Source organism: Elephas maximus, chromosome 16 (assembly GCF_024166365.1).
Source record: "Elephas maximus indicus isolate mEleMax1 chromosome 16, mEleMax1 primary haplotype, whole genome shotgun sequence".
NCBI classification, from domain to species: domain Eukaryota; kingdom Metazoa; phylum Chordata; class Mammalia; order Proboscidea; family Elephantidae; genus Elephas; species Elephas maximus.
Window position 1 is genome coordinate 88,050,016 of NC_064834.1, and position 144,179 is coordinate 88,194,194.

Below are 144,179 nucleotides of genomic sequence, written 5' to 3' on the forward strand. Positions count from 1 at the left end.
TTTGACACCTTGGAGTGCCTGACAGAGGGCCTAGAGATGAAAGAGCAAAGGGGGAAGGCCTCTGGCTCTCCTGCTTGCCCATGGGTAGAGAAGATCTGCTAGTCTATCTGGAAGGTCTAGAGAGTAGCCATTGACTGGGGACCTGCATCACGGGCTGATCCTGGCCAGGTGAAGCTTGCTGACGTGTGGCAGCCTCTCCGGAGACTACTAATTCCGCTCATAACATTGTATGCAAATACCCGGCTGAGTGCCACGGGCAGAAAACATTGACACATACCTGCCAGAGGCCTATCCTGGGTCTGAAGAGTCCACCCTGGTCTCCAGCGACTCATCATCTCAGCACACACTTTGCCTGCACACATGGAATCCGCCTCTCTCCACGAATGCCTTCTCCGGCTAGGAAACACACGATGTCACTCAGCCAAAGGAGAGCACAGGCAAAGTCAACCGAAGCCCCCATCTTCAAGAGTTTGCCCTCTGCTGGGCCACAGCCTCCGCTGGCACAGTGCATGTGTGGCACTTCTCCGAGGATAAGGCCGAAATCCGGGCATCCAGGGCCCCAGCAGTCCAGGGTCTGCGCGTGGCGGCATATGGATCACCTCTTTGCCACGTACAGGAGGGAGGCCTGGGCCCTAGACTGGCTCTGCTAGAGCTCCACGACCTCAGCTATTTTCCCCCACCTTTGGTCCGTGCCCTCGTGACTGTGTGATCCCTAGTGACACTTCTTCTCCGACCACTCTGAATCCGCCACCTGCGGATACTTGAGCATGAAGATGAACATCTGTCACTGCCTGCAGTGTCACAGGTCACTAGGTGTCTAGGCTCAGGCTGACGATGGCTGTCTTCTGCCCAGGCAAGGAGCCTAATCCTTCAAAGGCAATGAGGACATGCGGTCATTGGCCGACATTCTTTCTTTCATCCACACAGCGGTCTAGATGAGGGGAAAGAGGCCAGGTAGGCCAGCTGAAGGCTGAGTGCGGGGCCTAAGGCTTCTTTCCCAATCACCATGGAGACGGCCACCGGAAGGCTGGCCGGAACTTCTCACGGGGACGGGTCACAAACACTGAGCCAATAGGAGAGGTCCAGCCTAACCGGCCAGTTCCGCAGAGCCCTCCATTTCACCCACGGACACACAACGGCCCCTTCTGTTTTGGGCCACAAATTCGAGGCCACCCGGGGAATCACTTCACACTAGGCAGCCCCTCATGTGGACACGTTCGACACACTCGGCCAGCAGGCAGCTACCTCTTTTCCACTTACGCTACCATATCAGTAGGCAAGGCGCCCTTCCTCAGCATCTATGGCCCCTCTCTGGATGTGTTCATTCAGAGAAATCTCTTCCTTCTACCCCTGAGACACATCACAAGTATGAGGGGCCTGAGAGAGAGCCTAGACATGAAGCGGGGGAGGCTTCTGGCTGTACTGCTTCCCCGTGGGGAGAGAATAGCAGGTAGTCTCTCTGGAAGGTCTCAGCTTCTGTTGCTTGACATGGGCGATACAGTAGGGGCGGACCCTGGCCAGGTGGAGCTTGTGGGCAGACGCAACCTCTCCGGCGACGAATAATTCCGCTGCTGCTTTCTATGCTGAAGACCTCCCCCCGCCGGGTGGGATGGGTAGAGAACATTGACCCACACCTGCCAGGGGCCTTTCCCGGGACTAAAGATCCCAACATGGTCTCAACGTCGTCACCCTCTCAGCACACACCTTTCCTGCACACATAATGCTGCCTTTCTCCGTCAGGGCCTTATCCTACCAGGAAAAAAAGCAAGCCGCTCAAAAAGGCCGATGCCAGGGAAATCGAGGAAACACCGCCATTTTCCAAATGTTTGCTGTCTACATGTCCCCGCCTCCGGGGCAAGGCCGCGTATGCGGCCAGGCTCCGAAGGCAAGGCCGACATCTTGGCAGTCAGGGCCCCAGCAGTCCAATGGTTTATGGACGTGGGGACACGGATGACCTGTTTGCCGCATACAGGAGGGATCCTTGGGCCCTTCACTGCCTCGCCATTCAGCTCCACGACGTCCACTACTGGCCCTGGCCTTTGCTTTGGCTGGTGCCCCAATGAACGTGTGCTCCGCAGCCATCTTTCTCCACCCATCACTATCATTCTGCCACCAGGGGATATGTGAGTGTGGGAGTCACCATTTGTCACTGGCAGCAGTGTCACAAATCACCAGACTTCCAGGTACCAGCTGACCTAGGCTGCCTTCTGCCCCAGGCAAGATCCCGATTCCTATATCCCAGATGCTGACTGACACCTGGGCACTGGGGAACATTCATTTTGATCAACACAGAGGTCTGAGTGAGGGTCAGCGGGCCCGGTAGCTGAAGTCAAGGCCAGGTGGGCGGGGCTGAGGCTTCTCGGCCATCACCATGGAGACAGTAGTCCCCCCACCGGAAGAGTGGGCGGGCCTTATGATGGGCCTGGTGACAAGACTCAGCCAATGGCAGAGATCTGGCCCGCCAGGCAGATGACACAGGGCCCTCCACTGTGACCCATGACACCTAGTGGCCACAGGATTTGAGCACACCCTGAGAAAGCCTACGCAGGCACAAGGGAGCCCCTGGTGCGGACTGCTTCAGGCCATTGGCAGAGCAGGCCAGGTACCTCTTTCCCACTTTCCTGAGGATAGCAGTACGCAAGGCATCCCCACTCAGCATCTCTTGCCTCTCTCTGGATGTGTTCCTTCTCTGAAATCTCTTCCTTCTCCCCCTTGTCACTTGACACCTTGGAGTGCCTGACAGAGGGCCTAGAGATGAAAGAGCAAAGGGGGAAGGCCTCTGGCTCTCCTGCTTGCCCATGGGTAGAGAAGATCTGCTAGTCTATCTGGAAGGTCTAGAGAGTAGCCATTGACTGGGGACCTGCATCACGGGCTGATCCTGGCCAGGTCAAGCTTGCTGACGTGTGGCAGCCTCTCCGGAGACTACTAATTCCGCTCATAACATTCTATGCAAATACCCGGCTGAGTGCCACGGGCAGAAAACATTGACACATACCTGCCAGAGGCCTATCCTGGGTCTGAAGAGTCCACCCTGGTCTCCAGCGACTCATCATCTCAGCACACACTTTGCCTGCACACATGGAATCCGCCTCTCTCCACGAATGCCTTCTCCGGCTAGGAAACACACGATGTCACTCAGCCAAAGGAGAGCACAGGCAAAGTCAACCGAAGCCCCCATCTTCAAGAGTTTGCCCTCTGCTGGGCCACAGCCTCCGCTGGCACAGTGCATGTGTGGCACTTCTCCGAGGATAAGGCCGAAATCCGGGCATCCAGGGCCCCAGCAGTCCAGGGTCTGCGCGTGGCGGCATATGGATCACCTCTTTGCCACGTACAGGAGGGAGGCCTGGGCCCTAGACTGGCTCTGCTAGAGCTCCACGACCTCAGCTATTTTCCCCCACCTTTGGTCCGTGCCCTCGTGACTGTGTGATCCCTAGTGACACTTCTTCTCCGACCACTCTGAATCCGCCACCTGCGGATACTTGAGCATGAAGATGAACATCTGTCACTGCCTGCAGTGTCACAGGTCACTAGGTGTCTAGGCTCAGGCTGACGATGGCTGTCTTCTGCCCAGGCAAGGAGCCTAATCCTTCAAAGGCAATGAGGACATGCGGTCATTGGCCGACATTCTTTCTTTCATCCACACAGCGGTCTAGATGAGGGGAAAGAGGCCAGGTAGGCCAGCTGAAGGCTGAGTGCGGGGCCTAAGGCTTCTTTCCCAATCACCATGGAGACGGCCACCGGAAGGCTGGCCGGAACTTCTCACGGGGACGGGTCACAAACACTGAGCCAATAGGAGAGGTCCAGCCTAACCGGCCAGTTCCGCAGAGCCCTCCATTTCACCCACGGACACACAACGGCCCCTTCTGCTTTGGGCCACAAATTCGAGGCCACCCGGGGAATCACTTCACACTAGGCAGCCCCTCATGTGGACACGTTCGACACACTCGGCCAGCAGGCAGCTACCTCTTTTCCACTTACGCTACCATATCAGTAGGCAAGGCGCCCTTCCTCAGCATCTATGGCCCCTCTCTGGATGTGTTCATTCAGAGAAATCTCTTCCTTCTACCCCTGAGACACATCACAAGTATGAGGGGCCTGAGAGAGAGCCTAGACATGAAGCGGGGGAGGCTTCTGGCTGTACTGCTTCCCCGTGGGGAGAGAATAGCAGGTAGTCTCTCTGGAAGGTCTCAGCTTCTGTTGCTTGACATGGGCGATACAGTAGGGGCGGACCCTGGCCAGGTGGAGCTTGTGGGCAGACGCAACCTCTCCGGCGACGAATAATTCCGCTGCTGCTTTCTATGCTGAAGACCTCCCCCCGCCGGGTGGGATGGGTAGAGAACATTGACCCACACCTGCCAGGGGCCTTTCCCGGGACTGAAGATCCCAACATGGTCTCAACGTCGTCACCCTCTCAGCACACACCTTTCCTGCACACATAATGCTGCCTTTCTCCGTCAGGGCCTTATCCTACCAGGAAAAAAAGCAAGCCGCTCAAAAAGGCCGATGCCAGGGAAATCGAGGAAACACCGCCATTTTCCAAATGTTTGCTGTCTACATGTCCCCGCCTCCGGGGCAAGGCCGCGTATGCGGCCAGGCTCCGAAGGCAAGGCCGACATCTTGGCAGTCAGGGCCCCAGCAGTCCAATGGTTTATGGACGTGGGGACACGGATGACCTGTTTGCCGCATACAGGAGGGATCCTTGGGCCCTTCACTGCCTCGCCATTCAGCTCCACGACGTCCACTACTGGCCCTGGCCTTTGCTTTGGCTGGTGCCCCAATGAACGTGTGCTCCGCAGCCATCTTTCTCCACCCATCACTATCATTCTGCCACCAGGGGATATGTGAGTGTGGGAGTCACCATTTGTCACTGGCCGCAGTGTCACAAATCACCAGACTTCCAGGTACCAGCTGACCTAGGCTGCCTTCTGCCCCAGGCAAGATCCCGATTCCTATATCCCAGATGCTGACTGACACCTGGGCACTGGGGAACATTCATTTTGATCAACACAGAGGTCTGAGTGAGGGTCAGCGGGCCCGGTAGCTGAAGTCAAGGCCAGGTGGGCGGGGCTGAGGCTTCTCGGCCATCACCATGGAGACAGTCCCCCCACCGGAAGAGTGGGCGGGCCTTATGATGGGCCTGGTGACAAGACTCAGCCAATGGCAGAGATCTGGCCCGCCAGGCAGATGACACAGGGCCCTCCACTGTGACCCATGACACCTAGTAGCCACAGGATTTGAGCACACCCTGGGAAAGCCTACGCAGGCACAAGGGAGCCCCTGGTGCGGACTGCTTCAGGCCATTGGCAGAGCAGGCCAGGTACCTCTTTCCCACTTTCCTGAGGATAGCAGTACGCAAGGCATCCCCACTCAGCATCTCTTGCCTCTCTCTGGATGTGTTCCTTCTCTGAAATCTCTTCCTTCTCCCCCTTGTCATTTGACACCTTGGAGTGCCTGACAGAGGGCCTAGAGATGAAAGAGCAAAGGGGGAAGGCCTCTGGCTCTCCTGCTTGCCCATGGGTAGAGAAGATCTGCTAGTCTATCTGGAAGGTCTAGAGAGTAGCCATTGACTGGGGACCTGCATCACGGGCTGATCCTGGCCAGGTGAAGCTTGCTGACGTGTGGCAGCCTCTCCGGAGACTACTAATTCCGCTCATAACATTGTATGCAAATACCCGGCTGAGTGCCACGGGCAGAAAACATTGACACATACCTGCCAGAGGCCTATCCTGGGTCTGAAGAGTCCACCCTGGTCTCCAGCGACTCATCATCTCAGCACACACTTTGCCTGCACACATGGAATCCGCCTCTCTCCACGAATGCCTTCTCCGGCTAGGAAACACACGATGTCACTCAGCCAAAGGAGAGCACAGGCAAAGTCAACCGAAGCCCCCATCTTCAAGAGTTTGCCCTCTGCTGGGCCACAGCCTCCGCTGGCACAGTGCATGTGTGGCACTTCTCCGAGGATAAGGCCGAAATCCGGGCATCCAGGGCCCCAGCAGTCCAGGGTCTGCGCGTGGCGGCATATGGATCACCTCTTTGCCACGTACAGGAGGGAGGCCTGGGCCCTAGACTGGCTCTGCTAGAGCTCCACGACCTCAGCTATTTTCCCCCACCTTTGGTCCGTGCCCTCGTGACTGTGTGATCCCTAGTGACACTTCTTCTCCGACCACTCTGAATCCGCCACCTGCGGATACTTGAGCATGAAGATGAACATCTGTCACTGCCTGCAGTGTCACAGGTCACTAGGTGTCTAGGCTCAGGCTGACGATGGCTGTCTTCTGCCCAGGCAAGGAGCCTAATCCTTCAAAGGCAATGAGGACATGCGGTCATTGGCCGACATTCTTTCTTTCATCCACACAGCGGTCTAGATGAGGGGAAAGAGGCCAGGTAGGCCAGCTGAAGGCTGAGTGCGGGGCCTAAGGCTTCTTTCCCAATCACCATGGAGACGGCCACCGGAAGGCTGGCCGGAACTTCTCACGGGGACGGGTCACAAACACTGAGCCAATAGGAGAGGTCCAGCCTAACCGGCCAGTTCCGCAGAGCCCTCCATTTCACCCACGGACACACAACGGCCCCTTCTGTTTTGGGCCACAAATTCGAGGCCACCCGGGGAATCACTTCACACTAGGCAGCCCCTCATGTGGACACGTTCGACACACTCGGCCAGCAGGCAGCTACCTCTTTTCCACTTACGCTACCATATCAGTAGGCAAGGCGCCCTTCCTCAGCATCTATGGCCCCTCTCTGGATGTGTTCATTCAGAGAAATCTCTTCCTTCTACCCCTGAGACACATCACAAGTATGAGGGGCCTGAGAGAGAGCCTAGACATGAAGCGGGGGAGGCTTCTGGCTGTACTGCTTCCCCGTGGGGAGAGAATAGCAGGTAGTCTCTCTGGAAGGTCTCAGCTTCTGTTGCTTGACATGGGCGATACAGTAGGGGCGGACCCTGGCCAGGTGGAGCTTGTGGGCAGACGCAACCTCTCCGGCGACGAATAATTCCGCTGCTGCTTTCTATGCTGAAGACCTCCCCCCGCCGGGTGGGATGGGTAGAGAACATTGACCCACACCTGCCAGGGGCCTTTCCTGGGACTGAAGATCCCAACATGGTCTCAACGTCGTCACCCTCTCAGCACACACCTTTCCTGCACACATAATGCTGCCTTTCTCCGTCAGGGCCTTATCCTACCAGGAAAAAAAGCAAGCCGCTCAAAAAGGCCGATGCCAGGGAAATCGAGGAAACACCGCCATTTTCCAAATCTTTGCTGTCTACATGTCCCCGCCTCCGGGGCAAGGCCGCGTATGCGGCCAGGCTCCGAAGGCAAGGCCGATATCTTGGCAGTCAGGGCCCCAGCAGTCCAATGGTTTATGGACGTGGGGACACGGATGACCTGTTTGCCGCATACAGGAGGGATCCTTGGGCCCTTCACTGCCTCGCCATTCAGCTCCACGACGTCCACTACTGGCCCTGGCCTTTGCTTTGGCTGGTGCCCCATTGAACGTGTGCTCCGCAGCCATCTTTCTCCACCCATCACTATCATTCTGCCACCAGGGGATATGTGAGTGTGGGAGTCACCATCTGTCACTGGCCGCAGTGTCACAAATCACCAGACTTCCAGGTACCAGCTGACCTAGGCTGCCTTCTGCCCCAGGCAAGATCCCGATTCCTATATCCCAGATGCTGACTGACACCTGGGCACTGGGGAACATTCATTTTGATCAACACAGAGGTCTGAGTGAGGGTCAGCGGGCCCGGTAGCTGAAGTCAAGGCCAGGTGGGCGGGGCTGAGGCTTCTCGGCCATCACCATGGAGACAGTCCCCCCACCGGAAGAGTGGGCGGGCCTTATGATGGGCCTGGTGACAAGACTCAGCCAATGGCAGAGATCTGGCCCGCCAGGCAGATGACACAGGGCCCTCCACTGTGACCCATGACACCTAGTGGCCACAGGATTTGAGCACACCCTGGGAAAGCCTACGCAGGCACAAGGGAGCCCCTGGTGCGGACTGCTTCAGGCCATTGGCAGAGCAGGCCAGGTACCTCTTTCCCACTTTCCTGAGGATAGCAGTACGCAAGGCATCCCCACTCAGCATCTCTTGCCTCTCTCTGGATGTGTTCCTTCTCTGAAATCTCTTCCTTCTCCCCCTTGTCATTTGACACCTTGGAGTGCCTGACAGAGGGCCTAGAGATGAAAGAGCAAAGGGGGAAGGCCTCTGGCTCTCCTGCTTGCCCATGGGTAGAGAAGATCTGCTAGTCTATCTGGAAGGTCTAGAGAGTAGCCATTGACTGGGGACCTGCATCACGGGCTGATCCTGGCCAGGTGAAGCTTGCTGACGTGTGGCAGCCTCTCCGGAGACTACTAATTCCGCTCATAACATTGTATGCAAATACCCGGCTGAGTGCCACGGGCAGAAAACATTGACACATACCTGCCAGAGGCCTATCCTGGGTCTGAAGAGTCCACCCTGGTCTCCAGCGACTCATCATCTCAGCACACACTTTGCCTGCACACATGGAATCCGCCTCTCTCCACGAATGCCTTCTCCGGCTAGGAAACACACGATGTCACTCAGCCAAAGGAGAGCACAGGCAAAGTCAACCGAAGCCCCCATCTTCAAGAGTTTGCCCTCTGCTGGGCCACAGCCTCCGCTGGCACAGTGCATGTGTGGCACTTCTCCGAGGATAAGGCCGAAATCCGGGCATCCAGGGCCCCAGCAGTCCAGGGTCTGCGCGTGGCGGCATATGGATCACCTCTTTGCCACGTACAGGAGGGAGGCCTGGGCCCTAGACTGGCTCTGCTAGAGCTCCACGACCTCAGCTATTTTCCCCCACCTTTGGTCCGTGCCCTCGTGACTGTGTGATCCCTAGTGACACTTCTTCTCCGACCACTCTGAATCCGCCACCTGCGGATACTTGAGCATGAAGATGAACATCTGTCACTGCCTGCAGTGTCACAGGTCACTAGGTGTCTAGGCTCAGGCTGACGATGGCTGTCTTCTGCCCAGGCAAGGAGCCTAATCCTTCAAAGGCAATGAGGACATGCGGTCATTGGCCGACATTCTTTCTTTCATCCACACAGCGGTCTAGATGAGGGGAAAGAGGCCAGGTAGGCCAGCTGAAGGCTGAGTGCGGGGCCTAAGGCTTCTTTCCCAATCACCATGGAGACGGCCACCGGAAGGCTGGCCGGAACTTCTCACGGGGACGGGTCACAAACACTGAGCCAATAGGAGAGGTCCAGCCTAACCGGCCAGTTCCGCAGAGCCCTCCATTTCACCCACGGACACACAACGGCCCCTTCTGTTTTGGGCCACAAATTCGAGGCCACCCGGGGAATCACTTCACACTAGGCAGCCCCTCATGTGGACACGTTCGACACACTCGGCCAGCAGGCAGCTACCTCTTTTCCACTTACGCTACCATATCAGTAGGCAAGGCGCCCTTCCTCAGCATCTATGGCCCCTCTCTGGATGTGTTCATTCAGAGAAATCTCTTCCTTCTACCCCTGAGACACATCACAAGTATGAGGGGCCTGAGAGAGAGCCTAGACATGAAGCGGGGGAGGCTTCTGGCTGTACTGCTTCCCCGTGGGGAGAGAATAGCAGGTAGTCTCTCTGGAAGGTCTCAGCTTCTGTTGCTTGACATGGGCGATACAGTAGGGGCGGACCCTGGCCAGGTGGAGCTTGTGGGCAGACGCAACCTCTCCGGCGACGAATAATTCCGCTGCTGCTTTCTATGCTGAAGACCTCCCCCCGCCGGGTGGGATGGGTAGAGAACATTGACCCACACCTGCCAGGGGCCTTTCCCGGGACTAAAGATCCCAACATGGTCTCAACGTCGTCACCCTCTCAGCACACACCTTTCCTGCACACATAATGCTGCCTTTCTCCGTCAGGGCCTTATCCTACCAGGAAAAAAAGCAAGCCGCTCAAAAAGGCCGATGCCAGGGAAATCGAGGAAACACCGCCATTTTCCAAATGTTTGCTGTCTACATGTCCCCGCCTCCGGGGCAAGGCCGCGTATGCGGCCAGGCTCCGAAGGCAAGGCCGACATCTTGGCAGTCAGGGCCCCAGCAGTCCAATGGTTTATGGACGTGGGGACACGGATGACCTGTTTGCCGCATACAGGAGGGATCCTTGGGCCCTTCACTGCCTCGCCATTCAGCTCCACGACGTCCACTACTGGCCCTGGCCTTTGCTTTGGCTGGTGCCCCAATGAACGTGTGCTCCGCAGCCATCTTTCTCCACCCATCACTATCATTCTGCCACCAGGGGATATGTGAGTGTGGGAGTCACCATTTGTCACTGGCAGCAGTGTCACAAATCACCAGACTTCCAGGTACCAGCTGACCTAGGCTGCCTTCTGCCCCAGGCAAGATCCCGATTCCTATATCCCAGATGCTGACTGACACCTGGGCACTGGGGAACATTCATTTTGATCAACACAGAGGTCTGAGTGAGGGTCAGCGGGCCCGGTAGCTGAAGTCAAGGCCAGGTGGGCGGGGCTGAGGCTTCTCGGCCATCACCATGGAGACAGTAGTCCCCCCACCGGAAGAGTGGGCGGGCCTTATGATGGGCCTGGTGACAAGACTCAGCCAATGGCAGAGATCTGGCCCGCCAGGCAGATGACACAGGGCCCTCCACTGTGACCCATGACACCTAGTGGCCACAGGATTTGAGCACACCCTGAGAAAGCCTACGCAGGCACAAGGGAGCCCCTGGTGCGGACTGCTTCAGGCCATTGGCAGAGCAGGCCAGGTACCTCTTTCCCACTTTCCTGAGGATAGCAGTACGCAAGGCATCCCCACTCAGCATCTCTTGCCTCTCTCTGGATGTGTTCCTTCTCTGAAATCTCTTCCTTCTCCCCCTTGTCACTTGACACCTTGGAGTGCCTGACAGAGGGCCTAGAGATGAAAGAGCAAAGGGGGAAGGCCTCTGGCTCTCCTGCTTGCCCATGGGTAGAGAAGATCTGCTAGTCTATCTGGAAGGTCTAGAGAGTAGCCATTGACTGGGGACCTGCATCACGGGCTGATCCTGGCCAGGTCAAGCTTGCTGACGTGTGGCAGCCTCTCCGGAGACTACTAATTCCGCTCATAACATTCTATGCAAATACCCGGCTGAGTGCCACGGGCAGAAAACATTGACACATACCTGCCAGAGGCCTATCCTGGGTCTGAAGAGTCCACCCTGGTCTCCAGCGACTCATCATCTCAGCACACACTTTGCCTGCACACATGGAATCCGCCTCTCTCCACGAATGCCTTCTCCGGCTAGGAAACACACGATGTCACTCAGCCAAAGGAGAGCACAGGCAAAGTCAACCGAAGCCCCCATCTTCAAGAGTTTGCCCTCTGCTGGGCCACAGCCTCCGCTGGCACAGTGCATGTGTGGCACTTCTCCGAGGATAAGGCCGAAATCCGGGCATCCAGGGCCCCAGCAGTCCAGGGTCTGCGCGTGGCGGCATATGGATCACCTCTTTGCCACGTACAGGAGGGAGGCCTGGGCCCTAGACTGGCTCTGCTAGAGCTCCACGACCTCAGCTATTTTCCCCCACCTTTGGTCCGTGCCCTCGTGACTGTGTGATCCCTAGTGACACTTCTTCTCCGACCACTCTGAATCCGCCACCTGCGGATACTTGAGCATGAAGATGAACATCTGTCACTGCCTGCAGTGTCACAGGTCACTAGGTGTCTAGGCTCAGGCTGACGATGGCTGTCTTCTGCCCAGGCAAGGAGCCTAATCCTTCAAAGGCAATGAGGACATGCGGTCATTGGCCGACATTCTTTCTTTCATCCACACAGCGGTCTAGATGAGGGGAAAGAGGCCAGGTAGGCCAGCTGAAGGCTGAGTGCGGGGCCTAAGGCTTCTTTCCCAATCACCATGGAGACGGCCACCGGAAGGCTGGCCGGAACTTCTCACGGGGACGGGTCACAAACACTGAGCCAATAGGAGAGGTCCAGCCTAACCGGCCAGTTCCGCAGAGCCCTCCATTTCACCCACGGACACACAACGGCCCCTTCTGCTTTGGGCCACAAATTCGAGGCCACCCGGGGAATCACTTCACACTAGGCAGCCCCTCATGTGGACACGTTCGACACACTCGGCCAGCAGGCAGCTACCTCTTTTCCACTTACGCTACCATATCAGTAGGCAAGGCGCCCTTCCTCAGCATCTATGGCCCCTCTCTGGATGTGTTCATTCAGAGAAATCTCTTCCTTCTACCCCTGAGACACATCACAAGTATGAGGGGCCTGAGAGAGAGAGCCTAGACATGAAGCGGGGGAGGCTTCTGGCTGTACTGCTTCCCCGTGGGGAGAGAATAGCAGGTAGTCTCTCTGGAAGGTCTCAGCTTCTGTTGCTTGACATGGGCGATACAGTAGGGGCGGACCCTGGCCAGGTGGAGCTTGTGGGCAGACGCAACCTCTCCGGCGACGAATAATTCCGCTGCTGCTTTCTATGCTGAAGACCTCCCCCCGCCGGGTGGGATGGGTAGAGAACATTGACCCACACCTGCCAGGGGCCTTTCCCGGGACTGAAGATCCCAACATGGTCTCAACGTCGTCACCCTCTCAGCACACACCTTTCCTGCACACATAATGCTGCCTTTCTCCGTCAGGGCCTTATCCTACCAGGAAAAAAAGCAAGCCGCTCAAAAAGGCCGATGCCAGGGAAATCGAGGAAACACCGCCATTTTCCAAATGTTTGCTGTCTACATGTCCCCGCCTCCGGGGCAAGGCCGCGTATGCGGCCAGGCTCCGAAGGCAAGGCCGACATCTTGGCAGTCAGGGCCCCAGCAGTCCAATGGTTTATGGACGTGGGGACACGGATGACCTGTTTGCCGCATACAGGAGGGATCCTTGGGCCCTTCACTGCCTCGCCATTCAGCTCCACGACGTCCACTACTGGCCCTGGCCTTTGCTTTGGCTGGTGCCCCAATGAACGTGTGCTCCGCAGCCATCTTTCTCCACCCATCACTATCATTCTGCCACCAGGGGATATGTGAGTGTGGGAGTCACCATTTGTCACTGGCCGCAGTGTCACAAATCACCAGACTTCCAGGTACCAGCTGACCTAGGCTGCCTTCTGCCCCAGGCAAGATCCCGATTCCTATATCCCAGATGCTGACTGACACCTGGGCACTGGGGAACATTCATTTTGATCAACACAGAGGTCTGAGTGAGGGTCAGCGGGCCCGGTAGCTGAAGTCAAGGCCAGGTGGGCGGGGCTGAGGCTTCTCGGCCATCACCATGGAGACAGTAGTCCCCCCACCGGAAGAGTGGGCGGGCCTTATGATGGGCCTGGTGACAAGACTCAGCCAATGGCAGAGATCTGGCCCGCCAGGCAGATGACACAGGGCCCTCCACTGTGACCCATGACACCTAGTGGCCACAGGATTTGAGCACACCCTGGGAAAGCCTACGCAGGCACAAGGGAGCCCCTGGTGCGGACTGCTTCAGGCCATTGGCAGAGCAGGCCAGGTACCTCTTTCCCACTTTCCTGAGGATAGCAGTACGCAAGGCATCCCCACTCAGCATCTCTTGCCTCTCTCTGGATGTGTTCCTTCTCTGAAATCTCTTCCTTCTCCCCCTTGTCACTTGACACCTTGGAGTGCCTGACAGAGGGCCTAGAGATGAAAGAGCAAAGGGGGAAGGCCTCTGGCTCTCCTGCTTGCCCATGGGTAGAGAAGATCTGCTAGTCTATCTGGAAGGTCTAGAGAGTAGCCATTGACTGGGGACCTGCATCACGGGCTGATCCTGGCCAGGTCAAGCTTGCTGACGTGTGGCAGCCTCTCCGGAGACTACTAATTCCGCTCATAACATTCTATGCAAATACCCGGCTGAGTGCCACGGGCAGAAAACATTGACACATACCTGCCAGAGGCCTATCCTGGGTCTGAAGAGTCCACCCTGGTCTCCAGCGACTCATCATCTCAGCACACACTTTGCCTGCACACATGGAATCCGCCTCTCTCCACGAATGCCTTCTCCGGCTAGGAAACACACGATGTCACTCAGCCAAAGGAGAGCACAGGCAAAGTCAACCGAAGCCCCCATCTTCAAGAGTTTGCCCTCTGCTGGGCCACAGCCTCCGCTGGCACAGTGCATGTGTGGCACTTCTCCGAGGATAAGGCCGAAATCCGGGCATCCAGGGCCCCAGCAGTCCAGGGTCTGCGCGTGGCGGCATATGGATCACCTCTTTGCCACGTACAGGAGGGAGGCCTGGGCCCTGGACTGGCTCTGCTAGAGCTCCACGACCTCAGCTATTTTCCCCCACCTTTGGTCCGTGCCCTCGTGACTGTGTGATCCCTAGTGACACTTCTTCTCCGACCACTCTGAATCCGCCACCTGCGGATACTTGAGCATGAAGATGAACATCTGTCACTGCCTGCAGTGTCACAGGTCACTAGGTGTCTAGGCTCAGGCTGACGATGGCTGTCTTCTGCCCAGGCAAGGAGCCTAATCCTTCAAAGGCAATGAGGACATGCGGTCATTGGCCGACATTCTTTCTTTCATCCACACAGCGGTCTAGATGAGGGGAAAGAGGCCAGGTAGGCCAGCTGAAGGCTGAGTGCGGGGCCTAAGGCTTCTTTCCCAATCACCATGGAGACGGCCACCGGAAGGCTGGCCGGAACTTCTCACGGGGACGGGTCACAAACACTGAGCCAATAGGAGAGGTCCAGCCTAACCGGCCAGTTCCGCAGAGCCCTCCATTTCACCCACGGACACACAACGGCCCCTTCTGTTTTGGGCCACAAATTCGAGGCCACCCGGGGAATCACTTCACACTAGGCAGCCCCTCATGTGGACACGTTCGACACACTCGGCCAGCAGGCAGCTACCTCTTTTCCACTTACGCTACCATATCAGTAGGCAAGGCGCCCTTCCTCAGCATCTATGGCCCCTCTCTGGATGTGTTCATTCAGAGAAATCTCTTCCTTCTACCCCTGAGACACATCACAAGTATGAGGGGCCTGAGAGAGAGCCTAGACATGAAGCGGGGGAGGCTTCTGGCTGTACTGCTTCCCCGTGGGGAGAGAATAGCAGGTAGTCTCTCTGGAAGGTCTCAGCTTCTGTTGCTTGACATGGGCGATACAGTAGGGGCGGACCCTGGCCAGGTGGAGCTTGTGGGCAGACGCAACCTCTCCGGCGACGAATAATTCCGCTGCTGCTTTCTATGCTGAAGACCTCCCCCCGCCGGGTGGGATGGGTAGAGAACATTGACCCACACCTGCCAGGGGCCTTTCCTGGGACTGAAGATCCCAACATGGTCTCAACGTCGTCACCCTCTCAGCACACACCTTTCCTGCACACATAATGCTGCCTTTCTCCGTCAGGGCCTTATCCTACCAGGAAAAAAAGCAAGCCGCTCAAAAAGGCCGATGCCAGGGAAATCGAGGAAACACCGCCATTTTCCAAATGTTTGCTGTCTACATGTCCCCGCCTCCGGGGCAAGGCCGCGTATGCGGCCAGGCTCCGAAGGCAAGGCCGACATCTTGGCAGTCAGGGCCCCAGCAGTCCAATGGTTTATGGACGTGGGGACACGGATGACCTGTTTGCCGCATACAGGAGGGATCCTTGGGCCCTTCACTGCCTCGCCATTCAGCTCCACGACGTCCACTACTGGCCCTGGCCTTTGCTTTGGCTGGTGCCCCAATGAACGTGTGCTCCGCAGCCATCTTTCTCCACCCATCACTATCATTCTGCCACCAGGGGATATGTGAGTGTGGGAGTCACCATTTGTCACTGGCAGCAGTGTCACAAATCACCAGACTTCCAGGTACCAGCTGACCTAGGCTGCCTTCTGCCCCAGGCAAGATCCCGATTCCTATATCCCAGATGCTGACTGACACCTGGGCACTGGGGAACATTCATTTTGATCAACACAGAGGTCTGAGTGAGGGTCAGCGGGCCCGGTAGCTGAAGTCAAGGCCAGGTGGGCGGGGCTGAGGCTTCTCGGCCATCACCATGGAGACAGTAGTCCCCCCACCGGAAGAGTGGGTGGGCCTTATGATGGGCCTGGTGACAAGACTCAGCCAATGGCAGAGATCTGGCCCGCCAGGCAGATGACACAGGGCCCTCCACTGTGACCCATGACACCTAGTGGCCACAGGATTTGAGCACACCCTGGGAAAGCCTACGCAGGCACAAGGGAGCCCCTGGTGCGGACTGCTTCAGGCCATTGGCAGAGCAGGCCAGGTACCTCTTTCCCACTTTCCTGAGGATAGCAGTACGCAAGGCATCCCCACTCAGCATCTCTTGCCTCTCTCTGGATGTGTTCCTTCTCTGAAATCTCTTCCTTCTCCCCCTTGTCACTTGACACCTTGGAGTGCCTGACAGAGGGCCTAGAGATGAAAGAGCAAAGGGGGAAGGCCTCTGGCTCTCCTGCTTGCCCATGGGTAGAGAAGATCTGCTAGTCTATCTGGAAGGTCTAGAGAGTAGCCATTGACTGGGGACCTGCATCACGGGCTGATCCTGGCCAGGTGAAGCTTGCTGACGTGTGGCAGCCTCTCCGGAGACTACTAATTCCGCTCATAACATTCTATGCAAATACCCGGCTGAGTGCCACGGGCAGAAAACATTGACACATACCTGCCAGAGGCCTATCCTGGGTCTGAAGAGTCCACCCTGGTCTCCAGCGACTCATCATCTCAGCACACACTTTGCCTGCACACATGGAATCCGCCTCTCTCCACGAATGCCTTCTCCGGCTAGGAAACACACGATGTCACTCAGCCAAAGGAGAGCACAGGCAAAGTCAACCGAAGCCCCCATCTTCAAGAGTTTGCCCTCTGCTGGGCCACAGCCTCCGCTGGCACAGTGCATGTGTGGCACTTCTCCGAGGATAAGGCCGAAATCCGGGCATCCAGGGCCCCAGCAGTCCAGGGTCTGCGCGTGGCGGCATATGGATCACCTCTTTGCCACGTACAGGAGGGAGGCCTGGGCCCTAGACTGGCTCTGCTAGAGCTCCACGACCTCAGCTATTTTCCCCCACCTTTGGTCCGTGCCCTCGTGACTGTGTGATCCCTAGTGACACTTCTTCTCCGACCACTCTGAATCCGCCACCTGCGGATACTTGAGCATGAAGATGAACATCTGTCACTGCCTGCAGTGTCACAGGTCACTAGGTGTCTAGGCTCAGGCTGACGATGGCTGTCTTCTGCCCAGGCAAGGAGCCTAATCCTTCAAAGGCAATGAGGACATGCGGTCATTGGCCGACATTCTTTCTTTCATCCACACAGCGGTCTAGATGAGGGGAAAGAGGCCAGGTAGGCCAGCTGAAGGCTGAGTGCGGGGCCTAAGGCTTCTTTCCCAATCACCATGGAGACGGCCACCGGAAGGCTGGCCGGAACTTCTCACGGGGACGGGTCACAAACACTGAGCCAATAGGAGAGGTCCAGCCTAACCGGCCAGTTCCGCAGAGCCCTCCATTTCACCCACGGACACACAACGGCCCCTTCTGTTTTGGGCCACAAATTCGAGGCCACCCGGGGAATCACTTCACACTAGGCAGCCCCTCATGTGGACACGTTCGACACACTCGGCCAGCAGGCAGCTACCTCTTTTCCACTTACGCTACCATATCAGTAGGCAAGGCGCCCTTCCTCAGCATCTATGGCCCCTCTCTGGATGTGTTCATTCAGAGAAATCTCTTCCTTCTACCCCTGAGACACATCACAAGTATGAGGGGCCTGAGAGAGAGCCTAGACATGAAGCGGGGGAGGCTTCTGGCTGTACTGCTTCCCCGTGGGGAGAGAATAGCAGGTAGTCTCTCTGGAAGGTCTCAGCTTCTGTTGCTTGACATGGGCGATACAGTAGGGGCGGACCCTGGCCAGGTGGAGCTTGTGGGCAGACGCAACCTCTCCGGCGACGAATAATTCCGCTGCTGCTTTCTATGCTGAAGACCTCCCCCCGCCGGGTGGGATGGGTAGAGAACATTGACCCACACCTGCCAGGGGCCTTTCCCGGGACTGAAGATCCCAACATGGTCTCAACGTCGTCACCCTCTCAGCACACACCTTTCCTGCACACATAATGCTGCCTTTCTCCGTCAGGGCCTTATCCTACCAGGAAAAAAAGCAAGCCGCTCAAAAAGGCCGATGCCAGGGAAATCGAGGAAACACCGCCATTTTCCAAATGTTTGCTGTCTACATGTCCCCGCCTCCGGGGCAAGGCCGCGTATGCGGCCAGGCTCCGAAGGCAAGGCCGACATCTTGGCAGTCAGGGCCCCAGCAGTCCAATGGTTTATGGACGTGGGGACACGGATGACCTGTTTGCCGCATACAGGAGGGATCCTTGGGCCCTTCACTGCCTCGCCATTCAGCTCCACGACGTCCACTACTGGCCCTGGCCTTTGCTTTGGCTGGTGCCCCAATGAACGTGTGCTCCGCAGCCATCTTTCTCCACCCATCACTATCATTCTGCCACCAGGGGATATGTGAGTGTGGGAGTCACCATTTGTCACTGGCCGCAGTGTCACAAATCACCAGACTTCCAGGTACCAGCTGACCTAGGCTGCCTTCTGCCCCAGGCAAGATCCCGATTCCTATATCCCAGATGCTGACTGACACCTGGGCACTGGGGAACATTCATTTTGATCAACACAGAGGTCTGAGTGAGGGTCAGCGGGCCCGGTAGCTGAAGTCAAGGCCAGGTGGGCGGGGCTGAGGCTTCTCGGCCATCACCATGGAGACAGTAGTCCCCCCACCGGAAGAGTGGGCGGGCCTTATGATGGGCCTGGTGACAAGACTCAGCCAATGGCAGAGATCTGGCCCGCCAGGCAGATGACACAGGGCCCTCCACTGTGACCCATGACACCTAGTGGCCACAGGATTTGAACACACCCTGGGAAAGCCTACGCAGGCACAAGGGAGCCCCTGGTGCGGACTGCTTCAGGCCATTGGCAGAGCAGGCCAGGTACCTCTTTCCCACTTTCCTGAGGATAGCAGTACGCAAGGCATCCCCACTCAGCATCTCTTGCCTCTCTCTGGATGTGTTCCTTCTCTGAAATCTCTTCCTTCTCCCCCTTGTCACTTGACACCTTGGAGTGCCTGACAGAGGGCCTAGAGATGAAAGAGCAAAGGGGGAAGGCCTCTGGCTCTCCTGCTTGCCCATGGGTAGAGAAGATCTGCTAGTCTATCTGGAAGGTCTAGAGAGTAGCCATTGACTGGGGACCTGCATCACGGGCTGATCCTGGCCAGGTCAAGCTTGCTGACGTGTGGCAGCCTCTCCGGAGACTACTAATTCCGCTCATAACATTGTATGCAAATACCCGGCTGAGTGCCACGGGCAGAAAACATTGACACATACCTGCCAGAGGCCTATCCTGGGTCTGAAGAGTCCACCCTGGTCTCCAGCGACTCATCATCTCAGCACACACTTTGCCTGCACACATGGAATCCGCCTCTCTCCACGAATGCCTTCTCCGGCTAGGAAACACACGATGTCACTCAGCCAAAGGAGAGCACAGGCAAAGTCAACCGAAGCCCCCATCTTCAAGAGTTTGCCCTCTGCTGGGCCACAGCCTCCGCTGGCACAGTGCATGTGTGGCACTTCTCCGAGGATAAGGCCGAAATCCGGGCATCCAGGGCCCCAGCAGTCCAGGGTCTGCGCGTGGCGGCATATGGATCACCTCTTTGCCACGTACAGGAGGGAGGCCTGGGCCCTAGACTGGCTCTGCTAGAGCTCCACGACCTCAGCTATTTTCCCCCACCTTTGGTCCGTGCCCTCGTGACTGTGTGATCCCTAGTGACACTTCTTCTCCGACCACTCTGAATCCGCCACCTGCGGATACTTGAGCATGAAGATGAACATCTGTCACTGCCTGCAGTGTCACAGGTCACTAGGTGTCTGGGCTCAGGCTGACGATGGCTGTCTTCGGCCCAGGCAAGGAGCCTAATCCTTCAAAGGCAATGAGGACATGCGGTCATTGGCCGACATTCTTTCTTTCATCCACACAGCGGTCTAGATGAGGGGAAAGAGGCCAGGTAGGCCAGCTGAAGGCTGAGTGCGGGGCCTAAGGCTTCTTTCCCAATCACCATGGAGACGGCCACCGGAAGGCTGGCCGGAACTTCTCACGGGGACGGGTCACAAACACTGAGCCAATAGGAGAGGTCCAGCCTAACCGGCCAGTTCCGCAGAGCCCTCCATTTCACCCACGGACACACAACGGCCCCTTCTGTTTTGGGCCACAAATTCGAGGCCACCCGGGGAATCACTTCACACTAGGCAGCCCCTCATGTGGACACGTTCGACACACTCGGCCAGCAGGCAGCTACCTCTTTTCCACTTACGCTACCATATCAGTAGGCAAGGCGCCCTTCCTCAGCATCTATGGCCCCTCTCTGGATGTGTTCATTCAGAGAAATCTCTTCCTTCTACCCCTGAGACACATCACAAGTATGAGGGGCCTGAGAGAGAGCCTAGACATGAAGCGGGGGAGGCTTCTGGCTGTACTGCTTCCCCGTGGGGAGAGAATAGCAGGTAGTCTCTCTGGAAGGTCTCAGCTTCTGTTGCTTGACATGGGCGATACAGTAGGGGCGGACCCTGGCCAGGTGGAGCTTGTGGGCAGACGCAACCTCTCCGGCGACGAATAATTCCGCTGCTGCTTTCTATGCTGAAGACCTCCCCCCGCCGGGTGGGATGGGTAGAGAACATTGACCCACACCTGCCAGGGGCCTTTCCCGGGACTGAAGATCCCAACATGGTCTCAACGTCGTCACCCTCTCAGCACACACCTTTCCTGCACACATAATGCTGCCTTTCTCCGTCAGGGCCTTATCCTACCAGGAAAAAAAGCAAGCCGCTCAAAAAGGCCGATGCCAGGGAAATCGAGGAAACACCGCCATTTTCCAAATGTTTGCTGTCTACATGTCCCCGCCTCCGGGGCAAGGCCGCGTATGCGGCCAGGCTCCGAAGGCAAGGCCGACATCTTGGCAGTCAGGGCCCCAGCAGTCCAATGGTTTATGGACGTGGGGACACGGATGACCTGTTTGCCGCATACAGGAGGGATCCTTGGGCCCTTCACTGCCTCGCCATTCAGCTCCACGACGTCCACTACTGGCCCTGGCCTTTGCTTTGGCTGGTGCCCCAATGAACGTGTGCTCCGCAGCCATCTTTCTCCACCCATCACTATCATTCTGCCACCAGGGGATATGTGAGTGTGGGAGTCACCATTTGTCACTGGCAGCAGTGTCACAAATCACCAGACTTCCAGGTACCAGCTGACCTAGGCTGCCTTCTGCCCCAGGCAAGATCCCGATTCCTATATCCCAGATGCTGACTGACACCTGGGCACTGGGGAACATTCATTTTGATCAACACAGAGGTCTGAGTGAGGGTCAGCGGGCCCGGTAGCTGAAGTCAAGGCCAGGTGGGCGGGGCTGAGGCTTCTCGGCCATCACCATGGAGACAGTAGTCCCCCCACCGGAAGAGCGGGCGGGCCTTATGATGGGCCTGGTGACAAGACTCAGCCAATGGCAGAGATCTGGCCCGCCAGGCAGATGACACAGGGCCCTCCACTGTGACCCATGACACCTAGTGGCCACAGGATTTGAGCACACCCTGGGAAAGCCTACGCAGGCACAAGGGAGCCCCTGGTGCGGACTGCTTCAGGCCATTGGCAGAGCAGGCCAGGTACCTCTTTCCCACTTTCCTGAGGATAGCAGTACGCAAGGCATCCCCACTCAGCATCTCTTGCCTCTCTCTGGATGTGTTCCTTCTCTGAAATCTCTTCCTTCTCCCCCTTGTCACTTGACACCTTGGAGTGCCTGACAGAGGGCCTAGAGATCAAAGAGCAAAGGGGGAAGGCCTCTGGCTCTCCTGCTTGCCCATGGGTAGAGAAGATCTGCTAGTCTATCTGGAAGGTCTAGAGAGTAGCCATTGACTGGGGACCTGCATCACGGGCTGATCCTGGCCAGGTCAAGCTTGCTGACGTGTGGCAGCCTCTCCGGAGACTACTAATTCCGCTCATAACATTCTATGCAAATACCCGGCTGAGTGCCACGGGCAGAAAACATTGACACATACCTGCCAGAGGCCTATCCTGGGTCTGAAGAGTCCACCCTGGTCTCCAGCGACTCATCATCTCAGCACACACTTTGCCTGCACACATGGAATCCGCCTCTCTCCACGAATGCCTTCTCCGGCTAGGAAACACACGATGTCACTCAGCCAAAGGAGAGCACAGGCAAAGTCAACCGAAGCCCCCATCTTCAAGAGTTTGCCCTCTGCTGGGCCACAGCCTCCGCTGGCACAGTGCATGTGTGGCACTTCTCCGAGGATAAGGCCGAAATCCGGGCATCCAGGGCCCCAGCAGTCCAGGGTCTGCGCGTGGCCGCATATGGATCACCTCTTTGCCACGTACAGGAGGGAGGCCTGGGCCCTAGACTGGCTCTGCTAGAGCTCCACGACCTCAGCTATTTTCCCCCACCTTTGGTCCGTGCCCTCGTGACTGTGTGATCCCTAGTGACACTTCTTCTCCGACCACTCTGAATCCGCCACCTGCGGATACTTGAGCATGAAGATGAACATCTGTCACTGCCTGCAGTGTCACAGGTCACTAGGTGTCTAGGCTCAGGCTGACGATGGCTGTCTTCTGCCCAGGCAAGGAGCCTAATCCTTCAAAGGCAATGAGGACATGCGGTCATTGGCCGACAATCTTTCTTTCATCCACACAGCGGTCTAGATGAGGGGAAAGAGGCCAGGTAGGCCAGCTGAAGGCTGAGTGCGGGGCCTAAGGCTTCTTTCCCAATCACCATGGAGACGGCCACCGGAAGGCTGGCCGGAACTTCTCACGGGGACGGGTCACAAACACTGAGCCAATAGGAGAGGTCCAGCCTAACCGGCCAGTTCCGCAGAGCCCTCCATTTCACCCACGGACACACAACGGCCCCTTCTGTTTTGGGCCACAAATTCGAGGCCACCCGGGGAATCACTTCACACTAGGCAGCCCCTCATGTGGACACGTTCGACACACTCGGCCAGCAGGCAGCTACCTCTTTTCCACTTACGCTACCATATCAGTAGGCAAGGCGCCCTTCCTCAGCATCTATGGCCCCTCTCTGGATGTGTTCATTCAGGGAAATCTCTTCCTTCTACCCCTGAGACACATCACAAGTATGAGGGGCCTGAGAGAGAGCCTAGACATGAAGCGGGGGAGGCTTCTGGCTGTACTGCTTCCCCGTGGGGAGAGAATAGCAGGTAGTCTCTCTGGAAGGTCTTAGCTTCTGTTGCTTGACATGGGCGATACAGTAGGGGCGGACCCTGGCCAGGTGGAGCTTGTGGGCAGACGCAACCTCTCCGGCGACGAATAATTCCGCTGCTGCTTTCTATGCTGAAGACCTCCCCCCGCCGGGTGGGATGGGTAGAGAACATTGACCCACACCTGCCAGGGGCCTTTCCTGGGACTGAAGATCCCAACATGGTCTCAACGTCGTCACCCTCTCAGCACACACCTTTCCTGCACACATAATGCTGCCTTTCTCCGTCAGGGCCTTATCCTACCAGGAAAAAAAGCAAGCCGCTCAAAAAGGCCGATGCCAGGGAAATCGAGGAAACACCGCCATTTTCCAAATGTTTGCTGTCTACATGTCCCCGCCTCCGGGGCAAGGCCGCGTATGTGGCCAGGCTCCGAAGGCAAGGCCGACATCTTGGCAGTCAGGGCCCCAGCAGTCCAATGGTTTATGGACGTGGGGACACGGATGACCTGTTTGCCGCATACAGGAGGGATCCTTGGGCCCTTCACTGCCTCGCCATTCAGCTCCACGACGTCCACTACTGGCCCTGGCCTTTGCTTTGGCTGGTGCCCCAATGAACGTGTGCTCCGCAGCCATCTTTCTCCACCCATCACTATCATTCTGCCACCAGGGGATATGTGAGTGTGGGAGTCACCATTTGTCACTGGCCGCAGTGTCACAAATCACCAGACTTCCAGGTACCAGCTGACCTAGGCTGCCTTCTGCCCCAGGCAAGATCCCGATTCCTATATCCCAGATGCTGACTGACACCTGGGCACTGGGGAACATTCATTTTGATCAACACAGAGGTCTGAGTGAGGGTCAGCGGGCCCGGTAGCTGAAGTCAAGGCCAGGTGGGCGGGGCTGAGGCTTCTCGGCCATCACCATGGAGACAGTAGTCCCCCCACCGGAAGAGTGGGTGGGCCTTATGATGGGCCTGGTGACAAGACTCAGCCAATGGCAGAGATCTGGCCCGCCAGGCAGATGACACAGGGCCCTCCACTGTGACCCATGACACCTAGTGGCCACAGGATTTGAGCACACCCTGGGAAAGCCTACGCAGGCACAAGGGAGCCCCTGGTGCGGACTGCTTCAGGCCATTGGCAGAGCAGGCCAGGTACCTCTTTCCCACTTTCCTGAGGATAGCAGTACGCAAGGCATCCCCACTCAGCATCTCTTGCCTCTCTCTGGATGTGTTCCTTCTCTGAAATCTCTTCCTTCTCCCCCTTGTCACTTGACACCTTGGAGTGCCTGACAGAGGGCCTAGAGATCAAAGAGCAAAGGGGGAAGGCCTCTGGCTCTCCTGCTTGCCCATGGGTAGAGAAGATCTGCTAGTCTATCTGGAAGGTCTAGAGAGTAGCCATTGACTGGGGACCTGCATCACGGGCTGATCCTGGCCAGGTCAAGCTTGCTGACGTGTGGCAGCCTCTCCGGAGACTACTCATTCCGCTCATAACATTCTATGCAAATACCCGGCTGAGTGCCACGGGCAGAAAACATTGACACATACCTGCCAGAGGCCTATCCTGGGTCTGAAGAGTCCACCCTGGTCTCCAGCGACTCATCATCTCAGCACACACTTTGCCTGCACACATGGAATCCGCCTCTCTCCACGAATGCCTTCTCCGGCTAGGAAACACACGATGTCACTCAGCCAAAGGAGAGCACAGGCAAAGTCAACCGAAGCCCCCATCTTCAAGAGTTTGCCCTCTGCTGGGCCACAGCCTCCGCTGGCACAGTGCATGTGTGGCACTTCTCCGAGGATAAGGCCGAAATCCGGGCATCCAGGGCCCCAGCAGTCCAGGGTCTGCGCGTGGCGGCATATGGATCACCTCTTTGCCACGTACAGGAGGGAGGCCTGGGCCCTAGACTGGCTCTGCTAGAGCTCCACGACCTCAGCTATTTTCCCCCACCTTTGGTCCGTGCCCTCGTGACTGTGTGATCCCTAGTGACACTTCTTCTCCGACCACTCTGAATCCGCCACCTGCGGATACTTGAGCATGAAGATGAACATCTGTCACTGCCTGCAGTGTCACAGGTCACTAGGTGTCTGGGCTCAGGCTGACGATGGCTGTCTTCGGCCCAGGCAAGGAGCCTAATCCTTCAAAGGCAATGAGGACATGCGGTCATTGGCCGACATTCTTTCTTTCATCCACACAGCGGTCTAGATGAGGGGAAAGAGGCCAGGTAGGCCAGCTGAAGGCTGAGTGCGGGGCCTAAGGCTTCTTTCCCAATCACCATGGAGACGGCCACCGGAAGGCTGGCCGGAACTTCTCACGGGGACGGGTCACAAACACTGAGCCAATAGGAGAGGTCCAGCCTAACCGGCCAGTTCCGCAGAGCCCTCCATTTCACCCACGGACACACAACGGCCCCTTCTGTTTTGGGCCACAAATTCGAGGCCACCCGGGGAATCACTTCACACTAGGCAGCCCCTCATGTGGACACGTTCGACACACTCGGCCAGCAGGCAGCTACCTCTTTTCCACTTACGCTACCATATCAGTAGGCAAGGCGCCCTTCCTCAGCATCTATGGCCCCTCTCTGGATGTGTTCATTCAGAGAAATCTCTTCCTTCTACCCCTGAGACACATCACAAGTATGAGGGGCCTGAGAGAGAGCCTAGACATGAAGCGGGGGAGGCTTCTGGCTGTACTGCTTCCCCGTGGGGAGAGAATAGCAGGTAGTCTCTCTGGAAGGTCTCAGCTTCTGTTGCTTGACATGGGCGATACAGTAGGGGCGGACCCTGGCCAGGTGGAGCTTGTGGGCAGACGCAACCTCTCCGGCGACGAATAATTCCGCTGCTGCTTTCTATGCTGAAGACCTCCCCCCGCCGGGTGGGATGGGTAGAGAACATTGACCCACACCTGCCAGGGGCCTTTCCTGGGACTGAAGATCCCAACATGGTCTCAACGTCGTCACCCTCTCAGCACACACCTTTCCTGCACACATAATGCTGCCTTTCTCCGTCAGGGCCTTATCCTACCAGGAAAAAAAGCAAGCCGCTCAAAAAGGCCGATGCCAGGGAAATCGAGGAAACACCGCCATTTTCCAAATGTTTGCTGTCTACATGTCCCCGCCTCCGGGGCAAGGCCGCGTATGCGGCCAGGCTCCGAAGGCAAGGCCGACATCTTGGCAGTCAGGGCCCCAGCAGTCCAATGGTTTATGGACGTGGGGACACGGATGACCTGTTTGCCGCATACAGGAGGGATCCTTGGGCCCTTCACTGCCTCGCCATTCAGCTCCACGACGTCCACTACTGGCCCTGGCCTTTGCTTTGGCTGGTGCCCCAATGAACGTGTGCTCCGCAGCCATCTTTCTCCACCCATCACTATCATTCTGCCACCAGGGGATATGTGAGTGTGGGAGTCACCATTTGTCACTGGCAGCAGTGTCACAAATCACCAGACTTCCAGGTACCAGCTGACCTAGGCTGCCTTCTGCCCCAGGCAAGATCCCGATTCCTATATCCCAGATGCTGACTGACACCTGGGCACTGGGGAACATTCATTTTGATCAACACAGAGGTCTGAGTGAGGGTCAGCGGGCCCGGTAGCTGAAGTCAAGGCCAGGTGGGCGGGGCTGAGGCTTCTCGGCCATCACCATGGAGACAGTAGTCCCCCCACCGGAAGAGCGGGCGGGCCTTATGATGGGCCTGGTGACAAGACTCAGCCAATGGCAGAGATCTGGCCCGCCAGGCAGATGACACAGGGCCCTCCACTGTGACCCATGACACCTAGTGGCCACAGGATTTGAGCACACCCTGGGAAAGCCTACGCAGGCACAAGGGAGCCCCTGGTGCGGACTGCTTCAGGCCATTGGCAGAGCAGGCCAGGTACCTCTTTCCCACTTTCCTGAGGATAGCAGTACGCAAGGCATCCCCACTCAGCATCTCTTGCCTCTCTCTGGATGTGTTCCTTCTCTGAAATCTCTTCCTTCTCCCCCTTGTCACTTGACACCTTGGAGTGCCTGACAGAGGGCCTAGAGATCAAAGAGCAAAGGGGGAAGGCCTCTGGCTCTCCTGCTTGCCCATGGGTAGAGAAGATCTGCTAGTCTATCTGGAAGGTCTAGAGAGTAGCCATTGACTGGGGACCTGCATCACGGGCTGATCCTGGCCAGGTGAAGCTTGCTGACGTGTGGCAGCCTCTCCGGAGACTACTAATTCCGCTCATAACATTCTATGCAAATACCCGGCTGAGTGCCACGGGCAGAAAACATTGACACATACCTGCCAGAGGCCTATCCTGGGTCTGAAGAGTCCACCCTGGTCTCCAGCGACTCATCATCTCAGCACACACTTTGCCTGCACACATGGAATCCGCCTCTCTCCACGAATGCCTTCTCCGGCTAGGAAACACACGATGTCACTCAGCCAAAGGAGAGCACAGGCAAAGTCAACCGAAGCCCCCATCTTCAAGAGTTTGCCCTCTGCTGGGCCACAGCCTCCGCTGGCACAGTGCATGTGTGGCACTTCTCCGAGGATAAGGCCGAAATCCGGGCATCCAGGGCCCCAGCAGTCCAGGGTCTGCGCGTGGCGGCATATGGATCACCTCTTTGCCACGTACAGGAGGGAGGCCTGGGCCCTAGACTGGCTCTGCTAGAGCTCCACGACCTCAGCTATTTTCCCCCACCTTTGGTCCGTGCCCTCGTGACTGTGTGATCCCTAGTGACACTTCTTCTCCGACCACTCTGAATCCGCCACCTGCGGATACTTGAGCATGAAGATGAACATCTGTCACTGCCTGCAGTGTCACAGGTCACTAGGTGTCTAGGCTCAGGCTGACGATGGCTGTCTTCTGCCCAGGCAAGGAGCCTAATCCTTCAAAGGCAATGAGGACATGCGGTCATTGGCCGACATTCTTTCTTTCATCCACACAGCGGTCTAGATGAGGGGAAAGAGGCCAGGTAGGCCAGCTGAAGGCTGAGTGCGGGGCCTAAGGCTTCTTTCCCAATCACCATGGAGACGGCCACCGGAAGGCTGGCCGGAACTTCTCACGGGGACGGGTCACAAACACTGAGCCAATAGGAGAGGTCCAGCCTAACCGGCCAGTTCCGCAGAGCCCTCCATTTCACCCACGGACACACAACGGCCCCTTCTGTTTTGGGCCACAAATTCGAGGCCACCCGGGGAATCACTTCACACTAGGCAGCCCCTCATGTGGACACGTTCGACACACTCGGCCAGCAGGCAGCTACCTCTTTTCCACTTACGCTACCATATCAGTAGGCAAGGCGCCCTTCCTCAGCATCTATGGCCCCTCTCTGGATGTGTTCATTCAGAGAAATCTCTTCCTTCTACCCCTGAGACACATCACAAGTATGAGGGGCCTGAGAGAGAGCCTAGACGTGAAGCGGGGGAGGCTTCTGGCTGTACTGCTTCCCCGTGGGGAGAGAATAGCAGGTAGTCTCTCTGGAAGGTCTCAGCTTCTGTTGCTTGACATGGGCGATACAGTAGGGGCGGACCCTGGCCAGGTGGAGCTTGTGGGCAGACGCAACCTCTCCGGCGACGAATAATTCCGCTGCTGCTTTCTATGCTGAAGACCTCCCCCCGCCGGGTGGGATGGGTAGAGAACATTGACCCACACCTGCCAGGGGCCTTTCCCGGGACTGAAGATCCCAACATGGTCTCAACGTCGTCACCCTCTCAGCACACACCTTTCCTGCACACATAATGCTGCCTTTCTCCGTCAGGGCCTTATCCTACCAGGAAAAAAAGCAAGCCGCTCAAAAAGGCCGATGCCAGGGAAATCGAGGAAACACCGCCATTTTCCAAATGTTTGCTGTCTACATGTCCCCGCCTCCGGGGCAAGGCCGCGTATGCGGCCAGGCTCCGAAGGCAAGGCCGATATCTTGGCAGTCAGGGGCCCAGCAGTCCAATGGTTTATGGACGTGGGGACACGGATGACCTGTTTGCCGCATACAGGAGGGATCCTTGGGCCCTTCACTGCCTCGCCATTCAGCTCCACGACGTCCACTACTGGCCCTGGCCTTTGCTTTGGCTGGTGCCCCATTGAACGTGTGCTCCGCAGCCATCTTTCTCCACCCATCACTATCATTCTGCCACCAGGGGATATGTGAGTGTGGGAGTCACCATTTGTCACTGGCAGCAGTGTCACAAATCACCAGACTTCCAGGTACCAGCTGACCTAGGCTGCCTTCTGCCCCAGGCAAGATCCCGATTCCTATATCCCAGATGCTGACTGACACCTGGGCACTGGGGAACATTCATTTTGATCAACACAGAGGTCTGAGTGAGGGTCAGCGGGCCCGGTAGCTGAAGTCAAGGCCAGGTGGGCGGGGCTGAGGCTTCTCGGCCATCACCATGGAGACAGTAGTCCCCCCACCGGAAGAGCGGGCGGGCCTTATGATGGGCCTGGTGACAAGACTCAGCCAATGGCAGAGATCTGGCCCGCCAGGCAGATGACACAGGGCCCTCCACTGTGACCCATGACACCTAGTGGCCACAGGATTTGAGCACACCCTGGGAAAGCCTACGCAGGCACAAGGGAGCCCCTGGTGCGGACTGCTTCAGGCCATTGGCAGAGCAGGCCAGGTACCTCTTTCCCACTTTCCTGAGGATAGCAGTACGCAAGGCATCCCCACTCAGCATCTCTTGCCTCTCTCTGGATGTGTTCCTTCTCTGAAATCTCTTCCTTCTCCCCCTTGTCACTTGACACCTTGGAGTGCCTGACAGAGGGCCTAGAGATCAAAGAGCAAAGGGGGAAGGCCTCTGGCTCTCCTGCTTGCCCATGGGTAGAGAAGATCTGCTAGTCTATCTGGAAGGTCTAGAGAGTAGCCATTGACTGGGGACCTGCATCACGGGCTGATCCTGGCCAGGTGAAGCTTGCTGACGTGTGGCAGCCTCTCCGGAGACTACTAATTCCGCTCATAACATTGTATGCAAATACCCGGCTGAGTGCCACGGGCAGAAAACATTGACACATACCTGCCAGAGGCCTATCCTGGGTCTGAAGAGTCCACCCTGGTCTCCAGCGACTCATCATCTCAGCACACACTTTGCCTGCACACATGGAATCCGCCTCTCTCCACGAATGCCTTCTCCGGCTAGGAAACACACGATGTCACTCAGCCAAAGGAGAGCACAGGCAAAGTCAACCGAAGCCCCCATCTTCAAGAGTTTGCCCTCTGCTGGGCCACAGCCTCCGCTGGCACAGTGCATGTGTGGCACTTCTCCGAGGATAAGGCCGAAATCCGGGCATCCAGGGCCCCAGCAGTCCAGGGTCTGCGCGTGGCGGCATATGGATCACCTCTTTGCCACGTACAGGAGGGAGGCCTGGGCCCTAGACTGGCTCTGCTAGAGCTCCACGACCTCAGCTATTTTCCCCCACCTTTGGTCCGTGCCCTCGTGACTGTGTGATCCCTAGTGACACTTCTTCTCCGACCACTCTGAATCCGCCACCTGCGGATACTTGAGCATGAAGATGAACATCTGTCACTGCCTGCAGTGTCACAGGTCACTAGGTGTCTAGGCTCAGGCTGACGATGGCTGTCTTCTGCCCAGGCAAGGAGCCTAATCCTTCAAAGGCAATGAGGACATGCGGTCATTGGCCGACATTCTTTCTTTCATCCACACAGCGGTCTAGATGAGGGGAAAGAGGCCAGGTAGGCCAGCTGAAGGCTGAGTGCGGGGCCTAAGGCTTCTTTCCCAATCACCATGGAGACGGCCACCGGAAGGCTGGCCGGAACTTCTCACGGGGACGGGTCACAAACACTGAGCCAATAGGAGAGGTCCAGCCTAACCGGCCAGTTCCGCAGAGCCCTCCATTTCACCCACGGACACACAACGGCCCCTTCTGTTTTGGGCCACAAATTCGAGGCCACCCGGGGAATCACTTCACACTAGGCAGCCCCTCATGTGGACACGTTCGACACACTCGGCCAGCAGGCAGCTACCTCTTTTCCACTTACGCTACCATATCAGTAGGCAAGGCGCCCTTCCTCAGCATCTATGGCCCCTCTCTGGATGTGTTCATTCAGAGAAATCTCTTCCTTCTACCCCTGAGACACATCACAAGTATGAGGGGCCTGAGAGAGAGCCTAGACATGAAACGGGGGAGGCTTCTGGCTGTACTGCTTCCCCGTGGGGAGAGAATAGCAGGTAGTCTCTCTGGAAGGTCTTAGCTTCTGTTGCTTGACATGGGCGATACAGTAGGGGCGGACCCTGGCCAGGTGGAGCTTGTGGGCAGACGCAACCTCTCCGGCGACGAATAATTCCGCTGCTGCTTTCTATGCTGAAGACCTCCCCCCGCCGGGTGGGATGGGTAGAGAACATTGACCCACACCTGCCAGGGGCCTTTCCTGGGACTGAAGATCCCAACATGGTCTCAACGTCGTCACCCTCTCAGCACACACCTTTCCTGCACACATAATGCTGCCTTTCTCCGTCAGGGCCTTATCCTACCAGGAAAAAAAGCAAGCCGCTCAAAAAGGCCGATGCCAGGGAAATCGAGGAAACACCGCCATTTTCCAAATCTTTGCTGTCTACATGTCCCCGCCTCCGGGGCAAGGCCGCGTATGCGGCCAGGCTCCGAAGGCAAGGCCGATATCTTGGCAGTCAGGGCCCCAGCAGTCCAATGGTTTATGGACGTGGGGACACGGATGACCTGTTTGCCGCATACAGGAGGGATCCTTGGGCCCTTCACTGCCTCGCCATTCAGCTCCACGACGTCCACTACTGGCCCTGGCCTTTGCTTTGGCTGGTGCCCCATTGAACGTGTGCTCCGCAGCCATCTTTCTCCACCCATCACTATCATTCTGCCACCAGGGGATATGTGAGTGTGGGAGTCACCATCTGTCACTGGCCGCAGTGTCACAAATCACCAGACTTCCAGGTACCAGCTGACCTAGGCTGCCTTCTGCCCCAGGCAAGATCCCGATTCCTATATCCCAGATGCTGACTGACACCTGGGCACTGGGGAACATTCATTTTGATCAACACAGAGGTCTGAGTGAGGGTCAGCGGGCCCGGTAGCTGAAGTCAAGGCCAGGTGGGCGGGGCTGAGGCTTCTCGGCCATCACCATGGAGACAGTAGTCCCCCCACCGGAAGAGTGGGCGGGCCTTATGATGGGCCTGGTGACAAGACTCAGCCAATGGCAGAGATCTGGCCCGCCAGGCAGATGACACAGGGCCCTCCACTGTGACCCATGACACCTAGTGGCCACAGGATTTGAGCACACCCTGGGAAAGCCTACGCAGGCACAAGGGAGCCCCTGGTGCGGACTGCTTCAGGCCATTGGCAGAGCAGGCCAGGTACCTCTTTCCCACTTTCCTGAGGATAGCAGTACGCAAGGCATCCCCACTCAGCATCTCTTGCCTCTCTCTGGATGTGTTCCTTCTCTGAAATCTCTTCCTTCTCCCCCTTGTCACTTGACACCTTGGAGTGCCTGACAGAGGGCCTAGAGATGAAAGAGCAAAGGGGGAAGGCCTCTGGCTCTCCTGCTTGCCCATGGGTAGAGAAGATCTGCTAGTCTATCTGGAAGGTCTAGAGAGTAGCCATTGACTGGGGACCTGCATCACGGGCTGATCCTGGCCAGGTGAAGCTTGCTGACGTGTGGCAGCCTCTCCGGAGACTACTAATTCCGCTCATAACATTGTATGCAAATACCCGGCTGAGTGCCACGGGCAGAAAACATTGACACATACCTGCCAGAGGCCTATCCTGGGTCTGAAGAGTCCACCCTGGTCTCCAGCGACTCATCATCTCAGCACACACTTTGCCTGCACACATGGAATCCGCCTCTCTCCACGAATGCCTTCTCCGGCTAGGAAACACACGATGTCACTCAGCCAAAGGAGAGCACAGGCAAAGTCAACCGAAGCCCCCATCTTCAAGAGTTTGCCCTCTGCTGGGCCACAGCCTCCGCTGGCACAGTGCATGTGTGGCACTTCTCCGAGGATAAGGCCGAAATCCGGGCATCCAGGGCCCCAGCAGTCCAGGGTCTGCGCGTGGCGGCATATGGATCACCTCTTTGCCACGTACAGGAGGGAGGCCTGGGCCCTAGACTGGCTCTGCTAGAGCTCCACGACCTCAGCTATTTTCCCCCACCTTTGGTCCGTGCCCTCGTGACTGTGTGATCCCTAGTGACACTTCTTCTCCGACCACTCTGAATCCGCCACCTGCGGATACTTGAGCATGAAGATGAACATCTGTCACTGCCTGCAGTGTCACAGGTCACTAGGTGTCTAGGCTCAGGCTGACGATGGCTGTCTTCTGCCCAGGCAAGGAGCCTAATCCTTCAAAGGCAATGAGGACATGCGGTCATTGGCCGACATTCTTTCTTTCATCCACACAGCGGTCTAGATGAGGGGAAAGAGGCCAGGTAGGCCAGCTGAAGGCTGAGTGCGGGGCCTAAGGCTTCTTTCCCAATCACCATGGAGACGGCCACCGGAAGGCTGGCCGGAACTTCTCACGGGGACGGGTCACAAACACTGAGCCAATAGGAGAGGTCCAGCCTAACCGGCCAGTTCCGCAGAGCCCTCCATTTCACCCACGGACACACAACGGCCCCTTCTGTTTTGGGCCACAAATTCGAGGCCACCCGGGGAATCACTTCACACTAGGCAGCCCCTCATGTGGACACGTTCGACACACTCGGCCAGCAGGCAGCTACCTCTTTTCCACTTACGCTACCATATCAGTAGGCAAGGCGCCCTTCCTCAGCATCTATGGCCCCTCTCTGGATGTGTTCATTCAGAGAAATCTCTTCCTTCTACCCCTGAGACACATCACAAGTATGAGGGGCCTGAGAGAGAGCCTAGACGTGAAGCGGGGGAGGCTTCTGGCTGTACTGCTTCCCCGTGGGGAGAGAATAGCAGGTAGTCTCTCTGGAAGGTCTCAGCTTCTGTTGCTTGACATGGGCGATACAGTAGGGGCGGACCCTGGCCAGGTGGAGCTTGTGGGCAGACGCAACCTCTCCGGCGACGAATAATTCCGCTGCTGCTTTCTATGCTGAAGACCTCCCCCCGCCGGGTGGGATGGGTAGAGAACATTGACCCACACCTGCCAGGGGCCTTTCCTGGGACTGAAGATCCCAACATGGTCTCAACGTCGTCACCCTCTCAGCACACACCTTTCCTGCACACATAATGCTGCCTTTCTCCGTCAGGGCCTTATCCTACCAGGAAAAAAAGCAAGCCGCTCAAAAAGGCCGATGCCAGGGAAATCGAGGAAACACCGCCATTTTCCAAATGTTTGCTGTCTACATGTCCCCGCCTCCGGGGCAAGGCCGCGTATGCGGCCAGGCTCCGAAGGCAAGGCCGATATCTTGGCAGTCAGGGCCCCAGCAGTCCAATGGTTTATGGACGTGGGGACACGGATGACCTGTTTGCCGCATACAGGAGGGATCCTTGGGCCCTTCACTGCCTCGCCATTCAGCTCCACGACGTCCACTACTGGCCCTGGCCTTTGCTTTGGCTGGTGCCCCATTGAACGTGTGCTCCGCAGCCATCTTTCTCCACCCATCACTATCATTCTGCCACCAGGGGATATGTGAGTGTGGGAGTCACCATTTGTCACTGGCAGCAGTGTCACAAATCACCAGACTTCCAGGTACCAGCTGACCTAGGCTGCCTTCTGCCCCAGGCAAGATCCCGATTCCTATATCCCAGATGCTGACTGACACCTGGGCACTGGGGAACATTCATTTTGATCAACACAGAGGTCTGAGTGAGGGTCAGCGGGCCCGGTAGCTGAAGTCAAGGCCAGGTGGGCGGGGCTGAGGCTTCTCGGCCATCACCATGGAGACAGTAGTCCCCCCACCGGAAGAGCGGGCGGGCCTTATGATGGGCCTGGTGACAAGACTCAGCCAATGGCAGAGATCTGGCCCGCCAGGCAGATGACACAGGGCCCTCCACTGTGACCCATGACACCTAGTGGCCACAGGATTTGAGCACACCCTGGGAAAGCCTACGCAGGCACAAGGGAGCCCCTGGTGCGGACTGCTTCAGGCCATTGGCAGAGCAGGCCAGGTACCTCTTTCCCACTTTCCTGAGGATAGCAGTACGCAAGGCATCCCCACTCAGCATCTCTTGCCTCTCTCTGGATGTGTTCCTTCTCTGAAATCTCTTCCTTCTCCCCCTTGTCACTTGACACCTTGGAGTGCCTGACAGAGGGCCTAGAGATCAAAGAGCAAAGGGGGAAGGCCTCTGGCTCTCCTGCTTGCCCATGGGTAGAGAAGATCTGCTAGTCTATCTGGAAGGTCTAGAGAGTAGCCATTGACTGGGGACCTGCATCACGGGCTGATCCTGGCCAGGTCAAGCTTGCTGACGTGTGGCAGCCTCTCCGGAGACTACTAATTCCGCTCATAACATTGTATGCAAATACCCGGCTGAGTGCCACGGGCAGAAAACATTGACACATACCTGCCAGAGGCCTATCCTGGGTCTGAAGAGTCCACCCTGGTCTCCAGCGACTCATCATCTCAGCACACACTTTGCCTGCACACATGGAATCCGCCTCTCTCCACGAATGCCTTCTCCGGCTAGGAAACACACGATGTCACTCAGCCAAAGGAGAGCACAGGCAAAGTCAACCGAAGCCCCCATCTTCAAGAGTTTGCCCTCTGCTGGGCCACAGCCTCCGCTGGCACAGTGCATGTGTGGCACTTCTCCGAGGATAAGGCCGAAATCCGGGCATCCAGGGCCCCAGCAGTCCAGGGTCTGCGCGTGGCGGCATATGGATCACCTCTTTGCCACGTACAGGAGGGAGGCCTGGGCCCTAGACTGGCTCTGCTAGAGCTCCACGACCTCAGCTATTTTCCCCCACCTTTGGTCCGTGCCCTCGTGACTGTGTGATCCCTAGTGACACTTCTTCTCCGACCACTCTGAATCCGCCACCTGCGGATACTTGAGCATGAAGATGAACATCTGTCACTGCCTGCAGTGTCACAGGTCACTAGGTGTCTAGGCTCAGGCTGACGATGGCTGTCTTCTGCCCAGGCAAGGAGCCTAATCCTTCAAAGGCAATGAGGACATGCGGTCATTGGCCGACATTCTTTCTTTCATCCACACAGCGGTCTAGATGAGGGGAAAGAGGCCAGGTAGGCCAGCTGAAGGCTGAGTGCGGGGCCTAAGGCTTCTTTCCCAATCACCATGGAGACGGCCACCGGAAGGCTGGCCGGAACTTCTCACGGGGACGGGTCACAAACACTGAGCCAATAGGAGAGGTCCAGCCTAACCGGCCAGTTCCGCAGAGCCCTCCATTTCACCCACGGACACACAACGGCCCCTTCTGTTTTGGGCCACAAATTCGAGGCCACCCGGGGAATCACTTCACACTAGGCAGCCCCTCATGTGGACACGTTCGACACACTCGGCCAGCAGGCAGCTACCTCTTTTCCACTTACGCTACCATATCAGTAGGCAAGGCGCCCTTCCTCAGCATCTATGGCCCCTCTCTGGATGTGTTCATTCAGAGAAATCTCTTCCTTCTACCCCTGAGACACATCACAAGTATGAGGGGCCTGAGAGAGAGCCTAGACATGAAACGGGGGAGGCTTCTGGCTGTACTGCTTCCCCGTGGGGAGAGAATAGCAGGTAGTCTCTCTGGAAGGTCTTAGCTTCTGTTGCTTGACATGGGCGATACAGTAGGGGCGGACCCTGGCCAGGTGGAGCTTGTGGGCAGACGCAACCTCTCCGGCGACGAATAATTCCGCTGCTGCTTTCTATGCTGAAGACCTCCCCCCGCCGGGTGGGATGGGTAGAGAACATTGACCCACACCTGCCAGGGGCCTTTCCTGGGACTGAAGATCCCAACATGGTCTCAACGTCGTCACCCTCTCAGCACACACCTTTCCTGCACACATAATGCTGCCTTTCTCCGTCAGGGCCTTATCCTACCAGGAAAAAAAGCAAGCCGCTCAAAAAGGCCGATGCCAGGGAAATCGAGGAAACACCGCCATTTTCCAAATCTTTGCTGTCTACATGTCCCCGCCTCCGGGGCAAGGCCGCGTATGCGGCCAGGCTCCGAAGGCAAGGCCGATATCTTGGCAGTCAGGGCCCCAGCAGTCCAATGGTTTATGGACGTGGGGACACGGATGACCTGTTTGCCGCATACAGGAGGGATCCTTGGGCCCTTCACTGCCTCGCCATTCAGCTCCACGACGTCCACTACTGGCCCTGGCCTTTGCTTTGGCTGGTGCCCCATTGAACGTGTGCTCCGCAGCCATCTTTCTCCACCCATCACTATCATTCTGCCACCAGGGGATATGTGAGTGTGGGAGTCACCATCTGTCACTGGCCGCAGTGTCACAAATCACCAGACTTCCAGGTACCAGCTGACCTAGGCTGCCTTCTGCCCCAGGCAAGATCCCGATTCCTATATCCCAGATGCTGACTGACACCTGGGCACTGGGGAACATTCATTTTGATCAACACAGAGGTCTGAGTGAGGGTCAGCGGGCCCGGTAGCTGAAGTCAAGGCCAGGTGGGCGGGGCTGAGGCTTCTCGGCCATCACCATGGAGACAGTCCCCCCACCGGAAGAGTGGGCGGGCCTTATGATGGGCCTGGTGACAAGACTCAGCCAATGGCAGAGATCTGGCCCGCCAGGCAGATGACACAGGGCCCTCCACTGTGACCCATGACACCTAGTGGCCACAGGATTTGAGCACACCCTGGGAAAGCCTACGCAGGCACAAGGGAGCCCCTGGTGCGGACTGCTTCAGGCCATTGGCAGAGCAGGCCAGGTACCTCTTTCCCACTTTCCTGAGGATAGCAGTACGCAAGGCATCCCCACTCAGCATCTCTTGCCTCTCTCTGGATGTGTTCCTTCTCTGAAATCTCTTCCTTCTCCCCCTTGTCACTTGACACCTTGGAGTGCCTGACAGAGGGCCTAGAGATGAAAGAGCAAAGGGGGAAGGCCTCTGGCTCTCCTGCTTGCCCATGGGTAGAGAAGATCTGCTAGTCTATCTGGAAGGTCTAGAGAGTAGCCATTGACTGGGGACCTGCATCACGGGCTGATCCTGGCCAGGTGAAGCTTGCTGACGTGTGGCAGCCTCTCCGGAGACTACTAATTCCGCTCATAACATTCTATGCAAATACCCGGCTGAGTGCCACGGGCAGAAAACATTGACACATACCTGCCAGAGGCCTATCCTGGGTCTGAAGAGTCCACCCTGGTCTCCAGCGACTCATCATCTCAGCACACACTTTGCCTGCACACATGGAATCCGCCTCTCTCCACGAATGCCTTCTCCGGCTAGGAAACACACGATGTCACTCAGCCAAAGGAGAGCACAGGCAAAGTCAACCGAAGCCCCCATCTTCAAGAGTTTGCCCTCTGCTGGGCCACAGCCTCCGCTGGCACAGTGCATGTGTGGCACTTCTCCGAGGATAAGGCCGAAATCCGGGCATCCAGGGCCCCAGCAGTCCAGGGTCTGCGCGTGGCGGCATATGGATCACCTCTTTGCCACGTACAGGAGGGAGGCCTGGGCCCTAGACTGGCTCTGCTAGAGCTCCACGACCTCAGCTATTTTCCCCCACCTTTGGTCCGTGCCCTCGTGACTGTGTGATCCCTAGTGACACTTCTTCTCCGACCACTCTGAATCCGCCACCTGCGGATACTTGAGCATGAAGATGAACATCTGTCACTGCCTGCAGTGTCACAGGTCACTAGGTGTCTAGGCTCAGGCTGACGATGGCTGTCTTCTGCCCAGGCAAGGAGCCTAATCCTTCAAAGGCAATGAGGACATGCGGTCATTGGCCGACATTCTTTCTTTCATCCACACAGCGGTCTAGATGAGGGGAAAGAGGCCAGGTAGGCCAGCTGAAGGCTGAGTGCGGGGCCTAAGGCTTCTTTCCCAATCACCATGGAGACGGCCACCGGAAGGCTGGCCGGAACTTCTCACGGGGACGGGTCACAAACACTGAGCCAATAGGAGAGGTCCAGCCTAACCGGCCAGTTCCGCAGAGCCCTCCATTTCACCCACGGACACACAACGGCCCCTTCTGTTTTGGGCCACAAATTCGAGGCCACCCGGGGAATCACTTCACACTAGGCAGCCCCTCATGTGGACACGTTCGACACACTCGGCCAGCAGGCAGCTACCTCTTTTCCACTTACGCTACCATATCAGTAGGCAAGGCGCCCTTCCTCAGCATCTATGGCCCCTCTCTGGATGTGTTCATTCAGAGAAATCTCTTCCTTCTACCCCTGAGACACATCACAAGTATGAGGGGCCTGAGAGAGAGCCTAGACATGAAGCGGGGGAGGCTTCTGGCTGTACTGCTTCCCCGTGGGGAGAGAATAGCAGGTAGTCTCTCTGGAAGGTCTCAGCTTCTGTTGCTTGACATGGGTGATACAGTAGGGGCGGACCCTGGCCAGGTGGAGCTTGTGGGCAGACGCAACCTCTCCGGCGACGAATAATTCCGCTGCTGCTTTCTATGCTGAAGACCTCCCCCCGCCGGGTGGGATGGGTAGAGAACATTGACCCACACCTGCCAGGGGCCTTTCCTGGGACTGAAGATCCCAACATGGTCTCAACGTCGTCACCCTCTCAGCACACACCTTTCCTGCACACATAATGCTGCCTTTCTCCGTCAGGGCCTTATCCTACCAGGAAAAAAAGCAAGCCGCTCAAAAAGGCCGATGCCAGGGAAATCGAGGAAACACCGCCATTTTCCAAATGTTTGCTGTCTACATGTCCCCGCCTCCGGGGCAAGGCCGCGTATGCGGCCAGGCTCCGAAGGCAAGGCCGATATCTTGGCAGTCAGGGCCCCAGCAGTCCAATGGTTTATGGACGTGGGGACACGGATGACCTGTTTGCCGCATACAGGAGGGATCCTTGGGCCCTTCACTGCCTCGCCATTCAGCTCCACGACGTCCACTACTGGCCCTGGCCTTTGCTTTGGCTGGTGCCCCAATGAACGTGTGCTCCGCAGCCATCTTTCTCCACCCATCACTATCATTCTGCCACCAGGGGATATGTGAGTGTGGGAGTCACCATTTGTCACTGGCAGCAGTGTCACAAATCACCAGACTTCCAGGTACCAGCTGACCTAGGCTGCCTTCTGCCCCAGGCAAGATCCCGATTCCTATATCCCAGATGCTGACTGACACCTGGGCACTGGGGAACATTCATTTTGATCAACACAGAGGTCTGAGTGAGGGTCAGCGGGCCCGGTAGCTGAAGTCAAGGCCAGGTGGGCGGGGCTGAGGCTTCTCGGCCATCACCATGGAGACAGTAGTCCCCCCACCGGAAGAGTGGGCGGGCCTTATGATGGGCCTGGTGACAAGACTCAGCCAATGGCAGAGATCTGGCCCGCCAGGCAGATGACACAGGGCCCTCCACTGTGACCCATGACACCTAGTGGCCACAGGATTTGAGCACACCCTGGGAAAGCCTACGCAGGCACAAGGGAGCCCCTGGTGCGGACTGCTTCAGGCCATTGGCAGAGCAGGCCAGGTACCTCTTTCCCACTTTCCTGAGGATAGCAGTACGCAAGGCATCCCCACTCAGCATCTCTTGCCTCTCTCTGGATGTGTTCCTTCTCTGAAATCTCTTCCTTCTCCCCCTTGTCACTTGACACCTTGGAGTGCCTGACAGAGGGCCTAGAGATGAAAGAGCAAAGGGGGAAGGCCTCTGGCTCTCCTGCTTGCCCATGGGTAGAGAAGATCTGCTAGTCTATCTGGAAGGTCTAGAGAGTAGCCATTGACTGGGGACCTGCATCACGGGCTGATCCTGGCCAGGTGAAGCTTGCTGACGTGTGGCAGCCTCTCCGGAGACTAATAATTCCGCTCATAACATTGTATGCAAATACCCGGCTGAGTGCCACGGGCAGAAAACATTGACACATACCTGCCAGAGGCCTATCCTGGGTCTGAAGAGTCCACCCTGGTCTCCAGCGACTCATCATCTCAGCACACACTTTGCCTGCACACATGGAATCCGCCTCTCTCCACGAATGCCTTCTCCGGCTAGGAAACACACGATGTCACTCAGCCAAAGGAGAGCACAGGCAAAGTCAACCGAAGCCCCCATCTTCAAGAGTTTGCCCTCTGCTGGGCCACAGCCTCCGCTGGCACAGTGCATGTGTGGCACTTCTCCGAGGATAAGGCCGAAATCCGGGCATCCAGGGCCCCAGCAGTCCAGGGTCTGCGCGTGGCGGCATATGGATCACCTCTTTGCCACGTACAGGAGGGAGGCCTGGGCCCTAGACTGGCTCTGCTAGAGCTCCACGACCTCAGCTATTTTCCCCCACCTTTGGTCCGTGCCCTCGTGACTGTGTGATCCCTAGTGACACTTCTTCTCCGACCACTCTGAATCCGCCACCTGCGGATACTTGAGCATGAAGATGAACATCTGTCACTGCCTGCAGTGTCACAGGTCACTAGGTGTCTAGGCTCAGGCTGACGATGGCTGTCTTCTGCCCAGGCAAGGAGCCTAATCCTTCAAAGGCAATGAGGACATGCGGTCATTGGCCGACATTCTTTCTTTCATCCACACAGCGGTCTAGATGAGGGGAAAGAGGCCAGGTAGGCCAGCTGAAGGCTGAGTGCGGGGCCTAAGGCTTCTTTCCCAATCACCATGGAGACGGCCACCGGAAGGCTGGCCGGAACTTCTCACGGGGACGGGTCACAAACACTGAGCCAATAGGAGAGGTCCAGCCTAACCGGCCAGTTCCGCAGAGCCCTCCATTTCACCCACGGACACACAACGGCCCCTTCTGTTTTGGGCCACAAATTCGAGGCCACCCGGGGAATCACTTCACACTAGGCAGCCCCTCATGTGGACACGTTCGACACACTCGGCCAGCAGGCAGCTACCTCTTTTCCACTTACGCTACCATATCAGTAGGCAAGGCGCCCTTCCTCAGCATCTATGGCCCCTCTCTGGATGTGTTCATTCAGAGAAATCTCTTCCTTCTACCCCTGAGACACATCACAAGTATGAGGGGCCTGAGAGAGAGCCTAGACATGAAGCGGGGGAGGCTTCTGGCTGTACTGCTTCCCCGTGGGGAGAGAATAGCAGGTAGTCTCTCTGGAAGGTCTCAGCTTCTGTTGCTTGACATGGGCGATACAGTAGGGGCGGACCCTGGCCAGGTGGAGCTTGTGGGCAGACGCAACCTCTCCGGCGACGAATAATTCCGCTGCTGCTTTCTATGCTGAAGACCTCCCCCCGCCGGGTGGGATGGGTAGAGAACATTGACCCACACCTGCCAGGGGCCTTTCCCGGGACTGAAGATCCCAACATGGTCTCAACGTCGTCACCCTCTCAGCACACACCTTTCCTGCACACATAATGCTGCCTTTCTCCGTCAGGGCCTTATCCTACCAGGAAAAAAAGCAAGCCGCTCAAAAAGGCCGATGCCAGGGAAATCGAGGAAACACCGCCATTTTCCAAATGTTTGCTGTCTACATGTCCCCGCCTCCGGGGCAAGGCCGCGTATGCGGCCAGGCTCCGAAGGCAAGGCCGACATCTTGGCAGTCAGGGCCCCAGCAGTCCAATGGTTTATGGACGTGGGGACACGGATGACCTGTTTGCCGCATACAGGAGGGATCCTTGGGCCCTTCACTGCCTCGCCATTCAGCTCCACGACGTCCACTACTGGCCCTGGCCTTTGCTTTGGCTGGTGCCCCAATGAACGTGTGCTCCGCAGCCATCTTTCTCCACCCATCACTATCATTCTGCCACCAGGGGATATGTGAGTGTGGGAGTCACCATTTGTCACTGGCAGCAGTGTCACAAATCACCAGACTTCCAGGTACCAGCTGACCTAGGCTGCCTTCTGCCCCAGGCAAGATCCCGATTCCTATATCCCAGATGCTGACTGACACCTGGGCACTGGGGAACATTCATTTTGATCAACACAGAGGTCTGAGTGAGGGTCAGCGGGCCCGGTAGCTGAAGTCAAGGCCAGGTGGGCGGGGCTGAGGCTTCTCGGCCATCACCATGGAGACAGTAGTCCCCCCACCGGAAGAGTGGGCGGGCCTTATGATGGGCCTGGTGACAAGACTCAGCCAATGGCAGAGATCTGGCCCGCCAGGCAGATGACACAGGGCCCTCCACTGTGACCCATGACACCTAGTGGCCACAGGATTTGAGCACACCCTGGGAAAGCCTACGCAGGCACAAGGGAGCCCCTGGTGCGGACTGCTTCAGGCCATTGGCAGAGCAGGCCAGGTACCTCTTTCCCACTTTCCTGAGGATAGCAGTACGCAAGGCATCCCCACTCAGCATCTCTTGCCTCTCTCTGGATGTGTTCCTTCTCTGAAATCTCTTCCTTCTCCCCCTTGTCACTTGACACCTTGGAGTGCCTGACAGAGGGCCTAGAGATCAAAGAGCAAAGGGGGAAGGCCTCTGGCTCTCCTGCTTGCCCATGGGTAGAGAAGATCTGCTAGTCTATCTGGAAGGTCTAGAGAGTAGCCATTGACTGGGGACCTGCATCACGGGCTGATCCTGGCCAGGTCAAGCTTGCTGACGTGTGGCAGCCTCTCCGGAGACTACTAATTCCGCTCATAACATTGTATGCAAATACCCGGCTGAGTGCCACGGGCAGAAAACATTGACACATACCTGCCAGAGGCCTATCCTGGGTCTGAAGAGTCCACCCTGGTCTCCAGCGACTCATCATCTCAGCACACACTTTGCCTGCACACATGGAATCCGCCTCTCTCCACGAATGCCTTCTCCGGCTAGGAAACACACGATGTCACTCAGCCAAAGGAGAGCACAGGCAAAGTCAACCGAAGCCCCCATCTTCAAGAGTTTGCCCTCTGCTGGGCCACAGCCTCCGCTGGCACAGTGCATGTGTGGCACTTCTCCGAGGATAAGGCCGAAATCCGGGCATCCAGGGCCCCAGCAGTCCAGGGTCTGCGCGTGGCGGCATATGGATCACCTCTTTGCCACGTACAGGAGGGAGGCCTGGGCCCTAGACTGGCTCTGCTAGAGCTCCACGACCTCAGCTATTTTCCCCCACCTTTGGTCCGTGCCCTCGTGACTGTGTGATCCCTAGTGACACTTCTTCTCCGACCACTCTGAATCCGCCACCTGCGGATACTTGAGCATGAAGATGAACATCTGTCACTGCCTGCAGTGTCACAGGTCACTAGGTGTCTAGGCTCAGGCTGACGATGGCTGTCTTCTGCCCAGGCAAGGAGCCTAATCCTTCAAAGGCAATGAGGACATGCGGTCATTGGCCGACATTCTTTCTTTCATCCACACAGCGGTCTAGATGAGGGGAAAGAGGCCAGGTAGGCCAGCTGAAGGCTGAGTGCGGGGCCTAAGGCTTCTTTCCCAATCACCATGGAGACGGCCACCGGAAGGCTGGCCGGAACTTCTCACGGGGACGGGTCACAAACACTGAGCCAATAGGAGAGGTCCAGCCTAACCGGCCAGTTCCGCAGAGCCCTCCATTTCACCCACGGACACACAACGGCCCCTTCTGTTTTGGGCCACAAATTCGAGGCCACCCGGGGAATCACTTCACACTAGGCAGCCCCTCATGTGGACACGTTCGACACACTCGGCCAGCAGGCAGCTACCTCTTTTCCACTTACGCTACCATATCAGTAGGCAAGGCGCCCTTCCTCAGCATCTATGGCCCCTCTCTGGATGTGTTCATTCAGAGAAATCTCTTCCTTCTACCCCTGAGACACATCACAAGTATGAGGGGCCTGAGAGAGAGCCTAGACATGAAGCGGGGGAGGCTTCTGGCTGTACTGCTTCCCCGTGGGGAGAGAATAGCAGGTAGTCTCTCTGGAAGGTCTTAGCTTCTGTTGCTTGACATGGGCGATACAGTAGGGGCGGACCCTGGCCAGGTGGAGCTTGTGGGCAGACGCAACCTCTCCGGCGACGAATAATTCCGCTGCTGCTTTCTATGCTGAAGACCTCCCCCCGCCGGGTGGGATGGGTAGAGAACATTGACCCACACCTGCCAGGGGCCTTTCCCGGGACTGAAGATCCCAACATGGTCTCAACGTCGTCACCCTCTCAGCACACACCTTTCCTGCACACATAATGCTGCCTTTCTCCGTCAGGGCCTTATCCTACCAGGAAAAAAAGCAAGCCGCTCAAAAAGGCCGATGCCAGGGAAATCGAGGAAACACCGCCATTTTCCAAATGTTTGCTGTCTACATGTCCCCGCCTCCGGGGCAAGGCCGCGTATGCGGCCAGGCTCCGAAGGCAAGGCCGACATCTTGGCAGTCAGGGCCCCAGCAGTCCAATGGTTTATGGACGTGGGGACACGGATGACCTGTTTGCCGCATACAGGAGGGATCCTTGGGCCCTTCACTGCCTCGCCATTCAGCTCCACGACGTCCACTACTGGCCCTGGCCTTTGCTTTGGCTGGTGCCCCAATGAACGTGTGCTCCGCAGCCATCTTTCTCCACCCATCACTATCATTCTGCCACCAGGGGATATGTGAGTGTGGGAGTCACCATTTGTCACTGGCCGCAGTGTCACAAATCACCAGACTTCCAGGTACCAGCTGACCTAGGCTGCCTTCTGCCCCAGGCAAGATCCCGATTCCTATATCCCAGATGCTGACTGACACCTGGGCACTGGGGAACATTCATTTTGATCAACACAGAGGTCTGAGTGAGGGTCAGCGGGCCCGGTAGCTGAAGTCAAGGCCAGGTGGGCGGGGCTGAGGCTTCTCGGCCATCACCATGGAGACAGTAGTCCCCCCACCGGAAGAGTGGGTGGGCCTTATGATGGGCCTGGTGACAAGACTCAGCCAATGGCAGAGATCTGGCCCGCCAGGCAGATGACACAGGGCCCTCCACTGTGACCCATGACACCTAGTGGCCACAGGATTTGAGCACACCCTGGGAAAGCCTACGCAGGCACAAGGGAGCCCCTGGTGCGGACTGCTTCAGGCCATTGGCAGAGCAGGCCAGGTACCTCTTTCCCACTTTCCTGAGGATAGCAGTACGCAAGGCATCCCCACTCAGCATCTCTTGCCTCTCTCTGGATGTGTTCCTTCTCTGAAATCTCTTCCTTCTCCCCCTTGTCACTTGACACCTTGGAGTGCCTGACAGAGGGCCTAGAGATCAAAGAGCAAAGGGGGAAGGCCTCTGGCTCTCCTGCTTGCCCATGGGTAGAGAAGATCTGCTAGTCTATCTGGAAGGTCTAGAGAGTAGCCATTGACTGGGGACCTGCATCACGGGCTGATCCTGGCCAGGTCAAGCTTGCTGACGTGTGGCAGCCTCTCCGGAGACTACTCCTTCCGCTCATAACATTCTATGCAAATACCCGGCTGAGTGCCACGGGCAGAAAACATTGACACATACCTGCCAGAGGCCTATCCTGGGTCTGAAGAGTCCACCCTGGTCTCCAGCGACTCATCATCTCAGCACACACTTTGCCTGCACACATGGAATCCGCCTCTCTCCACGAATGCCTTCTCCGGCTAGGAAACACACGATGTCACTCAGCCAAAGGAGAGCACAGGCAAAGTCAACCGAAGCCCCCATCTTCAAGAGTTTGCCCTCTGCTGGGCCACAGCCTCCGCTGGCACAGTGCATGTGTGGCACTTCTCCGAGGATAAGGCCGAAATCCGGGCATCCAGGGCCCCAGCAGTCCAGGGTCTGCGCGTGGCGGCATATGGATCACCTCTTTGCCACGTACAGGAGGGAGGCCTGGGCCCTGGACTGGCTCTGCTAGAGCTCCACGACCTCAGCTATTTTCCCCCACCTTTGGTCCGTGCCCTCGTGACTGTGTGATCCCTAGTGACACTTCTTCTCCGACCACTCTGAATCCGCCACCTGCGGATACTTGAGCATGAAGATGAACATCTGTCACTGCCTGCAGTGTCACAGGTCACTAGGTGTCTAGGCTCAGGCTGACGATGGCTGTCTTCTGCCCAGGCAAGGAGCCTAATCCTTCAAAGGCAATGAGGACATGCGGTCATTGGCCGACATTCTTTCTTTCATCCACACAGCGGTCTAGATGAGGGGAAAGAGGCCAGGTAGGCCAGCTGAAGGCTGAGTGCGGGGCCTAAGGCTTCTTTCCCAATCACCATGGAGACGGCCACCGGAAGGCTGGCCGGAACTTCTCACGGGGACGGGTCACAAACACTGAGCCAATAGGAGAGGTCCAGCCTAACCGGCCAGTTCCGCAGAGCCCTCCATTTCACCCACGGACACACAACGGCCCCTTCTGTTTTGGGCCACAAATTCGAGGCCACCCGGGGAATCACTTCACACTAGGCAGCCCCTCATGTGGACACGTTCGACACACTCGGCCAGCAGGCAGCTACCTCTTTTCCACTTACGCTACCATATCAGTAGGCAAGGCGCCCTTCCTCAGCATCTATGGCCCCTCTCTGGATGTGTTCATTCAGAGAAATCTCTTCCTTCTACCCCTGAGACACATCACAAGTATGAGGGGCCTGAGAGAGAGCCTAGACATGAAGCGGGGGAGGCTTCTGGCTGTACTGCTTCCCCGTGGGGAGAGAATAGCAGGTAGTCTCTCTGGAAGGTCTTAGCTTCTGTTGCTTGACATGGGCGATACAGTAGGGGCGGACCCTGGCCAGGTGGAGCTTGTGGGCAGACGCAACCTCTCCGGCGACGAATAATTCCGCTGCTGCTTTCTATGCTGAAGACCTCCCCCCGCCGGGTGGGATGGGTAGAGAACATTGACCCACACCTGCCAGGGGCCTTTCCTGGGACTGAAGATCCCAACATGGTCTCAACGTCGTCACCCTCTCAGCACACACCTTTCCTGCACACATAATGCTGCCTTTCTCCGTCAGGGCCTTATCCTACCAGGAAAAAAAGCAAGCCGCTCAAAAAGGCCGATGCCAGGGAAATCGAGGAAACACCGCCATTTTCCAAATCTTTGCTGTCTACATGTCCCCGCCTCCGGGGCAAGGCCGCGTATGCGGCCAGGCTCCGAAGGCAAGGCTGACATCTTGGCAGTCAGGGCCCCAGCAGTCCAATGGTTTATGGACGTGGGGACACGGATGACCTGTTTGCCGCATACAGGAGGGATCCTTGGGCCCTTCACTGCCTCGCCATTCAGCTCCACGACGTCCACTACTGGCCCTGGCCTTTGCTTTGGCTGGTGCCCCAATGAACGTGTGCTCCGCAGCCATCTTTCTCCACCCATCACTATCATTCTGCCACCAGGGGATATGTGAGTGTGGGAGTCACCATTTGTCACTGGCCGCAGTGTCACAAATCACCAGACTTCCAGGTACCAGCTGACCTAGGCTGCCTTCTGCCCCAGGCAAGATCCCGATTCCTATATCCCAGATGCTGACTGACACCTGGGCACTGGGGAACATTCATTTTGATCAACACAGAGGTCTGAGTGAGGGTCAGCGGGCCCGGTAGCTGAAGTCAAGGCCAGGTGGGCGGGGCTGAGGCTTCTCGGCCATCACCATGGAGACAGTAGTCCCCCCACCGGAAGAGTGGGTGGGCCTTATGATGGGCCTGGTGACAAGACTCAGCCAATGGCAGAGATCTGGCCCGCCAGGCAGATGACACAGGGCCCTCCACTGTGACCCATGACACCTAGTGGCCACAGGATTTGAGCACACCCTGGGAAAGCCTACGCAGGCACAAGGGAGCCCCTGGTGCGGACTGCTTCAGGCCATTGGCAGAGCAGGCCAGGTACCTCTTTCCCACTTTCCTGAGGATAGCAGTACGCAAGGCATCCCCACTCAGCATCTCTTGCCTCTCTCTGGATGTGTTCCTTCTCTGAAATCTCTTCCTTCTCCCCCTTGTCACTTGACACCTTGGAGTGCCTGACAGAGGGCCTAGAGATCAAAGAGCAAAGGGGGAAGGCCTCTGGCTCTCCTGCTTGCCCATGGGTAGAGAAGATCTGCTAGTCTATCTGGAAGGTCTAGAGAGTAGCCATTGACTGGGGACCTGCATCACGGGCTGATCCTGGCCAGGTCAAGCTTGCTGACGTGTGGCAGCCTCTCCGGAGACTACTCATTCCGCTCATAACATTCTATGCAAATACCCGGCTGAGTGCCACGGGCAGAAAACATTGACACATACCTGCCAGAGGCCTATCCTGGGTCTGAAGAGTCCACCCTGGTCTCCAGCGACTCATCATCTCAGCACACACTTTGCCTGCACACATGGAATCCGCCTCTCTCCACGAATGCCTTCTCCGGCTAGGAAACACACGATGTCACTCAGCCAAAGGAGAGCACAGGCAAAGTCAACCGAAGCCCCCATCTTCAAGAGTTTGCCCTCTGCTGGGCCACAGCCTCCGCTGGCACAGTGCATGTGTGGCACTTCTCCGAGGATAAGGCCGAAATCCGGGCATCCAGGGCCCCAGCAGTCCAGGGTCTGCGCGTGGCGGCATATGGATCACCTCTTTGCCACGTACAGGAGGGAGGCCTGGGCCCTAGACTGGCTCTGCTAGAGCTCCACGACCTCAGCTATTTTCCCCCACCTTTGGTCCGTGCCCTCGTGACTGTGTGATCCCTAGTGACACTTCTTCTCCGACCACTCTGAATCCGCCACCTGCGGATACTTGAGCATGAAGATGAACATCTGTCACTGCCTGCAGTGTCACAGGTCACTAGGTGTCTAGGCTCAGGCTGACGATGGCTGTCTTCTGCCCAGGCAAGGAGCCTAATCCTTCAAAGGCAATGAGGACATGCGGTCATTGGCCGACATTCTTTCTTTCATCCACACAGCGGTCTAGATGAGGGGAAAGAGGCCAGGTAGGCCAGCTGAAGGCTGAGTGCGGGGCCTAAGGCTTCTTTCCCAATCACCATGGAGACGGCCACCGGAAGGCTGGCCGGAACTTCTCACGGGGACGGGTCACAAACACTGAGCCAATAGGAGAGGTCCAGCCTAACCGGCCAGTTCCGCAGAGCCCTCCATTTCACCCACGGACACACAACGGCCCCTTCTGTTTTGGGCCACAAATTCGAGGCCACCCGGGGAATCACTTCACACTAGGCAGCCCCTCATGTGGACACGTTCGACACACTCGGCCAGCAGGCAGCTACCTCTTTTCCACTTACGCTACCATATCAGTAGGCAAGGCGCCCTTCCTCAGCATCTATGGCCCCTCTCTGGATGTGTTCATTCAGAGAAATCTCTTCCTTCTACCCCTGAGACACATCACAAGTATGAGGGGCCTGAGAGAGAGCCTAGACATGAAGCGGGGGAGGCTTCTGGCTGTACTGCTTCCCCGTGGGGAGAGAATAGCAGGTAGTCTCTCTGGAAGGTCTCAGCTTCTGTTGCTTGACATGGGCGATACAGTAGGGGCGGACCCTGGCCAGGTGGAGCTTGTGGGCAGACGCAACCTCTCCGGCGACGAATAATTCCGCTGCTGCTTTCTATGCTGAAGACCTCCCCCCGCCGGGTGGGATGGGTAGAGAACATTGACCCACACCTGCCAGGGGCCTTTCCTGGGACTGAAGATCCCAACATGGTCTCAACGTCGTCACCCTCTCAGCACACACCTTTCCTGCACACATAATGCTGCCTTTCTCTGTCAGGGCCTTATCCTACCAGGAAAAAAAGCAAGCCGCTCAAAAAGGCCGATGCCAGGGAAATCGAGGAAACACCGCCATTTTCCAAATGTTTGCTGTCTACATGTCCCCGCCTCCGGGGCAAGGCCGCGTATGCGGCCAGGCTCCGAAGGCAAGGCCGACATCTTGGCAGTCAGGGCCCCAGCAGTCCAATGGTTTATGGACGTGGGGACACGGATGACCTGTTTGCCGCATACAGGAGGGATCCTTGGGCCCTTCACTGCCTCGCCATTCAGCTCCACGACGTCCACTACTGGCCCTGGCCTTTGCTTTGGCTGGTGCCCCAATGAACGTGTGCTCCGCAGCCATCTTTCTCCACCCATCACTATCATTCTGCCACCAGGGGATATGTGAGTGTGGGAGTCACCATTTGTCACTGGCAGCAGTGTCACAAATCACCAGACTTCCAGGTACCAGCTGACCTAGGCTGCCTTCTGCCCCAGGCAAGATCCCGATTCCTATATCCCAGATGCTGACTGACACCTGGGCACTGGGGAACATTCATTTTGATCAACACAGAGGTCTGAGTGAGGGTCAGCGGGCCCGGTAGCTGAAGTCAAGGCCAGGTGGGCGGGGCTGAGGCTTCTCGGCCATCACCATGGAGACAGTAGTCCCCCCACCGGAAGAGTGGGCGGGCCTTATGATGGGCCTGGTGACAAGACTCAGCCAATGGCAGAGATCTGGCCCGCCAGGCAGATGACACAGGGCCCTCCACTGTGACCCATGACACCTAGTGGCCACAGGATTTGAGCACACCCTGGGAAAGCCTACGCAGGCACAAGGGAGCCCCTGGTGCGGACTGCTTCAGGCCATTGGCAGAGCAGGCCAGGTACCTCTTTCCCACTTTCCTGAGGATAGCAGTACGCAAGGCATCCCCACTCAGCATCTCTTGCCTCTCTCTGGATGTGTTCCTTCTCTGAAATCTCTTCCTTCTCCCCCTTGTCACTTGACACCTTGGAGTGCCTGACAGAGGGCCTAGAGATCAAAGAGCAAAGGGGGAAGGCCTCTGGCTCTCCTGCTTGCCCATGGGTAGAGAAGATCTGCTAGTCTATCTGGAAGGTCTAGAGAGTAGCCATTGACTGGGGACCTGCATCACGGGCTGATCCTGGCCAGGTCAAGCTTGCTGACGTGTGGCAGCCTCTCCGGAGACTACTAATTCCGCTCATAACATTCTATGCAAATACCCGGCTGAGTGCCACGCGCAGAAAACATTGACACATACCTGCCAGAGGCCTATCCTGGGTCTGAAGAGTCCACCCTGGTCTCCAGCGACTCATCATCTCAGCACACACTTTGCCTGCACACATGGAATCCGCCTCTCTCCACGAATGCCTTCTCCGGCTAGGAAACACACGATGTCACTCAGCCAAAGGAGAGCACAGGCAAAGTCAACCGAAGCCCCCATCTTCAAGAGTTTGCCCTCTGCTGGGCCACAGCCTCCGCTGGCACAGTGCATGTGTGGCACTTCTCCGAGGATAAGGCCGAAATCCGGGCATCCAGGGCCCCAGCAGTCCAGGGTCTGCGCGTGGCGGCATATGGATCACCTCTTTGCCACGTACAGGAGGGAGGCCTGGGCCCTAGACTGGCTCTGCTAGAGCTCCACGACCTCAGCTATTTTCCCCCACCTTTGGTCCGTGCCCTCGTGACTGTGTGATCCCTAGTGACACTTCTTCTCCGACCACTCTGAATCCGCCACCTGCGGATACTTGAGCATGAAGATGAACATCTGTCACTGCCTGCAGTGTCACAGGTCACTAGGTGTCTAGGCTCAGGCTGACGATGGCTGTCTTCTGCCCAGGCAAGGAGCCTAATCCTTCAAAGGCAATGAGGACATGTGGTCATTGGCCGACATTCTTTCTTTCATCCACACAGCGGTCTAGATGAGGGGAAAGAGGCCAGGTAGGCCAGCTGAAGGCTGAGTGCGGGGCCTAAGGCTTCTTTCCCAATCACCATGGAGACGGCCACCGGAAGGCTGGCCGGAACTTCTCACGGGGACGGGTCACAAACACTGAGCCAATAGGAGAGGTCCAGCCTAACCGGCCAGTTCCGCAGAGCCCTCCATTTCACCCACGGACACACAACGGCCCCTTCTGTTTTGGGCCACAAATTCGAGACCACCCGGGGAATCACTTCACACTAGGCAGCCCCTCATGTGGACACGTTCGACACACTCGGCCAGCAGGCAGCTACCTCTTTTCCACTTACGCTACCATATCAGTAGGCAAGGCGCCCTTCCTCAGCATCTATGGCCCCTCTCTGGATGTGTTCATTCAGAGAAATCTCTTCCTTCTACCCCTGAGACACATCACAAGTATGAGGGGCCTGAGAGAGAGCCTAGACATGAAGCGGGGGAGGCTTCTGGCTGTACTGCTTCCCCGTGGGGAGAGAATAGCAGGTAGTCTCTCTGGAAGGTCTCAGCTTCTGTTGCTTGACATGGGCGATACAGTAGGGGCGGACCCTGGCCAGGTGGAGCTTGTGGGCAGACGCAACCTCTCCGGCGACGAATAATTCCGCTGCTGCTTTCTATGCTGAAGACCTCCCCCCGCCGGGTGGGATGGGTAGAGAACATTGACCCACACCTGCCAGGGGCCTTTCCCGGGACTGAAGATCCCAACATGGTCTCAACGTCGTCACCCTCTCAGCACACACCTTTCCTGCACACATAATGCTGCCTTTCTCCGTCAGGGCCTTATCCTACCAGGAAAAAAAGCAAGCCGCTCAAAAAGGCCGATGCCAGGGAAATCGAGGAAACACCGCCATTTTCCAAATGTTTGCTGTCTACATGTCCCCGCCTCCGGGGCAAGGCCGCGTATGCGGCCAGGCTCCGAAGGCAAGGCCGACATCTTGGCAGTCAGGGCCCCAGCAGTCCAATGGTTTATGGACGTGGGGACACGGATGACCTGTTTGCCGCATACAGGAGGGATCCTTGGGCCCTTCACTGCCTCGCCATTCAGCTCCACGACGTCCACTACTGGCCCTGGCCTTTGCTTTGGCTGGTGCCCCAATGAACGTGTGCTCCGCAGCCATCTTTCTCCACCCATCACTATCATTCTGCCACCAGGGGATATGTGAGTGTGGGAGTCACCATTTGTCACTGGCAGCAGTGTCACAAATCACCAGACTTCCAGGTACCAGCTGACCTAGGCTGCCTTCTGCCCCAGGCAAGATCCCGATTCCTATATCCCAGATGCTGACTGACACCTGGGCACTGGGGAACATTCATTTTGATCAACACAGAGGTCTGAGTGAGGGTCAGCGGGCCCGGTAGCTGAAGTCAAGGCCAGGTGGGCGGGGCTGAGGCTTCTCGGCCATCACCATGGAGACAGTAGTCCCCCCACCGGAAGAGTGGGCGGGCCTTATGATGGGCCTGGTGACAAGACTCAGCCAATGGCAGAGATCTGGCCCGCCAGGCAGATGACACAGGGCCCTCCACTGTGACCCATGACACCTAGTGGCCACAGGATTTGAGCACACCCTGGGAAAGCCTACGCAGGCACAAGGGAGCCCCTGGTGCGGACTGCTTCAGGCCATTGGCAGAGCAGGCCAGGTACCTCTTTCCCACTTTCCTGAGGATAGCAGTACGCAAGGCATCCCCACTCAGCATCTCTTGCCTCTCTCTGGATGTGTTCCTTCTCTGAAATCTCTTCCTTCTCCCCCTTGTCACTTGACACCTTGGAGTGCCTGACAGAGGGCCTAGAGATCAAAGAGCAAAGGGGGAAGGCCTCTGGCTCTCCTGCTTGCCCATGGGTAGAGAAGATCTGCTAGTCTATCTGGAAGGTCTAGAGAGTAGCCATTGACTGGGGACCTGCATCACGGGCTGATCCTGGCCAGGTCAAGCTTGCTGACGTGTGGCAGCCTCTCCGGAGACTACTAATTCCGCTCATAACATTCTATGCAAATACCCGGCTGAGTGCCACGGGCAGAAAACATTGACACATACCTGCCAGAGGCCTATCCTGGGTCTGAAGAGTCCACCCTGGTCTCCAGCGACTCATCATCTCAGCACACACTTTGCCTGCACACATGGAATCCGCCTCTCTCCACGAATGCCTTCTCCGGCTAGGAAACACACGATGTCACTCAGCCAAAGGAGAGCACAGGCAAAGTCAACCGAAGCCCCCATCTTCAAGAGTTTGCCCTCTGCTGGGCCACAGCCTCCGCTGGCACAGTGCATGTGTGGCACTTCTCCGAGGATAAGGCCGAAATCCGGGCATCCAGGGCCCCAGCAGTCCAGGGTCTGCGCGTGGCGGCATATGGATCACCTCTTTGCCACGTACAGGAGGGAGGCCTGGGCCCTAGACTGGCTCTGCTAGAGCTCCACGACCTCAGCTATTTTCCCCCACCTTTGGTCCGTGCCCTCGTGACTGTGTGATCCCTAGTGACACTTCTTCTCCGACCACTCTGAATCCGCCACCTGCGGATACTTGAGCATGAAGATGAACATCTGTCACTGCCTGCAGTGTCACAGGTCACTAGGTGTCTGGGCTCAGGCTGACGATGGCTGTCTTCGGCCCAGGCAAGGAGCCTAATCCTTCAAAGGCAATGAGGACATGCGGTCATTGGCCGACATTCTTTCTTTCATCCACACAGCGGTCTAGATGAGGGGAAAGAGGCCAGGTAGGCCAGCTGAAGGCTGAGTGCGGGGCCTAAGGCTTCTTTCCCAATCACCATGGAGACGGCCACCGGAAGGCTGGCCGGAACTTCTCACGGGGACGGGTCACAAACACTGAGCCAATAGGAGAGGTCCAGCCTAACCGGCCAGTTCCGCAGAGCCCTCCATTTCACCCACGGACACACAACGGCCCCTTCTGTTTTGGGCCACAAATTCGAGGCCACCCGGGGAATCACTTCACACTAGGCAGCCCCTCATGTGGACACGTTCGACACACTCGGCCAGCAGGCAGCTACCTCTTTTCCACTTACGCTACCATATCAGTAGGCAAGGCGCCCTTCCTCAGCATCTATGGCCCCTCTCTGGATGTGTTCATTCAGAGAAATCTCTTCCTTCTACCCCTGAGACACATCACAAGTATGAGGGGCCTGAGAGAGAGCCTAGACATGAAGCGGGGGAGGCTTCTGGCTGTACTGCTTCCCCGTGGGGAGAGAATAGCAGGTAGTCTCTCTGGAAGGTCTCAGCTTCTGTTGCTTGACATGGGCGATACAGTAGGGGCGGACCCTGGCCAGGTGGAGCTTGTGGGCAGACGCAACCTCTCCGGCGACGAATAATTCCGCTGCTGCTTTCTATGCTGAAGACCTCCCCCCGCCGGGTGGGATGGGTAGAGAACATTGACCCACACCTGCCAGGGGCCTTTCCCGGGACTGAAGATCCCAACATGGTCTCAACGTCGTCACCCTCTCAGCACACACCTTTCCTGCACACATAATGCTGCCTTTCTCCGTCAGGGCCTTATCCTACCAGGAAAAAAAGCAAGCCGCTCAAAAAGGCCGATGCCAGGGAAATCGAGGAAACACCGCCATTTTCCAAATCTTTGCTGTCTACATGTCCCCGCCTCCGGGGCAAGGCCGCGTATGCGGCCAGGCTCCGAAGGCAAGGCCGACATCTTGGCAGTCAGGGCCCCAGCAGTCCAATGGTTTATGGACGTGGGGACACGGATGACCTGTTTGCCGCATACAGGAGGGATCCTTGGGCCCTTCACTGCCTCGCCATTCAGCTCCACGACGTCCACTACTGGCCCTGGCCTTTGCTTTGGCTGGTGCCCCAATGAACGTGTGCTCCGCAGCCATCTTTCTCCACCCATCACTATCATTCTGCCACCAGGGGATATGTGAGTGTGGGAGTCACCATTTGTCACTGGCAGCAGTGTCACAAATCACCAGACTTCCAGGTACCAGCTGACCTAGGCTGCCTTCTGCCCCAGGCAAGATCCCGATTCCTATATCCCAGATGCTGACTGACACCTGGGCACTGGGGAACATTCATTTTGATCAACACAGAGGTCTGAGTGAGGGTCAGCGGGCCCGGTAGCTGAAGTCAAGGCCAGGTGGGCGGGGCTGAGGCTTCTCGGCCATCACCATGGAGACAGTAGTCCCCCCACCGGAAGAGTGGGCGGGCCTTATGATGGGCCTGGTGACAAGACTCAGCCAATGGCAGAGATCTGGCCCGCCAGGCAGATGACACAGGGCCCTCCACTGTGACCCATGACACCTAGTGGCCACAGGATTTGAGCACACCCTGGGAAAGCCTACGCAGGCACAAGGGAGCCCCTGGTGCGGACTGCTTCAGGCCATTGGCAGAGCAGGCCAGGTACCTCTTTCCCACTTTCCTGAGGATAGCAGTACGCAAGGCATCCCCACTCAGCATCTCTTGCCTCTCTCTGGATGTGTTCCTTCTCTGAAATCTCTTCCTTCTCCCCCTTGTCACTTGACACCTTGGAGTGCCTGACAGAGGGCCTAGAGATCAAAGAGCAAAGGGGGAAGGCCTCTGGCTCTCCTGCTTGCCCATGGGTAGAGAAGATCTGCTAGTCTATCTGGAAGGTCTAGAGAGTAGCCATTGACTGGGGACCTGCATCACGGGCTGATCCTGGCCAGGTCAAGCTTGCTGACGTGTGGCAGCCTCTCCGGAGACTACTAATTCCGCTCATAACATTCTATGCAAATACCCGGCTGAGTGCCACGGGCAGAAAACATTGACACATACCTGCCAGAGGCCTATCCTGGGTCTGAAGAGTCCACCCTGGTCTCCAGCGACTCATCATCTCAGCACACACTTTGCCTGCACACATGGAATCCGCCTCTCTCCACGAATGCCTTCTCCGGCTAGGAAACACACGATGTCACTCAGCCAAAGGAGAGCACAGGCAAAGTCAACCGAAGCCCCCATCTTCAAGAGTTTGCCCTCTGCTGGGCCACAGCCTCCGCTGGCACAGTGCATGTGTGGCACTTCTCCGAGGATAAGGCCGAAATCCGGGCATCCAGGGCCCCAGCAGTCCAGGGTCTGCGCGTGGCGGCATATGGATCACCTCTTTGCCACGTACAGGAGGGAGGCCTGGGCCCTAGACTGGCTCTGCTAGAGCTCCACGACCTCAGCTATTTTCCCCCACCTTTGGTCCGTGCCCTCGTGACTGTGTGATCCCTAGTGACACTTCTTCTCCGACCACTCTGAATCCGCCACCTGCGGATACTTGAGCATGAAGATGAACATCTGTCACTGCCTGCAGTGTCACAGGTCACTAGGTGTCTAGGCTCAGGCTGACGATGGCTGTCTTCTGCCCAGGCAAGGAGCCTAATCCTTCAAAGGCAATGAGGACATGCGGTCATTGGCCGACAATCTTTCTTTCATCCACACAGCGGTCTAGATGAGGGGAAAGAGGCCAGGTAGGCCAGCTGAAGGCTGAGTGCGGGGCCTAAGGCTTCTTTCCCAATCACCATGGAGACGGCCACCGGAAGGCTGGCCGGAACTTCTCACGGGGACGGGTCACAAACACTGAGCCAATAGGAGAGGTCCAGCCTAACCGGCCAGTTCCGCAGAGCCCTCCATTTCACCCACGGACACACAACGGCCCCTTCTGTTTTGGGCCACAAATTCGAGGCCACCCGGGGAATCACTTCACACTAGGCAGCCACTCATGTGGACACGTTCGACACACTCGGCCAGCAGGCAGCTACCTCTTTTCCACTTACGCTACCATATCAGTAGGCAAGGCGCCCTTCCTCAGCATCTATGGCCCCTCTCTGGATGTGTTCATTCAGAGAAATCTCTTCCTTCTACCCCTGAGACACATCACAAGTATGAGGGGCCTGAGAGAGAGCCTAGACATGAAGCGGGGGAGGCTTCTGGCTGTACTGCTTCCCCGTGGGGAGAGAATAGCAGGTAGTCTCTCTGGAAGGTCTTAGCTTCTGTTGCTTGACATGGGCGATACAGTAGGGGCGGACCCTGGCCAGGTGGAGCTTGTGGGCAGACGCAACCTCTCCGGCGACGAATAATTCCGCTGCTGCTTTCTATGCTGAAGACCTCCCCCCGCCGGGTGGGATGGGTAGAGAACATTGACCCACACCTGCCAGGGGCCTTTCCTGGGACTGAAGATCCCAACATGGTCTCAACGTCGTCACCCTCTCAGCACACACCTTTCCTGCACACATAATGCTGCCTTTCTCCGTCAGGGCCTTATCCTACCAGGAAAAAAAGCAAGCCGCTCAAAAAGGCCGATGCCAGGGAAATCGAGGAAACACCGCCATTTTCCAAATCTTTGCTGTCTACATGTCCCCGCCTCCGGGGCAAGGCCGCGTATGCGGCCAGGCTCCGAAGGCAAGGCCGACATCTTGGCAGTCAGGGCCCCAGCAGTCCAATGGTTTATGGACGTGGGGACACGGATGACCTGTTTGCCGCATACAGGAGGGATCCTTGGGCCCTTCACTGCCTCGCCATTCAGCTCCACGACGTCCACTACTGGCCCTGGCCTTTGCTTTGGCTGGTGCCCCAATGAACGTGTGCTCCGCAGCCATCTTTCTCCACCCATCACTATCATTCTGCCACCAGGGGATATGTGAGTGTGGGAGTCACCATTTGTCACTGGCCGCAGTGTCACAAATCACCAGACTTCCAGGTACCAGCTGACCTAGGCTGCCTTCTGCCCCAGGCAAGATCCCGATTCCTATATCCCAGATGCTGACTGACACCTGGGCACTGGGGAACATTCATTTTGATCAACACAGAGGTCTGAGTGAGGGTCAGCGGGCCCGGTAGCTGAAGTCAAGGCCAGGTGGGCGGGGCTGAGGCTTCTCGGCCATCACCATGGAGACAGTAGTCCCCCCACCGGAAGAGTGGGTGGGCCTTATGATGGGCCTGGTGACAAGACTCAGCCAATGGCAGAGATCTGGCCCGCCAGGCAGATGACACAGGGCCCTCCACTGTGACCCATGACACCTAGTGGCCACAGGATTTGAGCACACCCTGGGAAAGCCTACGCAGGCACAAGGGAGCCCCTGGTGCGGACTGTTTCAGGCCATTGGCAGAGCAGGCCAGGTACCTCTTTCCCACTTTCCTGAGGATAGCAGTACGCAAGGCATCCCCACTCAGCATCTCTTGCCTCTCTCTGGATGTGTTCCTTCTCTGAAATCTCTTCCTTCTCCCCCTTGTCACTTGACACCTTGGAGTGCCTGACAGAGGGCCTAGAGATCAAAGAGCAAAGGGGGAAGGCCTCTGGCTCTCCTGCTTGCCCATGGGTAGAGAAGATCTGCTAGTCTATCTGGAAGGTCTAGAGAGTAGCCATTGACTGGGGACCTGCATCACGGGCTGATCCTGGCCAGGTCAAGCTTGCTGACGTGTGGCAGCCTCTCCGGAGACTACTAATTCCGCTCATAACATTCTATGCAAATACCCGGCTGAGTGCCACGGGCAGAAAACATTGACACATACCTGCCAGAGGCCTATCCTGGGTCTGAAGAGTCCACCCTGGTCTCCAGCGACTCATCATCTCAGCACACACTTTGCCTGCACACATGGAATCCGCCTCTCTCCACGAATGCCTTCTCCGGCTAGGAAACACACGATGTCACTCAGCCAAAGGAGAGCACAGGCAAAGTCAACCGAAGCCCCCATCTTCAAGAGTTTGCCCTCTGCTGGGCCACAGCCTCCGCTGGCACAGTGCATGTGTGGCACTTCTCCGAGGATAAGGCCGAAATCCGGGCATCCAGGGCCCCAGCAGTCCAGGGTCTGCGCGTGGCGGCATATGGATCACCTCTTTGCCACGTACAGGAGGGAGGCCTGGGCCCTAGACTGGCTCTGCTAGAGCTCCACGACCTCAGCTATTTTCCCCCACCTTTGGTCCGTGCCCTCGTGACTGTGTGATCCCTAGTGACACTTCTTCTCCGACCACTCTGAATCCGCCACCTGCGGATACTTGAGCATGAAGATGAACATCTGTCACTGCCTGCAGTGTCACAGGTCACTAGGTGTCTGGGCTCAGGCTGACGATGGCTGTCTTCGGCCCAGGCAAGGAGCCTAATCCTTCAAAGGCAATGAGGACATGCGGTCATTGGCCGACATTCTTTCTTTCATCCACACAGCGGTCTAGATGAGGGGAAAGAGGCCAGGTAGGCCAGCAGAAGGCTGAGTGCGGGGCCTAAGGCTTCTTTCCCAATCACCATGGAGACGGCCACCGGAAGGCTGGCCGGAACTTCTCACGGGGACGGGTCACAAACACTGAGCCAATAGGAGAGGTCCAGCCTAACCGGCCAGTTCCGCAGAGCCCTCCATTTCACCCACGGACACACAACGGCCCCTTCTGTTTTGGGCCACAAATTCGAGGCCACCCGGGGAATCACTTCACACTAGGCAGCCCCTCATGTGGACACGTTCGACACACTCGGCCAGCAGGCAGCTACCTCTTTTCCACTTACGCTACCATATCAGTAGGCAAGGCGCCCTTCCTCAGCATCTATGGCCCCTCTCTGGATGTGTTCATTCAGAGAAATCTCTTCCTTCTACCCCTGAGACACATCACAAGTATGAGGGGCCTGAGAGAGAGCCTAGACATGAAGCGGGGGAGGCTTATGGCTGTACTGCTTCCCCGTGGGGAGAGAATAGCAGGTAGTCTCTCTGGAAGGTCTCAGCTTCTGTTGCTTGACATGGGCGATACAGTAGGGGCGGACCCTGGCCAGGTGGAGCTTGTGGGCAGACGCAACCTCTCCGGCGACGAATAATTCCGCTGCTGCTTTCTATGCTGAAGACCTCCCCCCGCCGGGTGGGATGGGTAGAGAACATTGACCCACACCTGCCAGGGGCCTTTCCCGGGACTGAAGATCCCAACATGGTCTCAACGTCGTCACCCTCTCAGCACACACCTTTCCTGCACACATAATGCTGCCTTTCTCCGTCAGGGCCTTATCCTACCAGGAAAAAAAGCAAGCCGCTCAAAAAGGCCGATGCCAGGGAAATCGAGGAAACACCGCCATTTTCCAAATGTTTGCTGTCTACATGTCCCCGCCTCCGGGGCAAGGCCGCGTATGCGGCCAGGCTCCGAAGGCAAGGCCGACATCTTGGCAGTCAGGGCCCCAGCAGTCCAATGGTTTATGGACGTGGGGACACGGATGTCCTGTTTGCCGCATACAGGAGGGATCCTTGGGCCCTTCACTGCCTCGCCATTCAGCTCCACGACGTCCACTACTGGCCCTGGCCTTTGCTTTGGCTGGTGCCCCAATGAACGTGTGCTCCGCAGCCATCTTTCTCCACCCATCACTATCATTCTGCCACCAGGGGATATGTGAGTGTGGGAGTCACCATTTGTCACTGGCAGCAGTGTCACAAATCACCAGACTTCCAGGTACCAGCTGACCTAGGCTGCCTTCTGCCCCAGGCAAGATCCCGATTCCTATATCCCAGATGCTGACTGACACCTGGGCACTGGGGAACATTCATTTTGATCAACACAGAGGTCTGAGTGAGGGTCAGCGGGCCCGGTAGCTGAAGTCAAGGCCAGGTGGGCGGGGCTGAGGCTTCTCGGCCATCACCATGGAGACAGTAGTCCCCCCACCGGAAGAGTGGGCGGGCCTTATGATGGGCCTGGTGACAAGACTCAGCCAATGGCAGAGATCTGGCCCGCCAGGCAGATGACACAGGGCCCTCCACTGTGACCCATGACACCTAGTGGCCACAGGATTTGAGCACACCCTGGGAAAGCCTACGCAGGCACAAGGGAGCCCCTGGTGCGGACTGCTTCAGGCCATTGGCAGAGCAGGCCAGGTACCTCTTTCCCACTTTCCTGAGGATAGCAGTACGCAAGGCATCCCCACTCAGCATCTCTTGCCTCTCTCTGGATGTGTTCCTTCTCTGAAATCTCTTCCTTCTCCCCCTTGTCACTTGACACCTTGGAGTGCCTGACAGAGGGCCTAGAGATGAAAGAGCAAAGGGGGAAGGCCTCTGGCTCTCCTGCTTGCCCATGGGTAGAGAAGATCTGCTAGTCTATCTGGAAGGTCTAGAGAGTAGCCATTGACTGGGGACCTGCATCACGGGCTGATCCTGGCCAGGTCAAGCTTGCTGACGTGTGGCAGCCTCTCCGGAGACTACTAATTCCGCTCATAACATTCTATGCAAATACCCGGCTGAGTGCCACGGGCAGAAAACATTGACACATACCTGCCAGAGGCCTATCCTGGGTCTGAAGAGTCCACCCTGGTCTCCAGCGACTCATCATCTCAGCACACACTTTGCCTGCACACATGGAATCCGCCTCTCTCCACGAATGCCTTCTCCGGCTAGGAAACACACGATGTCACTCAGCCAAAGGAGAGCACAGGCAAAGTCAACCGAAGCCCCCATCTTCAAGAGTTTGCCCTCTGCTGGGCCACAGCCTCCGCTGGCACAGTGCATGTGTGGCACTTCTCCGAGGATAAGGCCGAAATCCGGGCATCCAGGGCCCCAGCAGTCCAGGGTCTGCGCGTGGCGGCATATGGATCACCTCTTTGCCACGTACAGGAGGGAGGCCTGGGCCCTAGACTGGCTCTGCTAGAGCTCCACGACCTCAGCTATTTTCCCCCACCTTTGGTCCGTGCCCTCGTGACTGTGTGATCCCTAGTGACACTTCTTCTCCGACCACTCTGAATCCGCCACCTGCGGATACTTGAGCATGAAGATGAACATCTGTCACTGCCTGCAGTGTCACAGGTCACTAGGTGTCTAGGCTCAGGCTGACGATGGCTGTCTTCTGCCCAGGCAAGGAGCCTAATCCTTCAAAGGCAATGAGGACATGCGGTCATTGGCCGACAATCTTTCTTTCATCCACACAGCGGTCTAGATGAGGGGAAAGAGGCCAGGTAGGCCAGCTGAAGGCTGAGTGCGGGGCCTAAGGCTTCTTTCCCAATCACCATGGAGACGGCCACCGGAAGGCTGGCCGGAACTTCTCACGGGGACGGGTCACAAACACTGAGCCAATAGGAGAGGTCCAGCCTAACCGGCCAGTTCCGCAGAGCCCTCCATTTCACCCACGGACACACAACGGCCCCTTCTGTTTTGGGCCACAAATTCGAGGCCACCCGGGGAATCACTTCACACTAGGCAGCCACTCATGTGGACACGTTCGACACACTCGGCCAGCAGGCAGCTACCTCTTTTCCACTTACGCTACCATATCAGTAGGCAAGGCGCCCTTCCTCAGCATCTATGGCCCCTCTCTGGATGTGTTCATTCAGAGAAATCTCTTCCTTCTACCCCTGAGACACATCACAAGTATGAGGGGCCTGAGAGAGAGCCTAGACATGAAGCGGGGGAGGCTTCTGGCTGTACTGCTTCCCCGTGGGGAGAGAATAGCAGGTAGTCTCTCTGGAAGGTCTTAGCTTCTGTTGCTTGACATGGGCGATACAGTAGGGGCGGACCCTGGCCAGGTGGAGCTTGTGGGCAGACGCAACCTCTCCGGCGACGAATAATTCCGCTGCTGCTTTCTATGCTGAAGACCTCCCCCCGCCGGGTGGGATGGGTAGAGAACATTGACCCACACCTGCCAGGGGCCTTTCCTGGGACTGAAGATCCCAACATGGTCTCAACGTCGTCACCCTCTCAGCACACACCTTTCCTGCACACATAATGCTGCCTTTCTCCGTCAGGGCCTTATCCTACCAGGAAAAAAAGCAAGCCGCTCAAAAAGGCCGATGCCAGGGAAATCGAGGAAACACCGCCATTTTCCAAATCTTTGCTGTCTACATGTCCCCGCCTCCGGGGCAAGGCCGCGTATGCGGCCAGGCTCCGAAGGCAAGGCCGACATCTTGGCAGTCAGGGCCCCAGCAGTCCAATGGTTTATGGACGTGGGGACACGGATGACCTGTTTGCCGCATACAGGAGGGATCCTTGGGCCCTTCACTGCCTCGCCATTCAGCTCCACGACGTCCACTACTGGCCCTGGCCTTTGCTTTGGCTGGTGCCCCAATGAACGTGTGCTCCGCAGCCATCTTTCTCCACCCATCACTATCATTCTGCCACCAGGGGATATGTGAGTGTGGGAGTCACCATTTGTCACTGGCCGCAGTGTCACAAATCACCAGACTTCCAGGTACCAGCTGACCTAGGCTGCCTTCTGCCCCAGGCAAGATCCCGATTCCTATATCCCAGATGCTGACTGACACCTGGGCACTGGGGAACATTCATTTTGATCAACACAGAGGTCTGAGTGAGGGTCAGCGGGCCCGGTAGCTGAAGTCAAGGCCAGGTGGGCGGGGCTGAGGCTTCTCGGCCATCACCATGGAGACAGTAGTCCCCCCACCGGAAGAGTGGGTGGGCCTTATGATGGGCCTGGTGACAAGACTCAGCCAATGGCAGAGATCTGGCCCGCCAGGCAGATGACACAGGGCCCTCCACTGTGACCCATGACACCTAGTGGCCACAGGATTTGAGCACACCCTGGGAAAGCCTACGCAGGCACAAGGGAGCCCCTGGTGCGGACTGTTTCAGGCCATTGGCAGAGCAGGCCAGGTACCTCTTTCCCACTTTCCTGAGGATAGCAGTACGCAAGGCATCCCCACTCAGCATCTCTTGCCTCTCTCTGGATGTGTTCCTTCTCTGAAATCTCTTCCTTCTCCCCCTTGTCACTTGACACCTTGGAGTGCCTGACAGAGGGCCTAGAGATCAAAGAGCAAAGGGGGAAGGCCTCTGGCTCTCCTGCTTGCCCATGGGTAGAGAAGATCTGCTAGTCTATCTGGAAGGTCTAGAGAGTAGCCATTGACTGGGGACCTGCATCACGGGCTGATCCTGGCCAGGTCAAGCTTGCTGACGTGTGGCAGCCTCTCCGGAGACTACTAATTCCGCTCATAACATTCTATGCAAATACCCGGCTGAGTGCCACGGGCAGAAAACATTGACACATACCTGCCAGAGGCCTATCCTGGGTCTGAAGAGTCCACCCTGGTCTCCAGCGACTCATCATCTCAGCACACACTTTGCCTGCACACATGGAATCCGCCTCTCTCCACGAATGCCTTCTCCGGCTAGGAAACACACGATGTCACTCAGCCAAAGGAGAGCACAGGCAAAGTCAACCGAAGCCCCCATCTTCAAGAGTTTGCCCTCTGCTGGGCCACAGCCTCCGCTGGCACAGTGCATGTGTGGCACTTCTCCGAGGATAAGGCCGAAATCCGGGCATCCAGGGCCCCAGCAGTCCAGGGTCTGCGCGTGGCGGCATATGGATCACCTCTTTGCCACGTACAGGAGGGAGGCCTGGGCCCTAGACTGGCTCTGCTAGAGCTCCACGACCTCAGCTATTTTCCCCCACCTTTGGTCCGTGCCCTCGTGACTGTGTGATCCCTAGTGACACTTCTTCTCCGACCACTCTGAATCCGCCACCTGCGGATACTTGAGCATGAAGATGAACATCTGTCACTGCCTGCAGTGTCACAGGTCACTAGGTGTCTGGGCTCAGGCTGACGATGGCTGTCTTCTGCCCAGGCAAGGAGCCTAATCCTTCAAAGGCAATGAGGACATGCGGTCATTGGCCGACATTCTTTCTTTCATCCACACAGCGGTCTAGATGAGGGGAAAGAGGCCAGGTAGGCCAGCTGAAGGCTGAGTGCGGGGCCTAAGGCTTCTTTCCCAATCACCATGGAGACGGCCACCGGAAGGCTGGCCGGAACTTCTCACGGGGACGGGTCACAAACACTGAGCCAATAGGAGAGGTCCAGCCTAACCGGCCAGTTCCGCAGAGCCCTCCATTTCACCCACGGACACACAACGGCCCCTTCTGTTTTGGGCCACAAATTCGAGGCCACCCGGGGAATCACTTCACACTAGGCAGCCCCTCATGTGGACACGTTCGACACACTCGGCCAGCAGGCAGCTACCTCTTTTCCACTTACGCTACCATATCAGTAGGCAAGGCGCCCTTCCTCAGCATCTATGGCCCCTCTCTGGATGTGTTCATTCAGAGAAATCTCTTCCTTCTACCCCTGAGACACATCACAAGTATGAGGGGCCTGAGAGAGAGCCTAGACATGAAGCGGGGGAGGCTTATGGCTGTACTGCTTCCCCGTGGGGAGAGAATAGCAGGTAGTCTCTCTGGAAGGTCTCAGCTTCTGTTGCTTGACATGGGCGATACAGTAGGGGCGGACCCTGGCCAGGTGGAGCTTGTGGGCAGACGCAACCTCTCCGGCGACGAATAATTCCGCTGCTGCTTTCTATGCTGAAGACCTCCCCCCGCCGGGTGGGATGGGTAGAGAACATTGACCCACACCTGCCAGGGGCCTTTCCCGGGACTGAAGATCCCAACATGGTCTCAACGTCGTCACCCTCTCAGCACACACCTTTCCTGCACACATAATGCTGCCTTTCTCCGTCAGGGCCTTATCCTACCAGGAAAAAAAGCAAGCCGCTCAAAAAGGCCGATGCCAGGGAAATCGAGGAAACACCGCCATTTTCCAAATGTTTGCTGTCTACATGTCCCCGCCTCCGGGGCAAGGCCGCGTATGCGGCCAGGCTCCGAAGGCAAGGCCGACATCTTGGCAGTCAGGGCCCCAGCAGTCCAATGGTTTATGGACGTGGGGACACGGATGTCCTGTTTGCCGCATACAGGAGGGATCCTTGGGCCCTTCACTGCCTCGCCATTCAGCTCCACGACGTCCACTACTGGCCCTGGCCTTTGCTTTGGCTGGTGCCCCAATGAACGTGTGCTCCGCAGCCATCTTTCTCCACCCATCACTATCATTCTGCCACCAGGGGATATGTGAGTGTGGGAGTCACCATTTGTCACTGGCAGCAGTGTCACAAATCACCAGACTTCCAGGTACCAGCTGACCTAGGCTGCCTTCTGCCCCAGGCAAGATCCCGATTCCTATATCCCAGATGCTGACTGACACCTGGGCACTGGGGAACATTCATTTTGATCAACACAGAGGTCTGAGTGAGGGTCAGCGGGCCCGGTAGCTGAAGTCAAGGCCAGGTGGGCGGGGCTGAGGCTTCTCGGCCATCACCATGGAGACAGTAGTCCCCCCACCGGAAGAGTGGGCGGGCCTTATGATGGGCCTGGTGACAAGACTCAGCCAATGGCAGAGATCTGGCCCGCCAGGCAGATGACACAGGGCCCTCCACTGTGACCCATGACACCTAGTGGCCACAGGATTTGAGCACACCCTGGGAAAGCCTACGCAGGCACAAGGGAGCCCCTGGTGCGGACTGCTTCAGGCCATTGGCAGAGCAGGCCAGGTACCTCTTTCCCACTTTCCTGAGGATAGCAGTACGCAAGGCATCCCCACTCAGCATCTCTTGCCTCTCTCTGGATGTGTTCCTTCTCTGAAATCTCTTCCTTCTCCCCCTTGTCACTTGACACCTTGGAGTGCCTGACAGAGGGCCTAGAGATGAAAGAGCAAAGGGGGAAGGCCTCTGGCTCTCCTGCTTGCCCATGGGTAGAGAAGATCTGCTAGTCTATCTGGAAGGTCTAGAGAGTAGCCATTGACTGGGGACCTGCATCACGGGCTGATCCTGGCCAGGTCAAGCTTGCTGACGTGTGGCAGCCTCTCCGGAGACTACTAATTCCGCTCATAACATTCTATGCAAATACCCGGCTGAGTGCCACGGGCAGAAAACATTGACACATACCTGCCAGAGGCCTATCCTGGGTCTGAAGAGTCCACCCTGGTCTCCAGCGACTCATCATCTCAGCACACACTTTGCCTGCACACATGGAATCCGCCTCTCTCCACGAATGCCTTCTCCGGCTAGGAAACACACGATGTCACTCAGCCAAAGGAGAGCACAGGCAAAGTCAACCGAAGCCCCCATCTTCAAGAGTTTGCCCTCTGCTGGGCCACAGCCTCCGCTGGCACAGTGCATGTGTGGCACTTCTCCGAGGATAAGGCCGAAATCCGGGCATCCAGGGCCCCAGCAGTCCAGGGTCTGCGCGTGGCGGCATATGGATCACCTCTTTGCCACGTACAGGAGGGAGGCCTGGGCCCTAGACTGGCTCTGCTAGAGCTCCACGACCTCAGCTATTTTCCCCCACCTTTGGTCCGTGCCCTCGTGACTGTGTGATCCCTAGTGACACTTCTTCTCCGACCACTCTGAATCCGCCACCTGCGGATACTTGAGCATGAAGATGAACATCTGTCACTGCCTGCAGTGTCACAGGTCACTAGGTGTCTGGGCTCAGGCTGACGATGGCTGTCTTCGGCCCAGGCAAGGAGCCTAATCCTTCAAAGGCAATGAGGACATGCGGTCATTGGCCGACATTCTTTCTTTCATCCACACAGCGGTCTAGATGAGGGGAAAGAGGCCAGGTAGGCCAGCTGAAGGCTGAGTGCGGGGCCTAAGGCTTCTTTCCCAATCACCATGGAGACGGCCACCGGAAGGCTGGCCGGAACTTCTCACGGGGACGGGTCACAAACACTGAGCCAATAGGAGAGGTCCAGCCTAACCGGCCAGTTCCGCAGAGCCCTCCATTTCACCCACGGACACACAACGGCCCCTTCTGTTTTGGGCCACAAATTCGAGGCCACCCGGGGAATCACTTCACACTAGGCAGCCCCTCATGTGGACACGTTCGACACACTCGGCCAGCAGGCAGCTACCTCTTTTCCACTTACGCTACCATATCAGTAGGCAAGGCGCCCTTCCTCAGCATCTATGGCCCCTCTCTGGATGTGTTCATTCAGAGAAATCTCTTCCTTCTACCCCTGAGACACATCACAAGTATGAGGGGCCTGAGAGAGAGCCTAGACATGAAGCGGGGGAGGCTTCTGGCTGTACTGCTTCCCCGTGGGGAGAGAATAGCAGGTAGTCTCTCTGGAAGGTCTCAGCTTCTGTTGCTTGACATGGGCGATACAGTAGGGGCGGACCCTGGCCAGGTGGAGCTTGTGGGCAGACGCAACCTCTCCGGCGACGAATAATTCCGCTGCTGCTTTCTATGCTGAAGACCTCCCCCCGCCGGGTGGGATGGGTAGAGAACATTGACCCACACCTGCCAGGGGCCTTTCCCGGGACTGAAGATCCCAACATGGTCTCAACGTCGTCACCCTCTCAGCACACACCTTTCCTGCACACATAATGCTGCCTTTCTCCGTCAGGGCCTTATCCTACCAGGAAAAAAAGCAAGCCGCTCAAAAAGGCCGATGCCAGGGAAATCGAGGAAACACCGCCATTTTCCAAATGTTTGCTGTCTACATGTCCCCGCCTCCGGGGCAAGGCCGCGTATGCGGCCAGGCTCCGAAGGCAAGGCCGACATCTTGGCAGTCAGGGCCCCAGCAGTCCAATGGTTTATGGACGTGGGGACACGGATGTCCTGTTTGCCGCATACAGGAGGGATCCTTGGGCCCTTCACTGCCTCGCCATTCAGCTCCACGACGTCCACTACTGGCCCTGGCCTTTGCTTTGGCTGGTGCCCCAATGAACGTGTGCTCCGCAGCCATCTTTCTCCACCCATCACTATCATTCTGCCACCAGGGGATATGTGAGTGTGGGAGTCACCATTTGTCACTGGCAGCAGTGTCACAAATCACCAGACTTCCAGGTACCAGCTGACCTAGGCTGCCTTCTGCCCCAGGCAAGATCCCGATTCCTATATCCCAGATGCTGACTGACACCTGGGCACTGGGGAACATTCATTTTGATCAACACAGAGGTCTGAGTGAGGGTCAGCGGGCCCGGTAGCTGAAGTCAAGGCCAGGTGGGCGGGGCTGAGGCTTCTCGGCCATCACCATGGAGACAGTAGTCCCCCCACCGGAAGAGTGGGCGGGCCTTATGATGGGCCTGGTGACAAGACTCAGCCAATGGCAGAGATCTGGCCCGCCAGGCAGATGACACAGGGCCCTCCACTGTGACCCATGACACCTAGTGGCCACAGGATTTGAGCACACCCTGGGAAAGCCTACGCAGGCACAAGGGAGCCCCTGGTGCGGACTGCTTCAGGCCATTGGCAGAGCAGGCCAGGTACCTCTTTCCCACTTTCCTGAGGATAGCAGTACGCAAGGCATCCCCACTCAGCATCTCTTGCCTCTCTCTGGATGTGTTCCTTCTCTGAAATCTCTTCCTTCTCCCCCTTGTCACTTGACACCTTGGAGTGCCTGACAGAGGGCCTAGAGATCAAAGAGCAAAGGGGGAAGGCCTCTGGCTCTCCTGCTTGCCCATGGGTAGAGAAGATCTGCTAGTCTATCTGGAAGGTCTAGAGAGTAGCCATTGACTGGGGACCTGCATCACGGGCTGATCCTGGCCAGGTCAAGCTTGCTGACGTGTGGCAGCCTCTCCGGAGACTACTAATTCCGCTCATAACATTCTATGCAAATACCCGGCTGAGTGCCACGGGCAGAAAACATTGACACATACCTGCCAGAGGCCTATCCTGGGTCTGAAGAGTCCACCCTGGTCTCCAGCGACTCATCATCTCAGCACACACTTTGCCTGCACACATGGAATCCGCCTCTCTCCACGAATGCCTTCTCCGGCTAGGAAACACACGATGTCACTCAGCCAAAGGAGAGCACAGGCAAAGTCAACCGAAGCCCCCATCTTCAAGAGTTTGCCCTCTGCTGGGCCACAGCCTCCGCTGGCACAGTGCATGTGTGGCACTTCTCCGAGGATAAGGCCGAAATCCGGGCATCCAGGGCCCCAGCAGTCCAGGGTCTGCGCGTGGCGGCATATGGATCACCTCTTTGCCACGTACAGGAGGGAGGCCTGGGCCCTAGACTGGCTCTGCTAGAGCTCCACGACCTCAGCTATTTTCCCCCACCTTTGGTCCGTGCCCTCGTGACTGTGTGATCCCTAGTGACACTTCTTCTCCGACCACTCTGAATCCGCCACCTGCGGATACTTGAGCATGAAGATGAACATCTGTCACTGCCTGCAGTGTCACAGGTCACTAGGTGTCTAGGCTCAGGCTGACGATGGCTGTCTTCTGCCCAGGCAAGGAGCCTAATCCTTCAAAGGCAATGAGGACATGCGGTCATTGGCCGACATTCTTTCTTTCATCCACACAGCGGTCTAGATGAGGGGAAAGAGGCCAGGTAGGCCAGCTGAAGGCTGAGTGCGGGGCCTAAGGCTTCTTTCCCAATCACCATGGAGACGGCCACCGGAAGGCTGGCCGGAACTTCTCACGGGGACGGGTCACAAACACTGAGCCAATAGGAGAGGTCCAGCCTAACCGGCCAGTTCCGCAGAGCCCTCCATTTCACCCACGGACACACAACGGCCCCTTCTGTTTTGGGCCACAAATTCGAGGCCACCCGGGGAATCACTTCACACTAGGCAGCCCCTCATGTGGACACGTTCGACACACTCGGCCAGCAGGCAGCTACCTCTTTTCCACTTACGCTACCATATCAGTAGGCAAGGCGCCCTTCCTCAGCATCTATGGCCCCTCTCTGGATGTGTTCATTCAGAGAAATCTCTTCCTTCTACCCCTGAGACACATCACAAGTATGAGGGGCCTGAGAGAGAGCCTAGACATGAAGCGGGGGAGGCTTCTGGCTGTACTGCTTCCCCGTGGGGAGAGAATAGCAGGTAGTCTCTCTGGAAGGTCTCAGCTTCTGTTGCTTGACATGGGCGATACAGTAGGGGCGGACCCTGGCCAGGTGGAGCTTGTGGGCAGACGCAACCTCTCCGGCGACGAATAATTCCGCTGCTGCTTTCTATGCTGAAGACCTCCCCCCGCCGGGTGGGATGGGTAGAGAACATTGACCCACACCTGCCAGGGGCCTTTCCTGGGACTGAAGATCCCAACATGGTCTCAACGTCGTCACCCTCTCAGCACACACCTTTCCTGCACACATAATGCTGCCTTTCTCCGTCAGGGCCTTATCCTACCAGGAAAAAAAGCAAGCCGCTCAAAAAGGCCGATGCCAGGGAAATCGAGGAAACACCGCCATTTTCCAAATGTTTGCTGTCTACATGTCCCCGCCTCCGGGGCAAGGCCGCGTATGCGGCCAGGCTCCGAAGGCAAGGCCGACATCTTGGCAGTCAGGGCCCCAGCAGTCCAATGGTTTATGGACGTGGGGACACGGATGACCTGTTTGCCGCATACAGGAGGGATCCTTGGGCCCTTCACTGCCTCGCCATTCAGCTCCACGACGTCCACTACTGGCCCTGGCCTTTGCTTTGGCTGGTGCCCCAATGAACGTGTGCTCCGCAGCCATCTTTCTCCACCCATCACTATCATTCTGCCACCAGGGGATATGTGAGTGTGGGAGTCACCATTTGTCACTGGCAGCAGTGTCACAAATCACCAGACTTCCAGGTACCAGCTGACCTAGGCTGCCTTCTGCCCCAGGCAAGATCCCGATTCCTATATCCCAGATGCTGACTGACACCTGGGCACTGGGGAACATTCATTTTGATCAACACAGAGGTCTGAGTGAGGGTCAGCGGGCCCGGTAGCTGAAGTCAAGGCCAGGTGGGCGGGGCTGAGGCTTCTCGGCCATCACCATGGAGACAGTAGTCCCCCCACCGGAAGAGTGGGCGGGCCTTATGATGGGCCTGGTGACAAGACTCAGCCAATGGCAGAGATCTGGCCCGCCAGGCAGATGACACAGGGCCCTCCACTGTGACCCATGACACCTAGTGGCCACAGGATTTGAGCACACCCTGGGAAAGCCTACGCAGGCACAAGGGAGCCCCTGGTGCGGACTGCTTCAGGCCATTGGCAGAGCAGGCCAGGTACCTCTTTCCCACTTTCCTGAGGATAGCAGTACGCAAGGCATCCCCACTCAGCATCTCTTGCCTCTCTCTGGATGTGTTCCTTCTCTGAAATCTCTTCCTTCTCCCCCTTGTCACTTGACACCTTGGAGTGCCTGACAGAGGGCCTAGAGATGAAAGAGCAAAGGGGGAAGGCCTCTGGCTCTCCTGCTTGCCCATGGGTAGAGAAGATCTGCTAGTCTATCTGGAAGGTCTAGAGAGTAGCCATTGACTGGGGACCTGCATCACGGGCTGATCCTGGCCAGGTCAAGCTTGCTGACGTGTGGCAGCCTCTCCGGAGACTACTAATTCCGCTCATAACATTCTATGCAAATACCCGGCTGAGTGCCACGGGCAGAAAACATTGACACATACCTGCCAGAGGCCTATCCTGGGTCTGAAGAGTCCACCCTGGTCTCCAGCGACTCATCATCTCAGCACACACTTTGCCTGCACACATGGAATCCGCCTCTCTCCACGAATGCCTTCTCCGGCTAGGAAACACACGATGTCACTCAGCCAAAGGAGAGCACAGGCAAAGTCAACCGAAGCCCCCATCTTCAAGAGTTTGCCCTCTGCTGGGCCACAGCCTCCGCTGGCACAGTGCATGTGTGGCACTTCTCCGAGGATAAGGCCGAAATCCGGGCATCCAGGGCCCCAGCAGTCCAGGGTCTGCGCGTGGCGGCATATGGATCACCTCTTTGCCACGTACAGGAGGGAGGCCTGGGCCCTAGACTGGCTCTGCTAGAGCTCCACGACCTCAGCTATTTTCCCCCACCTTTGGTCCGTGCCCTCGTGACTGTGTGATCCCTAGTGACACTTCTTCTCCGACCACTCTGAATCCGCCACCTGCGGATACTTGAGCATGAAGATGAACATCTGTCACTGCCTGCAGTGTCACAGGTCACTAGGTGTCTAGGCTCAGGCTGACGATGGCTGTCTTCGGCCCAGGCAAGGAGCCTAATCCTTCAAAGGCAATGAGGACATGCGGTCATTGGCCGACATTCTTTCTTTCATCCACACAGCGGTCTAGATGAGGGGAAAGAGGCCAGGTAGGCCAGCTGAAGGCTGAGTGCGGGGCCTAAGGCTTCTTTCCCAATCACCATGGAGACGGCCACCGGAAGGCTGGCCGGAACTTCTCACGGGGACGGGTCACAAACACTGAGCCAATAGGAGAGGTCCAGCCTAACCGGCCAGTTCCGCAGAGCCCTCCATTTCACCCACGGACACACAACGGCCCCTTCTGTTTTGGGCCACAAATTCGAGGCCACCCGGGGAATCACTTCACACTAGGCAGCCCCTCATGTGGACACGTTCGACACACTCGGCCAGCAGGCAGCTACCTCTTTTCCACTTACGCTACCATATCAGTAGGCAAGGCGCCCTTCCTCAGCATCTATGGCCCCTCTCTGGATGTGTTCATTCAGAGAAATCTCTTCCTTCTACCCCTGAGACACATCACAAGTATGAGGGGCCTGAGAGAGAGCCTAGACATGAAGCGGGGGAGGCTTCTGGCTGTACTGCTTCCCCGTGGGGAGAGAATAGCAGGTAGTCTCTCTGGAAGGTCTCAGCTTCTGTTGCTTGACATGGGCGATACAGTAGGGGCGGACCCTGGCCAGGTGGAGCTTGTGGGCAGACGCAACCTCTCCGGCGACGAATAATTCCGCTGCTGCTTTCTATGCTGAAGACCTCCCCCCGCCGGGTGGGATGGGTAGAGAACATTGACCCACACCTGCCAGGGGCCTTTCCTGGGACTGAAGATCCCAACATGGTCTCAACGTCGTCACCCTCTCAGCACACACCTTTCCTGCACACATAATGCTGCCTTTCTCCGTCAGGGCCTTATCCTACCAGGAAAAAAAGCAAGCCGCTCAAAAAGGCCGATGCCAGGGAAATCGAGGAAACACCGCCATTTTCCAAATGTTTGCTGTCTACATGTCCCCGCCTCCGGGGCAAGGCCGCGTATGCGGCCAGGCTCCGAAGGCAAGGCCGATATCTTGGCAGTCAGGGCCCCAGCAGTCCAATGGTTTATGGACGTGGGGACACGGATGACCTGTTTGCCGCATACAGGAGGGATCCTTGGGCCCTTCACTGCCTCGCCATTCAGCTCCACGACGTCCACTACTGGCCCTGGCCTTTGCTTTGGCTGGTGCCCCAATGAACGTGTGCTCCGCAGCCATCTTTCTCCACCCATCACTATCATTCTGCCACCAGGGGATATGTGAGTGTGGGAGTCACCATTTGTCACTGGCAGCAGTGTCACAAATCACCAGACTTCCAGGTACCAGCTGACCTAGGCTGCCTTCTGCCCCAGGCAAGATCCCGATTCCTATATCCCAGATGCTGACTGACACCTGGGCACTGGGGAACATTCATTTTGATCAACACAGAGGTCTGAGTGAGGGTCAGCGGGCCCGGTAGCTGAAGTCAAGGCCAGGTGGGCGGGGCTGAGGCTTCTCGGCCATCACCATGGAGACAGTAGTCCCCCCACCGGAAGAGTGGGCGGGCCTTATGATGGGCCTGGTGACAAGACTCAGCCAATGGCAGAGATCTGGCCCGCCAGGCAGATGACACAGGGCCCTCCACTGTGACCCATGACACCTAGTGGCCACAGGATTTGAGCACACCCTGGGAAAGCCTACGCAGGCACAAGGGAGCCCCTGGTGCGGACTGCTTCAGGCCATTGGCAGAGCAGGCCAGGTACCTCTTTCCCACTTTCCTGAGGATAGCAGTACGCAAGGCATCCCCACTCAGCATCTCTTGCCTCTCTCTGGATGTGTTCCTTCTCTGAAATCTCTTCCTTCTCCCCCTTGTCACTTGACACCTTGGAGTGCCTGACAGAGGGCCTAGAGATGAAAGAGCAAAGGGGGAAGGCCTCTGGCTCTCCTGCTTGCCCATGGGTAGAGAAGATCTGCTAGTCTATCTGGAAGGTCTAGAGAGTAGCCATTGACTGGGGACCTGCATCACGGGCTGATCCTGGCCAGGTCAAGCTTGCTGACGTGTGGCAGCCTCTCCGGAGACTACTCATTCCGCTCATAACATTCTATGCAAATACCCGGCTGAGTGCCACGGGCAGAAAACATTGACACATACCTGCCAGAGGCCTATCCTGGGTCTGAAGAGTCCACCCTGGTCTCCAGCGACTCATCATCTCAGCACACACTTTGCCTGCACACATGGAATCCGCCTCTCTCCACGAATGCCTTCTCCGGCTAGGAAACACACGATGTCACTCAGCCAAAGGAGAGCACAGGCAAAGTCAACCGAAGCCCCCATCTTCAAGAGTTTGCCCTCTGCTGGGCCACAGCCTCCGCTGGCACAGTGCATGTGTGGCACTTCTCCGAGGATAAGGCCGAAATCCGGGCATCCAGGGCCCCAGCAGTCCAGGGTCTGCGCGTGGCGGCATATGGATCACCTCTTTGCCACGTACAGGAGGGAGGCCTGGGCCCTAGACTGGCTCTGCTAGAGCTCCACGACCTCAGCTATTTTCCCCCACCTTTGGTCCGTGCCCTCGTGACTGTGTGATCCCTAGTGACACTTCTTCTCCGACCACTCTGAATCCGCCACCTGCGGATACTTGAGCATGAAGATGAACATCTGTCACTGCCTGCAGTGTCACAGGTCACTAGGTGTCTAGGCTCAGGCTGACGATGGCTGTCTTCGGCCCAGGCAAGGAGCCTAATCCTTCAAAGGCAATGAGGACATGCGGTCATTGGCCGACATTCTTTCTTTCATCCACACAGCGGTCTAGATGAGGGGAAAGAGGCCAGGTAGGCCAGCTGAAGGCTGAGTGCGGGGCCTAAGGCTTCTTTCCCAATCACCATGGAGACGGCCACCGGAAGGCTGGCCGGAACTTCTCACGGGGACGGGTCACAAACACTGAGCCAATAGGAGAGGTCCAGCCTAACCGGCCAGTTCCGCAGAGCCCTCCATTTCACCCACGGACACACAACGGCCCCTTCTGTTTTGGGCCACAAATTCGAGGCCACCCGGGGAATCACTTCACACTAGGCAGCCCCTCATGTGGACACGTTCGACACACTCGGCCAGCAGGCAGCTACCTCTTTTCCACTTACGCTACCATATCAGTAGGCAAGGCGCCCTTCCTCAGCATCTATGGCCCCTCTCTGGATGTGTTCATTCAGAGAAATCTCTTCCTTCTACCCCTGAGACACATCACAAGTATGAGGGGCCTGAGAGAGAGCCTAGACATGAAGCGGGGGAGGCTTCTGGCTGTACTGCTTCCCCGTGGGGAGAGAATAGCAGGTAGTCTCTCTGGAAGGTCTCAGCTTCTGTTGCTTGACATGGGCGATACAGTAGGGGCGGACCCTGGCCAGGTGGAGCTTGTGGGCAGACGCAACCTCTCCGGCGACGAATAATTCCGCTGCTGCTTTCTATGCTGAAGACCTCCCCCCGCCGGGTGGGATGGGTAGAGAACATTGACCCACACCTGCCAGGGGCCTTTCCTGGGACTGAAGATCCCAACATGGTCTCAACGTCGTCACCCTCTCAGCACACACCTTTCCTGCACACATAATGCTGCCTTTCTCCGTCAGGGCCTTATCCTACCAGGAAAAAAAGCAAGCCGCTCAAAAAGGCCGATGCCAGGGAAATCGAGGAAACACCGCCATTTTCCAAATGTTTGCTGTCTACATGTCCCCGCCTCCGGGGCAAGGCCGCGTATGCGGCCAGGCTCCGAAGGCAAGGCCGATATCTTGGCAGTCAGGGCCCCAGCAGTCCAATGGTTTATGGACGTGGGGACACGGATGACCTGTTTGCCGCATACAGGAGGGATCCTTGGGCCCTTCACTGCCTCGCCATTCAGCTCCACGACGTCCACTACTGGCCCTGGCCTTTGCTTTGGCTGGTGCCCCAATGAACGTGTGCTCCGCAGCCATCTTTCTCCACCCATCACTATCATTCTGCCACCAGGGGATATGTGAGTGTGGGAGTCACCATTTGTCACTGGCAGCAGTGTCACAAATCACCAGACTTCCAGGTACCAGCTGACCTAGGCTGCCTTCTGCCCCAGGCAAGATCCCGATTCCTATATCCCAGATGCTGACTGACACCTGGGCACTGGGGAACATTCATTTTGATCAACACAGAGGTCTGAGTGAGGGTCAGCGGGCCCGGTAGCTGAAGTCAAGGCCAGGTGGGCGGGGCTGAGGCTTCTCGGCCATCACCATGGAGACAGTAGTCCCCCCACCGGAAGAGTGGGCGGGCCTTATGATGGGCCTGGTGACAAGACTCAGCCAATGGCAGAGATCTGGCCCGCCAGGCAGATGACACAGGGCCCTCCACTGTGACCCATGACACCTAGTGGCCACAGGATTTGAGCACACCCTGGGAAAGCCTACGCAGGCACAAGGGAGCCCCTGGTGCGGACTGCTTCAGGCCATTGGCAGAGCAGGCCAGGTACCTCTTTCCCACTTTCCTGAGGATAGCAGTACGCAAGGCATCCCCACTCAGCATCTCTTGCCTCTCTCTGGATGTGTTCCTTCTCTGAAATCTCTTCCTTCTCCCCCTTGTCACTTGACACCTTGGAGTGCCTGACAGAGGGCCTAGAGATCAAAGAGCAAAGGGGGAAGGCCTCTGGCTCTCCTGCTTGCCCATGGGTAGAGAAGATCTGCTAGTCTATCTGGAAGGTCTAGAGAGTAGCCATTGACTGGGGACCTGCATCACGGGCTGATCCTGGCCAGGTCAAGCTTGCTGACGTGTGGCAGCCTCTCCGGAGACTACTAATTCCGCTCATAACATTCTATGCAAATACCCGGCTGAGTGCCACGGGCAGAAAACATTGACACATACCTGCCAGAGGCCTATCCTGGGTCTGAAGAGTCCACCCTGGTCTCCAGCGACTCATCATCTCAGCACACACTTTGCCTGCACACATGGAATCCGCCTCTCTCCACGAATGCCTTCTCCGGCTAGGAAACACACGATGTCACTCAGCCAAAGGAGAGCACAGGCAAAGTCAACCGAAGCCCCCATCTTCAAGAGTTTGCCCTCTGCTGGGCCACAGCCTCCGCTGGCACAGTGCATGTGTGGCACTTCTCCGAGGATAAGGCCGAAATCCGGGCATCCAGGGCCCCAGCAGTCCAGGGTCTGCGCGTGGCGGCATATGGATCACCTCTTTGCCACGTACAGGAGGGAGGCCTGGGCCCTAGACTGGCTCTGCTAGAGCTCCACGACCTCAGCTATTTTCCCCCACCTTTGGTCCGTGCCCTCGTGACTGTGTGATCCCTAGTGACACTTCTTCTCCGACCACTCTGAATCCGCCACCTGCGGATACTTGAGCATGAAGATGAACATCTGTCACTGCCTGCAGTGTCACAGGTCACTAGGTGTCTAGGCTCAGGCTGACGATGGCTGTCTTCTGCCCAGGCAAGGAGCCTAATCCTTCAAAGGCAATGAGGACATGCGGTCATTGGCCGACATTCTTTCTTTCATCCACACAGCGGTCTAGATGAGGGGAAAGAGGCCAGGTAGGCCAGCTGAAGGCTGAGTGCGGGGCCTAAGGCTTCTTTCCCAATCACCATGGAGACGGCCACCGGAAGGCTGGCCGGAACTTCTCACGGGGACGGGTCACAAACACTGAGCCAATAGGAGAGGTCCAGCCTAACCGGCCAGTTCCGCAGAGCCCTCCATTTCACCCACGGACACACAACGGCCCCTTCTGTTTTGGGCCACAAATTCGAGGCCACCCGGGGAATCACTTCACACTAGGCAGCCCCTCATGTGGACACGTTCGACACACTCGGCCAGCAGGCAGCTACCTCTTTTCCACTTACGCTACCATATCAGTAGGCAAGGCGCCCTTCCTCAGCATCTATGGCCCCTCTCTGGATGTGTTCATTCAGAGAAATCTCTTCCTTCTACCCCTGAGACACATCACAAGTATGAGGGGCCTGAGAGAGAGCCTAGACATGAAGCGGGGGAGGCTTCTGGCTGTACTGCTTCCCCGTGGGGAGAGAATAGCAGGTAGTCTCTCTGGAAGGTCTCAGCTTCTGTTGCTTGACATGGGCGATACAGTAGGGGCGGACCCTGGCCAGGTGGAGCTTGTGGGCAGACGCAACCTCTCCGGCGACGAATAATTCCGCTGCTGCTTTCTATGCTGAAGACCTCCCCCCGCCGGGTGGGATGGGTAGAGAACATTGACCCACACCTGCCAGGGGCCTTTCCTGGGACTGAAGATCCCAACATGGTCTCAACGTCGTCACCCTCTCAGCACACACCTTTCCTGCACACATAATGCTGCCTTTCTCCGTCAGGGCCTTATCCTACCAGGAAAAAAAGCAAGCCGCTCAAAAAGGCCGATGCCAGGGAAATCGAGGAAACACCGCCATTTTCCAAATCTTTGCTGTCTACTTGTCCCCGCCTCCGGGGCAAGGCCGCGTATGCGGCCAGGCTCCGAAGGCAAGGCCGACATCTTGGCAGTCAGGGCCCCAGCAGTCCAATGGTTTATGGACGTGGGGACACGGATGACCTGTTTGCCGCATACAGGAGGGATCCTTGGGCCCTTCACTGCCTCGCCATTCAGCTCCACGACGTCCACTACTGGCCCTGGCCTTTGCTTTGGCTGGTGCCCCAATGAACGTGTGCTCCGCAGCCATCTTTCTCCACCCATCACTATCATTCTGCCACCAGGGGATATGTGAGTGTGGGAGTCACCATTTGTCACTGGCAGCAGTGTCACAAATCACCAGACTTCCAGGTACCAGCTGACCTAGGCTGCCTTCTGCCCCAGGCAAGATCCCGATTCCTATATCCCAGATGCTGACTGACACCTGGGCACTGGGGAACATTCATTTTGATCAACACAGAGGTCTGAGTGAGGGTCAGCGGGCCCGGTAGCTGAAGTCAAGGCCAGGTGGGCGGGGCTGAGGCTTCTCGGCCATCACCATGGAGACAGTAGTCCCCCCACCGGAAGAGTGGGCGGGCCTTATGATGGGCCTGGTGACAAGACTCAGCCAATGGCAGAGATCTGGCCCGCCAGGCAGATGACACAGGGCCCTCCACTGTGACCCATGACACCTAGTGGCCACAGGATTTGAGCACACCCTGGGAAAGCCTACGCAGGCACAAGGGAGCCCCTGGTGCGGACTGCTTCAGGCCATTGGCAGAGCAGGCCAGGTACCTCTTTCCCACTTTCCTGAGGATAGCAGTACGCAAGGCATCCCCACTCAGCATCTCTTGCCTCTCTCTGGATGTGTTCCTTCTCTGAAATCTCTTCCTTCTCCCCCTTGTCACTTGACACCTTGGAGTGCCTGACAGAGGGCCTAGAGATGAAAGAGCAAAGGGGGAAGGCCTCTGGCTCTCCTGCTTGCCCATGGGTAGAGAAGATCTGCTAGTCTATCTGGAAGGTCTAGAGAGTAGCCATTGACTGGGGACCTGCATCACGGGCTGATCCTGGCCAGGTCAAGCTTGCTGACGTGTGGCAGCCTCTCCGGAGACTACTCATTCCGCTCATAACATTCTATGCAAATACCCGGCTGAGTGCCACGGGCAGAAAACATTGACACATACCTGCCAGAGGCCTATCCTGGGTCTGAAGAGTCCACCCTGGTCTCCAGCGACTCATCATCTCAGCACACACTTTGCCTGCACACATGGAATCCGCCTCTCTCCACGAATGCCTTCTCCGGCTAGGAAACACACGATGTCACTCAGCCAAAGGAGAGCACAGGCAAAGTCAACCGAAGCCCCCATCTTCAAGAGTTTGCCCTCTGCTGGGCCACAGCCTCCGCTGGCACAGTGCATGTGTGGCACTTCTCCGAGGATAAGGCCGAAATCCGGGCATCCAGGGCCCCAGCAGTCCAGGGTCTGCGCGTGGCGGCATATGGATCACCTCTTTGCCACGTACAGGAGGGAGGCCTGGGCCCTAGACTGGCTCTGCTAGAGCTCCACGACCTCAGCTATTTTCCCCCACCTTTGGTCCGTGCCCTCGTGACTGTGTGATCCCTAGTGACACTTCTTCTCCGACCACTCTGAATCCGCCACCTGCGGATACTTGAGCATGAAGATGAACATCTGTCACTGCCTGCAGTGTCACAGGTCACTAGGTGTCTAGGCTCAGGCTGACGATGGCTGTCTTCTGCCCAGGCAAGGAGCCTAATCCTTCAAAGGCAATGAGGACATGCGGTCATTGGCCGACATTCTTTCTTTCATCCACACAGCGGTCTAGATGAGGGGAAAGAGGCCAGGTAGGCCAGCTGAAGGCTGAGTGCGGGGCCTAAGGCTTCTTTCCCAATCACCATGGAGACGGCCACCGGAAGGCTGGCCGGAACTTCTCACGGGGACGGGTCACAAACACTGAGCCAATAGGAGAGGTCCAGCCTAACCGGCCAGTTCCGCAGAGCCCTCCATTTCACCCACGGACACACAACGGCCCCTTCTGTTTTGGGCCACAAATTCGAGGCCACCCGGGGAATCACTTCACACTAGGCAGCCCCTCATGTGGACACGTTCGACACACTCGGCCAGCAGGCAGCTACCTCTTTTCCACTTACGCTACCATATCAGTAGGCAAGGCGCCCTTCCTCAGCATCTATGGCCCCTCTCTGGATGTGTTCATTCAGAGAAATCTCTTCCTTCTACCCCTGAGACACATCACAAGTATGAGGGGCCTGAGAGAGAGCCTAGACATGAAGCGGGGGAGGCTTCTGGCTGTACTGCTTCCCCGTGGGGAGAGAATAGCAGGTAGTCTCTCTGGAAGGTCTCAGCTTCTGTTGCTTGACATGGGCGATACAGTAGGGGCGGACCCTGGCCAGGTGGAGCTTGTGGGCAGACGCAACCTCTCCGGCGACGAATAATTCCGCTGCTGCTTTCTATGCTGAAGACCTCCCCCCGCCGGGTGGGATGGGTAGAGAACATTGACCCACACCTGCCAGGGGCCTTTCCTGGGACTGAAGATCCCAACATGGTCTCAACGTCGTCACCCTCTCAGCACACACCTTTCCTGCACACATAATGCTGCCTTTCTCCGTCAGGGCCTTATCCTACCAGGAAAAAAAGCAAGCCGCTCAAAAAGGCCGATGCCAGGGAAATCGAGGAAACACCGCCATTTTCCAAATCTTTGCTGTCTACATGTCCCCGCCTCCGGGGCAAGGCCGCGTATGCGGCCAGGCTCCGAAGGCAAGGCCGACATCTTGGCAGTCAGGGCCCCAGCAGTCCAATGGTTTATGGACGTGGGGACACGGATGACCTGTTTGCCGCATACAGGAGGGATCCTTGGGCCCTTCACTGCCTCGCCATTCAGCTCCACGACGTCCACTACTGGCCCTGGCCTTTGCTTTGGCTGGTGCCCCAATGAACGTGTGCTCCGCAGCCATCTTTCTCCACCCATCACTATCATTCTGCCACCAGGGGATATGTGAGTGTGGGAGTCACCATTTGTCACTGGCAGCAGTGTCACAAATCACCAGACTTCCAGGTACCAGCTGACCTAGGCTGCCTTCTGCCCCAGGCAAGATCCCGATTCCTATATCCCAGATGCTGACTGACACCTGGGCACTGGGGAACATTCATTTTGATCAACACAGAGGTCTGAGTGAGGGTCAGCGGGCCCGGTAGCTGAAGTCAAGGCCAGGTGGGCGGGGCTGAGGCTTCTCGGCCATCACCATGGAGACAGTAGTCCCCCCACCGGAAGAGTGGGCGGGCCTTATGATGGGCCTGGTGACAAGACTCAGCCAATGGCAGAGATCTGGCCCGCCAGGCAGATGACACAGGGCCCTCCACTGTGACCCATGACACCTAGTGGCCACAGGATTTGAGCACACCCTGGGAAAGCCTACGCAGGCACAAGGGAGCCCCTGGTGCGGACTGCTTCAGGCCATTGGCAGAGCAGGCCAGGTACCTCTTTCCCACTTTCCTGAGGATAGCAGTACGCAAGGCATCCCCACTCAGCATCTCTTGCCTCTCTCTGGATGTGTTCCTTCTCTGAAATCTCTTCCTTCTCCCCCTTGTCACTTGACACCTTGGAGTGCCTGACAGAGGGCCTAGAGATGAAAGAGCAAAGGGGGAAGGCCTCTGGCTCTCCTGCTTGCCCATGGGTAGAGAAGATCTGCTAGTCTATCTGGAAGGTCTAGAGAGTAGCCATTGACTGGGGACCTGCATCACGGGCTGATCCTGGCCAGGTCAAGCTTGCTGACGTGTGGCAGCCTCTCCGGAGACTACTAATTCCGCTCATAACATTCTATGCAAATACCCGGCTGAGTGCCACGGGCAGAAAACATTGACACATACCTGCCAGAGGCCTATCCTGGGTCTGAAGAGTCCACCCTGGTCTCCAGCGACTCATCATCTCAGCACACACTTTGCCTGCACACATGGAATCCGCCTCTCTCCACGAATGCCTTCTCCGGCTAGGAAACACACGATGTCACTCAGCCAAAGGAGAACACAGGCAAAGTCAACCGAAGCCCCCATCTTCAAGAGTTTGCCCTCTGCTGGGCCACAGCCTCCGCTGGCACAGTGCATGTGTGGCACTTCTCCGAGGATAAGGCCGAAATCCGGGCATCCAGGGCCCCAGCAGTCCAGGGTCTGCGCGTGGCGGCATATGGATCACCTCTTTGCCACGTACAGGAGGGAGGCCTGGGCCCTAGACTGGCTCTGCTAGAGCTCCACGACCTCAGCTATTTTCCCCCACCTTTGGTCCGTGCCCTCGTGACTGTGTGATCCCTAGTGACACTTCTTCTCCGACCACTCTGAATCCGCCACCTGCGGATACTTGAGCATGAAGATGAACATCTGTCACTGCCTGCAGTGTCACAGGTCACTAGGTGTCTAGGCTCAGGCTGACGATGGCTGTCTTCTGCCCAGGCAAGGAGCCTAATCCTTCAAAGGCAATGAGGACATGCGGTCATTGGCCGACATTCTTTCTTTCATCCACACAGCGGTCTAGATGAGGGGAAAGAGGCCAGGTAGGCCAGCTGAAGGCTGAGTGCGGGGCCTAAGGCTTCTTTCCCAATCACCATGGAGACGGCCACCGGAAGGCTGGCCGGAACTTCTCACGGGGACGGGTCACAAACACTGAGCCAATAGGAGAGGTCCAGCCTAACCGGCCAGTTCCGCAGAGCCCTCCATTTCACCCACGGACACACAACGGCCCCTTCTGTTTTGGGCCACAAATTCGAGGCCACCCGGGGAATCACTTCACACTAGGCAGCCCCTCATGTGGACACGTTCGACACACTCGGCCAGCAGGCAGCTACCTCTTTTCCACTTACGCTACCATATCAGTAGGCAAGGCGCCCTTCCTCAGCATCTATGGCCCCTCTCTGGATGTGTTCATTCAGAGAAATCTCTTCCTTCTACCCCTGAGACACATCACAAGTATGAGGGGCCTGAGAGAGAGCCTAGACATGAAGCGGGGGAGGCTTCTGGCTGTACTGCTTCCCCGTGGGGAGAGAATAGCAGGTAGTCTCTCTGGAAGGTCTCAGCTTCTGTTGCTTGACATGGGCGATACAGTAGGGGCGGACCCTGGCCAGGTGGAGCTTGTGGGCAGACGCAACCTCTCCGGCGACGAATAATTCCGCTGCTGCTTTCTATGCTGAAGACCTCCCCCCGCCGGGTGGGATGGGTAGAGAACATTGACCCACACCTGCCAGGGGCCTTTCCTGGGACTGAAGATCCCAACATGGTCTCAACGTCGTCACCCTCTCAGCACACACCTTTCCTGCACACATAATGCTGCCTTTCTCCGTCAGGGCCTTATCCTACCAGGAAAAAAAGCAAGCCGCTCAAAAAGGCCGATGCCAGGGAAATCGAGGAAACACCGCCATTTTCCAAATCTTTGCTGTCTACTTGTCCCCGCCTCCGGGGCAAGGCCGCGTATGCGGCCAGGCTCCGAAGGCAAGGCCGACATCTTGGCAGTCAGGGCCCCAGCAGTCCAATGGTTTATGGACGTGGGGACACGGATGACCTGTTTGCCGCATACAGGAGGGATCCTTGGGCCCTTCACTGCCTCGCCATTCAGCTCCACGACGTCCACTACTGGCCCTGGCCTTTGCTTTGGCTGGTGCCCCAATGAACGTGTGCTCCGCAGCCATCTTTCTCCACCCATCACTATCATTCTGCCACCAGGGGATATGTGAGTGTGGGAGTCACCATTTGTCACTGGCAGCAGTGTCACAAATCACCAGACTTCCAGGTACCAGCTGACCTAGGCTGCCTTCTGCCCCAGGCAAGATCCCGATTCCTATATCCCAGATGCTGACTGACACCTGGGCACTGGGGAACATTCATTTTGATCAACACAGAGGTCTGAGTGAGGGTCAGCGGGCCCGGTAGCTGAAGTCAAGGCCAGGTGGGCGGGGCTGAGGCTTCTCGGCCATCACCATGGAGACAGTAGTCCCCCCACCGGAAGAGTGGGCGGGCCTTATGATGGGCCTGGTGACAAGACTCAGCCAATGGCAGAGATCTGGCCCGCCAGGCAGATGACACAGGGCCCTCCACTGTGACCCATGACACCTAGTGGCCACAGGATTTGAGCACACCCTGGGAAAGCCTACGCAGGCACAAGGGAGCCCCTGGTGCGGACTGCTTCAGGCCATTGGCAGAGCAGGCCAGGTACCTCTTTCCCACTTTCCTGAGGATAGCAGTACGCAAGGCATCCCCACTCAGCATCTCTTGCCTCTCTCTGGATGTGTTCCTTCTCTGAAATCTCTTCCTTCTCCCCCTTGTCACTTGACACCTTGGAGTGCCTGACAGAGGGCCTAGAGATGAAAGAGCAAAGGGGGAAGGCCTCTGGCTCTCCTGCTTGCCCATGGGTAGAGAAGATCTGCTAGTCTATCTGGAAGGTCTAGAGAGTAGCCATTGACTGGGGACCTGCATCACGGGCTGATCCTGGCCAGGTCAAGCTTGCTGACGTGTGGCAGCCTCTCCGGAGACTACTAATTCCGCTCATAACATTCTATGCAAATACCCGGCTGAGTGCCACGGGCAGAAAACATTGACACATACCTGCCAGAGGCCTATCCTGGGTCTGAAGAGTCCACCCTGGTCTCCAGCGACTCATCATCTCAGCACACACTTTGCCTGCACACATGGAATCCGCCTCTCTCCACGAATGCCTTCTCCGGCTAGGAAACACACGATGTCACTCAGCCAAAGGAGAGCACAGGCAAAGTCAACCGAAGCCCCCATCTTCAAGAGTTTGCCCTCTGCTGGGCCACAGCCTCCGCTGGCACAGTGCATGTGTGGCACTTCTCCGAGGATAAGGCCGAAATCCGGGCATCCAGGGCCCCAGCAGTCCAGGGTCTGCGCGTGGCGGCATATGGATCACCTCTTTGCCACGTACAGGAGGGAGGCCTGGGCCCTAGACTGGCTCTGCTAGAGCTCCACGACCTCAGCTATTTTCCCCCACCTTTGGTCCGTGCCCTCGTGACTGTGTGATCCCTAGTGACACTTCTTCTCCGACCACTCTGAATCCGCCACCTGCGGATACTTGAGCATGAAGATGAACATCTGTCACTGCCTGCAGTGTCACAGGTCACTAGGTGTCTAGGCTCAGGCTGACGATGGCTGTCTTCGGCCCAGGCAAGGAGCCTAATCCTTCAAAGGCAATGAGGACATGCGGTCATTGGCCGACATTCTTTCTTTCATCCACACAGCGGTCTAGATGAGGGGAAAGAGGCCAGGTAGGCCAGCTGAAGGCTGAGTGCGGGGCCTAAGGCTTCTTTCCCAATCACCATGGAGACGGCCACCGGAAGGCTGGCCGGAACTTCTCACGGGGACGGGTCACAAACACTGAGCCAATAGGAGAGGTCCAGCCTAACCGGCCAGTTCCGCAGAGCCCTCCATTTCACCCACGGACACACAACGGCCCCTTCTGTTTTGGGCCACAAATTCGAGGCCACCCGGGGAATCACTTCACACTAGGCAGCCCCTCATGTGGACACGTTCGACACACTCGGCCAGCAGGCAGCTACCTCTTTTCCACTTACGCTACCATATCAGTAGGCAAGGCGCCCTTCCTCAGCATCTATGGCCCCTCTCTGGATGTGTTCATTCAGAGAAATCTCTTCCTTCTACCCCTGAGACACATCACAAGTATGAGGGGCCTGAGAGAGAGCCTAGACATGAAGCGGGGGAGGCTTCTGGCTGTACTGCTTCCCCGTGGGGAGAGAATAGCAGGTAGTCTCTCTGGAAGGTCTCAGCTTCTGTTGCTTGACATGGGCGATACAGTAGGGGCGGACCCTGGCCAGGTGGAGCTTGTGGGCAGACGCAACCTCTCCGGCGACGAATAATTCCGCTGCTGCTTTCTATGCTGAAGACCTCCCCCCGCCGGGTGGGATGGGTAGAGAACATTGACCCACACCTGCCAGGGGCCTTTCCTGGGACTGAAGATCCCAACATGGTCTCAACGTCGTCACCCTCTCAGCACACACCTTTCCTGCACACATAATGCTGCCTTTCTCCGTCAGGGCCTTATCCTACCAGGAAAAAAAGCAAGCCGCTCAAAAAGGCCGATGCCAGGGAAATCGAGGAAACACCGCCATTTTCCAAATCTTTGCTGTCTACATGTCCCCGCCTCCGGGGCAAGGCCGCGTATGCGGCCAGGCTCCGAAGGCAAGGCCGACATCTTGGCAGTCAGGGCCCCAGCAGTCCAATGGTTTATGGACGTGGGGACACGGATGACCTGTTTGCCGCATACAGGAGGGATCCTTGGGCCCTTCACTGCCTCGCCATTCAGCTCCACGACGTCCACTACTGGCCCTGGCCTTTGCTTTGGCTGGTGCCCCAATGAACGTGTGCTCCGCAGCCATCTTTCTCCACCCATCACTATCATTCTGCCACCAGGGGATATGTGAGTGTGGGAGTCACCATTTGTCACTGGCAGCAGTGTCACAAATCACCAGACTTCCAGGTACCAGCTGACCTAGGCTGCCTTCTGCCCCAGGCAAGATCCCGATTCCTATATCCCAGATGCTGACTGACACCTGGGCACTGGGGAACATTCATTTTGATCAACACAGAGGTCTGAGTGAGGGTCAGCGGGCCCGGTAGCTGAAGTCAAGGCCAGGTGGGCGGGGCTGAGGCTTCTCGGCCATCACCATGGAGACAGTAGTCCCCCCACCGGAAGAGTGGGCGGGCCTTATGATGGGCCTGGTGACAAGACTCAGCCAATGGCAGAGATCTGGCCCGCCAGGCAGATGACACAGGGCCCTCCACTGTGACCCATGACACCTAGTGGCCACAGGATTTGAGCACACCCTGGGAAAGCCTACGCAGGCACAAGGGAGCCCCTGGTGCGGACTGCTTCAGGCCATTGGCAGAGCAGGCCAGGTACCTCTTTCCCACTTTCCTGAGGATAGCAGTACGCAAGGCATCCCCACTCAGCATCTCTTGCCTCTCTCTGGATGTGTTCCTTCTCTGAAATCTCTTCCTTCTCCCCCTTGTCACTTGACACCTTGGAGTGCCTGACAGAGGGCCTAGAGATCAAAGAGCAAAGGGGGAAGGCCTCTGGCTCTCCTGCTTGCCCATGGGTAGAGAAGATCTGCTAGTCTATCTGGAAGGTCTAGAGAGTAGCCATTGACTGGGGACCTGCATCACGGGCTGATCCTGGCCAGGTCAAGCTTGCTGACGTGTGGCAGCCTCTCCGGAGACTACTCATTCCGCTCATAACATTCTATGCAAATACCCGGCTGAGTGCCACGGGCAGAAAACATTGACACATACCTGCCAGAGGCCTATCCTGGGTCTGAAGAGTCCACCCTGGTCTCCAGCGACTCATCATCTCAGCACACACTTTGCCTGCACACATGGAATCCGCCTCTCTCCACGAATGCCTTCTCCGGCTAGGAAACACACGATGTCACTCAGCCAAAGGAGAGCACAGGCAAAGTCAACCGAAGCCCCCATCTTCAAGAGTTTGCCCTCTGCTGGGCCACAGCCTCCGCTGGCACAGTGCATGTGTGGCACTTCTCCGAGGATAAGGCCGAAATCCGGGCATCCAGGGCCCCAGCAGTCCAGGGTCTGCGCGTGGCGGCATATGGATCACCTCTTTGCCACGTACAGGAGGGAGGCCTGGGCCCTAGACTGGCTCTGCTAGAGCTCCACGACCTCAGCTATTTTCCCCCACCTTTGGTCCGTGCCCTCGTGACTGTGTGATCCCTAGTGACACTTCTTCTCCGACCACTCTGAATCCGCCACCTGCGGATACTTGAGCATGAAGATGAACATCTGTCACTGCCTGCAGTGTCACAGGTCACTAGGTGTCTAGGCTCAGGCTGACGATGGCTGTCTTCGGCCCAGGCAAGGAGCCTAATCCTTCAAAGGCAATGAGGACATGCGGTCATTGGCCGACATTCTTTCTTTCATCCACACAGCGGTCTAGATGAGGGGAAAGAGGCCAGGTAGGCCAGCTGAAGGCTGAGTGCGGGGCCTAAGGCTTCTTTCCCAATCACCATGGAGACGGCCACCGGAAGGCTGGCCGGAACTTCTCACGGGGACGGGTCACAAACACTGAGCCAATAGGAGAGGTCCAGCCTAACCGGCCAGTTCCGCAGAGCCCTCCATTTCACCCACGGACACACAACGGCCCCTTCTGTTTTGGGCCACAAATTCGAGGCCACCCGGGGAATCACTTCACACTAGGCAGCCCCTCATGTGGACACGTTCGACACACTCGGCCAGCAGGCAGCTACCTCTTTTCCACTTACGCTACCATATCAGTAGGCAAGGCGCCCTTCCTCAGCATCTATGGCCCCTCTCTGGATGTGTTCATTCAGAGAAATCTCTTCCTTCTACCCCTGAGACACATCACAAGTATGAGGGGCCTGAGAGAGAGCCTAGACATGAAGCGGGGGAGGCTTCTGGCTGTACTGCTTCCCCGTGGGGAGAGAATAGCAGGTAGTCTCTCTGGAAGGTCTCAGCTTCTGTTGCTTGACATGGGCGATACAGTAGGGGCGGACCCTGGCCAGGTGGAGCTTGTGGGCAGACGCAACCTCTCCGGCGACGAATAATTCCGCTGCTGCTTTCTATGCTGAAGACCTCCCCCCGCCGGGTGGGATGGGTAGAGAACATTGACCCACACCTGCCAGGGGCCTTTCCTGGGACTGAAGATCCCAACATGGTCTCAACGTCGTCACCCTCTCAGCACACACCTTTCCTGCACACATAATGCTGCCTTTCTCCGTCAGGGCCTTATCCTACCAGGAAAAAAAGCAAGCCGCTCAAAAAGGCCGATGCCAGGGAAATCGAGGAAACACCGCCATTTTCCAAATCTTTGCTGTCTACATGTCCCCGCCTCCGGGGCAAGGCCGCGTATGCGGCCAGGCTCCGAAGGCAAGGCCGACATCTTGGCAGTCAGGGCCCCAGCAGTCCAATGGTTTATGGACGTGGGGACACGGATGACCTGTTTGCCGCATACAGGAGGGATCCTTGGGCCCTTCACTGCCTCGCCATTCAGCTCCACGACGTCCACTACTGGCCCTGGCCTTTGCTTTGGCTGGTGCCCCAATGAACGTGTGCTCCGCAGCCATCTTTCTCCACCCATCACTATCATTCTGCCACCAGGGGATATGTGAGTGTGGGAGTCACCATTTGTCACTGGCAGCAGTGTCACAAATCACCAGACTTCCAGGTACCAGCTGACCTAGGCTGCCTTCTGCCCCAGGCAAGATCCCGATTCCTATATCCCAGATGCTGACTGACACCTGGGCACTGGGGAACATTCATTTTGATCAACACAGAGGTCTGAGTGAGGGTCAGCGGGCCCGGTAGCTGAAGTCAAGGCCAGGTGGGCGGGGCTGAGGCTTCTCGGCCATCACCATGGAGACAGTAGTCCCCCCACCGGAAGAGTGGGCGGGCCTTATGATGGGCCTGGTGACAAGACTCAGCCAATGGCAGAGATCTGGCCCGCCAGGCAGATGACACAGGGCCCTCCACTGTGACCCATGACACCTAGTGGCCACAGGATTTGAGCACACCCTGGGAAAGCCTACGCAGGCACAAGGGAGCCCCTGGTGCGGACTGCTTCAGGCCATTGGCAGAGCAGGCCAGGTACCTCTTTCCCACTTTCCTGAGGATAGCAGTACGCAAGGCATCCCCACTCAGCATCTCTTGCCTCTCTCTGGATGTGTTCCTTCTCTGAAATCTCTTCCTTCTCCCCCTTGTCACTTGACACCTTGGAGTGCCTGACAGAGGGCCTAGAGATCAAAGAGCAAAGGGGGAAGGCCTCTGGCTCTCCTGCTTGCCCATGGGTAGAGAAGATCTGCTAGTCTATCTGGAAGGTCTAGAGAGTAGCCATTGACTGGGGACCTGCATCACGGGCTGATCCTGGCCAGGTCAAGCTTGCTGACGTGTGGCAGCCTCTCCGGAGACTACTCATTCCGCTCATAACATTCTATGCAAATACCCGGCTGAGTGCCACGGGCAGAAAACATTGACACATACCTGCCAGAGGCCTATCCTGGGTCTGAAGAGTCCACCCTGGTCTCCAGCGACTCATCATCTCAGCACACACTTTGCCTGCACACATGGAATCCGCCTCTCTCCACGAATGCCTTCTCCGGCTAGGAAACACACGATGTCACTCAGCCAAAGGAGAGCACAGGCAAAGTCAACCGAAGCCCCCATCTTCAAGAGTTTGCCCTCTGCTGGGCCACAGCCTCCGCTGGCACAGTGCATGTGTGGCACTTCTCCGAGGATAAGGCCGAAATCCGGGCATCCAGGGCCCCAGCAGTCCAGGGTCTGCGCGTGGCGGCATATGGATCACCTCTTTGCCACGTACAGGAGGGAGGCCTGGGCCCTAGACTGGCTCTGCTAGAGCTCCACGACCTCAGCTATTTTCCCCCACCTTTGGTCCGTGCCCTCGTGACTGTGTGATCCCTAGTGACACTTCTCCGACCACTCTGAATCCGCCACCTGCGGATACTTGAGCATGAAGATGAACATCTGTCACTGCCTGCAGTGTCACAGGTCACTAGGTGTCTAGGCTCAGGCTGACGATGGCTGTCTTCTGCCCAGGCAAGGAGCCTAATCCTTCAAAGGCAATGAGGACATGCGGTCATTGGCCGACATTCTTTCTTTCATCCACACAGCGGTCTAGATGAGGGGAAAGAGGCCAGGTAGGCCAGCTGAAGGCTGAGTGCGGGGCCTAAGGCTTCTTTCCCAATCACCATGGAGACGGCCACCGGAAGGCTGGCCGGAACTTCTCACGGGGACGGGTCACAAACACTGAGCCAATAGGAGAGGTCCAGCCTAACCGGCCAGTTCCGCAGAGCCCTCCATTTCACCCACGGACACACAACGGCCCCTTCTGTTTTGGGCCACAAATTCGAGGCCACCCGGGGAATCACTTCACACTAGGCAGCCCCTCATGTGGACACGTTCGACACACTCGGCCAGCAGGCAGCTACCTCTTTTCCACTTACGCTACCATATCAGTAGGCAAGGCGCCCTTCCTCAGCATCTATGGCCCCTCTCTGGATGTGTTCATTCAGAGAAATCTCTTCCTTCTACCCCTGAGACACATCACAAGTATGAGGGGCCTGAGAGAGAGCCTAGACATGAAGCGGGGGAGGCTTCTGGCTGTACTGCTTCCCCGTGGGGAGAGAATAGCAGGTAGTCTCTCTGGAAGGTCTCAGCTTCTGTTGCTTGACATGGGCGATACAGTAGGGGCGGACCCTGGCCAGGTGGAGCTTGTGGGCAGACGCAACCTCTCCGGCGACGAATAATTCCGCTGCTGCTTTCTATGCTGAAGACCTCCCCCCGCCGGGTGGGATGGGTAGAGAACATTGACCCACACCTGCCAGGGGCCTTTCCTGGGACTGAAGATCCCAACATGGTCTCAACGTCGTCACCCTCTCAGCACACACCTTTCCTGCACACATAATGCTGCCTTTCTCCGTCAGGGCCTTATCCTACCAGGAAAAAAAGCAAGCCGCTCAAAAAGGCCGATGCCAGGGAAATCGAGGAAACACCGCCATTTTCCAAATGTTTGCTGTCTACATGTCCCCGCCTCCGGGGCAAGGCCGCGTATGCGGCCAGGCTCCGAAGGCAAGGCCGATATCTTGGCAGTCAGGGCCCCAGCAGTCCAATGGTTTATGGACGTGGGGACACGGATGACCTGTTTGCCGCATACAGGAGGGATCCTTGGGCCCTTCACTGCCTCGCCATTCAGCTCCACGACGTCCACTACTGGCCCTGGCCTTTGCTTTGGCTGGTGCCCCAATGAACGTGTGCTCCGCAGCCATCTTTCTCCACCCATCACTATCATTCTGCCACCAGGGGATATGTGAGTGTGGGAGTCACCATTTGTCACTGGCAGCAGTGTCACAAATCACCAGACTTCCAGGTACCAGCTGACCTAGGCTGCCTTCTGCCCCAGGCAAGATCCCGATTCCTATATCCCAGATGCTGACTGACACCTGGGCACTGGGGAACATTCATTTTGATCAACACAGAGGTCTGAGTGAGGGTCAGCGGGCCCGGTAGCTGAAGTCAAGGCCAGGTGGGCGGGGCTGAGGCTTCTCGGCCATCACCATGGAGACAGTAGTCCCCCCACCGGAAGAGTGGGCGGGCCTTATGATGGGCCTGGTGACAAGACTCAGCCAATGGCAGAGATCTGGCCCGCCAGGCAGATGACACAGGGCCCTCCACTGTGACCCATGACACCTAGTGGCCACAGGATTTGAGCACACCCTGGGAAAGCCTACGCAGGCACAAGGGAGCCCCTGGTGCGGACTGCTTCAGGCCATTGGCAGAGCAGGCCAGGTACCTCTTTCCCACTTTCCTGAGGATAGCAGTACGCAAGGCATCCCCACTCAGCATCTCTTGCCTCTCTCTGGATGTGTTCCTTCTCTGAAATCTCTTCCTTCTCCCCCTTGTCACTTGACACCTTGGAGTGCCTGACAGAGGGCCTAGAGATCAAAGAGCAAAGGGGGAAGGCCTCTGGCTCTCCTGCTTGCCCATGGGTAGAGAAGATCTGCTAGTCTATCTGGAAGGTCTAGAGAGTAGCCATTGACTGGGGACCTGCATCACGGGCTGATCCTGGCCAGGTCAAGCTTGCTGACGTGTGGCAGCCTCTCCGGAGACTACTAATTCCGCTCATAACATTCTATGCAAATACCCGGCTGAGTGCCACGGGCAGAAAACATTGACACATACCTGCCAGAGGCCTATCCTGGGTCTGAAGAGTCCACCCTGTTCTCCAGCGACTCAACATCTCAGCACACACTTTGCCTGCACACATGGAATCCGCCTCTCTCCACGAATGCCTTCTCCGGCTAGGAAACACACGATGTCACTCAGCCAAAGGAGAGCACAGGCAAAGTCAACCGAAGCCCCCATCTTCAAGAGTTTGCCCTCTGCTGGGCCACAGCCTCCGCTGGCACAGTGCATGTGTGGCACTTCTCCGAGGATAAGGCCGAAATCCGGGCATCCAGGGCCCCAGCAGTCCAGGGTCTGCGCGTGGCGGCATATGGATCACCTCTTTGCCACGTACAGGAGGGAGGCCTGGGCCCTAGACTGGCTCTGCTAGAGCTCCACGACCTCAGCTATTTTCCCCCACCTTTGGTCCGTGCCCTCGTGACTGTGTGATCCCTAGTGACACTTCTTCTCCGACCACTCTGAATCCGCCACCTGCGGATACTTGAGCATGAAGATGAACATCTGTCACTGCCTGCAGTGTCACAGGTCACTAGGTGTCTAGGCTCAGGCTGACGATGGCTGTCTTCGGCCCAGGCAAGGAGCCTAATCCTTCAAAGGCAATGAGGACATGCGGTCATTGGCCGACATTCTTTCTTTCATCCACACAGCGGTCTAGATGAGGGGAAAGAGGCCAGGTAGGCCAGCTGAAGGCTGAGTGCGGGGCCTAAGGCTTCTTTCCCAATCACCATGGAGACGGCCACCGGAAGGCTGGCCGGAACTTCTCACGGGGACGGGTCACAAACACTGAGCCAATAGGAGAGGTCCAGCCTAACCGGCCAGTTCCGCAGAGCCCTCCATTTCACCCACGGACACACAACGGCCCCTTCTGTTTTGGGCCACAAATTCGAGGCCACCCGGGGAATCACTTCACACTAGGCAGCCCCTCATGTGGACACGTTCGACACACTCGGCCAGTAGGCAGCTACCTCTTTTCCACTTACGCTACCATATCAGTAGGCAAGGCGCCCTTCCTCAGCATCTATGGCCCCTCTCTGGATGTGTTCATTCAGAGAAATCTCTTCCTTCTACCCCTGAGACACATCACAAGTATGAGGGGCCTGAGAGAGAGCCTAGACATGAAGCGGGGGAGGCTTCTGGCTGTACTGCTTCCCCGTGGGGAGAGAATAGCAGGTAGTCTCTCTGGAAGGTCTCAGCTTCTGTTGCTTGACATGGGCGATACAGTAGGGGCGGACCCTGGCCAGGTGGAGCTTGTGGGCAGACGCAACCTCTCCGGCGACGAATAATTCCGCTGCTGCTTTCTATGCTGAAGACCTCCCCCCGCCGGGTGGGATGGGTAGAGAACATTGACCCACACCTGCCAGGGGCCTTTCCTGGACTGAAGATCCCAACATGGTCTCAACGTCGTCACCCTCTCAGCACACACCTTTCCTGCACACATAATGCTGCCTTTCTCCGTCAGGGCCTTATCCTACCAGGAAAAAAAGCAAGCCGCTCAAAAAGGCCGATGCCAGGGAAATCGAGGAAACACCGCCATTTTCCAAATGTTTGCTGTCTACATGTCCCCGCCTCCGGGGCAAGGCCGCGTATGCGGCCAGGCTCCGAAGGCAAGGCCGATATCTTGGCAGTCAGGGCCCCAGCAGTCCAATGGTTTATGGACGTGGGGACACGGATGACCTGTTTGCCGCATACAGGAGGGATCCTTGGGCCCTTCACTGCCTCGCCATTCAGCTCCACGACGTCCACTACTGGCCCTGGCCTTTGCTTTGGCTGGTGCCCCAATGAACGTGTGCTCCGCAGCCATCTTTCTCCACCCATCACTATCATTCTGCCACCAGGGGATATGTGAGTGTGGGAGTCACCATTTGTCACTGGCAGCAGTGTCACAAATCACCAGACTTCCAGGTACCAGCTGACCTAGGCTGCCTTCTGCCCCAGGCAAGATCCCGATTCCTATATCCCAGATGCTGACTGACACCTGGGCACTGGGGAACATTCATTTTGATCAACACAGAGGTCTGAGTGAGGGTCAGCGGGCCCGGTAGCTGAAGTCAAGGCCAGGTGGGCGGGGCTGAGGCTTCTCGGCCATCACCATGGAGACAGTAGTCCCCCCACCGGAAGAGTGGGCGGGCCTTATGATGGGCCTGGTGACAAGACTCAGCCAATGGCAGAGATCTGGCCCGCCAGGCAGATGACACAGGGCCCTCCACTGTGACCCATGACACCTAGTGGCCACAGGATTTGAGCACACCCTGGGAAAGCCTACGCAGGCACAAGGGAGCCCCTGGTGCGGACTGCTTCAGGCCATTGGCAGAGCAGGCCAGGTACCTCTTTCCCACTTTCCTGAGGATAGCAGTACGCAAGGCATCCCCACTCAGCATCTCTTGCCTCTCTCTGGATGTGTTCCTTCTCTGAAATCTCTTCCTTCTCCCCCTTGTCACTTGACACCTTGGAGTGCCTGACAGAGGGCCTAGAGATGAAAGAGCAAAGGGGGAAGGCCTCTGGCTCTCCTGCTTGCCCATGGGTAGAGAAGATCTGCTAGTCTATCTGGAAGGTCTAGAGAGTAGCCATTGACTGGGGACCTGCATCACGGGCTGATCCTGGCCAGGTCAAGCTTGCTGACGTGTGGCAGCCTCTCCGGAGACTACTCATTCCGCTCATAACATTCTATGCAAATACCCGGCTGAGTGCCACGGGCAGAAAACATTGACACATACCTGCCAGAGGCCTATCCTGGGTCTGAAGAGTCCACCCTGGTCTCCAGCGACTCATCATCTCAGCACACACTTTGCCTGCACACATGGAATCCGCCTCTCTCCACGAATGCCTTCTCCGGCTAGGAAACACACGATGTCACTCAGCCAAAGGAGAGCACAGGCAAAGTCAACCGAAGCCCCCATCTTCAAGAGTTTGCCCTCTGCTGGGCCACAGCCTCCGCTGGCACAGTGCATGTGTGGCACTTCTCCGAGGATAAGGCCGAAATCCGGGCATCCAGGGCCCCAGCAGTCCAGGGTCTGCGCGTGGCGGCATATGGATCACCTCTTTGCCACGTACAGGAGGGAGGCCTGGGCCCTAGACTGGCTCTGCTAGAGCTCCACGACCTCAGCTATTTTCCCCCACCTTTGGTCCGTGCCCTCGTGACTGTGTGATCCCTAGTGACACTTCTTCTCCGACCACTCTGAATCCGCCACCTGCGGATACTTGAGCATGAAGATGAACATCTGTCACTGCCTGCAGTGTCACAGGTCACTAGGTGTCTAGGCTCAGGCTGACGATGGCTGTCTTCTGCCCAGGCAAGGAGCCTAATCCTTCAAAGGCAATGAGGACATGCGGTCATTGGCCGACATTCTTTCTTTCATCCACACAGCGGTCTAGATGAGGGGAAAGAGGCCAGGTAGGCCAGCTGAAGGCTGAGTGCGGGGCCTAAGGCTTCTTTCCCAATCACCATGGAGACGGCCACCGGAAGGCTGGCCGGAACTTCTCACGGGGACGGGTCACAAACACTGAGCCAATAGGAGAGGTCCAGCCTAACCGGCCAGTTCCGCAGAGCCCTCCATTTCACCCACGGACACACAACGGCCCCTTCTGTTTTGGGCCACAAATTCGAGGCCACCCGGGGAATCACTTCACACTAGGCAGCCCCTCATGTGGACACGTTCGACACACTCGGCCAGCAGGCAGCTACCTCTTTTCCACTTACGCTACCATATCAGTAGGCAAGGCGCCCTTCCTCAGCATCTATGGCCCCTCTCTGGATGTGTTCATTCAGAGAAATCTCTTCCTTCTACCCCTGAGACACATCACAAGTATGAGGGGCCTGAGAGAGAGCCTAGACATGAAGCGGGGGAGGCTTCTGGCTGTACTGCTTCCCCGTGGGGAGAGAATAGCAGGTAGTCTCTCTGGAAGGTCTCAGCTTCTGTTGCTTGACATGGGCGATACAGTAGGGGCGGACCCTGGCCAGGTGGAGCTTGTGGGCAGACGCAACCTCTCCGGCGACGAATAATTCCGCTGCTGCTTTCTATGCTGAAGACCTCCCCCCGCCGGGTGGGATGGGTAGAGAACATTGACCCACACCTGCCAGGGGCCTTTCCTGGGACTGAAGATCCCAACATGGTCTCAACGTCGTCACCCTCTCAGCACACACCTTTCCTGCACACATAATGCTGCCTTTCTCCGTCAGGGCCTTATCCTACCAGGAAAAAAAGCAAGCCGCTCAAAAAGGCCGATGCCAGGGAAATCGAGGAAACACCGCCATTTTCCAAATGTTTGCTGTCTACATGTCCCCGCCTCCGGGGCAAGGCCGCGTATGCGGCCAGGCTCCGAAGGCAAGGCCGACATCTTGGCAGTCAGGGCCCCAGCAGTCCAATGGTTTATGGACGTGGGGACACGGATGACCTGTTTGCCGCATACAGGAGGGATCCTTGGGCCCTTCACTGCCTCGCCATTCAGCTCCACGACGTCCACTACTGGCCCTGGCCTTTGCTTTGGCTGGTGCCCCAATGAACGTGTGCTCCGCAGCCATCTTTCTCCACCCATCACTATCATTCTGCCACCAGGGGATATGTGAGTGTGGGAGTCACCATTTGTCACTGGCAGCAGTGTCACAAATCACCAGACTTCCAGGTACCAGCTGACCTAGGCTGCCTTCTGCCCCAGGCAAGATCCCGATTCCTATATCCCAGATGCTGACTGACACCTGGGCACTGGGGAACATTCATTTTGATCAACACAGAGGTCTGAGTGAGGGTCAGCGGGCCCGGTAGCTGAAGTCAAGGCCAGGTGGGCGGGGCTGAGGCTTCTCGGCCATCACCATGGAGACAGTAGTCCCCCCACCGGAAGAGTGGGCGGGCCTTATGATGGGCCTGGTGACAAGACTCAGCCAATGGCAGAGATCTGGCCCGCCAGGCAGATGACACAGGGCCCTCCACTGTGACCCATGACACCTAGTGGCCACAGGATTTGAGCACACCCTGGGAAAGCCTACGCAGGCACAAGGGAGCCCCTGGTGCGGACTGCTTCAGGCCATTGGCAGAGCAGGCCAGGTACCTCTTTCCCACTTTCCTGAGGATAGCAGTACGCAAGGCATCCCCACTCAGCATCTCTTGCCTCTCTCTGGATGTGTTCCTTCTCTGAAATCTCTTCCTTCTCCCCCTTGTCACTTGACACCTTGGAGTGCCTGACAGAGGGCCTAGAGATGAAAGAGCAAAGGGGGAAGGCCTCTGGCTCTCCTGCTTGCCCATGGGTAGAGAAGATCTGCTAGTCTATCTGGAAGGTCTAGAGAGTAGCCATTGACTGGGGACCTGCATCACGGGCTGATCCTGGCCAGGTCAAGCTTGCTGACGTGTGGCAGCCTCTCCGGAGACTACTCATTCCGCTCATAACATTCTATGCAAATACCCGGCTGAGTGCCACGGGCAGAAAACATTGACACATACCTGCCAGAGGCCTATCCTGGGTCTGAAGAGTCCACCCTGGTCTCCAGCGACTCATCATCTCAGCACACACTTTGCCTGCACACATGGAATCCGCCTCTCTCCACGAATGCCTTCTCCGGCTAGGAAACACACGATGTCACTCAGCCAAAGGAGAGCACAGGCAAAGTCAACCGAAGCCCCCATCTTCAAGAGTTTGCCCTCTGCTGGGCCACAGCCTCCGCTGGCACAGTGCATGTGTGGCACTTCTCCGAGGATAAGGCCGAAATCCGGGCATCCAGGGCCCCAGCAGTCCAGGGTCTGCGCGTGGCGGCATATGGATCACCTCTTTGCCACGTACAGGAGGGAGGCCTGGGCCCTAGACTGGCTCTGCTAGAGCTCCACGACCTCAGCTATTTTCCCCCACCTTTGGTCCGTGCCCTCGTGACTGTGTGATCCCTAGTGACACTTCTTCTCCGACCACTCTGAATCCGCCACCTGCGGATACTTGAGCATGAAGATGAACATCTGTCACTGCCTGCAGTGTCACAGGTCACTAGGTGTCTAGGCTCAGGCTGACGATGGCTGTCTTCTGCCCAGGCAAGGAGCCTAATCCTTCAAAGGCAATGAGGACATGCGGTCATTGGCCGACATTCTTTCTTTCATCCACACAGCGGTCTAGATGAGGGGAAAGAGGCCAGGTAGGCCAGCTGAAGGCTGAGTGCGGGGCCTAAGGCTTCTTTCCCAATCACCATGGAGACGGCCACCGGAAGGCTGGCCGGAACTTCTCACGGGGACGGGTCACAAACACTGAGCCAATAGGAGAGGTCCAGCCTAACCGGCCAGTTCCGCAGAGCCCTCCATTTCACCCACGGACACACAACGGCCCCTTCTGTTTTGGGCCACAAATTCGAGGCCACCCGGGGAATCACTTCACACTAGGCAGCCCCTCATGTGGACACGTTCGACACACTCGGCCAGCAGGCAGCTACCTCTTTTCCACTTACGCTACCATATCAGTAGGCAAGGCGCCCTTCCTCAGCATCTATGGCCCCTCTCTGGATGTGTTCATTCAGAGAAATCTCTTCCTTCTACCCCTGAGACACATCACAAGTATGAGGGGCCTGAGAGAGAGCCTAGACATGAAGCGGGGGAGGCTTCTGGCTGTACTGCTTCCCCGTGGGGAGAGAATAGCAGGTAGTCTCTCTGGAAGGTCTCAGCTTCTGTTGCTTGACATGGGCGATACAGTAGGGGCGGACCCTGGCCAGGTGGAGCTTGTGGGCAGACGCAACCTCTCCGGCGACGAATAATTCCGCTGCTGCTTTCTATGCTGAAGACCTCCCCCCGCCGGGTGGGATGGGTAGAGAACATTGACCCACACCTGCCAGGGGCCTTTCCTGGGACTGAAGATCCCAACATGGTCTCAACGTCGTCACCCTCTCAGCACACACCTTTCCTGCACACATAATGCTGCCTTTCTCCGTCAGGGCCTTATCCTACCAGGAAAAAAAGCAAGCCGCTCAAAAAGGCCGATGCCAGGGAAATCGAGGAAACACCGCCATTTTCCAAATGTTTGCTGTCTACATGTCCCCGCCTCCGGGGCAAGGCCGCGTATGCGGCCAGGCTCCGAAGGCAAGGCCGACATCTTGGCAGTCAGGGCCCCAGCAGTCCAATGGTTTATGGACGTGGGGACACGGATGACCTGTTTGCCGCATACAGGAGGGATCCTTGGGCCCTTCACTGCCTCGCCATTCAGCTCCACGACGTCCACTACTGGCCCTGGCCTTTGCTTTGGCTGGTGCCCCAATGAACGTGTGCTCCGCAGCCATCTTTCTCCACCCATCACTATCATTCTGCCACCAGGGGATATGTGAGTGTGGGAGTCACCATTTGTCACTGGCAGCAGTGTCACAAATCACCAGACTTCCAGGTACCAGCTGACCTAGGCTGCCTTCTGCCCCAGGCAAGATCCCGATTCCTATATCCCAGATGCTGACTGACACCTGGGCACTGGGGAACATTCATTTTGATCAACACAGAGGTCTGAGTGAGGGTCAGCGGGCCCGGTAGCTGAAGTCAAGGCCAGGTGGGCGGGGCTGAGGCTTCTCGGCCATCACCATGGAGACAGTAGTCCCCCCACCGGAAGAGTGGGCGGGCCTTATGATGGGCCTGGTGACAAGACTCAGCCAATGGCAGAGATCTGGCCCGCCAGGCAGATGACACAGGGCCCTCCACTGTGACCCATGACACCTAGTGGCCACAGGATTTGAGCACACCCTGGGAAAGCCTACGCAGGCACAAGGGAGCCCCTGGTGCGGACTGCTTCAGGCCATTGGCAGAGCAGGCCAGGTACCTCTTTCCCACTTTCCTGAGGATAGCAGTACGCAAGGCATCCCCACTCAGCATCTCTTGCCTCTCTCTGGATGTGTTCCTTCTCTGAAATCTCTTCCTTCTCCCCCTTGTCACTTGACACCTTGGAGTGCCTGACAGAGGGCCTAGAGATCAAAGAGCAAAGGGGGAAGGCCTCTGGCTCTCCTGCTTGCCCATGGGTAGAGAAGATCTGCTAGTCTATCTGGAAGGTCTAGAGAGTAGCCATTGACTGGGGACCTGCATCACGGGCTGATCCTGGCCAGGTCAAGCTTGCTGACGTGTGGCAGCCTCTCCGGAGACTACTAATTCCGCTCATAACATTCTATGCAAATACCCGGCTGAGTGCCACGGGCAGAAAACATTGACACATACCTGCCAGAGGCCTATCCTGGGTCTGAAGAGTCCACCCTGGTCTCCAGCGACTCATCATCTCAGCACACACTTTGCCTGCACACATGGAATCCGCCTCTCTCCACGAATGCCTTCTCCGGCTAGGAAACACACGATGTCACTCAGCCAAAGGAGAGCACAGGCAAAGTCAACCGAAGCCCCCATCTTCAAGAGTTTGCCCTCTGCTGGGCCACAGCCTCCGCTGGCACAGTGCATGTGTGGCACTTCTCCGAGGATAAGGCCGAAATCCGGGCATCCAGGGCCCCAGCAGTCCAGGGTCTGCGCGTGGCGGCATATGGATCACCTCTTTGCCACGTACAGGAGGGAGGCCTGGGCCCTAGACTGGCTCTGCTAGAGCTCCACGACCTCAGCTATTTTCCCCCACCTTTGGTCCGTGCCCTCGTGACTGTGTGATCCCTAGTGACACTTCTTCTCCGACCACTCTGAATCCGCCACCTGCGGATACTTGAGCATGAAGATGAACATCTGTCACTGCCTGCAGTGTCACAGGTCACTAGGTGTCTAGGCTCAGGCTGACGATGGCTGTCTTCTGCCCAGGCAAGGAGCCTAATCCTTCAAAGGCAATGAGGACATGCGGTCATTGGCCGACATTCTTTCTTTCATCCACACAGCGGTCTAGATGAGGGGAAAGAGGCCAGGTAGGCCAGCTGAAGGCTGAGTGCGGGGCCTAAGGCTTCTTTCCCAATCACCATGGAGACGGCCACCGGAAGGCTGGCCGGAACTTCTCACAGGGACGGGTCACAAACACTGAGCCAATAGGAGAGGTCCAGCCTAACCGGCCAGTTCCGCAGAGCCCTCCATTTCACCCACGGACACACAACGGCCCCTTCTGTTTTGGGCCACAAATTCGAGGCCACCCGGGGAATCACTTCACACTAGGCAGCCCCTCATGTGGACACGTTCGACACACTCGGCCAGCAGGCAGCTACCTCTTTTCCACTTACGCTACCATTATCAGTAGGCAAGGCGCCCTTCCTCAGCATCTATGGCCCCTCTCTGGATGTGTTCATTCAGAGAAATCTCTTCCTTCTACCCCTGAGACACATCACAAGTATGAGGGGCCTGAGAGAGAGCCTAGACATGAAGCGGGGGAGGCTTCTGGCTGTACTGCTTCCCCGTGGGGAGAGAATAGCAGGTAGTCTCTCTGGAAGGTCTCAGCTTCTGTTGCTTGACATGGGCGATACAGTAGGGGCGGACCCTGGCCAGGTGGAGCTTGTGGGCAGACGCAACCTCTCCGGCGACGAATAATTCCGCTGCTGCTTTCTATGCTGAAGACCTCCCCCCGCCGGGTGGGATGGGTAGAGAACATTGACCCACACCTGCCAGGGGCCTTTCCTGGGACTGAAGATCCCAACATGGTCTCAACGTCGTCACCCTCTCAGCACACACCTTTCCTGCACACATAATGCTGCCTTTCTCCGTCAGGGCCTTATCCTACCAGGAAAAAAAGCAAGCCGCTCAAAAAGGCCGATGCCAGGGAAATCGAGGAAACACCGCCATTTTCCAAATCTTTGCTGTCTACATGTCCCCGCCTCCGGGGCAAGGCCGCGTATGCGGCCAGGCTCCGAAGGCAAGGCCGACATCTTGGCAGTCAGGGCCCCAGCAGTCCAATGGTTTATGGACGTGGGGACACGGATGACCTGTTTGCCGCATACAGGAGGGATCCTTGGGCCCTTCACTGCCTCGCCATTCAGCTCCACGACGTCCACTACTGGCCCTGGCCTTTGCTTTGGCTGGTGCCCCAATGAACGTGTGCTCCGCAGCCATCTTTCTCCACCCATCGCTATCATTCTGCCACCAGGGGATATGTGAGTGTGGGAGTCACCATTTGTCACTGGCAGCAGTGTCACAAATCACCAGACTTCCAGGTACCAGCTGACCTAGGCTCTCTTCTGCCCCAGGCAAGATCCCGATTCCTATATCCCAGATGCTGACTGACACCTGGGCACTGGGGAACATTCATTTTGATCAACACAGAGGTCTGAGTGAGGGTCAGCGGGCCCGGTAGCTGAAGTCAAGGCCAGGTGGGCGGGGCTGAGGCTTCTCGGCCATCACCATGGAGACAGTAGTCCCCCCACCGGAAGAGTGGGCGGGCCTTATGATGGGCCTGGTGACAAGACTCAGCCAATGGCAGAGATCTGGCCCGCCAGGCAGATGACACAGGGCCCTCCACTGTGACCCATGACACCTAGTGGCCACAGGATTTGAGCACACCCTGGGAAAGCCTACGCAGGCACAAGGGAGCCCCTGGTGCGGACTGCTTCAGGCCATTGGCAGAGCAGGCCAGGTACCTCTTTCCCACTTTCCTGAGGATAGCAGTACGCAAGGCATCCCCACTCAGCATCTCTTGCCTCTCTCTGGATGTGTTCCTTCTCTGAAATCTCTTCCTTCTCCCCCTTGTCACTTGACACCTTGGAGTGCCTGACAGAGGGCCTAGAGATGAAAGAGCAAAGGGGGAAGGCCTCTGGCTCTCCTGCTTGCCCATGGGTAGAGAAGATCTGCTAGTCTATCTGGAAGGTCTAGAGAGTAGCCATTGACTGGGGACCTGCATCACGGGCTGATCCTGGCCAGGTCAAGCTTGCTGACGTGTGGCAGCCTCTCCGGAGACTACTAATTCCGCTCATAACATTGTATGCAAATACCCGGCTGAGTGCCACGGGCAGAAAACATTGACACATACCTGCCAGAGGCCTATCCTGGGTCTGAAGAGTCCACCCTGGTCTCCAGCGACTCATCATCTCAGCACACACTTTGCCTGCACACATGGAATCCGCCTCTCTCCACGAATGCCTTCTCCGGCTAGGAAACACACGATGTCACTCAGCCAAAGGAGAGCACAGGCAAAGTCAACCGAAGCCCCCATCTTCAAGAGTTTGCCCTCTGCTGGGCCACAGCCTCCGCTGGCACAGTGCATGTGTGGCACTTCTCCGAGGATAAGGCCGAAATCCGGGCATCCAGGGCCCCAGCAGTCCAGGGTCTGCGCGTGGCGGCATATGGATCACCTCTTTGCCACGTACAGGAGGGAGGCCTGGGCCCTAGACTGGCTCTGCTAGAGCTCCACGACCTCAGCTATTTTCCCCCACCTTTGGTCCGTGCCCTCGTGACTGTGTGATCCCTAGTGACACTTCTTCTCCGACCACTCTGAATCCGCCACCTGCGGATACTTGAGCATGAAGATGAACATCTGTCACTGCCTGCAGTGTCACAGGTCACTAGGTGTCTAGGCTCAGGCTGACGATGGCTGTCTTCTGCCCAGGCAAGGAGCCTAATCCTTCAAAGGCAATGAGGACATGCGGTCATTGGCCGACATTCTTTCTTTCATCCACACAGCGGTCTAGATGAGGGGAAAGAGGCCAGGTAGGCCAGCTGAAGGCTGAGTGCGGGGCCTAAGGCTTCTTTCCCAATCACCATGGAGACGGCCACCGGAAGGCTGGCCGGAACTTCTCACGGGGACGGGTCACAAACACTGAGCCAATAGGAGAGGTCCAGCCTAACCGGCCAGTTCCGCAGAGCCCTCCATTTCACCCACGGACACACAACGGCCCCTTCTGTTTTGGGCCACAAATTCGAGGCCACCCGGGGAATCACTTCACACTAGGCAGCCCCTCATGTGGACACGTTCGACACACTCGGCCAGCAGGCAGCTACCTCTTTTCCACTTACGCTACCATATCAGTAGGCAAGGCGCCCTTCCTCAGCATCTATGGCCCCTCTCTGGATGTGTTCATTCAGAGAAATCTCTTCCTTCTACCCCTGAGACACATCACAAGTATGAGGGGCCTGAGAGAGAGCCTAGACATGAAGCGGGGGAGGCTTCTGGCTGTACTGCTTCCCCGTGGGGAGAGAATAGCAGGTAGTCTCTCTGGAAGGTCTTAGCTTCTGTTGCTTGACATGGGCGATACAGTAGGGGCGGACCCTGGCCAGGTGGAGCTTGTGGGCAGACGCAACCTCTCCGGCGACGAATAATTCCGCTGCTGCTTTCTATGCTGAAGACCTCCCCCCGCCGGGTGGGATGGGTAGAGAACATTGACCCACACCGGCCAGGGGCCTTTCCTGGGACTGAAGATCCCAACATGGTCTCAACGTCGTCACCCTCTCAGCACACACCTTTCCTGCACACATAATGCTGCCTTTCTCCGTCAGGGCCTTATCCTACCAGGAAAAAAAGCAAGCCGCTCAAAAAGGCCGATGCCAGGGAAATCGAGGAAACACCGCCATTTTCCAAATGTTTGCTGTCTACATGTCCCCGCCTCCGGGGCAAGGCCGCGTATGCGGCCAGGCTCCGAAGGCAAGGCCGATATCTTGGCAGTCAGGGCCCCAGCAGTCCAATGGTTTATGGACGTGGGGACACGGATGACCTGTTTGCCGCATACAGGAGGGATCCTTGGGCCCTTCACTGCCTCGCCATTCAGCTCCACGACGTCCACTACTGGCCCTGGCCTTTGCTTTGGCTGGTGCCCCAATGAACGTGTGCTCCGCAGCCCTCTTTCTCCACCCATCGCTATCATTCTGCCACCAGGGGATATGTGAGTGTGGGAGTCACCATTTGTCACTGGCAGCAGTGTCACAAATCACCAGACTTCCAGGTACCAGCTGACCTAGGCTGCCTTCTGCCCCAGGCAAGATCCCGATTCCTATATCCCAGATGCTGACTGACACCTGGGCACTGGGGAACATTCATTTTGATCAACACAGAGGTCTGAGTGAGGGTCAGCGGGCCCGGTAGCTGAAGTCAAGGCCAGGTGGGCGGGGCTGAGGCTTCTCGGCCATCACCATGGAGATAGTCCCCCCACCGGAAGAGTGGGCGGGCCTTATGATGGGCCTGGTGACAAGACTCAGCCAATGGCAGAGATCTGGCCCGCCAGGCAGATGACACAGGGCCCTCCACTGTGACCCATGACACCTAGTGGCCACAGGATTTGAGCACACCCTGGGAAAGCCTACGCAGGCACAAGGGAGCCCCTGGTGCGGACTGCTTCAGGCCATTGGCAGAGCAGGCCAGGTACCTCTTTCCCACTTTCCTGAGGATAGCAGTACGCAAGGCATCCCCACTCAGCATCTCTTGCCTCTCTCTGGATGTGTTCCTTCTCTGAAATCTCTTCCTTCTCCCCCTTGTCACTTGACACCTTGGAGTGCCTGACAGAGGGCCTAGAGATCAAAGAGCAAAGGGGGAAGGCCTCTGGCTCTCCTGCTTGCCCATGGGTAGAGAAGATCTGCTAGTCTATCTGGAAGGTCTAGAGAGTAGCCATTGACTGGGGACCTGCATCACGGGCTGATCCTGGCCAGGTCAAGCTTGCTGACGTGTGGCAGCCTCTCCGGAGACTACTCATTCCGCTCATAACATTCTATGCAAATACCCGGCTGAGTGCCACGGGCAGAAAACATTGACACATACCTGCCAGAGGCCTATCCTGGGTCTGAAGAGTCCACCCTGGTCTCCAGCGACTCATCATCTCAGCACACACTTTGCCTGCACACATGGAATCCGCCTCTCTCCACGAATGCCTTCTCCGGCTAGGAAACACACGATGTCACTCAGCCAAAGGAGAGCACAGGCAAAGTCAACCGAAGCCCCCATCTTCAAGAGTTTGCCCTCTGCTGGGCCACAGCCTCCGCTGGCACAGTGCATGTGTGGCACTTCTCCGAGGATAAGGCCGAAATCCGGGCATCCAGGGCCCCAGCAGTCCAGGGTCTGCGCGTGGCGGCATATGGATCACCTCTTTGCCACGTACAGGAGGGAGGCCTGGGCCCTAGACTGGCTCTGCTAGAGCTCCACGACCTCAGCTATTTTCCCCCACCTTTGGTCCGTGCCCTCGTGACTGTGTGATCCCTAGTGACACTTCTTCTCCGACCACTCTGAATCCGCCACCTGCGGATACTTGAGCATGAAGATGAACATCTGTCACTGCCTGCAGTGTCACAGGTCACTAGGTGTCTAGGCTCAGGCTGACGATGGCTGTCTTCTGCCCAGGCAAGGAGCCTAATCCTTCAAAGGCAATGAGGACATGCGGTCATTGGCCGACATTCTTTCTTTCATCCACACAGCGGTCTAGATGAGGGGAAAGAGGCCAGGTAGGCCAGCTGAAGGCTGAGTGCGGGGCCTAAGGCTTCTTTCCCAATCACCATGGAGACGGCCACCGGAAGGCTGGCCGGAACTTCTCACGGGGACGGGTCACAAACACTGAGCCAATAGGAGAGGTCCAGCCTAACCGGCCAGTTCCGCAGAGCCCTCCATTTCACCCACGGACACACAACGGCCCCTTCTGTTTTGGGCCACAAATTCGAGGCCACCCGGGGAATCACTTCACACTAGGCAGCCCCTCATGTGGACACGTTCGACACACTCGGCCAGCAGGCAGCTACCTCTTTTCCACTTACGCTACCATATCAGTAGGCAAGGCGCCCTTCCTCAGCATCTATGGCCCCTCTCTGGATGTGTTCATTCAGAGAAATCTCTTCCTTCTACCCCTGAGACACATCACAAGTATGAGGGGCCTGAGAGAGAGCCTAGACATGAAGCGGGGGAGGCTTCTGGCTGTACTGCTTCCCCGTGGGGAGAGAATAGCAGGTAGTCTCTCTGGAAGGTCTTAGCTTCTGTTGCTTGACATGGGCGATACAGTAGGGGCGGACCCTGGCCAGGTGGAGCTTGTGGGCAGACGCAACCTCTCCGGCGACGAATAATTCCGCTGCTGCTTTCTATGCTGAAGACCTCCCCCCGCCGGGTGGGATGGGTAGAGAACATTGACCCACACCGGCCAGGGGCCTTTCCTGGGACTGAAGATCCCAACATGGTCTCAACGTCGTCACCCTCTCAGCACACACCTTTCCTGCACACATAATGCTGCCTTTCTCCGTCAGGGCCTTATCCTACCAGGAAAAAAAGCAAGCCGCTCAAAAAGGCCAATGCCAGGGAAATCGAGGAAACACCGCCATTTTCCAAATGTTTGCTGTCTACATGTCCCCGCCTCCGGGGCAAGGCCGCGTATGCGGCCAGGCTCCGAAGGCAAGGCCGACATCTGGCAGTCAGGGCCCCAGCAGTCCAATGGTTTATGGACGTGGGGACACGGATGACCTGTTTGCCGCATACAGGAGGGATCCTTGGGCCCTTCACTGCCTCGCCATTCAGCTCCACGACGTCCACTACTGGCCCTGGCCTTTGCTTTGGCTGGTGCCCCAATGAACGTGTGCTCCGCAGCCATCTTTCTCCACCCATCACTATCATTCTGCCACCAGGGGATATGTGAGTGTGGGAGTCACCATTTGTCACTGGCAGCAGTGTCACAAATCACCAGACTTCCAGGTACCAGCTGACCTAGGCTGCCTTCTGCCCCAGGCAAGATCCCGATTCCTATATCCCAGATGCTGACTGACACCTGGGCACTGGGGAACATTCATTTTGATCAACACAGAGGTCTGAGTGAGGGTCAGCGGGCCCGGTAGCTGAAGTCAAGGCCAGGTGGGCGGGGCTGAGGCTTCTCGGCCATCACCATGGAGACAGTAGTCCCCCCACCGGAAGAGTGGGCGGGCCTTATGATGGGCCTGGTGACAAGACTCAGCCAATGGCAGAGATCTGGCCCGCCAGGCAGATGACACAGGGCCCTCCACTGTGACCCATGACACCTAGTGGCCACAGGATTTGAGCACACCCTGGGAAAGCCTACGCAGGCACAAGGGAGCCCCTGGTGCGGACTGCTTCAGGCCATTGGCAGAGCAGGCCAGGTACCTCTTTCCCACTTTCCTGAGGATAGCAGTACGCAAGGCATCCCCACTCAGCATCTCTTGCCTCTCTCTGGATGTGTTCCTTCTCTGAAATCTCTTCCTTCTCCCCCTTGTCACTTGACACCTTGGAGTGCCTGACAGAGGGCCTAGAGATGAAAGAGCAAAGGGGGAAGGCCTCTGGCTCTCCTGCTTGCCCATGGGTAGAGAAGATCTGCTAGTCTATCTGGAAGGTCTAGAGAGTAGCCATTGACTGGGGACCTGCATCACGGGCTGATCCTGGCCAGGTCAAGCTTGCTGACGTGTGGCAGCCTCTCCGGAGACTACTCATTCCGCTCATAACATTCTATGCAAATACCCGGCTGAGTGCCACGGGCAGAAAACATTGACACATACCTGCCAGAGGCCTATCCTGGGTCTGAAGAGTCCACCCTGGTCTCCAGCGACTCATCATCTCAGCACACACTTTGCCTGCACACATGGAATCCGCCTCTCTCCACGAATGCCTTCTCCGGCTAGGAAACACACGATGTCACTCAGCCAAAGGAGAGCACAGGCAAAGTCAACCGAAGCCCCCATCTTCAAGAGTTTGCCCTCTGCTGGGCCACAGCCTCCGCTGGCACAGTGCATGTGTGGCACTTCTCCGAGGATAAGGCCGAAATCCGGGCATCCAGGGCCCCAGCAGTCCAGGGTCTGCGCGTGGCGGCATATGGATCACCTCTTTGCCACGTACAGGAGGGAGGCCTGGGCCCTAGACTGGCTCTGCTAGAGCTCCACGACCTCAGCTATTTTCCCCCACCTTTGGTCCGTGCCCTCGTGACTGTGTGATCCCTAGTGACACTTCTTCTCCGACCACTCTGAATCCGCCACCTGCGGATACTTGAGCATGAAGATGAACATCTGTCACTGCCTGCAGTGTCACAGGTCACTAGGTGTCTAGGCTCAGGCTGACGATGGCTGTCTTCTGCCCAGGCAAGGAGCCTAATCCTTCAAAGGCAATGAGGACATGCGGTCATTGGCCGACATTCTTTCTTTCATCCACACAGCGGTCTAGATGAGGGGAAAGAGGCCAGGTAGGCCAGCTGAAGGCTGAGTGCGGGGCCTAAGGCTTCTTTCCCAATCACCATGGAGACGGCCACCGGAAGGCTGGCCGGAACTTCTCACGGGGACGGGTCACAAACACTGAGCCAATAGGAGAGGTCCAGCCTAACCGGCCAGTTCCGCAGAGCCCTCCATTTCACCCACGGACACACAACGGCCCCTTCTGTTTTGGGCCACAAATTCGAGGCCACCCGGGGAATCACTTCACACTAGGCAGCCCCTCATGTGGACACGTTCGACACACTCGGCCAGCAGGCAGCTACCTCTTTTCCACTTACGCTACCATATCAGTAGGCAAGGCGCCCTTCCTCAGCATCTATGGCCCCTCTCTGGATGTGTTCATTCAGAGAAATCTCTTCCTTCTACCCCTGAGACACATCACAAGTATGAGGGGCCTGAGAGAGAGCCTAGACATGAAGCGGGGGAGGCTTCTGGCTGTACTGCTTCCCCGTGGGGAGAGAATAGCAGGTAGTCTCTCTGGAAGGTCTCAGCTTCTGTTGCTTGACATGGGCGATACAGTAGGGGCGGACCCTGGCCAGGTGGAGCTTGTGGGCAGACGCAACCTCTCCGGCGACGAATAATTCCGCTGCTGCTTTCTATGCTGAAGACCTCCCCCCGCCGGGTGGGATGGGTAGAGAACATTGACCCACACCTGCCAGGGGCCTTTCCTGGGACTGAAGATCCCAACATGGTCTCAACGTCGTCACCCTCTCAGCACACACCTTTCCTGCACACATAATGCTGCCTTTCTCCGTCAGGGCCTTATCCTACCAGGAAAAAAAGCAAGCCGCTCAAAAAGGCCGATGCCAGGGAAATCGAGGAAACACCGCCATTTTCCAAATGTTTGCTGTCTACATGTCCCCGCCTCCGGGGCAAGGCCGCGTATGCGGCCAGGCTCCGAAGGCAAGGCCGACATCTTGGCAGTCAGGGCCCCAGCAGTCCAATGGTTTATGGACGTGGGGACACGGATGACCTGTTTGCCGCATACAGGAGGGATCCTTGGGCCCTTCACTGCCTCGCCATTCAGCTCCACGACGTCCACTACTGGCCCTGGCCTTTGCTTTGGCTGGTGCCCCAATGAACGTGTGCTCCGCAGCCATCTTTCTCCACCCATCACTATCATTCTGCCACCAGGGGATATGTGAGTGTGGGAGTCACCATTTGTCACTGGCAGCAGTGTCACAAATCACCAGACTTCCAGGTACCAGCTGACCTAGGCTGCCTTCTGCCCCAGGCAAGATCCCGATTCCTATATCCCAGATGCTGACTGACACCTGGGCACTGGGGAACATTCATTTTGATCAACACAGAGGTCTGAGTGAGGGTCAGCGGGCCCGGTAGCTGAAGTCAAGGCCAGGTGGGCGGGGCTGAGGCTTCTCGGCCATCACCATGGAGACAGTAGTCCCCCCACCGGAAGAGTGGGCGGGCCTTATGATGGGCCTGGTGACAAGACTCAGCCAATGGCAGAGATCTGGCCCGCCAGGCAGATGACACAGGGCCCTCCACTGTGACCCATGACACCTAGTGGCCACAGGATTTGAGCACACCCTGGGAAAGCCTACGCAGGCACAAGGGAGCCCCTGGTGCGGACTGCTTCAGGCCATTGGCAGAGCAGGCCAGGTACCTCTTTCCCACTTTCCTGAGGATAGCAGTACGCAAGGCATCCCCACTCAGCATCTCTTGCCTCTCTCTGGATGTGTTCCTTCTCTGAAATCTCTTCCTTCTCCCCCTTGTCACTTGACACCTTGGAGTGCCTGACAGAGGGCCTAGAGATGAAAGAGCAAAGGGGGAAGGCCTCTGGCTCTCCTGCTTGCCCATGGGTAGAGAAGATCTGCTAGTCTATCTGGAAGGTCTAGAGAGTAGCCATTGACTGGGGACCTGCATCACGGGCTGATCCTGGCCAGGTCAAGCTTGCTGACGTGTGGCAGCCTCTCCGGAGACTACTCATTCCGCTCATAACATTCTATGCAAATACCCGGCTGAGTGCCACGGGCAGAAAACATTGACACATACCTGCCAGAGGCCTATCCTGGGTCTGAAGAGTCCACCCTGGTCTCCAGCGACTCATCATCTCAGCACACACTTTGCCTGCACACATGGAATCCGCCTCTCTCCACGAATGCCTTCTCCGGCTAGGAAACACACGATGTCACTCAGCCAAAGGAGAGCACAGGCAAAGTCAACCGAAGCCCCCATCTTCAAGAGTTTGCCCTCTGCTGGGCCACAGCCTCCGCTGGCACAGTGCATGTGTGGCACTTCTCCGAGGATAAGGCCGAAATCCGGGCATCCAGGGCCCCAGCAGTCCAGGGTCTGCGCGTGGCGGCATATGGATCACCTCTTTGCCACGTACAGGAGGGAGGCCTGGGCCCTAGACTGGCTCTGCTAGAGCTCCACGACCTCAGCTATTTTCCCCCACCTTTGGTCCGTGCCCTCGTGACTGTGTGATCCCTAGTGACACTTCTTCTCCGACCACTCTGAATCCGCCACCTGCGGATACTTGAGCATGAAGATGAACATCTGTCACTGCCTGCAGTGTCACAGGTCACTAGGTGTCTAGGCTCAGGCTGACGATGGCTGTCTTCTGCCCAGGCAAGGAGCCTAATCCTTCAAAGGCAATGAGGACATGCGGTCATTGGCCGACATTCTTTCTTTCATCCACACAGCGGTCTAGATGAGGGGAAAGAGGCCAGGTAGGCCAGCTGAAGGCTGAGTGCGGGGCCTAAGGCTTCTTTCCCAATCACCATGGAGACGGCCACCGGAAGGCTGGCCGGAACTTCTCACGGGGACGGGTCACAAACACTGAGCCAATAGGAGAGGTCCAGCCTAACCGGCCAGTTCCGCAGAGCCCTCCATTTCACCCACGGACACACAACGGCCCCTTCTGTTTTGGGCCACAAATTCGAGGCCACCCGGGGAATCACTTCACACTAGGCAGCCCCTCATGTGGACACGTTCGACACACTCGGCCAGCAGGCAGCTACCTCTTTTCCACTTACGCTACCATATCAGTAGGCAAGGCGCCCTTCCTCAGCATCTATGGCCCCTCTCTGGATGTGTTCATTCAGAGAAATCTCTTCCTTCTACCCCTGAGACACATCACAAGTATGAGGGGCCTGAGAGAGAGCCTAGACATGAAGCGGGGGAGGCTTCTGGCTGTACTGCTTCCCCGTGGGGAGAGAATAGCAGGTAGTCTCTCTGGAAGGTCTCAGCTTCTGTTGCTTGACATGGGCGATACAGTAGGGGCGGACCCTGGCCAGGTGGAGCTTGTGGGCAGACGCAACCTCTCCGGCGACGAATAATTCCGCTGCTGCTTTCTATGCTGAAGACCTCCCCCCGCCGGGTGGGATGGGTAGAGAACATTGACCCACACCTGCCAGGGGCCTTTCCTGGGACTGAAGATCCCAACATGGTCTCAACGTCGTCACCCTCTCAGCACACACCTTTCCTGCACACATAATGCTGCCTTTCTCCGTCAGGGCCTTATCCTACCAGGAAAAAAAGCAAGCCGCTCAAAAAGGCCGATGCCAGGGAAATCGAGGAAACACCGCCATTTTCCAAATGTTTGCTGTCTACATGTCCCCGCCTCCGGGGCAAGGCCGCGTATGCGGCCAGGCTCCGAAGGCAAGGCCGACATCTTGGCAGTCAGGGCCCCAGCAGTCCAATGGTTTATGGACGTGGGGACACGGATGACCTGTTTGCCGCATACAGGAGGGATCCTTGGGCCCTTCACTGCCTCGCCATTCAGCTCCACGACGTCCACTACTGGCCCTGGCCTTTGCTTTGGCTGGTGCCCCAATGAACGTGTGCTCCGCAGCCATCTTTCTCCACCCATCACTATCATTCTGCCACCAGGGGATATGTGAGTGTGGGAGTCACCATTTGTCACTGGCAGCAGTGTCACAAATCACCAGACTTCCAGGTACCAGCTGACCTAGGCTGCCTTCTGCCCCAGGCAAGATCCCGATTCCTATATCCCAGATGCTGACTGACACCTGGGCACTGGGGAACATTCATTTTGATCAACACAGAGGTCTGAGTGAGGGTCAGCGGGCCCGGTAGCTGAAGTCAAGGCCAGGTGGGCGGGGCTGAGGCTTCTCGGCCATCACCATGGAGACAGTAGTCCCCCCACCGGAAGAGTGGGCGGGCCTTATGATGGGCCTGGTGACAAGACTCAGCCAATGGCAGAGATCTGGCCCGCCAGGCAGATGACACAGGGCCCTCCACTGTGACCCATGACACCTAGTGGCCACAGGATTTGAGCACACCCTGGGAAAGCCTACGCAGGCACAAGGGAGCCCCTGGTGCGGACTGCTTCAGGCCATTGGCAGAGCAGGCCAGGTACCTCTTTCCCACTTTCCTGAGGATAGCAGTACGCAAGGCATCCCCACTCAGCATCTCTTGCCTCTCTCTGGATGTGTTCCTTCTCTGAAATCTCTTCCTTCTCCCCCTTGTCACTTGACACCTTGGAGTGCCTGACAGAGGGCCTAGAGATCAAAGAGCAAAGGGGGAAGGCCTCTGGCTCTCCTGCTTGCCCATGGGTAGAGAAGATCTGCTAGTCTATCTGGAAGGTCTAGAGAGTAGCCATTGACTGGGGACCTGCATCACGGGCTGATCCTGGCCAGGTCAAGCTTGCTGACGTGTGGCAGCCTCTCCGGAGACTACTAATTCCGCTCATAACATTCTATGCAAATACCCGGCTGAGTGCCACGGGCAGAAAACATTGACACATACCTGCCAGAGGCCTATCCTGGGTCTGAAGAGTCCACCCTGGTCTCCAGCGACTCATCATCTCAGCACACACTTTGCCTGCACACATGGAATCCGCCTCTCTCCACGAATGCCTTCTCCGGCTAGGAAACACACGATGTCACTCAGCCAAAGGAGAGCACAGGCAAAGTCAACCGAAGCCCCCATCTTCAAGAGTTTGCCCTCTGCTGGGCCACAGCCTCCGCTGGCACAGTGCATGTGTGGCACTTCTCCGAGGATAAGGCCGAAATCCGGGCATCCAGGGCCCCAGCAGTCCAGGGTCTGCGCGTGGCGGCATATGGATCACCTCTTTGCCACGTACAGGAGGGAGGCCTGGGCCCTAGACTGGCTCTGCTAGAGCTCCACGACCTCAGCTATTTTCCCCCACCTTTGGTCCGTGCCCTCGTGACTGTGTGATCCCTAGTGACACTTCTTCTCCGACCACTCTGAATCCGCCACCTGCGGATACTTGAGCATGAAGATGAACATCTGTCACTGCCTGCAGTGTCACAGGTCACTAGGTGTCTAGGCTCAGGCTGACGATGGCTGTCTTCTGCCCAGGCAAGGAGCCTAATCCTTCAAAGGCAATGAGGACATGCGGTCATTGGCCGACATTCTTTCTTTCATCCACACAGCGGTCTAGATGAGGGGAAAGAGGCCAGGTAGGCCAGCTGAAGGCTGAGTGCGGGGCCTAAGGCTTCTTTCCCAATCACCATGGAGACGGCCACCGGAAGGCTGGCCGGAACTTCTCACAGGGACGGGTCACAAACACTGAGCCAATAGGAGAGGTCCAGCCTAACCGGCCAGTTCCGCAGAGCCCTCCATTTCACCCACGGACACACAACGGCCCCTTCTGTTTTGGGCCACAAATTCGAGGCCACCCGGGGAATCACTTCACACTAGGCAGCCCCTCATGTGGACACGTTCGACACACTCGGCCAGCAGGCAGCTACCTCTTTTCCACTTACGCTACCATTATCAGTAGGCAAGGCGCCCTTCCTCAGCATCTATGGCCCCTCTCTGGATGTGTTCATTCAGAGAAATCTCTTCCTTCTACCCCTGAGACACATCACAAGTATGAGGGGCCTGAGAGAGAGCCTAGACATGAAGCGGGGGAGGCTTCTGGCTGTACTGCTTCCCCGTGGGGAGAGAATAGCAGGTAGTCTCTCTGGAAGGTCTCAGCTTCTGTTGCTTGACATGGGCGATACAGTAGGGGCGGACCCTGGCCAGGTGGAGCTTGTGGGCAGACGCAACCTCTCCGGCGACGAATAATTCCGCTGCTGCTTTCTATGCTGAAGACCTCCCCCCGCCGGGTGGGATGGGTAGAGAACATTGACCCACACCTGCCAGGGGCCTTTCCTGGGACTGAAGATCCCAACATGGTCTCAACGTCGTCACCCTCTCAGCACACACCTTTCCTGCACACATAATGCTGCCTTTCTCCGTCAGGGCCTTATCCTACCAGGAAAAAAAGCAAGCCGCTCAAAAAGGCCGATGCCAGGGAAATCGAGGAAACACCGCCATTTTCCAAATCTTTGCTGTCTACATGTCCCCGCCTCCGGGGCAAGGCCGCGTATGCGGCCAGGCTCCGAAGGCAAGGCCGACATCTTGGCAGTCAGGGCCCCAGCAGTCCAATGGTTTATGGACGTGGGGACACGGATGACCTGTTTGCCGCATACAGGAGGGATCCTTGGGCCCTTCACTGCCTCGCCATTCAGCTCCACGACGTCCACTACTGGCCCTGGCCTTTGCTTTGGCTGGTGCCCCAATGAACGTGTGCTCCGCAGCCATCTTTCTCCACCCATCGCTATCATTCTGCCACCAGGGGATATGTGAGTGTGGGAGTCACCATTTGTCACTGGCAGCAGTGTCACAAATCACCAGACTTCCAGGTACCAGCTGACCTAGGCTCTCTTCTGCCCCAGGCAAGATCCCGATTCCTATATCCCAGATGCTGACTGACACCTGGGCACTGGGGAACATTCATTTTGATCAACACAGAGGTCTGAGTGAGGGTCAGCGGGCCCGGTAGCTGAAGTCAAGGCCAGGTGGGCGGGGCTGAGGCTTCTCGGCCATCACCATGGAGACAGTAGTCCCCCCACCGGAAGAGTGGGCGGGCCTTATGATGGGCCTGGTGACAAGACTCAGCCAATGGCAGAGATCTGGCCCGCCAGGCAGATGACACAGGGCCCTCCACTGTGACCCATGACACCTAGTGGCCACAGGATTTGAGCACACCCTGGGAAAGCCTACGCAGGCACAAGGGAGCCCCTGGTGCGGACTGCTTCAGGCCATTGGCAGAGCAGGCCAGGTACCTCTTTCCCACTTTCCTGAGGATAGCAGTACGCAAGGCATCCCCACTCAGCATCTCTTGCCTCTCTCTGGATGTGTTCCTTCTCTGAAATCTCTTCCTTCTCCCCCTTGTCACTTGACACCTTGGAGTGCCTGACAGAGGGCCTAGAGATGAAAGAGCAAAGGGGGAAGGCCTCTGGCTCTCCTGCTTGCCCATGGGTAGAGAAGATCTGCTAGTCTATCTGGAAGGTCTAGAGAGTAGCCATTGACTGGGGACCTGCATCACGGGCTGATCCTGGCCAGGTCAAGCTTGCTGACGTGTGGCAGCCTCTCCGGAGACTACTAATTCCGCTCATAACATTGTATGCAAATACCCGGCTGAGTGCCACGGGCAGAAAACATTGACACATACCTGCCAGAGGCCTATCCTGGGTCTGAAGAGTCCACCCTGGTCTCCAGCGACTCATCATCTCAGCACACACTTTGCCTGCACACATGGAATCCGCCTCTCTCCACGAATGCCTTCTCCGGCTAGGAAACACACGATGTCACTCAGCCAAAGGAGAGCACAGGCAAAGTCAACCGAAGCCCCCATCTTCAAGAGTTTGCCCTCTGCTGGGCCACAGCCTCCGCTGGCACAGTGCATGTGTGGCACTTCTCCGAGGATAAGGCCGAAATCCGGGCATCCAGGGCCCCAGCAGTCCAGGGTCTGCGCGTGGCGGCATATGGATCACCTCTTTGCCACGTACAGGAGGGAGGCCTGGGCCCTAGACTGGCTCTGCTAGAGCTCCACGACCTCAGCTATTTTCCCCCACCTTTGGTCCGTGCCCTCGTGACTGTGTGATCCCTAGTGACACTTCTTCTCCGACCACTCTGAATCCGCCACCTGCGGATACTTGAGCATGAAGATGAACATCTGTCACTGCCTGCAGTGTCACAGGTCACTAGGTGTCTAGGCTCAGGCTGACGATGGCTGTCTTCTGCCCAGGCAAGGAGCCTAATCCTTCAAAGGCAATGAGGACATGCGGTCATTGGCCGACATTCTTTCTTTCATCCACACAGCGGTCTAGATGAGGGGAAAGAGGCCAGGTAGGCCAGCTGAAGGCTGAGTGCGGGGCCTAAGGCTTCTTTCCCAATCACCATGGAGACGGCCACCGGAAGGCTGGCCGGAACTTCTCACGGGGACGGGTCACAAACACTGAGCCAATAGGAGAGGTCCAGCCTAACCGGCCAGTTCCGCAGAGCCCTCCATTTCACCCACGGACACACAACGGCCCCTTCTGTTTTGGGCCACAAATTCGAGGCCACCCGGGGAATCACTTCACACTAGGCAGCCCCTCATGTGGACACGTTCGACACACTCGGCCAGCAGGCAGCTACCTCTTTTCCACTTACGCTACCATATCAGTAGGCAAGGCGCCCTTCCTCAGCATCTATGGCCCCTCTCTGGATGTGTTCATTCAGAGAAATCTCTTCCTTCTACCCCTGAGACACATCACAAGTATGAGGGGCCTGAGAGAGAGCCTAGACATGAAGCGGGGGAGGCTTCTGGCTGTACTGCTTCCCCGTGGGGAGAGAATAGCAGGTAGTCTCTCTGGAAGGTCTTAGCTTCTGTTGCTTGACATGGGCGATACAGTAGGGGCGGACCCTGGCCAGGTGGAGCTTGTGGGCAGACGCAACCTCTCCGGCGACGAATAATTCCGCTGCTGCTTTCTATGCTGAAGACCTCCCCCCGCCGGGTGGGATGGGTAGAGAACATTGACCCACACCGGCCAGGGGCCTTTCCTGGGACTGAAGATCCCAACATGGTCTCAACGTCGTCACCCTCTCAGCACACACCTTTCCTGCACACATAATGCTGCCTTTCTCCGTCAGGGCCTTATCCTACCAGGAAAAAAAGCAAGCCGCTCAAAAAGGCCGATGCCAGGGAAATCGAGGAAACACCGCCATTTTCCAAATGTTTGCTGTCTACATGTCCCCGCCTCCGGGGCAAGGCCGCGTATGCGGCCAGGCTCCGAAGGCAAGGCCGATATCTTGGCAGTCAGGGCCCCAGCAGTCCAATGGTTTATGGACGTGGGGACACGGATGACCTGTTTGCCGCATACAGGAGGGATCCTTGGGCCCTTCACTGCCTCGCCATTCAGCTCCACGACGTCCACTACTGGCCCTGGCCTTTGCTTTGGCTGGTGCCCCAATGAACGTGTGCTCCGCAGCCCTCTTTCTCCACCCATCGCTATCATTCTGCCACCAGGGGATATGTGAGTGTGGGAGTCACCATTTGTCACTGGCAGCAGTGTCACAAATCACCAGACTTCCAGGTACCAGCTGACCTAGGCTGCCTTCTGCCCCAGGCAAGATCCCGATTCCTATATCCCAGATGCTGACTGACACCTGGGCACTGGGGAACATTCATTTTGATCAACACAGAGGTCTGAGTGAGGGTCAGCGGGCCCGGTAGCTGAAGTCAAGGCCAGGTGGGCGGGGCTGAGGCTTCTCGGCCATCACCATGGAGATAGTCCCCCCACCGGAAGAGTGGGCGGGCCTTATGATGGGCCTGGTGACAAGACTCAGCCAATGGCAGAGATCTGGCCCGCCAGGCAGATGACACAGGGCCCTCCACTGTGACCCATGACACCTAGTGGCCACAGGATTTGAGCACACCCTGGGAAAGCCTACGCAGGCACAAGGGAGCCCCTGGTGCGGACTGCTTCAGGCCATTGGCAGAGCAGGCCAGGTACCTCTTTCCCACTTTCCTGAGGATAGCAGTACGCAAGGCATCCCCACTCAGCATCTCTTGCCTCTCTCTGGATGTGTTCCTTCTCTGAAATCTCTTCCTTCTCCCCCTTGTCACTTGACACCTTGGAGTGCCTGACAGAGGGCCTAGAGATCAAAGAGCAAAGGGGGAAGGCCTCTGGCTCTCCTGCTTGCCCATGGGTAGAGAAGATCTGCTAGTCTATCTGGAAGGTCTAGAGAGTAGCCATTGACTGGGGACCTGCATCACGGGCTGATCCTGGCCAGGTCAAGCTTGCTGACGTGTGGCAGCCTCTCCGGAGACTACTCATTCCGCTCATAACATTCTATGCAAATACCCGGCTGAGTGCCACGGGCAGAAAACATTGACACATACCTGCCAGAGGCCTATCCTGGGTCTGAAGAGTCCACCCTGGTCTCCAGCGACTCATCATCTCAGCACACACTTTGCCTGCACACATGGAATCCGCCTCTCTCCACGAATGCCTTCTCCGGCTAGGAAACACACGATGTCACTCAGCCAAAGGAGAGCACAGGCAAAGTCAACCGAAGCCCCCATCTTCAAGAGTTTGCCCTCTGCTGGGCCACAGCCTCCGCTGGCACAGTGCATGTGTGGCACTTCTCCGAGGATAAGGCCGAAATCCGGGCATCCAGGGCCCCAGCAGTCCAGGGTCTGCGCGTGGCGGCATATGGATCACCTCTTTGCCACGTACAGGAGGGAGGCCTGGGCCCTAGACTGGCTCTGCTAGAGCTCCACGACCTCAGCTATTTTCCCCCACCTTTGGTCCGTGCCCTCGTGACTGTGTGATCCCTAGTGACACTTCTTCTCCGACCACTCTGAATCCGCCACCTGCGGATACTTGAGCATGAAGATGAACATCTGTCACTGCCTGCAGTGTCACAGGTCACTAGGTGTCTAGGCTCAGGCTGACGATGGCTGTCTTCTGCCCAGGCAAGGAGCCTAATCCTTCAAAGGCAATGAGGACATGCGGTCATTGGCCGACATTCTTTCTTTCATCCACACAGCGGTCTAGATGAGGGGAAAGAGGCCAGGTAGGCCAGCTGAAGGCTGAGTGCGGGGCCTAAGGCTTCTTTCCCAATCACCATGGAGACGGCCACCGGAAGGCTGGCCGGAACTTCTCACGGGGACGGGTCACAAACACTGAGCCAATAGGAGAGGTCCAGCCTAACCGGCCAGTTCCGCAGAGCCCTCCATTTCACCCACGGACACACAACGGCCCCTTCTGTTTTGGGCCACAAATTCGAGGCCACCCGGGGAATCACTTCACACTAGGCAGCCCCTCATGTGGACACGTTCGACACACTCGGCCAGCAGGCAGCTACCTCTTTTCCACTTACGCTACCATATCAGTAGGCAAGGCGCCCTTCCTCAGCATCTATGGCCCCTCTCTGGATGTGTTCATTCAGAGAAATCTCTTCCTTCTACCCCTGAGACACATCACAAGTATGAGGGGCCTGAGAGAGAGCCTAGACATGAAGCGGGGGAGGCTTCTGGCTGTACTGCTTCCCCGTGGGGAGAGAATAGCAGGTAGTCTCTCTGGAAGGTCTTAGCTTCTGTTGCTTGACATGGGCGATACAGTAGGGGCGGACCCTGGCCAGGTGGAGCTTGTGGGCAGACGCAACCTCTCCGGCGACGAATAATTCCGCTGCTGCTTTCTATGCTGAAGACCTCCCCCCGCCGGGTGGGATGGGTAGAGAACATTGACCCACACCGGCCAGGGGCCTTTCCTGGGACTGAAGATCCCAACATGGTCTCAACGTCGTCACCCTCTCAGCACACACCTTTCCTGCACACATAATGCTGCCTTTCTCCGTCAGGGCCTTATCCTACCAGGAAAAAAAGCAAGCCGCTCAAAAAGGCCAATGCCAGGGAAATCGAGGAAACACCGCCATTTTCCAAATGTTTGCTGTCTACATGTCCCCGCCTCCGGGGCAAGGCCGCGTATGCGGCCAGGCTCCGAAGGCAAGGCCGACATCTGGCAGTCAGGGCCCCAGCAGTCCAATGGTTTATGGACGTGGGGACACGGATGACCTGTTTGCCGCATACAGGAGGGATCCTTGGGCCCTTCACTGCCTCGCCATTCAGCTCCACGACGTCCACTACTGGCCCTGGCCTTTGCTTTGGCTGGTGCCCCAATGAACGTGTGCTCCGCAGCCATCTTTCTCCACCCATCACTATCATTCTGCCACCAGGGGATATGTGAGTGTGGGAGTCACCATTTGTCACTGGCAGCAGTGTCACAAATCACCAGACTTCCAGGTACCAGCTGACCTAGGCTGCCTTCTGCCCCAGGCAAGATCCCGATTCCTATATCCCAGATGCTGACTGACACCTGGGCACTGGGGAACATTCATTTTGATCAACACAGAGGTCTGAGTGAGGGTCAGCGGGCCCGGTAGCTGAAGTCAAGGCCAGGTGGGTGGGGCTGAGGCTTCTCGGCCATCACCATGGAGACAGTCCCCCCACCGGAAGAGTGGGCGGGCCTTATGATGGGCCTGGTGACAAGACTCAGCCAATGGCAGAGATCTGGCCCGCCAGGCAGATGACACAGGGCCCTCCACTGTGACCCATGACACCTAGTGGCCACAGGATTTGAGCACACCCTGGGAAAGCCTACGCAGGCACAAGGGAGCCCCTGGTGCGGACTGCTTCAGGCCATTGGCAGAGCAGGCCAGGTACCTCTTTCCCACTTTCCTGAGGATAGCAGTACGCAAGGCATCCCCACTCAGCATCTCTTGCCTCTCTCTGGATGTGTTCCTTCTCTGAAATCTCTTCCTTCTCCCCCTTGTCACTTGACACCTTGGAGTGCCTGACAGAGGGCCTAGAGATGAAAGAGCAAAGGGGGAAGGCCTCTGGCTCTCCTGCTTGCCCATGGGTAGAGAAGATCTGCTAGTCTATCTGGAAGGTCTAGAGAGTAGCCATTGACTGGGGACCTGCATCACGGGCTGATCCTGGCCAGGTCAAGCTTGCTGACGTGTGGCAGCCTCTCCGGAGACTACTAATTCCGCTCATAACATTCTATGCAAATACCCGGCTGAGTGCCACGGGCAAAAAACATTGACACATACCTGCCAGAGGCCTATCCTGGGTCTGAAGAGTCCACCCTGGTCTCCAGCGACTCATCATCTCAGCACACACTTTGCCTGCACACATGGAATCCGCCTCTCTCCACGAATGCCTTCTCCGGCTAGGAAACACACGATGTCACTCAGCCAAAGGAGAGCACAGGCAAAGTCAACCGAAGCCCCCATCTTCAAGAGTTTGCCCTCTGCTGGGCCACAGCCTCCGCTGGCACAGTGCATGTGTGGCACTTCTCCGAGGATAAGGCCGAAATCCGGGCATCCAGGGCCCCAGCAGTCCAGGGTCTGCGCGTGGCGGCATATGGATCACCTCTTTGCCACGTACAGGAGGGAGGCCTGGGCCCTAGACTGGCTCTGCTAGAGCTCCACGACCTCAGCTATTTTCCCCCACCTTTGGTCCGTGCCCTCGTGACTGTGTGATCCCTAGTGACACTTCTTCTCCGACCACTCTGAATCCGCCACCTGCGGATACTTGAGCATGAAGATGAACATCTGTCACTGCCTGCAGTGTCACAGGTCACTAGGTGTCTAGGCTCAGGCTGACGATGGCTGTCTTCTGCCCAGGCAAGGAGCCTAATCCTTCAAAGGCAATGAGGACATGCGGTCATTGGCCGACATTCTTTCTTTCATCCACACAGCGGTCTAGATGAGGGGAAAGAGGCCAGGTAGGCCAGCTGAAGGCTGAGTGCGGGGCCTAAGGCTTCTTTCCCAATCACCATGGAGACGGCCACCGGAAGGCTGGCCGGAACTTCTCACGGGGACGGGTCACAAACACTGAGCCAATAGGAGAGGTCCAGCCTAACCGGCCAGTTCCGCAGAGCCCTCCATTTCACCCACGGACACACAACGGCCCCTTCTGTTTTGGGCCACAAATTCGAGGCCACCCGGGGAATCACTTCACACTAGGCAGCCCCTCATGTGGACACGTTCGACACACTCGGCCAGCAGGCAGCTACCTCTTTTCCACTTACGCTACCATATCAGTAGGCAAGGCGCCCTTCCTCAGCATCTATGGCCCCTCTCTGGATGTGTTCATTCAGAGAAATCTCTTCCTTCTACCCCTGAGACACATCACAAGTATGAGGGGCCTGAGAGAGAGCCTAGACATGAAACGGGGGAGGCTTCTGGCTGTACTGCTTCCCCGTGGGGAGAGAATAGCAGGTAGTCTCTCTGGAAGGTCTTAGCTTCTGTTGCTTGACATGGGCGATACAGTAGGGGCGGACCCTGGCCAGGTGGAGCTTGTGGGCAGACGCAACCTCTCCGGCGACGAATAATTCCGCTGCTGCTTTCTATGCTGAAGACCTCCCCCCGCCGGGTGGGATGGGTAGAGAACATTGACCCACACCGGCCAGGGGCCTTTCCTGGGACTGAAGATCCCAACATGGTCTCAACGTCGTCACCCTCTCAGCACACACCTTTCCTGCACACATAATGCTGCCTTTCTCCGTCAGGGCCTTATCCTACCAGGAAAAAAAGCAAGCCGCTCAAAAAGGCCAATGCCAGGGAAATCGAGGAAACACCGCCATTTTCCAAATGTTTGCTGTCTACATGTCCCCGCCTCCGGGGCAAGGCCGCGTATGCGGCCAGGCTCCGAAGGCAAGGCCGACATCTGGCAGTCAGGGCCCCAGCAGTCCAATGGTTTATGGACGTGGGGACACGGATGACCTGTTTGCCGCATACAGGAGGGATCCTTGGGCCCTTCACTGCCTCGCCATTCAGCTCCACGACGTCCACTACTGGCCCTGGCCTTTGCTTTGGCTGGTGCCCCAATGAACGTGTGCTCCGCAGCCATCTTTCTCCACCCATCACTATCATTCTGCCACCAGGGGATATGTGAGTGTGGGAGTCACCATTTGTCACTGGCAGCAGTGTCACAAATCACCAGACTTCCAGGTACCAGCTGACCTAGGCTGCCTTCTGCCCCAGGCAAGATCCCGATTCCTATATCCCAGATGCTGACTGACACCTGGGCACTGGGGAACATTCATTTTGATCAACACAGAGGTCTGAGTGAGGGTCAGCGGGCCCGGTAGCTGAAGTCAAGGCCAGGTGGGTGGGGCTGAGGCTTCTCGGCCATCACCATGGAGACAGTCCCCCCACCGGAAGAGTGGGCGGGCCTTATGATGGGCCTGGTGACAAGACTCAGCCAATGGCAGAGATCTGGCCCGCCAGGCAGATGACACAGGGCCCTCCACTGTGACCCATGACACCTAGTGGCCACAGGATTTGAGCACACCCTGGGAAAGCCTACGCAGGCACAAGGGAGCCCCTGGTGCGGACTGCTTCAGGCCATTGGCAGAGCAGGCCAGGTACCTCTTTCCCACTTTCCTGAGGATAGCAGTACGCAAGGCATCCCCACTCAGCATCTCTTGCCTCTCTCTGGATGTGTTCCTTCTCTGAAATCTCTTCCTTCTCCCCCTTGTCACTTGACACCTTGGAGTGCCTGACAGAGGGCCTAGAGATGAAAGAGCAAAGGGGGAAGGCCTCTGGCTCTCCTGCTTGCCCATGGGTAGAGAAGATCTGCTAGTCTATCTGGAAGGTCTAGAGAGTAGCCATTGACTGGGGACCTGCATCACGGGCTGATCCTGGCCAGGTCAAGCTTGCTGACGTGTGGCAGCCTCTCCGGAGACTACTAATTCCGCTCATAACATTCTATGCAAATACCCGGCTGAGTGCCACGGGCAAAAAACATTGACACATACCTGCCAGAGGCCTATCCTGGGTCTGAAGAGTCCACCCTGGTCTCCAGCGACTCATCATCTCAGCACACACTTTGCCTGCACACATGGAATCCGCCTCTCTCCACGAATGCCTTCTCCGGCTAGGAAACACACGATGTCACTCAGCCAAAGGAGAGCACAGGCAAAGTCAACCGAAGCCCCCATCTTCAAGAGTTTGCCCTCTGCTGGGCCACAGCCTCCGCTGGCACAGTGCATGTGTGGCACTTCTCCGAGGATAAGGCCGAAATCCGGGCATCCAGGGCCCCAGCAGTCCAGGGTCTGCGCGTGGCGGCATATGGATCACCTCTTTGCCACGTACAGGAGGGAGGCCTGGGCCCTAGACTGGCTCTGCTAGAGCTCCACGACCTCAGCTATTTTCCCCCACCTTTGGTCCGTGCCCTCGTGACTGTGTGATCCCTAGTGACACTTCTTCTCCGACCACTCTGAATCCGCCACCTGCGGATACTTGAGCATGAAGATGAACATCTGTCACTGCCTGCAGTGTCACAGGTCACTAGGTGTCTAGGCTCAGGCTGACGATGGCTGTCTTCTGCCCAGGCAAGGAGCCTAATCCTTCAAAGGCAATGAGGACATGCGGTCATTGGCCGACATTCTTTCTTTCATCCACACAGCGGTCTAGATGAGGGGAAAGAGGCCAGGTAGGCCAGCTGAAGGCTGAGTGCGGGGCCTAAGGCTTCTTTCCCAATCACCATGGAGACGGCCACCGGAAGGCTGGCCGGAACTTCTCACGGGGACGGGTCACAAACACTGAGCCAATAGGAGAGGTCCAGCCTAACCGGCCAGTTCCGCAGAGCCCTCCATTTCACCCACGGACACACAACGGCCCCTTCTGTTTTGGGCCACAAATTCGAGGCCACCCGGGGAATCACTTCACACTAGGCAGCCCCTCATGTGGACACGTTCGACACACTCGGCCAGCAGGCAGCTACCTCTTTTCCACTTACGCTACCATATCAGTAGGCAAGGCGCCCTTCCTCAGCATCTATGGCCCCTCTCTGGATGTGTTCATTCAGAGAAATCTCTTCCTTCTACCCCTGAGACACATCACAAGTATGAGGGGCCTGAGAGAGAGCCTAGACATGAAACGGGGGAGGCTTCTGGCTGTACTGCTTCCCCGTGGGGAGAGAATAGCAGGTAGTCTCTCTGGAAGGTCTTAGCTTCTGTTGCTTGACATGGGCGATACAGTAGGGGCGGACCCTGGCCAGGTGGAGCTTGTGGGCAGACGCAACCTCTCCGGCGACGAATAATTCCGCTGCTGCTTTCTATGCTGAAGACCTCCCCCCGCCGGGTGGGATGGGTAGAGAACATTGACCCACACCTGCCAGGGGCCTTTCCTGGGACTGAAGATCCCAACATGGTCTCAACGTCGTCACCCTCTCAGCACACACCTTTCCTGCACACATAATGCTGCCTTTCTCCGTCAGGGCCTTATCCTACCAGGAAAAAAAGCAAGCCGCTCAAAAAGGCCGATGCCAGGGAAATCGAGGAAACACCGCCATTTTCCAAATCTTTGCTGTCTACATGTCCCCGCCTCCGGGGCAAGGCCGCGTATGCGGCCAGGCTCCGAAGGCAAGGCCGATATCTTGGCAGTCAGGGCCCCAGCAGTCCAATGGTTTATGGACGTGGGGACACGGATGACCTGTTTGCCGCATACAGGAGGGATCCTTGGGCCCTTCACTGCCTCGCCATTCAGCTCCACGACGTCCACTACTGGCCCTGGCCTTTGCTTTGGCTGGTGCCCCAATGAACGTGTGCTCCGCAGCCATCTTTCTCCACCCATCACTATCATTCTGCCACCAGGGGATATGTGAGTGTGGGAGTCACCATTTGTCACTGGCCGCAGTGTCACAAATCACCAGACTTCCAGGTACCAGCTGACCTAGGCTGCCTTCTGCCCCAGGCAAGATCCCGATTCCTATATCCCAGATGCTGACTGACACCTGGGCACTGGGGAACATTCATTTTGATCAACACAGAGGTCTGAGTGAGGGTCAGCGGGCCCGGTAGCTGAAGTCAAGGCCAGGTGGGCGGGGCTGAGGCTTCTCGGCCATCACCATGGAGACAGTCCCCCCACCGGAAGAGTGGGCGGGCCTTATGATGGGCCTGGTGACAAGACTCAGCCAATGGCAGAGATCTGGCCCGCCAGGCAGATGACACAGGGCCCTCCACTGTGACCCATGACACCTAGTGGCCACAGGATTTGAGCACACCCTGGGAAAGCCTACGCAGGCACAAGGGAGCCCCTGGTGCGGACTGCTTCAGGCCATTGGCAGAGCAGGCCAGGTACCTCTTTCCCACTTTCCTGAGGATAGCAGTACGCAAGGCATCCCCACTCAGCATCTCTTGCCTCTCTCTGGATGTGTTCCTTCTCTGAAATCTCTTCCTTCTCCCCCTTGTCACTTGACACCTTGGAGTGCCTGACAGAGGGCCTAGAGATGAAAGAGCAAAGGGGGAAGGCCTCTGGCTCTCCTGCTTGCCCATGGGTAGAGAAGATCTGCTAGTCTATCTGGAAGGTCTAGAGAGTAGCCATTGACTGGGGACCTGCATCACGGGCTGATCCTGGCCAGGTCAAGCTTGCTGACGTGTGGCAGCCTCTCCGGAGACTACTAATTCCGCTCATAACATTGTATGCAAATACCCGGCTGAGTGCCACGGGCAGAAAACATTGACACATACCTGCCAGAGGCCTATCCTGGGTCTGAAGAGTCCACCCTGGTCTCCAGCGACTCATCATCTCAGCACACACTTTGCCTGCACACATGGAATCCGCCTCTCTCCACGAATGCCTTCTCCGGCTAGGAAACACACGATGTCACTCAGCCAAAGGAGAGCACAGGCAAAGTCAACCGAAGCCCCCATCTTCAAGAGTTTGCCCTCTGCTGGGCCACAGCCTCCGCTGGCACAGTGCATGTGTGGCACTTCTCCGAGGATAAGGCCGAAATCCGGGCATCCAGGGCCCCAGCAGTCCAGGGTCTGCGCGTGGCGGCATATGGATCACCTCTTTGCCACGTACAGGAGGGAGGCCTGGGCCCTAGACTGGCTCTGCTAGAGCTCCACGACCTCAGCTATTTTCCCCCACCTTTGGTCCGTGCCCTCGTGACTGTGTGATCCCTAGTGACACTTCTTCTCCGACCACTCTGAATCCGCCACCTGCGGATACTTGAGCATGAAGATGAACATCTGTCACTGCCTGCAGTGTCACAGGTCACTAGGTGTCTAGGCTCAGGCTGACGATGGCTGTCTTCTGCCCAGGCAAGGAGCCTAATCCTTCAAAGGCAATGAGGACATGCGGTCATTGGCCGACATTCTTTCTTTCATCCACACAGCGGTCTAGATGAGGGGAAAGAGGCCAGGTAGGCCAGCTGAAGGCTGAGTGCGGGGCCTAAGGCTTCTTTCCCAATCACCATGGAGACGGCCACCGGAAGGCTGGCCGGAACTTCTCACGGGGACGGGTCACAAACACTGAGCCAATAGGAGAGGTCCAGCCTAACCGGCCAGTTCCGCAGAGCCCTCCATTTCACCCACGGACACACAACGGCCCCTTCTGTTTTGGGCCACAAATTCGAGGCCACCCGGGGAATCACTTCACACTAGGCAGCCCCTCATGTGGACACGTTCGACACACTCGGCCAGCAGGCAGCTACCTCTTTTCCACTTACGCTACCATATCAGTAGGCAAGGCGCCCTTCCTCAGCATCTATGGCCCCTCTCTGGATGTGTTCATTCAGAGAAATCTCTTCCTTCTACCCCTGAGACACATCACAAGTATGAGGGGCCTGAGAGAGAGCCTAGACATGAAACGGGGGAGGCTTCTGGCTGTACTGCTTCCCCGTGGGGAGAGAATAGCAGGTAGTCTCTCTGGAAGGTCTTAGCTTCTGTTGCTTGACATGGGCGATACAGTAGGGGCGGACCCTGGCCAGGTGGAGCTTGTGGGCAGACGCAACCTCTCCGGCGACGAATAATTCCGCTGCTGCTTTCTATGCTGAAGACCTCCCCCCGCCGGGTGGGATGGGTAGAGAACATTGACCCACACCTGCCAGGGGCCTTTCCTGGGACTGAAGATCCCAACATGGTCTCAACGTCGTCACCCTCTCAGCACACACCTTTCCTGCACACATAATGCTGCCTTTCTCCGTCAGGGCCTTATCCTACCAGGAAAAAAAGCAAGCCGCTCAAAAAGGCCGATGCCAGGGAAATCGAGGAAACACCGCCATTTTCCAAATGTTTGCTGTCTACATGTCCCCGCCTCCGGGGCAAGGCCGCGTATGCGGCCAGGCTCCGAAGGCAAGGCCGATATCTTGGCAGTCAGGGCCCCAGCAGTCCAATGGTTTATGGACGTGGGGACACGGATGACCTGTTTGCCGCATACAGGAGGGATCCTTGGGCCCTTCACTGCCTCGCCATTCAGCTCCACGACGTCCACTACTGGCCCTGGCCTTTGCTTTGGCTGGTGCCCCATTGAACGTGTGCTCCGCAGCCATCTTTCTCCACCCATCACTATCATTCTGCCACCAGGGGATATGTGAGTGTGGGAGTCACCATCTGTCACTGGCCGCAGTGTCACAAATCACCAGACTTCCAGGTACCAGCTGACCTAGGCTGCCTTCTGCCCCAGGCAAGATCCCGATTCCTATATCCCAGATGCTGACTGACACCTGGGCACTGGGGAACATTCATTTTGATCAACACAGAGGTCTGAGTGAGGGTCAGCGGGCCCGGTAGCTGAAGTCAAGGCCAGGTGGGCGGGGCTGAGGCTTCTCGGCCATCACCATGGAGACAGTCCCCCCACCGGAAGAGTGGGCGGGCCTTATGATGGGCCTGGTGACAAGACTCAGCCAATGGCAGAGATCTGGCCCGCCAGGCAGATGACACAGGGCCCTCCACTGTGACCCATGACACCTAGTGGCCACAGGATTTGAGCACACCCTGGGAAAGCCTACGCAGGCACAAGGGAGCCCCTGGTGCGGACTGCTTCAGGCCATTGGCAGAGCAGGCCAGGTACCTCTTTCCCACTTTCCTGAGGATAGCAGTACGCAAGGCATCCCCACTCAGCATCTCTTGCCTCTCTCTGGATGTGTTCCTTCTCTGAAATCTCTTCCTTCTCCCCCTTGTCACTTGACACCTTGGAGTGCCTGACAGAGGGCCTAGAGATGAAAGAGCAAAGGGGGAAGGCCTCTGGCTCTCCTGCTTGCCCATGGGTAGAGAAGATCTGCTAGTCTATCTGGAAGGTCTAGAGAGTAGCCATTGACTGGGGACCTGCATCACGGGCTGATCCTGGCCAGGTCAAGCTTGCTGACGTGTGGCAGCCTCTCCGGAGACTACTAATTCCGCTCATAACATTGTATGCAAATACCCGGCTGAGTGCCACGGGCAGAAAACATTGACACATACCTGCCAGAGGCCTATCCTGGGTCTGAAGAGTCCACCCTGGTCTCCAGCGACTCATCATCTCAGCACACACTTTGCCTGCACACATGGAATCCGCCTCTCTCCACGAATGCCTTCTCCGGCTAGGAAACACACGATGTCACTCAGCCAAAGGAGAGCACAGGCAAAGTCAACCGAAGCCCCCATCTTCAAGAGTTTGCCCTCTGCTGGGCCACAGCCTCCGCTGGCACAGTGCATGTGTGGCACTTCTCCGAGGATAAGGCCGAAATCCGGGCATCCAGGGCCCCAGCAGTCCAGGGTCTGCGCGTGGCGGCATATGGATCACCTCTTTGCCACGTACAGGAGGGAGGCCTGGGCCCTAGACTGGCTCTGCTAGAGCTCCACGACCTCAGCTATTTTCCCCCACCTTTGGTCCGTGCCCTCGTGACTGTGTGATCCCTAGTGACACTTCTTCTCCGACCACTCTGAATCCGCCACCTGCGGATACTTGAGCATGAAGATGAACATCTGTCACTGCCTGCAGTGTCACAGGTCACTAGGTGTCTAGGCTCAGGCTGACGATGGCTGTCTTCTGCCCAGGCAAGGAGCCTAATCCTTCAAAGGCAATGAGGACATGCGGTCATTGGCCGACATTCTTTCTTTCATCCACACAGCGGTCTAGATGAGGGGAAAGAGGCCAGGTAGGCCAGCTGAAGGCTGAGTGCGGGGCCTAAGGCTTCTTTCCCAATCACCATGGAGACGGCCACCGGAAGGCTGGCCGGAACTTCTCACGGGGACGGGTCACAAACACTGAGCCAATAGGAGAGGTCCAGCCTAACCGGCCAGTTCCGCAGAGCCCTCCATTTCACCCACGGACACACAACGGCCCCTTCTGTTTTGGGCCACAAATTCGAGGCCACCCGGGGAATCACTTCACACTAGGCAGCCCCTCATGTGGACACGTTCGACACACTCGGCCAGCAGGCAGCTACCTCTTTTCCACTTACGCTACCATATCAGTAGGCAAGGCGCCCTTCCTCAGCATCTATGGCCCCTCTCTGGATGTGTTCATTCAGAGAAATCTCTTCCTTCTACCCCTGAGACACATCACAAGTATGAGGGGCCTGAGAGAGAGCCTAGACATGAAACGGGGGAGGCTTCTGGCTGTACTGCTTCCCCGTGGGGAGAGAATAGCAGGTAGTCTCTCTGGAAGGTCTTAGCTTCTGTTGCTTGACATGGGCGATACAGTAGGGGCGGACCCTGGCCAGGTGGAGCTTGTGGGCAGACGCAACCTCTCCGGCGACGAATAATTCCGCTGCTGCTTTCTATGCTGAAGACCTCCCCCCGCCGGGTGGGATGGGTAGAGAACATTGACCCACACCTGCCAGGGGCCTTTCCTGGGACTGAAGATCCCAACATGGTCTCAACGTCGTCACCCTCTCAGCACACACCTTTCCTGCACACATAATGCTGCCTTTCTCCGTCAGGGCCTTATCCTACCAGGAAAAAAAGCAAGCCGCTCAAAAAGGCCGATGCCAGGGAAATCGAGGAAACACCGCCATTTTCCAAATCTTTGCTGTCTACATGTCCCCGCCTCCGGGGCAAGGCCGCGTATGCGGCCAGGCTCCGAAGGCAAGGCCGATATCTTGGCAGTCAGGGCCCCAGCAGTCCAATGGTTTATGGACGTGGGGACACGGATGACCTGTTTGCCGCATACAGGAGGGATCCTTGGGCCCTTCACTGCCTCGCCATTCAGCTCCACGACGTCCACTACTGGCCCTGGCCTTTGCTTTGGCTGGTGCCCCATTGAACGTGTGCTCCGCAGCCATCTTTCTCCACCCATCACTATCATTCTGCCACCAGGGGATATGTGAGTGTGGGAGTCACCATCTGTCACTGGCCGCAGTGTCACAAATCACCAGACTTCCAGGTACCAGCTGACCTAGGCTGCCTTCTGCCCCAGGCAAGATCCCGATTCCTATATCCCAGATGCTGACTGACACCTGGGCACTGGGGAACATTCATTTTGATCAACACAGAGGTCTGAGTGAGGGTCAGCGGGCCCGGTAGCTGAAGTCAAGGCCAGGTGGGCGGGGCTGAGGCTTCTCGGCCATCACCATGGAGACAGTCCCCCCACCGGAAGAGTGGGCGGGCCTTATGATGGGCCTGGTGACAAGACTCAGCCAATGGCAGAGATCTGGCCCGCCAGGCAGATGACACAGGGCCCTCCACTGTGACCCATGACACCTAGTGGCCACAGGATTTGAGCACACCCTGGGAAAGCCTACGCAGGCACAAGGGAGCCCCTGGTGCGGACTGCTTCAGGCCATTGGCAGAGCAGGCCAGGTACCTCTTTCCCACTTTCCTGAGGATAGCAGTACGCAAGGCATCCCCACTCAGCATCTCTTGCCTCTCTCTGGATGTGTTCCTTCTCTGAAATCTCTTCCTTCTCCCCCTTGTCACTTGACACCTTGGAGTGCCTGACAGAGGGCCTAGAGATCAAAGAGCAAAGGGGGAAGGCCTCTGGCTCTCCTGCTTGCCCATGGGTAGAGAAGATCTGCTAGTCTATCTGGAAGGTCTAGAGAGTAGCCATTGACTGGGGACCTGCATCACGGGCTGATCCTGGCCAGGTCAAGCTTGCTGACGTGTGGCAGCCTCTCCGGAGACTACTAATTCCGCTCATAACATTGTATGCAAATACCCGGCTGAGTGCCACGGGCAGAAAACATTGACACATACCTGCCAGAGGCCTATCCTGGGTCTGAAGAGTCCACCCTGGTCTCCAGCGACTCATCATCTCAGCACACACTTTGCCTGCACACATGGAATCCGCCTCTCTCCACGAATGCCTTCTCCGGCTAGGAAACACACGATGTCACTCAGCCAAAGGAGAGCACAGGCAAAGTCAACCGAAGCCCCCATCTTCAAGAGTTTGCCCTCTGCTGGGCCACAGCCTCCGCTGGCACAGTGCATGTGTGGCACTTCTCCGAGGATAAGGCCGAAATCCGGGCATCCAGGGCCCCAGCAGTCCAGGGTCTGCGCGTGGCGGCATATGGATCACCTCTTTGCCACGTACAGGAGGGAGGCCTGGGCCCTAGACTGGCTCTGCTAGAGCTCCACGACCTCAGCTATTTTCCCCCACCTTTGGTCCGTGCCCTCGTGACTGTGTGATCCCTAGTGACACTTCTTCTCCGACCACTCTGAATCCGCCACCTGCGGATACTTGAGCATGAAGATGAACATCTGTCACTGCCTGCAGTGTCACAGGTCACTAGGTGTCTAGGCTCAGGCTGACGATGGCTGTCTTCTGCCCAGGCAAGGAGCCTAATCCTTCAAAGGCAATGAGGACATGCGGTCATTGGCCGACATTCTTTCTTTCATCCACACAGCGGTCTAGATGAGGGGAAAGAGGCCAGGTAGGCCAGCTGAAGGCTGAGTGCGGGGCCTAAGGCTTCTTTCCCAATCACCATGGAGACGGCCACCGGAAGGCTGGCCGGAACTTCTCACGGGGACGGGTCACAAACACTGAGCCAATAGGAGAGGTCCAGCCTAACCGGCCAGTTCCGCAGAGCCCTCCATTTCACCCACGGACACACAACGGCCCCTTCTGTTTTGGGCCACAAATTCGAGGCCACCCGGGGAATCACTTCACACTAGGCAGCCCCTCATGTGGACACGTTCGACACACTCGGCCAGCAGGCAGCTACCTCTTTTCCACTTACGCTACCATATCAGTAGGCAAGGCGCCCTTCCTCAGCATCTATGGCCCCTCTCTGGATGTGTTCATTCAGAGAAATCTCTTCCTTCTACCCCTGAGACACATCACAAGTATGAGGGGCCTGAGAGAGAGCCTAGACATGAAACGGGGGAGGCTTCTGGCTGTACTGCTTCCCCGTGGGGAGAGAATAGCAGGTAGTCTCTCTGGAAGGTCTTAGCTTCTGTTGCTTGACATGGGCGATACAGTAGGGGCGGACCCTGGCCAGGTGGAGCTTGTGGGCAGACGCAACCTCTCCGGCGACGAATAATTCCGCTGCTGCTTTCTATGCTGAAGACCTCCCCCCGCCGGGTGGGATGGGTAGAGAACATTGACCCACACCTGCCAGGGGCCTTTCCTGGGACTGAAGATCCCAACATGGTCTCAACGTCGTCACCCTCTCAGCACACACCTTTCCTGCACACATAATGCTGCCTTTCTCCGTCAGGGCCTTATCCTACCAGGAAAAAAAGCAAGCCGCTCAAAAAGGCCGATGCCAGGGAAATCGAGGAAACACCGCCATTTTCCAAATCTTTGCTGTCTACATGTCCCCGCCTCCGGGGCAAGGCCGCGTATGCGGCCAGGCTCCGAAGGCAAGGCCGATATCTTGGCAGTCAGGGCCCCAGCAGTCCAATGGTTTATGGACGTGGGGACACGGATGACCTGTTTGCCGCATACAGGAGGGATCCTTGGGCCCTTCACTGCCTCGCCATTCAGCTCCACGACGTCCACTACTGGCCCTGGCCTTTGCTTTGGCTGGTGCCCCATTGAACGTGTGCTCCGCAGCCATCTTTCTCCACCCATCACTATCATTCTGCCACCAGGGGATATGTGAGTGTGGGAGTCACCATCTGTCACTGGCCGCAGTGTCACAAATCACCAGACTTCCAGGTACCAGCTGACCTAGGCTGCCTTCTGCCCCAGGCAAGATCCCGATTCCTATATCCCAGATGCTGACTGACACCTGGGCACTGGGGAACATTCATTTTGATCAACACAGAGGTCTGAGTGAGGGTCAGCGGGCCCGGTAGCTGAAGTCAAGGCCAGGTGGGCGGGGCTGAGGCTTCTCGGCCATCACCATGGAGACAGTCCCCCCACCGGAAGAGTGGGCGGGCCTTATGATGGGCCTGGTGACAAGACTCAGCCAATGGCAGAGATCTGGCCCGCCAGGCAGATGACACAGGGCCCTCCACTGTGACCCATGACACCTAGTGGCCACAGGATTTGAGCACACCCTGGGAAAGCCTACGCAGGCACAAGGGAGCCCCTGGTGCGGACTGCTTCAGGCCATTGGCAGAGCAGGCCAGGTACCTCTTTCCCACTTTCCTGAGGATAGCAGTACGCAAGGCATCCCCACTCAGCATCTCTTGCCTCTCTCTGGATGTGTTCCTTCTCTGAAATCTCTTCCTTCTCCCCCTTGTCACTTGACACCTTGGAGTGCCTGACAGAGGGCCTAGAGATGAAAGAGCAAAGGGGGAAGGCCTCTGGCTCTCCTGCTTGCCCATGGGTAGAGAAGATCTGCTAGTCTATCTGGAAGGTCTAGAGAGTAGCCATTGACTGGGGACCTGCATCACGGGCTGATCCTGGCCAGGTCAAGCTTGCTGACGTGTGGCAGCCTCTCCGGAGACTACTAATTCCGCTCATAACATTGTATGCAAATACCCGGCTGAGTGCCACGGGCAGAAAACATTGACACATACCTGCCAGAGGCCTATCCTGGGTCTGAAGAGTCCACCCTGGTCTCCAGCGACTCATCATCTCAGCACACACTTTGCCTGCACACATGGAATCCGCCTCTCTCCACGAATGCCTTCTCCGGCTAGGAAACACACGATGTCACTCAGCCAAAGGAGAGCACAGGCAAAGTCAACCGAAGCCCCCATCTTCAAGAGTTTGCCCTCTGCTGGGCCACAGCCTCCGCTGGCACAGTGCATGTGTGGCACTTCTCCGAGGATAAGGCCGAAATCCGGGCATCCAGGGCCCCAGCAGTCCAGGGTCTGCGCGTGGCGGCATATGGATCACCTCTTTGCCACGTACAGGAGGGAGGCCTGGGCCCTAGACTGGCTCTGCTAGAGCTCCACGACCTCAGCTATTTTCCCCCACCTTTGGTCCGTGCCCTCGTGACTGTGTGATCCCTAGTGACACTTCTTCTCCGACCACTCTGAATCCGCCACCTGCGGATACTTGAGCATGAAGATGAACATCTGTCACTGCCTGCAGTGTCACAGGTCACTAGGTGTCTAGGCTCAGGCTGACGATGGCTGTCTTCTGCCCAGGCAAGGAGCCTAATCCTTCAAAGGCAATGAGGACATGCGGTCATTGGCCGACATTCTTTCTTTCATCCACACAGCGGTCTAGATGAGGGGAAAGAGGCCAGGTAGGCCAGCTGAAGGCTGAGTGCGGGGCCTAAGGCTTCTTTCCCAATCACCATGGAGACGGCCACCGGAAGGCTGGCCGGAACTTCTCACGGGGACGGGTCACAAACACTGAGCCAATAGGAGAGGTCCAGCCTAACCGGCCAGTTCCGCAGAGCCCTCCATTTCACCCACGGACACACAACGGCCCCTTCTGTTTTGGGCCACAAATTCGAGGCCACCCGGGGAATCACTTCACACTAGGCAGCCCCTCATGTGGACACGTTCGACACACTCGGCCAGCAGGCAGCTACCTCTTTTCCACTTACGCTACCATATCAGTAGGCAAGGCGCCCTTCCTCAGCATCTATGGCCCCTCTCTGGATGTGTTCATTCAGAGAAATCTCTTCCTTCTACCCCTGAGACACATCACAAGTATGAGGGGCCTGAGAGAGAGCCTAGACATGAAACGGGGGAGGCTTCTGGCTGTACTGCTTCCCCGTGGGGAGAGAATAGCAGGTAGTCTCTCTGGAAGGTCTTAGCTTCTGTTGCTTGACATGGGCGATACAGTAGGGGCGGACCCTGGCCAGGTGGAGCTTGTGGGCAGACGCAACCTCTCCGGCGACGAATAATTCCGCTGCTGCTTTCTATGCTGAAGACCTCCCCCCGCCGGGTGGGATGGGTAGAGAACATTGACCCACACCTGCCAGGGGCCTTTCCTGGGACTGAAGATCCCAACATGGTCTCAACGTCGTCACCCTCTCAGCACACACCTTTCCTGCACACATAATGCTGCCTTTCTCCGTCAGGGCCTTATCCTACCAGGAAAAAAAGCAAGCCGCTCAAAAAGGCCGATGCCAGGGAAATCGAGGAAACACCGCCATTTTCCAAATCTTTGCTGTCTACATGTCCCCGCCTCCGGGGCAAGGCCGCGTATGCGGCCAGGCTCCGAAGGCAAGGCCGATATCTTGGCAGTCAGGGCCCCAGCAGTCCAATGGTTTATGGACGTGGGGACACGGATGACCTGTTTGCCGCATACAGGAGGGATCCTTGGGCCCTTCACTGCCTCGCCATTCAGCTCCACGACGTCCACTACTGGCCCTGGCCTTTGCTTTGGCTGGTGCCCCATTGAACGTGTGCTCCGCAGCCATCTTTCTCCACCCATCACTATCATTCTGCCACCAGGGGATATGTGAGTGTGGGAGTCACCATCTGTCACTGGCCGCAGTGTCACAAATCACCAGACTTCCAGGTACCAGCTGACCTAGGCTGCCTTCTGCCCCAGGCAAGATCCCGATTCCTATATCCCAGATGCTGACTGACACCTGGGCACTGGGGAACATTCATTTTGATCAACACAGAGGTCTGAGTGAGGGTCAGCGGGCCCGGTAGCTGAAGTCAAGGCCAGGTGGGCGGGGCTGAGGCTTCTCGGCCATCACCATGGAGACAGTCCCCCCACCGGAAGAGTGGGCGGGCCTTATGATGGGCCTGGTGACAAGACTCAGCCAATGGCAGAGATCTGGCCCGCCAGGCAGATGACACAGGGCCCTCCACTGTGACCCATGACACCTAGTGGCCACAGGATTTGAGCACACCCTGGGAAAGCCTACGCAGGCACAAGGGAGCCCCTGGTGCGGACTGCTTCAGGCCATTGGCAGAGCAGGCCAGGTACCTCTTTCCCACTTTCCTGAGGATAGCAGTACGCAAGGCATCCCCACTCAGCATCTCTTGCCTCTCTCTGGATGTGTTCCTTCTCTGAAATCTCTTCCTTCTCCCCCTTGTCACTTGACACCTTGGAGTGCCTGACAGAGGGCCTAGAGATCAAAGAGCAAAGGGGGAAGGCCTCTGGCTCTCCTGCTTGCCCATGGGTAGAGAAGATCTGCTAGTCTATCTGGAAGGTCTAGAGAGTAGCCATTGACTGGGGACCTGCATCACGGGCTGATCCTGGCCAGGTCAAGCTTGCTGACGTGTGGCAGCCTCTCCGGAGACTACTAATTCCGCTCATAACATTGTATGCAAATACCCGGCTGAGTGCCACGGGCAGAAAACATTGACACATACCTGCCAGAGGCCTATCCTGGGTCTGAAGAGTCCACCCTGGTCTCCAGCGACTCATCATCTCAGCACACACTTTGCCTGCACACATGGAATCCGCCTCTCTCCACGAATGCCTTCTCCGGCTAGGAAACACACGATGTCACTCAGCCAAAGGAGAGCACAGGCAAAGTCAACCGAAGCCCCCATCTTCAAGAGTTTGCCCTCTGCTGGGCCACAGCCTCCGCTGGCACAGTGCATGTGTGGCACTTCTCCGAGGATAAGGCCGAAATCCGGGCATCCAGGGCCCCAGCAGTCCAGGGTCTGCGCGTGGCGGCATATGGATCACCTCTTTGCCACGTACAGGAGGGAGGCCTGGGCCCTAGACTGGCTCTGCTAGAGCTCCACGACCTCAGCTATTTTCCCCCACCTTTGGTCCGTGCCCTCGTGACTGTGTGATCCCTAGTGACACTTCTTCTCCGACCACTCTGAATCCGCCACCTGCGGATACTTGAGCATGAAGATGAACATCTGTCACTGCCTGCAGTGTCACAGGTCACTAGGTGTCTAGGCTCAGGCTGACGATGGCTGTCTTCTGCCCAGGCAAGGAGCCTAATCCTTCAAAGGCAATGAGGACATGCGGTCATTGGCCGACATTCTTTCTTTCATCCACACAGCGGTCTAGATGAGGGGAAAGAGGCCAGGTAGGCCAGCTGAAGGCTGAGTGCGGGGCCTAAGGCTTCTTTCCCAATCACCATGGAGACGGCCACCGGAAGGCTGGCCGGAACTTCTCACGGGGACGGGTCACAAACACTGAGCCAATAGGAGAGGTCCAGCCTAACCGGCCAGTTCCGCAGAGCCCTCCATTTCACCCACGGACACACAACGGCCCCTTCTGTTTTGGGCCACAAATTCGAGGCCACCCGGGGAATCACTTCACACTAGGCAGCCCCTCATGTGGACACGTTCGACACACTCGGCCAGCAGGCAGCTACCTCTTTTCCACTTACGCTACCATATCAGTAGGCAAGGCGCCCTTCCTCAGCATCTATGGCCCCTCTCTGGATGTGTTCATTCAGAGAAATCTCTTCCTTCTACCCCTGAGACACATCACAAGTATGAGGGGCCTGAGAGAGAGCCTAGACATGAAACGGGGGAGGCTTCTGGCTGTACTGCTTCCCCGTGGGGAGAGAATAGCAGGTAGTCTCTCTGGAAGGTCTTAGCTTCTGTTGCTTGACATGGGCGATACAGTAGGGGCGGACCCTGGCCAGGTGGAGCTTGTGGGCAGACGCAACCTCTCCGGCGACGAATAATTCCGCTGCTGCTTTCTATGCTGAAGACCTCCCCCCGCCGGGTGGGATGGGTAGAGAACATTGACCCACACCTGCCAGGGGCCTTTCCTGGGACTGAAGATCCCAACATGGTCTCAACGTCGTCACCCTCTCAGCACACACCTTTCCTGCACACATAATGCTGCCTTTCTCCGTCAGGGCCTTATCCTACCAGGAAAAAAAGCAAGCCGCTCAAAAAGGCCGATGCCAGGGAAATCGAGGAAACACCGCCATTTTCCAAATCTTTGCTGTCTACATGTCCCCGCCTCCGGGGCAAGGCCGCGTATGCGGCCAGGCTCCGAAGGCAAGGCCGACATCTTGGCAGTCAGGGCCCCAGCAGTCCAATGGTTTATGGACGTGGGGACACGGATGACCTGTTTGCCGCATACAGGAGGGATCCTTGGGCCCTTCACTGCCTCGCCATTCAGCTCCACGACGTCCACTACTGGCCCTGGCCTTTGCTTTGGCTGGTGCCCCATTGAACGTGTGCTCCGCAGCCATCTTTCTCCACCCATCACTATCATTCTGCCACCAGGGGATATGTGAGTGTGGGAGTCACCATCTGTCACTGGCCGCAGTGTCACAAATCACCAGACTTCCAGGTACCAGCTGACCTAGGCTGCCTTCTGCCCCAGGCAAGATCCCGATTCCTATATCCCAGATGCTGACTGACACCTGGGCACTGGGGAACATTCATTTTGATCAACACAGAGGTCTGAGTGAGGGTCAGCGGGCCCGGTAGCTGAAGTCAAGGCCAGGTGGGCGGGGCTGAGGCTTCTCGGCCATCACCATGGAGACAGTCCCCCCACCGGAAGAGTGGGCGGGCCTTATGATGGGCCTGGTGACAAGACTCAGCCAATGGCAGAGATCTGGCCCGCCAGGCAGATGACACAGGGCCCTCCACTGTGACCCATGACACCTAGTGGCCACAGGATTTGAGCACACCCTGGGAAAGCCTACGCAGGCACAAGGGAGCCCCTGGTGCGGACTGCTTCAGGCCATTGGCAGAGCAGGCCAGGTACCTCTTTCCCACTTTCCTGAGGATAGCAGTACGCAAGGCATCCCCACTCAGCATCTCTTGCCTCTCTCTGGATGTGTTCCTTCTCTGAAATCTCTTCCTTCTCCCCCTTGTCACTTGACACCTTGGAGTGCCTGACAGAGGGCCTAGAGATCAAAGAGCAAAGGGGGAAGGCCTCTGGCTCTCCTGCTTGCCCATGGGTAGAGAAGATCTGCTAGTCTATCTGGAAGGTCTAGAGAGTAGCCATTGACTGGGGACCTGCATCACGGGCTGATCCTGGCCA